This window comes from Carex rostrata, chromosome 24, assembly GCF_964058835.1.
Source record: "Carex rostrata chromosome 24, lpCarRost1.2, whole genome shotgun sequence".
NCBI lineage: Eukaryota > Viridiplantae > Streptophyta > Magnoliopsida > Poales > Cyperaceae > Carex > Carex rostrata.
The window spans coordinates 3,748,107-3,876,566 of NC_135941.1; the positions used below are offsets into that span (position 1 = coordinate 3,748,107).

Genomic DNA, 128,460 nt, shown 5'->3' on the forward strand with positions numbered 1-128,460 from the left:
CTTTTATAATAAGAGCGATAATTTATAACTAATTCGGAGTCCAACTCTTATTTCTAAGAAACTATGAATCCACAAGCGCGTCCGTACATAATTTTATAAACGCGTAATTGTTGATATCATCCATATCCATTTGTAAATGTGCATCATTTGTCGATCTCAAAGACCCGCCACACAATGTGACAGTCCATATCCGCCACAAATTTTTGTTTCCTATCATCCATATCCATTTGTATTGGAGAAAGGTAAAGATTTAACAGAGCAGCTTTGGCCTTGTGCAGCGTACAAATTATAAAATTAAAACAGCAGCGCTGTATATGATTCGTGATTGCGTGAAGCCAAAACTCGTCTGTTAAAACCTTTACCTTGGAGAATCCAGACTCCATCCGTTTTGCCAGGTAAAATTCAGCACTGTATAATTCACTGTGCTTAAAATTAACAGCGAATGTCAATGTAATATGTATAGCCTTCAAAAGTTCCAATATTGCGTATTGATCTCTTCAAAATCATTAATTGCATATTTATTCTTAAAAAATATTTATCCTGAAAATTATAAAAGCTCATTTATATGTCCAATCTAACTACGTAATATATCAAATAGCTCCAAAATAATTAAATAATTTTTTAAAATTATAAAATTTATTTTACAATAATAATTAATAATATGTTGACCACTACACTTTTTCTTTGTTTATCTCTCTTTAGTCTGTTTGAGTTCTCTTCAAGACACCAACCTCCCGTCTCTCTCCAAATGCGCTAAATGACATATTTCTCCCTGTCTTCCCTCGTAGCCTCCAAATCCATTTAAGTCTAAATAACTTACTTTATTGTTTGTGCCTTTGTGATTTTGATTTACTTCCAAATGCCATGTAAGTTTACTGTTATTTTCATGTAACTTTACTTGAGTAAAAACTGAATCCTTTCTTTGCTGACAATAATTGCTTATATTCATGACAAGCACAAAAAAAAGCTGGTAGAGAAGGGAATTGATTCAGTCATTTACTATATTATTTTTCTTGTGTTTATTATGTTAGTGTACTATGGATGTTTACTGATTAATAGTTATGCAACCAACATATTTAGAAGGAAAAATCGAAGCCACCGAGAAAAAAGGGCAAATAAAAATGCGACCAAAACATGTTTAGACGCTTTTTTAAAAAGACATGAACACACTGGTTTTAGAAGAGAAAATAGAAGAAAAGTAAATGAGAATAAAATATATACATAGCAAGTTAATGTTAAATATGATGGATTTGTCAAATACCTAATATTAAAATTTTTGAGGGATGTAACATGAAATTCCCCTAATTTTAACGACAGTACGCTGCACAAGATGTTACAATTGTTATCTCCGCAAGAGAACCTAGCCTACACAAATTGAAAATGGTGAGGCATATGCATAGCAGCATAGGAATGCTCTTTTCGACCAAACGGCTAAAACTTGAATTGAATGCTACTTTCGTTTTGGCATGCGAAATAAACTAAAATAAATTACCCTTGCCATGTCTCTATCAAGTGTTATCTATTACCAAACCATTTCTTTTTCAACCTATCTCATGAATATATATAATTCAACTATATGAAAAAAAAAATGGATCGTATATTTGATCCGATAATGATATCATTGCCCAGTCGTTTTAATTCCTGTTCTTTGTTTTTTTTTTCATCCTCAAAATATTTATAAGTTTGGAAAAGAAGAATTTTTTTTTTTCTTTTTTATGTATTTTGACCAGCACCAAAGGAGAGAGGAGGGGTTTCAATGGGTGCTGGACCAATATTCAGCTTTTGTTCGATCTAAGCCGTTTGACCCACATTGAGATTCGTGTGATTTCCGCGATATACCAAAGCGTCACTGGAGGAGTCTGATGTCAAGTAAAAATTCCCCACTTCCAGTACCGAAGTGCTATAGAAATAGAGTCATAATGATCTAATATCTAATCGCCGTTATTCAATCTGTATTAAAATTTGTGCGTACTTGATCTATATTAATCTTTTAGTTATTAATTTGTGTTAATTTTAATACGAATCAAACGACTCCGATCAACCATCAGATTGAATTTAATACAATGCTAATCAAACCTGCTCCAAAAATTGAAAACTAAAGGGTAATTCAGATCCAATGCAGTACCTTTACTGTGTAAAATAAGATATGCATTGTCTGTTTTAACCTGACACCAATCTTAGAACATATCACCTATAATTCAAATAGAGACTGTAATTATTTTAATTGGACTACCGGGTACGATATCGCACAAGATAAGCCTAAAAGGTCCCTCCTCAATTATATTCCCCAACAAGGGATATCCATCCACCTGTTGCTTGATTTATTTCACATGCTTGCTTTGCTTGCACTTTTGGATCAAGTCTTCGCGCCTCTTTATAAACCATGCCATGTTCTCTCTGTCTTTTATCCACCAATTCAGATGCTAATTTTCTCTCACATTTTTAGTGCTTTCAACCTTTTTTGTTTGGCCCGATTGTGCTATCATCGTGTTCGAATATTATAATTAACTAGTTCGAAAAAAAAAAATGAAAATAAAATGTGTCCTTATCATCGTTGCTATTGTCAAATTTAACCAGTTTATGACAAATTATTCGTATTATCTAAATATTAATTCAAACTGAATTGAATGCCGATGACCTTATATTGTTTTATTCAATTAGAACCAGTGATTTAATAATTATTCGGATTACTTGAGTGGGTGTATCTCTATTTCGTTGTACCCAAAATGCCTTAAAAGGAACGTAAATGTGAACATCCAGCTGCGGAGTCAACTAAGCACCTGTATGCTTGACAAAAAGGAATAAATTTTTTGGACAAGTTTTGCTGAAATTGGTGTAGTATATTCCCATAGAGTGGAAAAACGTGCCATCTCTTAATTAACACGCCGTGATTTTGGTCTCGTGCCGTATCGTGCCGTGATCAAGTGAACAGTGACACGTGTCGTGCTGTGCTGTGACCAAAATATTGAGGGGTGATCGCGTGCCGTGTCCAAACGTAACTGGTTACGTTTCTCATGTTTAACTATTTTTTTTTATAATTTAAATTAGTTTATTCAAGATTCACCATTTGATTAAGATCTAACGGTCCTAATTACACGTGATTACGTAACGTGCCGTGATCAGATCTTTCGCATGACTTGCCGTGCCATGCCAAATTTTTCAAAAGCTGATCACGGCACGTGACACGCGAGTCACAGCACAAAACAGTCATATATGCCATGCCATTCTGTACCATAACCGTACTGTTCTGTGACGGAGCCGGCTCCGTTGTGCCATTTTTCCCACTCTAATTCACATCATTTTTATATACCGACTTTGAATGAAAAATTAACTTGTACACCATAGAGAGAGAAAATACTAACAAATAACAAAAAGAAATTAAAAGGTGTCCCTATAGATGAACTTTTGTAAACTCTTCATATTCTTTAAAAATAATCGTAACTTTTTGCTGTTTTCATATAAAAAGTAATCCATCTCACGTCTACTTAATTGTTTAATTTTGATAATCAATTTAAAATTTTATATTATTATAATTCTAAAAATAAAGACGCAATGGAGGTTAATAAAATAAAAAAATATTTAAATCTTCCTGACAAAATTTATTAGTAAGAATTGTTTTCTGCATAATGTTTTCTTCACAACTTGATTTTTATCCTCTTTGTATTTATATTATATTTAACGGTTTAATTTCTTATATTTGTTCAAATATAGAATTGTTAAAATTTTCAAGTCTTCCTTAAAATATTTATTTTTTGAAGAATTTTTTTCTCCATTATTTTTTGTTGACAACCAGCTGGTTCATATTCTCTTTAGATTTATATTATGGGCTTGAGTTTTGCTAATGTATTAGTGTTAGCATATCAGATCAAATGTTCAGACATAAAACAACAAAATTTGATCCATTAGCATATTGATCGATATACTAACATTGATACATTAACATAATTCTATAATAAATCTCAAAATCGCAGTAATATATAAACAGCATTTTCTCTCTTATATATTTCACATTAACTTAAATCTACATTTGCTACAAAAATTTTGTACCACGTAAGTACAGCAGTTTCCGATGACTTTTTTTGCAGACAGAGAATTTATGATACCTAGTGCAAAGAAACATGGCACCATGTCAGAGGAAAAAAACCTCCAGACCTCATGTTATGGGACCATGCATGAACCATTCTTTTGTTTCCCGTGCATGAGCGCTGAGTTGTAGTGATGGCCTACTTTTTATGGCTCTGCAATCTGCATATACAACTAACAACAGTATTCCTGCCATTTTGACTAATATCTAGTTGTATATTAAATTTGTGTACAAATATTTTATTGGATACTTATATTTGTTTATTGAGGAAGGTTCATATGCCTCCATTATGTCTTAATTTTAAAAAAACTTTAATAATTCAAAATTTAAAATTTAGAAGTCAAAATAAAACCGTTAGATATGATCTACATTATTTTATCTATGCACGTGTAAAAAATTATGATATTTCAATTTTACTTTGATTGTCATCAAGAGTTTGTAAAAAATGCACTGGATGATTTCTAGATGTTGTTTTTGAAATTATTGATTCACATAAAAATAAAATTGAAATATCATAATTTTTTATGAACACAGAGAGAAAATAATATAGATCACATCTAACTGTTTTATTTTGACTTTTAAGTTTTAAATTTTGAACTATTAAAATTTTAAAAAATGGAGGCACTTAAGCCCTCCTCTTGTTTATTTATCTGCATCATAATCTTTTGAAAATTTAACAGCTTCAAATGTGAAATGAGTGTTTATTGTAATTTAAATAAGTTTGTATTCCAGATGGAATGAGTGTTTATTTGAGAAGTCCGTGTAATGAGTTTGGATGTTCAACTCAATATTGACAGTTATCAAAATGGATTTGAATTTTGCAAATTAAAATGTGGGACGGTTCTTAGCTAGACAGCTAATTTGTATTTAAGTAAACAAGCACACATTTCAGTTCAAATAAGTGTGCATTTGACTAGTCGAGTATTAATTTTCATTGGAATGAGTGTGTGTATTTTGAACTGGGAATAATGTACAAAAAATCATGTGACGAATATTTAGAGGGATGAGACACTTCACACTTGAGTGTAGTTATCTAGGCAGATTCAAGTCACTTTTGCGTGTTGGGACGTCTAATTTTTGAAATTTTCAAACTTCATAATGAAGAAAGAGTGTAAAGAAAGGTAATGGAAAACTCAAGCGCAAAATTAAACAATTATATGCTATCAAATATCTATCCCTTGTATCAACTAATAATTCAACGAAAGAGAATTTAAATTACCAAAGAATATTGCGTCTTTTCTTCAATTGTTTTTTTTTTTACCGATATGTTATTGATTTATTGGACATATAAATAGTCTAATAATCAAATTTCATACAATTTATGAATTTAAGAAACTTTCAATGATATACAAGAACCGCTACTTTTAAACCATTAAAATTCAAGTCACTTAATGTATGATGAAACATGCACCAATTATCATCATATTTTATCCGACATGATACGTGAATACTGAATAATATAGATCATGCATGTCTATAATGTTGGATTTCAAATTTTAATTTTATTTTTAAAAATTATCAAGATTGTCATAGTAAAGAATTGTCAACGGATCTATAGTTTTATTCCATTATTCTTCCCTTTAGTATATTAATAAAAATAAATTACAGCATTTATGATGCATTAAAAATTTAAAATGAAGTAAATAATGAAAGAAAAGCGAGAGAGAGAGAGAGAGCCGATTTTTTTATTTATATCCAAAAAATAAATAAAATTTAAAAAAATAACCCAATTGCGAGTGAAATTCGAAATTTACCCAAATCGGTTATCTAATAACCGGATTTGGGATAAATGTCCGGTTAGTGGTTCACCGAACTCAAGAAATAAAACCGGTTAACCACTAACCGGAATGTTGGTTTTTGTTCTTTCTTTTTTTAACCGGTTAATCACTAACCGGAATTTTTTTTATTTTTTGTATTAAAATATTAGAAATGTTGAATATATTTATTTGAAAATAGATGGAATACAATATAATTTGATTTATTAGAAAGACTGCAACAAATAACCCGGATCAATATTTTTCAGGCTGGATTTTTCGCGGCTGTAAGAAAAATTAATATATTTCTGTATGTGTTATTGGAAAAAAATAAAAATATTTAGATTCTGAGTTATTGATCCCGGTTTAAAAGTCACTTCTAGGTAATCCAGAAAATATTGTGATCTTTCTAGTACATTTAATTTATAAAAAGTTGAAAATTCTGAAAATAAATTAAAGTTTTTATTTTTTTTTCAAAAATAGATACAACTTTTCATAAATTAAATGTCCTAGAAATATCACAATATTTTCTGGATTACCTAGAAGTGACTTTTGAACCGGGATCAATAACTCAGAATCTAAACATTTTTATTTTTTTTTCCAATAACACATAAAGAAATATATTAATTTTTCTTACAGCCGCGAAAAATCCGGCCTGAAAAATATTGATCCGGGTTATTTGTTGCAGTCTTTCTAATAAATGAAATTATATTGTATTCCATCTATTTTCAAAGAAATATATTCAACATTTCTAATATTTTAATACAAAAAATAAAATAAAAATTAGAAATTTCTGTTTTAAAAAAAATTTCCTGTTAGTGATTAACCGGTTAAAAAAAATAAAAACCAACTTTCCGGTTAATGGTTAACCGGTTTTATTTCTTGAGTTCGGTGAACCACTAACCGGACATTTATCCCAAATCCGGTTATTGGATAACCGGTTTGGGTAAATTTCGAATTTCACTCGCAATTGGGTTATTTTTTAAAATTTTATTTATTTTTTGGATATAAATAAAAAAATCGGGAGAGAGAGAGAGAGAGAGATGTTACAGATAAAGAGGGACTTTATATATACACATATTCAACTATTCAAGGCATCTTATAATGGTCGGTAATTCAGACCTTTTTCAAACTCGCATATTACTTTTGATCAATTTCTTTACGGCGTAAAAACAATTATGGTACTTTTGATCAATTTCTTCTGTTTCCAAAATGATAACTTTATCAATTCATCAATAAACAGTGGTGCTATTAGAAAAGTGTTAGGTCCGGTCAATTATGCTATTATTTCGGAGGAAAAGCATTTGGATGACAACTGGAAAGTAATTCAAATTTCATTCAGAATCATTTGACAACAATTTTCTTTTTACAATTTTAACTATACAAAAAAAGAAAAAGAAAAAAAAGGATTAAAACCAAATAAATTAATACATGTGTTATGAGACACATAAATTGATAACTCATCAATTTTATTTTCATCAAATTATCATGTGATGCCCAATATGAAATGGATTTTTGTTGGTACATTTTGGTTGTCTAGTAGAAAGACATACCAATAAATGAGCTCAAAATTAAAATACTATTTTTTGTTAAAATATAACTCTGTCTGTGTAGTTTCTACATAACATGTTCCAACCAAAATAAAAGAAGAGGGCCGTGATAGGCATGGCGAGCCGGCCATCGAAAAACAATTATTTTCTTATGAAATAAAACTCATGCTTTGTGACTCTGGTTAGGTTTTATTTCTAGCCTACTCTAACTTGTTAGGGAATAAAAGTTTGGTGGTGGTTGTATTTTTGTTAAAGAATATACTTTTACTTAGCAGGATTCAAATGTCTCATATGTTTTATTTTCATTTTCAAAGACTAAACAGTCGATTCAAACCAATCAACATGATATCCATAATAAAATGTGCTTGGAGACTAATTTTTTTATTTTTTTGGAAATCTTTTATTATTTTTTTAGATACATACAAAATTGTTATTTTTTTAGATACATACAAAATTGTTATTTTTTTATGGTCCAATCATTCACTGACAATTCATGGATAAACACATGTTTATAACATACTGAAATACTAAATAGTCTCTTAAGTAATTGAACTAGTGTTCATTAATAAGAAACTTATTTTTCGCAAGTAATTAAATCTTGTGTTTATATCATAAAACTGATATTTTTACAATTAAAACAATTAGAGAAAAAAATAGACGGAGGATTGCTTGGCACATCTTTTCCTTTCTGGTTAGTGTGGAAATCAGGTTTTAACCGTTATAAAAAGATGGGATTTTCTTGAAATAACTACCCCAAATAATTTGATATTTTTATTGCTTACTGAAAAGCAAGAGTGGTTGACATTTTCCAATCCATAAACAGGCATGGCTAATATCCCACTGCTAATTTTTTCACAATCAAATATATACTGGTAAATAAAACACTGCGTACTTATAAGAAAGTGTGTTAGCACGTGTGAATGTGTGATGTAATAATAATACTTGCACCAGATATGAATCTCAACATTTGGCCCCAAAATTAGGTATAGGAACAAAAGAATACCTTTCAACTAGCAATAATACAAACAACCAACATGCATGTGACATGAACTGCACATAACATGATCTTTTTCATGTCTATATAGATAAAGGAAATAAAGAGTACATATTGGAGAACCCTTCACCAAAATGTAAAGAATAATTAAGGTGCTTGTCTACTATCTCAGTATAATTTTGGTTATGGCACCAATAATATCAAGTTGAGGTGATTCCATGTCAGAATTTTGCTTCGGAGAATTAAAAAACGCAAAAGACTAAGTTACAAATATTAATAGATATAATGTACTTTACCCTGCCCCAATTATATGATTGTTGCAGATTAGTAAATTTGAATTATGTATATGATATAACTTGATATTCAAATTTTGAAAAATAAACATCATAACACCTATAATAAGATTCACAAGGCCCAAAACACATCTAATAGAGATAAACTATTAGGAACATGATTTCACATAACATGTACAACTCATACAGCATGCAATTTTTTTTTCTGATCTTATTGGAACCAAGTCTAACCAAACAAACTGGCAAGATAATAACTAGATTCAAGCAAATGCAACATAAGCAATATCAGGCTCTGATCCATCAACTTATCTTATATCCAGCCAACATAATAACTAAAAATAAAAAATAAAAAAATAAAAAACAAATGAAGTGCTTAGCCCTTAAAAGACAAAACTCATTATTTAAAAAGGATCCAACCATGAAGAAGAAAACTCTTACACAATAAAATTTATTTTGGTTTCGCCTCTTCATCCTGTTCTAGTCCATACCGGCGGTTGAATTTGGCAATCTGGCCAACGTTCTGTGCCATCTGACGCTTGGCCCGCAAATGGTAAATCTTCCCCACATCATGTATCTTCGTCATCATGATATTTATCAACCGGCCGCTTTGGGTAACATAAGAGACCCATTGCATTTGAGGGTGTATCCCTTTTTTCATATTTCTATCTAACAAAAACAATAAATTAACAATTTGTGATGAGCAATTTAAACCAAGGACTAAACTTTGGTACGTATCAGATCCATATAACATCACACACTTAGTAGTTCAAACACATGCAGTTTGCTTTCATTGTTGAGGTTCATATGACATTAAATTGAGAATCTTTCAGACCGTCAAGTACTAAATTGATGCCGATTGCAAAATAGAACGGTAAATTGGGTAAATATGATAGTAAATAGCAATGATACGTATTAATTTACACAAAAACAGGTCAGCAAATTTAATTTCACAGGCCTAATTGAAACACATTGATCTAAATCAGGCTTTATGGATGCGGGCCGAATAAGGTACCAGGCAGGTGTTAGAACGGCTGAGATTTGCAAGGCGATGGTTAGCTACCTGAGAGATGTAGAACCAGTGAGGAGGGAAGGGGAGGGAGAGAGAACCTCAGTACTCTGCAAAGCATATGTAACTGAGTTTAGTTTAATCAATAACATCCCCAATCTCTTGTCCACAATTTTAGACAACTTCCCATTTTTAGTGAGCACATGTTATTGCAGTCTCTTTAAAAATAAGAGGAAGGTGTCCCTCCATTGCTCCATCTATATCTATGTTAATTTCATTTTTTTCTGAGCATCTCATAATTTCAAATTTTCATTTCCAGGCATGTCTTTCTTCAACTTCCCTTATTTCACTTTCCTGCAACTGTCTCCTCACGCTATTAAGGGTGACTCAATACGAGGTTCTTAATTGATACTTGTCTTTGCTGCTCATGTGGGTAAATTCACTCTGATGAAACCCTAGGATTATAATTTTCAATGATTATGCATTTGTATTCAAGTGAGAGTCTAAATGGTGAGGCCAGTTCGAATTTAGTTGAGATCTCCATCTTTATAAGTTTTTTTTACAGAAACTTGCTACATATTTCTTCTGACGCATGTATGCACAATTTACAATGCATTATTAAATTCATGAAATTAGTACTATAGAAGGATGAAGATAAATTTGATGATTCTTTGGCTCAGGGAACCAATCAGTCTTTCGGTTTGATTTACCGAATTTGCTCTGGACAAACCAATTTTCATTCATTCTTTTGTGCAAATCAGGGATGTGAATTATGACGACTCAAAGCTTCGCCATTACTGCCATCTCAAGGTCTTCTTCTCTGCCAACCAATCCATTTCAAGATTCTGAACCCCCCCCCCCCCCCCCCCCGCCCCCCCCCTCCCCCCCTCCGCCCAACAGGTAGTCATAGTCAAGATTTCCATCAGGGTTTGGCAAAAATCACTATTTTAACTATTAATTACAGTACTACAAATTAAATTTCTAAATAAAAAAATTACTATATTTTAACTACTAAACCCAATTCGCCTCCGCAAAGTTCCGCAGCCGCAACTCACCATTTTCTTTCTTAGTCAGTGAGAAATTGTAAAATTGAATACACAGGGTAGTGCTAATGGGAAGAAGGTTCGCAGGTTAGGGTTTACGGCAGAGCACCAGAGCCATGCACGGGCCGTGGCGCTGGTGCGAAAAAAAAAAAAAAATAGGGTTACCTGAGCCGCTGAGCCTTCCGTCCCGCCTGAGCTCGCACTTTTCTTTTTTCTTCTCTCGATTTTTGATTTTGATTGCTGTTCTCTTTTTCTCTCTGGCTGCTGTTTCTCTTCGCGATTTTTCCTTTTGGCAGTTCGCAACTTCGCATATCGAGTACGCCGTAGCGGGTAGGGCCCTAGAGGAAGCAGCAAAGGCGAGCGAGGACAGAGCTGTGGGCTGTAGAAAAAGAAATAAACAAATTGGGCTGAGCTTCGAAAAATGTTGGGCCGTCTCTGGAATAGGTAAAATTTGCAACAATTATACATGGGCTTGGATTATAGACAACTGGCCAACTTGGCTGGACTACTGTAGACGGATAAACCATGTCTTTTCTTTGTTGTGTATTAGCTCTTTGTATATGAAATTGTGCATCTCCAATATTCACAAGCTTGATAGAGGGTTTATGCATTCTTGTGGCTCAGTTGGTAAATTTGCTTGCAATAATTGTAAGCATAGTTTGCACATGTCTTTTTTTTTTCTTTGGAAAAAAAATGACAAAGCCACTGATTTCTACTTGCAAACTACAAAACAAGACCAAAATATTTGAGATAACCTACATCATGGCTACCACCACTGATAACCAAACCATGCACCTTCCGAGTATCGACTAATTTATCCAAAATGTCAACCTAATACATATCTTGCCACATGTGCTTGTTAAATTTACCCAAGCATCACAAATTAGCATTGATTTTTCTAAAAATTAACAAAGCCACCGGTTTTATTAGATACTGAAAACTAATATAAGCCCCAAATTACCAAAACAATAACATGCAATATTATTGAGTAGCAAGTTTGTTAACCACTCAATAATGCAATTATTATCCAAGAGTCCGTTTTGTACAATGAAATTTGTACGATTAGAGAGTAGCTGAACCCATTCATCAGAAAACAGACCCAAACTGTTCAATAAATTGAACGGTTCAGAATTGGATACAAGAGCCTGTTATATGGTAAAGAAAAGCAGCAGAAAAAAAAAATTGAGTGTGTGAGGCAAATGACAGGCTCAGATTATTCATCATCGCCAAATCACCCCATTAATACTGCCACATGTGCATTATTTCCTTTTTATTCTGTTTTTGTTTTGTTTTAGTTCAGAGACTCAAGACATTATGCTCCATTTCCTGAACACCAAAAGAGGTCAAAGATCCCAAAATGATATCTTAATTTATTTATTTTTAAATCGCTCTATTTTTTTAGTCACCATTTCGAACCATGTCACAATCAGATCAATTTTTCATTTGGGATTCCAATACAGGCAAATGCACAGATCAGTGTCTATACTTGTTCCATTTGTAGCCAATAACAAATTATACCATGGGCACAACTATGCACACACAAGCACAGACACAGCTCAGTGTCTATGCTGTGTTCATATAAAGAAAAGTAACAAGATAATTATGGTGTCCCACAACCAGTTCTATTTGCTCCCACCAGTCAAAGTCTATTTCATGTAGGAGCGATGCATTTTTCATTATAAAAACTTTATAGAACGATCTAAGTATCGAGGTCTGAATAAATACAATAATGATGAATGAAAAAATGACAAAATTCTTTCTTTACTAGATTTGGGGCTTGAACAGCATAAGCTGTTCATCATTGAGGTTCTAAAAAGACAAATATCACATGTACATAGCAACCACAAAAGCAAGAAGAAACAAATAACAGATGACCTCACAACTACAAAGAGAGTTCATCTGGTCTTCCTTTTACCAACATGGCAGATGATGGTACCAGACTAGAGGAACTAACTAGTGCAATCCCTGAGTTACTGTTTGATGTGCATGGCGTGCACATACCTCATTCATGTACCTCTTAGCATTTTGAACTCTTCAAAACAAACACAGATATCCTCAAACACAATACTCCATAATATCTAGTAGCAGTTAAAAGAGTAAGATATAAAACAAAGCACAAACTACAGAGCACATTGGATTAAAGATAATTTTAGTATGAAAAAAAAGATAAAATTAAAATAAAAGCAAAAGTTTAGTTTCATATTTATCTAATTGCATGCTCAAATCCTTCATTAGTAGAAATTTAGTAGTGCCACCTTCTATTCCTAGTCCCATATCACTATTGAATCAGATACTCGAAGAGAATGTATATGCACTGCCATCATTAGGATTCTTGATTCCTGTTAATTAAGAAAAGTGTAATAAGTACATCTTACTCTTAATGAAAAATTTAAGCATTTCAAGCTGAGAATTGTCACATTCTGATACAATGACAGTGATCGATCAAACTGATACAAATAAAATTGGCGTCATTACATCAGTGAATGTATATATCCCAGATACCATTTAATGATGGTGATCACGCTTGTTGTCAGATAGTACACTAATGACAAAAAATGCTTTATGCTAACGACAAAATATGCTTTTGTAACTACTTATGACCATTTTAAATCAGTTAGAAAGAATGCATATGTATTTACAGTGTTGTCGCGAGTATACTAACGACACTATATGCATATATAACTACTAACAACCATTATAAATCAGTTAGAAAACATAAATAGGTATGTAGTGCTGCCAATGACATAACATACAATATTTATCTTTTGAAAAAAGAAGAATTAGGGATCAGTACCTGTTACAAGCAGGTGCGATCATATTTTATAAATCACAAGGACCGCTAGATCAGGCTAGGTGTAACCCAAAAGGGCATTCTACATATTGAAGGAAATACTTCCATCGGGCCCAGCTCATGTGGAAGCTCCTTCCCACTTTCCAAATTAGCCCGATTTATGACAACACAAAAAGAATCAATGGTCACAGAATATCTTACGTAATAGTATACTTCATTCTCTTGTTTTTCATCTGATTGCAAAATAATCGAATGCCTCCCATTGACAAAAAGCACCCGCTTTCCAATGTCCTTCACTCGACGCCATCTCTGACGATCATCCCAACACTTATACACATAAATCTTAGTCTTCCTAAACCAGTCCATAGGTTTACAATCAATAGTTCTAACTATAAGGGGTCCACTAGAATTGGCATCCCCCTCAACCAAATTAATCTGATCACGTCTGCTGTTGTAGAAGTTGATTTTGGAAGGGAAGGTCCACATGGAATGGTGCTCAAGATCATAAACAGATATTTTCTTTTTAGAATTCACCATATAAACCAAGTTATTATAGAAAGTGATATCCTCCGGGCTGCATGAGCCATGGAAATTGGGGAGAGAGATGGTGTGGGTGGGGCCTCAGGGAACTTCGCCACGCCTTACAAACCGCTCTGAGATGAATGTATTGTGTGTTGGTGGCGGAAGCCTTCTCAGCAATGTTTGCTAGCAGATCACCTGGGAGATCAGCCCAACACGGTCTCATCTTGGCTTCCTTCGATGGTAACTGTTTGCAATGGCGCCTGACCTAGAAGAATCTACGTTCCATCCATGTACCTTCTTTAAAAATAAAAATATCATCCATTAGCACTGTGTAGCACTAATATGCAGTGGAAATAAAACCCATACTATATATGTCAAATTTTATCCTCCATAAACCATTCTCCTTTTTCAGAACACAAATACTTTATAAATTATCTAAATCTGACAGATTAAAGCAATCAAATTTACACCAAGAGCAATCGCATTTTGTACTTTGGTATTCAAATTTCCATAGTGGACACGACTGGCCTTTTAACTTTCTATTTGCAAAGGAGCGAAAAGAAAAAGAAAAAGAGTGCAACAATTCCTAGTTAGAATAGGTTCTTGTTCTAACCCTGTGACTGTAGGTGTCATGGAGAGTACTGGAACGAGAGATGCGACGAATAGCGGAGGCGACAGAGGATCCTATCTTCTCGTGTGAGCGCCGCCTGCCAGGGAATGGAATTTTTCCGACCGTCGAGGGCGAGGAGAGGAGATGGCAAGGGTTCGTTCGAGTTGCAGTGATTTCGGTGAATCGAGAAAGACGTAGGAGTGCGTTTCTTCTAGGCTTCGTTCGAGTGTGTTTTTGCGTATGCACGGAAAGAAGTCGATAGGGAGAGAGAAAAGAAGTAAATCGACGGTGGAACTGGAACCTACAAATTTTAAAAAGCAAATGAGAGAAGCGAATTGGGCCCAACATATATTATGGCCCAGCTCGTATTAATTTCGAGCCTAATTAATCCGATAACAAAATTCAGATCAGGATAAATAAGAACCAACAGAAAGAGCCGAAAATTTTATTCATAGGAGTAAATATAAAAAAATTAAACGCAAGTACAGATGTATCCAGGCTAACAGGGGTGGAGCCAGATATTCTGACTATAGGGTCAAACACAATGGATCAATTTTTTTTTTTTAAAAAAGGCATGAGCCCATTTCATATATCTTCAATGGATTAATTATATTAAATTTTCTTGTTATCAATGGAATGAATATTACAGTATCAATAGTATTTTATTCTAAATTATAAAGAAAATTGTATTCGAGTACAAAAAATTGGAAAATAAATGAGGATCAATTGACCTTCATTCCCTTTAAACACCTCCGCGCCTGCATGCTAATTAAAATTTTACTTTCTCCAAGGATTATGTTAGATAGAATTGAGATGTAACTATAATATTAGTTTAGTCCTCAAACTTTACATCATCATAAATATTGAAATTTACCATCTTTATACAATTATCTTCCAATAATTAAATAACATTGATTATTTTAAAAGTACTAATAATAAAATGAAGATATATGAATTTTTACTTTCAAGAAAAACCGTTATTATTATATATCTTTTTTTTGCTTTACTAATTATCCGAATTATATTCGTATCTGTATCCGTATCCATTTCACATCCAATCCATATCCATATCCATATCTGTAACTATTCATATCCGTATCCGACCGTTTCCACCCCTAATTTTAACTCTACTCTGAAAAACAATCACAAATCAAAACTTAACATGAAATTTAAAATCTCATATTATAACGCTACCGCTCGCAATGCTAGTGGTAGGATATAATTAATACGGCTGACATTGTCAGCGGTAGACTTTAATTAATTTTAAATTTATTTTTAAATGCGTCAGAGAATTAAAGTTTTTAAGATTTTTGCATCTGAATTCTAAAGTTCTGCATCTATTTTTTTGAAGTTTTTTTTTTATATTTTTAGTATTTTCATAAAAAGACTAATAGATGGAGTACTTTTAAATTTAAATATACTAAAATAAATGCGATAAATGATCTAAATTAAAAAAAATTATTATCATATTATTACTTAGTGTGTACTAAAAAAATATTATTTGAATCCAAACTATTGATTTCAATTCAGGCTTCAGATGCGAATCATTTGTCACGGTTCTTCTAGTACTAAACTCGTTGCTTCTAAAACTGGAGAGGCCTAAATAATTGCGACTTTCTCTAAGACTAACGTGATTAATGGGCCGTACTTAGCCCATTAACATGGAAAAGGCCATTTCCAGATGCTTCCATGCAGATCAAGACTGAACGACTTATTCGATAAAAAGAAGAACGGAGCTGATGGTAAGGATATTAACGGAGCTATTTTAGCTTCATGTAGCGTCCTAACCTTATGCAGTGCAGTTTTGATTCTATAGTCCATGCGCTGCATGAAATCAGAACTGCTCTGTTAAAATATTTACCCCAAAAGGCCGAGTTTTCTTTAGTTATGATTTCAATTTATATATTACGGGTTTATACGGCTCTTTATTATATTAATTTTATGTGGTCCAAGTCGTTATTGAAGAGTAGATCTAGGAGTCGGGTTTTGCTATAAGTTACAACAGATTCCATAATGACATCTTGTGTTTTCTTAATTACAATACAAAGATTTCGATCACTCACATCCATCTATGTTTTCTCATTCCCATCCATATCATATAAAGTATAAATATCTTTGATGCATGTCAATATCGTTATCTTAATTCCTTCAACAACTTTAGTTACCAACCGTAGATATCATAGACACATCACACTACACCTGTCAGGCTGACAGCATTACAGTACATAAAACCTTGCTTTGAGGCAATGACATTGGCCTCTAAAAAGTGCACTTGTCCGTTATGACGCCATGCTCTTTGAGCTGTATAGTACTATGAAACTATGAAAGGTATATTTGCATTAATTATTCTTTAATTGAAGAGGTTTTCCCAAAGAATTCTTAATTTAAATATTTCTGTTCCGATGCAAGTATGCAACACTACTTTCCGGCAAATTTTGTGATGCAAAAATGATATAATAAAGTAATAAACTGTAGCTATCTTAAAAATTTACTTGGTTTAACATTTTTTTACTATAATATGTATTTTTCTCTTTGATCTAATTTTATGTTTTCTCGATTCGATGTTCGATCGGAACCGTTCAATTCGTGTCAAGATTCATGCACAATTAATTTGCACAAAATTAGACATTAAATCAAAATTTATCTGATATTCATCGGACCACCTTGACTCTTTTTTATTGCGTATCTTATAGACTTGTTAACAATTAGCTTGTTTAATTATGTGGTCATTATTATCCTCTTTATTTATTTTAAAGACTAATAAGGAGGCAAAAAAAAAAAATTTGCTCTTCACAAGCAAAATTTATCATTGTGTATCTCTCTGCTCAAATAAAAAAGTAAAGACTATGCTTTCGGCGTTTTCTATGTATCAATGAAATTAATTAGTTTGGTTTATTTTTACTACCAATTTAGTTACAATTAAAAGGGTTATGTAGGTGTCAGGTGATGACACCATGAATTAGCTCAAAAGGTAAGGCATTTGAGTTGTCTATGCACAAGAAGCTAGACGTGCAATGTTATAATTAATTAATTAATTATCCAGTTGGAAAAGGGTCTCATGCAAGGACAAAGTGGTCTTTATATCCTGTAGTGCTGAGCTGCCTAGCTGGTAGGTGCCATGCTCTTTTTTCTCCTTTTGCCTTGTGTTAAACTAAGATAACATATAAACTATATAATCAGAGTACTTTATTTTTCAGATCGTACATCATCACATGTAATACTGCAATAAAAGTTTCGTTCTTAAGTAGGGGTCCATCCATATCCTGTTATATATGTGTTTTTTTTTTCCAAAGGAAGTGTACGTCGTAGGTTTTTGCTTATGCACCTTTATAAATGTTTGTATTATACTTTATCAGTTTATTCTAAATTAAATTTGACACCGTGTGCATGCCTCATAAAGTGAAAAAGATGATCAAATATAATCAAGCCGTTTGTTGGAAATAAATTAAACTGTCCTTTTGCTTTGGATTCATTATTCTATTTTGATATTTAATTTGCCAATGTCCTTTAATCAATTACTTTTAGGTTAAATATTTGTTTTTTCTTCTTTTCTTTTCTTTTTAACCTTTTTTTATTAGCCAGGCCCATGGGTTATCACCAGTGGTCAGGGGCGGAACCAAGGCAGGGGCTAGTTCCAGCCTGGCCTTCTCCTTGGTCCAGAAAATATACAGAGCCCCCTTTAATAATTCAGTGTGTTCGAAATGAATGTCTATGGAGATGATGTAGAAAATATACAGAGACCCCTTTAATAATTAGTTAGGCCCATAAAATATACAGACTGTCTTCCTTTGCGCCGCGCCAAAGCGACAGTTAGACCCCCCCCCCCCCCCCCCATCCTGAGAAACTAGTATATATACCCCCCCCCTATCGATCATTCCTGATTCCGCCACTGCCAGTGGCAGAACTACATGGTAAAACAAGGGGGCTAAGCTCCCCAATTCTTTGAAAATTTTGCATTCTTTACTTTAAAATTTTTTAATTTTACAAAAAATATCACTATTAGCCTCCTTTATAAAATAAAATTACATGACGCTTATTCATCCAATTCCTTCTATCTCAATTTCCTTTATTCATCCAGCCCCCTCTATCTCAATTTTCTAGTTCCGTTCCTGATAATCACCTTGAGGTGAATTTATATTTTCTATTGCCTAATACTTTGTTTGATTATACAATTTAGGAAGAAGACCGATTGCTTGCATCCATATACCTGTTAATAGATATTCTGATTCCTGAACTCAGCAAATTTAATTTTCTATTAATTGCTTGTATTGTTTCTAATTTTGATGCACGTTCATAAAGTGCCTTGTCATTTTGCTTTGGCGTGAGCGATTAATTACATCTTAACTTAGATTTAATTTTGTACTTTTATCTTCTATTTCAAGCAGACATTATCATGCATTCTTGCTCTCGGAAGAATATGTTTGGTTGTAAAAAGAAAGAAAAATGATTCCGCGCTTAAGCAATTAGTACAGCTTTTATTTTTATTTTTATCATAATGTACTCTTCCTTAGGCAGCACCCCTCTTCTCTCTTTCAACTGTATCCTTTTGTTTATAATAAACTTGGAGAATTTTCTGAATTCAGATCCAGTCAAGTATCTGACCTGGTAAAAATCAGAGCACCCATTCAGGCCGAAATTTTTATTAATAGGAAATTAATTAATTAATTAAATATCAATAATGGAGAATAAATATGAGTTTTTTCGACGTTATATACTATTACGGCTGGAACAGAGCCAGTTTCTACCAAAACAGTGCCAGTTCTTGGACAAAACAAGACCACTTCTTGCCAAAACAGGATTTGTTCCTGATAGAAATAGGTTGTTCCTGGCCGTGATAGTCTATAACATCTAGAGATGACGTTATAAACTATTACGTTTTCTCTATATCTCGAAAAAAATCAAATCCGTTTTCTATTATCGATATTTATTTAAATAATTTCTTATTAATAAAAATTTCGGCCCTGTAGTTATTTATTTTTTCATTTACATGGCAACAAACGAAGTAAAGCTCCCGTCAGATGTGATATCGAATAAGTGGCAATGTCTATGTAACTATCGTGTTGCAGAGATAAAAGTTATCAATTACGCACTTTTACCCATAAAAAACACAAACTATGGTAGCAGAAAATTCGGAAGAGTATAAATAAAAGATTTTGTGAACTGTCAACTGTTGGTTGGCTCAAGACAGCGGTGGGGCCAGCGGCCGTCTCTGGCTAGACACGTGGGCTATGCTCTTCTTGTTTGTTGATTTTCTGCGGTACATTTTGTCCTATAGAACACGATATAATTTTTCCTAAAATAGTGACAAATGAATTATTCGGGTTCGGTTCGGTGAGATCAAAAATTCGTGATTCGGGTATAATTCTGGTATAATTCGGGAATGATTCGGAATTATCTGGATCAGAAATCTCAGTCATGCAAGGGAGCAAAAAAAATAAAAAATAAAAATAATTGTTCTTGGAAAAATTCAGGAAAAATTCGTGAATAATTCGTAAAATTCGGGAATTATTCGGGTTTAATTCGGTCAAAGTTCGGTCAACCGAATAATTCGGCGTTCGGTTCGACATTACCCCAAAAAAGAATTAAACGGGTATAATTCGGGTATCTTGTCACTATGGTCATACTAGCCCACTCGCTACATTAATTATCTGTATAGTAATTTTTGCAAGAGATCTGAATAATATTGGGTTCAAAATCAGAAAAAAGCTCCCTTGAATTCCTGCTTGGTAAGGGCTTCAGTATTTAATAAAAGGTCGATTGGTCATTGTACTTAATTTTTTTTTTTTTAAGTCATTGAATTTTAAATATATTTGCTATACTTCCTTTCAAAAGCAAATGGAGGGTTAATATCAACATTGACATCTACCGAAAAGCATGTCATATATCAACAAAAAGGTATGGCCACTTCAACTATAGATTATTCACATCAGCAAAAAGAAAAAAAAAATTCATATTAGCTACATCTATGTCCGCATTACCTAATTAAAACTAGTTAAAAATTTATGGGCTAGCAGCAAATTTCAAAGATCGGTTTTTGAAAAAAAATAAGAGAAATTAGTTCTTAATCTGAGATAAGATATTCTGTCCGAGTAGTTTAGGTTTAAAATTCGCTTGAAAAATTACTTGTGGATATATACAATTGAAAGATCTGACCCCATCTCTATTTCAATAAAAATATATTAAAAACGACAGTTTTTTCAATTAATAAAATGGCAAAGTTTGATAACCTCTAAAATAAATTACCTAAAACGATAGCACAATTATTGTAGCAATATGATAGGCATATATGTTTTGGAGGGCATTATACTTTGTGCTTTTATGCATCGGTTATGTATCATCAGATTTGGATGCATCTCATGAGCCACCAATTTTTTAATCTGTTCTAATGTTATGGCTCAATCTAAATAAAAGATAAGTATGATGATATATATACCGAACTTTTTTGTTGAATGTTGACAATCTTTCATTGACGTAGATAGCACTTACAAATCCAATGAGTTTTGATTAAAACAAAACAGAATAATTTGATGAACAATTTGAGAGTTCAATGGCTTATTAATGAAATAAAGTTCGGTGAGCTATTTTTTTTAAATAAAGTTTAATGATCTAATGAGAAATTTATTTCTTTATAATTATTTTTATTTGTCTATATGTATATATAAGGATTAAAAGTATTGACAACAGACTAATCATATAACAAACTTGAGCTTATGAAATTAAAAAAAAAAATACATAATAGATATGTTCAATTAACCGTATATTAAATTTGATATATATAAAAATAAATCTTGTATCTAACAAATTGAAACTCAACATTTTTAATTTGTGGACGTCTGTTTGATGATCAAACAATCTTAATCATGTTAAACATGATATAGTTATTTTTATCTATATGTAACATATTTTTTATTTTGTCAAACTCCATTAGGACGTGTTTGGCTGCATTACTGTTCGCGTCAACTGAATTTTTTTCTTCCCACAAAAACAGTAAAAAACATTTCAAATTTTTACCTTTTCTATGTCTACCTTCATTTCCATTAGTTGGCCAAACAGGACCTTAGTGATTGTGATAGGGCTCAGATAAATTTTACCATGCTTTCCGCCCTACTCTTTATCGAGTGTGTGTTCCCTCAGATATTGGGATCCGTACCCTCCAAGTCACCTGACTCGACACAATTGAAATGGACGGCTCAGATTTAATTTCAGCCAGCGGGAGATTAGAACGACAGCAGGGGGCAATATTATTTTGTGCTTTGAGATGCGTGCCAAGTTAAAAATTCCATTTTCGGACCGTCTGACTCAGTTCTACTTAGTCAAGTAACCTAAGGGGATACGAATTCCAGATATTAGAGGGTTGCAATGAATAGACAGACGTTCTGAATTAATTTCAACCGTATCAAATTCAATCCAATACTTAAAACTATAAGAGTCCGTTATGAGATTTGTGTCAAGTTAAAAAAAACGATCTGGATTTACTTATTGCACTGGATGTGAATTCACTCTTTTCCAAATAATGATCGAGAAAAAAAGAGGGGAGATTAGTAGAGCGGGTACCATTAAGATACCTGACCGTATTATTAATACTCACAGCCGTCAGCCGCATCAAAAATATATTTAGTATCTAATTATAGAGGAGGGTTCAAATGCACTCTAAATTTTTGTGCACCCAAATGCACTCTATCCTTCAAATCATTTTTCTCCATTTTCAAAGTCTGAATAGTCAATCCGAACCGTTAGATGAGATCTATATATTAAGATGTGCTTGGAGACCAAATTTTATATTTTTTGGAATTTTTTTACTATTTATTAAACCACTTTGAAAATCGCTGATCCAATGGTCTAGAAAATGTAAAATCAGCGATTTTCAAAGTGGCTTAATAAATAGTGAAAAAATTCCAAAAAATGTAAAATTTGGTCTCCAAGCACATCTTAATATATAGATCGCATCTAACGGTTCGGATTGATTATTCAGACTTTGAAAATGGAGAAAAATGATTTGAAAGATAGGGTAGGGTGCATTTGGGTGCACAAAAATTTGGTTGCATTTGAACCCTCCTAATTATAATATATGGGTGTCTGCTTTGAAATGCGTGCCAATTTTTTAAAAAAGGACGATTAAGATCTCATTCTACACGGTCAGGTGTTGCACTGGATCTGAATTCAGACTGGTATGGGCAGAATTTTGGAAGAGAGCAGAAATATGGCCCACACAGGCACAAGAGCAACTACTGTATGATTGGTGGGGTCCACTTATCACATGAAGAGCGAATATCAAATGCGGGTCCCATTTTCTGGGGATACGTGTCCTTGAGCCCTTCGCATCCACTAGGAAATGACGAGGCACAAGGGTGTAGTCCTATTCATGTATTATCATGCTTCCTTTTATTTGACTAGGTACAGTTTTTATTATAACTATTATCAACTTTTGCGGTCATTTTTTTTAATACCCAACATAAAAAACAAATTTATCAAACTAACCAATTTTTGATTTTTTTTTATATCTACCCAGACTGCCTGGCATGCAGGCGGTCCAGATCTATAATGAACCGCCAGGTGGTGGGGCGGTCCACTAGGAGACCTGACCGCCCACAGCCCAGGCGGTCCACTATGCATCAATTGTGATAACTGTCTCTTATTATATTTTTCTGCAAATGTTTTAGTGCACATCTTAATGGGTAACTTATATTAATCTGGGCCGTCGGTTAAAGGATTTTCATTCAATTGACTTCTCTGAAAATAAAATTCTTCGGGCTCAACAGAGAAGTCAGTTGACTTATATTAATCAGACACCGCTCGCAGGGGGCTGCTGCCACCCCCCGCATACTCCTAGAATGAAAATACTTTAACCGACGGCCCAGATTAATATAAGTTACCCATTAAGATGTGCACTAAAGCATTTGCAGAAAAATATAATAAGAAGCAGTTATCACAATTGATGCATAGTGGACCGCCCGGGCTGTGGGCGGTCAGGTCTCCTAGCGGACCGTCCCACCACCTGGCGGTTCATTACAGATCTGGACCGCCTGCATGCCAGGCGGTCTGGGTAGATATAAAAAAAAATCAAAAGATTAGTTAGTTTGGTAAATTTGTTTTTTATGTTGGGTATTAAAAAAAATGACCGCAACTTTTGCCAGCAGAAGGTTTGGAATTTTTTTTATAAATCATAATTAGAAAAGAATATTTTTATGAAATCAACATGATTATATTTTTTACAAAAATATAAGAATCGAAATGTCATTTCAGTTCTGAATTTTTTTTTAATTTCTTTTTGGGGCTAAAATGACAATTCGGTCCCATGTATTTTTTCTCGAAATTTGTGAAAAATCCTAAGACTGAAATGTCATTTTGGTCTCAAAAAAAAAGGAACCGAAATGATATTTCGGTTCTTATGATTTTTGTAAAAAAAAAAAAAATAATCATGTTGGTTTCATAAAAATCTTTTTTCTAATTATGGTTTATACAAAAAATTCGGAGGTTCGCTGCCTTGTTAGTCTTTTAATTTCCATTTGTTTTTTTTTTTCCTTTCAGCCCTTTTCAAAATAAATAGCAAAAAAAAAAAATCGTATTTAAATATTTTATTATATTATGTCTGTTGCATCCATATTTTACTTTATACTCATATTTTGTAATTTTGAAATCTAGATAGTCGATATGAACCGTTCAACATGATTTCCATTTTAAAATGTCCTTGATGACCAAATTTTACAAAAAAAATTTGGAAATTTTTACTATCATTTTTAGAATTTTTGAAAAATTATAAAAAAGCAATAAATTTTAACTTATAAAAAAAGAGTAAAATTTGATCTCCAAACACATTTTAATACAAAGACCATATTCAACTGTTTAAACTTCGAACATGAAAATATAGGAAGTAAAACAACATCTTTGCTTCTCAAATCATCATAGCCCATGATCTAAATCTCTGTATTCATGAATATATTTGTAAACATGTACGTATTAAAATAAACATAAAATTGTCATATGTTTAGAAATGAAGAGATTATTATTATCATTTATTAAAAAAATCGGACCAACAAAACTTATAATTTATAATTTATGATTTTCACTATATTTATGATCAAGAAATTCATTCTGCATTACTCTACGTCTCTACCATAGTTTTTATTATTATAAGAATTAAATGGAGACGTTGAAACTTTAAAATTGGAAATGGATTATTTTAGGGGACTGGTTGGCTTTTTTGGAAAATGGACGTATCATTTTGACTCAATTTTTTTTTTTTTAAATGTCTTCATTTAATTTTGCTTTGTGCAGCAAAATTTCTGACCTGAGCGTGAAATATATTGTGTATTAGACTTGTTTTACTCTCAAGGCAAGGAAAACAAAACATATATAACTTGATTTAAAATTTGAAACTGAACATATATATAAATTTAAAAATTACATTCACGTTTGAGATTTTTGTTGATAAAAAAATTTTACAAGGGATATTATGTTTAAGTGTTGAATAAATTATACAAACCTATCTTATAAAGTTCAAACTTTGATTTAAGTAGCTCAATAAATTTGTTATTTAATAAACTTGTAGAATACTAATTTTTATTATTTTTAAAATTTCAATACTACTATTTATGATTTATGAAATATGACAAAAAAATGTCTAAATATTAGCAATTTTCTTTTATTTTCAAGCTATTTTTTGCCGTATTTCATAAATCACAAAAAAACAGTAAAAAAATTCTAAAAATTTAAAAGTTAGTATTCTACAAGTTAATTATATAACCAATTTACCGAGCTACTGAGATTGAAGTTGGTATTCTACAAGTCACATTTTTGAGCCAGAAACAAACAAAATGACGATGCTGTCATCTATAATTAATAATAAATTATTATTGGAAATATGTACGCTGATAAATTTCATGTCCACGTCAGGAACACTAATTAGGTTAAAACATCGTTTTATAAGCATAAAACTTGTCTACCTAAGAAAATGATGTCCATATATTATCATGTAATTTATTTTCATTTTCAACGGATTGATCACTTGACTTTACAATTTTCAATAAAACAAACTAAGTCAACTAGCTATTTGTAATGAATAGATTCAAAGAACTACATTAAAAATATTTATAATAATAGTTACCTAACATTAAATTTAAAGATTTCACTACATTTAGTGACGAACTTTTAGTATAGTTCAAAAGAGTTCAGAGTGACCTCTACAAAATTTCTACCACTAACAAGCAACCCTAGAGAACAACTATTAGCACAAAACTACACTATTTTTGATGTCTCTATTGTGTCTTTATTTTTAAATTTTATTAACTTATTTTATCAACTTCAATATCAAAATAAACTGTTGCATATGATTTATACCATTTTTTATGTGTGCATGTAAAACGTTATGATATTTCTTTTGTTTTGATTAATGTCAAGAGCATAAAAAATGCACAGTTGTGGATGAATTATGGATAATAATTTCAACTTATCAATTCATAATTTCATATAAAATAAAAATCAAAAATTGATAATTTTTGTGTGCATGTAAAAAAAATAATATAAATCACATCTAATAGTTTTTTTTTATATATAAATATTAAAATTTATATTATTAAAAAATAAAAAAAGTAAAATTACGATGAAGAAATAATACATTTGAATTCTCCTAAAAAAAGAATAATTATTTTAGTACCCGCGCTACAATACTCGTGCTATAGTACCCGCACTTAGAGAAATAATGTATTATGGTCTCCCGGCCACTAATTACATAGTCTCAATCAATTATTATTCTAAAATTCCAGCAACATTATTTCTCTATGGTCCCCACTAATTATATAGTTTCCTTTTACAATCCCCGCACTCGTTCTCGCGTCAACCTTTCTCTAATAAAAATAGTTGACTTCATAGGAATAAATACTTCAATGCATAGATATAAATACTTTAAGTACTTAGATATTAATACTTTCAATGTCATATGTAAAAAATACTTGGATATGTATACATTCGTAGTTATAAAATACTTAAAAGATAAGATATTAACACTTAAAAAAATATTAATATTTTGATGCGTGACTTGTTATGATTATCCTCTTTTGAGTTCTCCAATCATCCCCGCTTCAGCATTTCTCTAACAAAAATAGTTGACATCATACATATAAATACTTTCAATACTTAGATATTAATACTTTTAGTGTCATATGTAAAAAATACTTGCAAGTATAGGTATAAATACTTGCGTGACGAGTCTGAAAGTACGTCATCATGGATCTCATTTGAAAGAAAAAAATTGTGTAGGTATTAATAATATGGAAAAAATATTAAAATTGTGGAGATTTTGCAGTCCCTGCAGGAAGTTATCTTTCTGCATTTAATTTTTGATGATTCCCCCTGCAAGTACAGTGCGAGTACTATTATCTTCGCGCTACAGTACCCGCACAATAAATAATTGTTCAGCTCATAGGTATAAATACTTCCGTACATAGGTATAAATACTTCCATGCATAGATATTAATACTTTCGGAAAAAAATTCGAATTGTGAAACTTTTGCGATCCCCACAAAAAGTTATTTTTTTCACATTTAATTTTCAGTGGTCTCCCCTGCAGGTACAGTGCGGATACTATTATCAGCTTCCAAAAAAAAAATACTAAACTTGAACAATCTCATAGTATCAGATGAAAAAATTCCAGTAAACATCATTTTCCAAATAAGATTCGTATCGCATGTACAAAAACACTATACGACTCTCACTAAAACACCAGTAATCAATGCACAACGTAGAAAAAGCAAAAACGAACTCAAACAAGAAGTTTAAATTTCGCACTCTTGTCTTTGAAAAGAAAGAGAAGGATTGCGAAAATATTATGTGGGGTCGACGCATGACAGAGATTTGAAATTTCACAAATGACTAGGCACCATCTGTTTGAACTTTGAATGTCTATAACAGATCCAAAATATCATCGACTTCTAGTGCCATTTGTGCCCCATTTCAGAACATGTTGCATTTGGAAGTATTCTCTTCACCTTGGAGAAATAATTGAGTGTACCAAAATGCTGTATGCTATGACAAGTTAATTATTTGATCATACATGCAAGTAATCAGCCATATATTAATTGAGGAAAAAACTTAAATCCTATAAAGATTCGAAGGACATTAAAAATGTGCTCTTCCTGATGGAACGTGTTGTAATTTTCACCATGTATCTCAACTACTAATCGAGCTCATGAAGACAGAAAGAGAAAGACAGATAAAGAAGTCACCTCATCGACACCTTGATTTGGAGAAGAGAAATGATAAAAAGAAATTTTCGAAGTTCTACAACGAATTCATCTTCGTTTTCTTTTTCTTCAATCCGGTCCCTTTTCAATTTTATCGTTATGAAACATGTAATCAATCATGGTCCGAGTATGATCAGGGTTTGTCTTCTATCTACTTTTTTTTTTTTTCTTACATAGTTTCTTCTGAAGCAGACTCTTATAATTTCTTAAAAGTTCACAATAAATTTACTAGAACTTATTTTATATTGAATTAAATTATAGAAGAAAACATAAACAAAATAAAATAAAATCGGACGGGACGCTTTTCTGGTTTACTTTTCAAAATTCAAGTATTGATGATCCATAATTATAGAAATTTTTGTACGGTTTAGATAAAAAAAATACAGATAATTTTCCACAGGTTAGAAAAATTATGTATCAAATTTGGGTACAGTTTGAAAAGCGAGTGGTCAGCTATTGAATGAATAATAATAAAAAAAAAAAGGTTAAGCTTTATCAACACTTGATTGGTGGCCAATTAAGTTACAAATATATGTTAATTATTTCTAAAAAAGAGAGAGAGAGAGACAAAAATATATTAGTTGTAATTATATTTGTTCAAAACATATCTAAAATTATAAACAATGATGGCGTATTTGAAAATCATTGAATAGGTGGTTAATAGAATGTATAGTAGGATATTGTCTCCAGAAGTCATGTGACCACATAAAATTCCAATTTTCAATCTAATAGTCAAATGACAATAATTTGAACTTGAATAACATGTATATCATTACTGTAAAACATGTACTTTAATTATAAATTTATTGGATGATTCTAGCGTACATTCAACAATTATTGTACATACATTTTTTTTCATGAGACATCTTAAATTTGAGCGGTTGATTTTATAAGAATATTATATTCATTTACATACTTTAGATTAATTTTAGTGACATATATGTTCTTATGGAAAATGAAAGATCCACCATAAAAATATAATTTTCTTGCTTTGCCTCCCACAAATATTAAAAAGTAAAGAGAAATTTAACTTATTTTATTTCTAATATCTTCTAAGATTCATTCTAAGGTGATCATTTTGCCATTGTAATTTCTTATTAATTCTTTCAAATTGCACTGAAGCAAATTCTTCCTTGTCACAATCTCGATCAAAGATTGATTCAAGATTTAACAATTAGAAAAGAACTCGAAGGAATAGATAAGAAATGATAATGACGGAACAACGAAAGTGAATGAAAAAGGACAAACAAATTCTCTTTAATTGATTGATATTGTCTCGTTGTCTATTTTACAACTAGAATGGTACTCTTAAACTATTTATAGCGGGGAGAACGGGGAAAGGAATAAGAAAAAAGATCATGTAAATCTCTGTAATTAATACTAACTCGAAGAATTCTTTCTCCTTCTCCAGTAACGACAAACGTCCGGTTGTCCAGTAACTGACTAAGCGGGGCCCACTGAGCAGTGATGTTTTGTACTCTCTTAACGCCTTTCCTTGTCCCTCCGTTAAGGTTTTTTTGCGGGCCCCCAATTCCAGAGATTGTCAATTTAATTGAATAACAGCGTCGTTTGGTTCTCTTCGTGAACTGATTATGTGGGTCCCATAATTCAGCAATACACCTCGTTTATTCGGCGACCCTTTCCTTCTTTCCTTTTTCTCGCATTTGAACCCCGAATTAATTAAATTGTGATGTGACTACTTGAATTTGGGTTTTTTCACATACTGGGAACAATTAGTGAATTGCAAACGGACCGGTTCCCGGTTCTCACGGTCCGGGTCCGAAGGGTTTGGTCTGAGTCTGGATGGGTTTGGTCCGGGTCTAGAGAGTTCTGTTCGGATTTAGGGTAGTTTAGTCCGGTTCGGATCTAGTTCTTCATGGTCTGATCTGGGTCTAGACAGGTCTCGAGTTGACCGGTCTAGGTTTAGATGGGTTTAGTGAAAAAATTTGACTCTCATTATTGCTAGATTCGTCTCTTGACTTGGTACGGTCAGGTAAAGTCCAGTCCAAGGGTCCACTACAGCCCGGTCCAGTTCTTGGTTCAGACGGTTCAATTCTAGACCGTGTGGATCTTTTCAATACACTAGGAACGATAGAGCGTTCTAGTCTAGTGGATCAAATAAATTTACCCTTGATTGAACTTAAAAAAAAACAATTAATAAACAAACCTACCCAAAATATAGAATTTAATCCAACTGTAACATTTAGTGCCAGATGAATTTTTTGACAAGTCCGCAATAATAAAATAGTCTTACATAAACAAAATGCAAGTATTACTTTTGGTTAGATATGTTGTTTTGTACTGGAGTAATCTGCAGGTAACAAATATGGATCGCTTGATTTAACTAGTATTATTTATAATTCTGTATGCAATTTTAATTTTTCACAGCTGGTTATTACGGCTATAGCATGAAACATGGAATTTTTTTCATAAACCATAATTAATAAAACGTTTTTTAGCGAACCAATATGATTGATTTTTTTTTTTCAAAAACCACAAGGACCGTGGGTTCCCATAGTCTCAAATTGTTTTTTTCAAACCGTGGGGTTCCCACGGTCTCAATTTTTTTTTTTTTTTTTTTTTATAAAACAGAATTTTTTTTAATTTTTTAATTTTTTGTATTAAAATATTAGAAATGTTGAATATATTTCTTTGAAAATAGATGAAATACAATATAATTTGATTTATTAGAAATACTACAATAAATAACCCGGATCAATATTTTTCAGGCCGGGTTTTTCGCGGCTGTAAGAAAAATTAATATATTTCTTTATGTGTTATTAGAAAAAAATAAAAATGCTTAGATTCTGAGTTATTGATCCCGGTTCAAAAGTCACTTCTAGGTAATCCAGAAAATATTGTGATCCTTCTAGGACATTTAATTTATAAAAAGTTATATCTATTTTTAGAATTCTTTTTGAATAACAATTATTAAATAACTTAAAAGTTATTGTTTTTTTCAAAAATAGATACAACTTTTCATAAATTAAATTTACTAGAAAGATCACAATATTTTCTGGATTACCTAGAAGTGACTTTTGAACCGGGATCAATAACTCAGAATCTAAGCATTTTTATTTTTTTCTAATAACACATAAAGAAATATATTAATTTTTCTTACAGCCGCGAAAAACCCGACCTGAAAAATATTGATCCGGGTTATTTATTTTGAGACCGTGGGAACCCCACGGTCTGAAAAAAAAAATCTGTTTTTAAAAAAAAAAAAAAAAAACAACAACAACAATTTGAGACCGTGGGAACCCCACAGTCCTTATGGTTTTTGAAAAAAAAAAAATCAATCATATTGTTCCCTAAAAAACGTTTTATTAATTATGGTTTATGAAAAAATTCCTGAAACATGAACATGGAAACCAAAACAAAATTAAAAAAAATATAAGCAAAACAAGGGTGCTATTTGCATATTTCCTTTATGCTTGTCACTTGTCAGTGTTGTCTTTTCTTCTCGGAGAGCAGCAGTATGTAATAATGTAACTATGTTTTTTTGGAATTATTTTTATGTTGCTACAGCTTAGAAATTAATGACTCTATTATTTTTAATTAAATAGGTTTTCTCCTTCAGAAATATGATTCCTCAATGCCCTATAACTATTTCCAATTATATTATCTTCAAGTGTCAAATCTTCCCTTGTTAAAAGGAGATACAAAATTAAAATGAAAAGTTTGTATAAACTGTCATAATTTTCCATCATTTGATTGTACTGTGGGAATGGATGTACATCATAATTATTCAAATTTATAATCCTATAATTTTGATCATGAAATCAAATCTTTACTATTTCCAAAATAAATAAAGATAAAGATAAATTAATTCATGATCTGGAACCATTGAATATAGAACTAATTAACTAATATTTTTATTTAAAGTTGGTCAATTGTTTCTCCAAAAAAAAAAAAAAAAATTGAAATTAAACCTTGGTCCGGCTAAAGTGGATTTTTTTTCAACTCCCTATTTCCAAATTTTTATAGATGTGGTAACTGTTGGTTAATTTGATATAATTTTTTAGTCCGGAAATCTTAACAACTAGGAAATATTGCTAAGTATTTTTGCGACATTGGTAAAGCATTTAACGTTGTTATATAACATGAGGCAATGCTTGATTCAACAATGACAGTATTAAATTATATATAATGGATCATTTAACAATTCTGAAAAAAAAAAAAAAAAATCTATAATGTAAATCTGAAAATTTAACACTATGGACGTGATTTCTATGAAGCACACATCATGTGTGCAAAAAATAATGAGATTCAGTACATGTTCTATCTTACATTAAGTGTCTTTAAGACATTGAAATTAAGAATCCTTGATGCATCAAATACGTTGGATCCTTGTTATAAATTTATAATATTCGCCATGACAAACCAAATACGTTGGATCTTTGGGTATAATTTTGTTGTGGCAGACATAAAGTTGGAATGATCTGAAAATATATATATACCACGTCGACAATAATTTTGGCAAAACCAAATCAGCTTCTTTCTCTTCCTAATTTAATATGCGATAGCTGTATATTTTAATTTAAAAGGTCCTTCTCACCGCATCAGATTTGTCCGTGTATTTCGATTCCCAGACATATTTTCACCTCCAACAAAAAAATCATATTAAATGTTTTTATTTTCCAAGGAACTTGTGGAGTTACTATTACAATAGTGCTGACGTGTCACTGTCCACGTGAAATTATTACTTTATTGGAAGATTGAATCGAATAAAACTGCTGGGGTATGTTTGGAGGAAATGAGAATAGTTAGAATGAGGAGGGTTCAAATGCCTCCATATTTGTGTATCTCTGTCATGTCTCTATCTTTCTTTATCATTTTTAAAGTTCAAATAGTCGATTCAAACCGCTCAACCTAACCTCCATACTAAAATATGTTTGAAGACCAAATTTTATATTTTTAGAAATTTTTTTACTATTTTTTTTAGATAGGTACAAAATACTGTTTTTAGATGGTTCAGATTTACTGATTTTGTACCTATCTAAAAAAATAGTAAAAAAATTCCTAAAAATATAAAATTTGGTCTCCAAACATATTTTAGTATAGAGGTTAGGTTGAGCGGTTCGGATCGACTGTTTGAACTTTGAAAATGATGAAGAGAGATGGAGGCACAAAAACATGGAGGCATTTGAACCCTCCTCTAGTTAGAATAGAGGGCTATTTTAGATCAGAGGTTATTTAGAATAGCAATGTGTATTTAAATAATATTTTTGTTACTCGGAGTAGTTAGAATAATTGTTATTTTCTATTCCTTGTAAATGTTGAAAATAACTACTATTCGAAAGTGTGCAAAAAGAGAAAAAAATGCTTCTTTCTCGGATTTTCGCTAACACAGTTCCGAAATTATAAAATTGACACCACTTCTGTTATATTCACGCCGTGACAATTCATTTGAGACCCCACTTGCCTATCTTTCATCTTAATTAGAACCTTGTTAATATTATTTTTTATTACAATTCAAATAATATTTTTACTAATCTGAATAGCATCATTTTTATACTAATATGAAAATCACTATTTATTTTCTATTCTCATTTGCTATTCTTAAATTTCACTATTCTAACTATTCTAACTTCCATCCAAACGTACCCAATATATAGTTATATTATACACCATAATATTGTAATTTTAGAGATATATTTAAATAGAAATAAATTATTAATGTGTTTTTATTACATAATGATTTGGAAACGGTTGAAGTTTTAAATCGTTTATTGGATAATCATACGTTAAATTGTGCAAACGTTGATATATAATTTATATAAATAATATTTTACACATCTATGATTTTTTAATCCTCCATGCAGTGTACACGTAAAATCATAATTACGAGTACACATCAAGTAAATATAAAGATGGTGTTAATTGTCGTCAAGATATATTTTGTCTCTAGATTGTTTATAAAAAAGAGAATGTATATAGAATTTAACCGAAATTTTTATTAATACCCTTCTCACAAAAAAGAATAAAAATAAAAAAAATCCTCTTTTTATGGGGAATTCGAAAAATATCCGGGTCACAATGACAATTGGCGACTCTATTTTTGAGGGCCACCATTTGTCGTTGCGGTCAGCAGCGAAGCCAAAAATTTCATTAGGGGTAGGCGAACATATACTAAAGAACCTATATAGTTGCAAAAAAAAAAAAAAAATTCAATGTCTTTAAAAGCTTGGAGAAGTTCTAATGCAAAATTATCTACAGAAGTTTCGAAATAGTATCAATGGTATTTCACTGGTTTTGAAATATTATCATCTGGACCATTAAATCTGATACTACCTATCTGTTTTTCACACATTACATGATACAATAATCTAATATGTAATTCAATTGGAAATTCTGATAGTTAGCTGGCAGCTCAAAACTTAATTAGAATCACAAAAACCCAAAAATTAACATTAGTTTTCTCTTTTTTTGAGCGGCCGCAACGATAAATGGCGGCTCCCAAGAATGGGGCCGTTATTTGTCATTGCAGCTTGGGTATTTTTTGAATTATCTAGAAAAAAGAATTCTTTGTTTATTTTTTTACAGGGGTATATTTAAAAATTTCAGAGAATTTATATTTTTTATATAATTGATATTTAATATAACAGATGAATATTTATAGGAAATACAAGGCAAGTTTATCAACCGAAATTTTTAAATATACCATAATCTCAAAAAAGATAAACCAAACCATCACATTTTCAGAAAATTTTGAATTTTGATACGGCTGCATCCCCAAAATGCGGCCACTTTTCTGCGGGCCGCATCTAGGGGATGTGGCCACCTTTGTTTTTTTTTTTTTTCTCCTTCTCGTGCAGTTCAATCTGAACAGAAAAAAAAGGGTGGTCGCATCTAGGGGATGCGGCCCGAAAAAGGGTGGCCATACCAAGGGATGTGGCCGTGTCAAAATTCGAATTTTTCAGAAATCGTAGTTGTTTGGTTTATCTTTTTTGGAAGTATGGTATATTTAAAATTTTAGGTTTATCAACGAATGTGTCTAGACAGACTATTCAAATTATTTCTCAATACAAAATACACACTTTATTTTTTGACATGTAAATTTAAGTTTATTTTTTGACAAATTTGTCATGCTAAATTTATGATGATCAATGTGAACGATGATCAACCTAAATTTTTATCCTACTAGTTTAAAATTAGAAAAAGCCTAAATACGTAAATCAAAACTTGTTATATAAAAAATTCTTATTATGGTACTTGTATGATTGTATCTTTAGTAAAGCTATAAAAGTATATTTTCATATTTATTATTAGTAAAATGACATTTTTAGGCAGATGTATGCACTGGCGAGTGGTGCGATGCCATTTCCCAGCAATACCTTCCCTGGCAAAACCGTGACAAGGAATGTTAAGTCGCACCAACGCCTTACCCCCAGAAAGGCCCCATTCAATTCACGAACAACTACTGAACTACCCGCACTTCGCATCATGATCACTCGCCGTTTCATTAGGCGATACTCTCGGAGCAACCTATTATTTCCAATCCCGCATTAACAATCCAGGTGCTCTTGGACCATGACTGCTGAAACTTTCGCTCCACTGTTTATTGGACCCCACCGTATATGAAAGGGTCTGTATATGTGAATCCGGTCTATGAATAGAAATGAATATGAATCACTGCTTTGCGGGGCCCAGTACCGGCCTCTTTTAATACCGAAACCGTCAAACCAGCATGCTATCTCTACGGTCTTTGAGTGTTCCGAAAGCACCAAATATCCCACCAAATCAGCAAGGACTGTTGAAACAGACTTGCTCAGGCGGAAATTATGTAAAATATAATAAAACGGGTCGTTTAATGAATATTATAACCTGCAATATATTTTTATACTAATAATTAATGCACCGAAGAATATTTACACTTAAGTTCTATAAATCAGAGAAAGAGAGAGAAAAGGGGCCTTGGGAAACAAATATTACCGCCAGCGCCACCCGTAAGATTTTGGCGCAGCTTTTTATTATTTGTTGGATTTACCCTCCCCGCATCTCTCCCAATCTCTCTCTCTCTCTCTATACCCGACTCTCCCCAAATTCGGAACAAATTCGATTTGCCTATCCCTCCGCATCTTTAATCTGGAAATTTGTGCTCGTTATCGTTGAGAGATACTTGCGAGGATCAGATAGAAACGGGAATATTTTTAGAATTTAACAAAGAAACAGGAGAAGAAGAAAAAATAAAGAGGCGAACATGGAGAAGTACGAGATGGTGAGAGATATCGGGTCGGGTAATTTCGGGGTGGCCAAATTGATGCGAAATAGAGAAACTAAAGAACTCGTTGCCATGAAATACATCGAGCGTGGTCACAGGGTAATCAGTTTCTCTTGTCTTCTCTTGGTGAATTTTCTAAGTTTTATTGGTTTTGTCGATCCTCGTTTTCATCTTCAATTCTCGTACCTTTGTTTGCCCTTTCTTTTTGCTGTTTTCGTTGGATTGGGGATGCTATCAGCTCTTTTAAGAAGGAATCTAAATTATCTTTGGCTCTTGTGGTGTGGTTGTCCGTGTGACGAGTTAATGCGCTCGAGATAGTGTTGCATTTGCACCGATTGCACCACGTAATGTAATATCTCTTACATAAATTGCTGCACCACAAGCGCTACATGGAACCTGGGCTGTTTCTCTCAGAATTCTGATTTATTATTCATCGCGCCCTTTTTTTTATCAATTTGACACTGAATTCCGTGTTGTTCAATTGATCATAGAATTTGTTTTTTTTTTTTTAAAACGATTGTTGTATTTTAAGAAGAAATTAATAAGACTAAAATTGTCAAATAGGGGTTTGTAGAAATAATTGTACGAACTTGCTCTATCTCATGTCTGATCGGTTTATGAGCTAGCAATTTTGTCTGATTTCAGAATTGAGCTTAATTTACTCTTAGAATATCTTGTAACTAGGTTAATTGGGATTTTGTTGAGGTCCTTGTCCTTCTCTGTGCTTTCGAGATTATGTCAATTGGAAGTAATATGTATTAAAAAGATTTTTTTGTTATTTTTTCTTCCTTCCAAGCGTAAGACCACAACTTCTATGATTTTTAAAATGAATATATTATTTTATTATTTTTGAAATATAGAGGTTGGGGTTGGAGGGGGTGGTTTAGTTATTCTTATAACCATTAGGAGAAGGGGATCTGACAAATGTTAAACAATCTAATATTTCAATCTAACCTTTTTGGATTGTCCATTAAAGGCTTTTAAAATAAGTTTTGCTGGCGCTTTAGACAATAGTCTCATCTATGCTTTGTTCTCTGGTTAAATTCTTTTATCTACTTGTTTGGGTTAATTATTTGGGAAAATGGCAATAAACTAATTGGTCTTTTTGGGAACTACCTGAATAAAGTGATTTTTGAGGTCATTTTTGTGTAAGTTTTTCATTCTTTTATTTTATTTTTCTTTAATGCAGGTTGATGAGAATGTATATCGAGAAATCATGAATCATAGATCGCTTCGTCACCCGAACATCATCAGATTCAAAGAAGTATGTGCTTGTATCAAAATATATAAATGATTATGAGATTGTCAGGTTTCACTAAGGAAAATTTGGAAATAAGTAATTAATTTGTGATGATTTTTAATTATGTGAAGGTTGTTCTGACACCAACTCATCTTGCAATTGTTATGGAGTATGCTGCTGGTGGAGAGCTTTTTGAGAGAATTTGTGATAGGGGCCGATTTAGTGAAGATGAGGTTGAAATTTTAGTAGCTTGGATATTTTCTGAATATAAAGTATTGTGCCATTTGAATGAATTCTGCATCTCTAACTTGTTTTCTTAGTTTGGTACAGGCGAGGTATTTCTTTCAGCAGCTGATATCAGGAGTTAGCTACTGCCATTTCATGGTAAGTTTAATTAACATCTTGGGGACACATTACTTTTTGTATACTCTTTGTTTTCAGTTTCGTCAAATTAGGATTGGGGAGGGGGTTTAATTGGTTATGAAAATTTCTTCCCTTTCTATCTTCATTTCATTTAACAAATGTTTCCACCCTTTTCAGCAAATATGCCATAGAGATCTTAAACTGGAGAATGTATTACTAGATGGAAGCCCAGCTCCTAGACTTAAAATTTGCGACTTTGGTTATTCCAAGGTTCTTTTTCTTAACGCACATAACTTAGTTACAGTTTCATGAAAATTGAAGTTCTCTTAAGTATTATACTAAGAAAGGCCTACCAATTAATTTCAGTCGTCAATTCTTCATTCACGGCCGAAATCAACAGTTGGGACTCCTGCATATATTGCTCCTGAAGTACTTTCTCGACGCGAGTATGATGGCAAGGTTAGTCATTGCACACACACACACACACATATATATATATATATTTTTTTTTTTTTTGATGAAGTTCCTTCAATGTACCTACTAAAAGAAATAAAAACAAAATCAACCGAGCTTGAGAATGATGACTTTTGGTTAATTTTTTATTAATTTTTGAAGAGAAATAGGTATTGGATTGTTTGGTTGATTTTTTTATTAATTTTTGATATGCTTTATCTATATTTACATTGGTAAAAATAATTTGCAAGATTGTGGTAATTAATTACAATTTATAGAGTATCTTTTAGTAAGAATTACTATACTTTAATATATTTGCCTTGAGAAGTAGAACCCCAATTTAATATATTGGCATCTCTTTGTATTCAATTCTTCTTTTTCAACAAGGAATCTTTACCATAAAAGTGGGGGTAATTAATTGCAATACCAAGAATACCTAGGAAAGGTTGGTGTTGAACTGTTACTACACATCTTGTTCATGCTTTCTTTTCCTTTAAAAGTTAAAGAGAGAAGAGGATCTTACTATTATAGATGCTCATAAATGATCCCTGTGTTCCATTTTTTATGGCATTAAATGCTATTCTTTCCCCATGTAAACCCTTCCTCTCGTGCCAGTACAAAATCCAGTACGTTGACAGCAGTAATTTCTCCAAAGCACAGCACATGACAAGAGATTTGTCATTTAGTTCCATGAATAGTCTTGATATTCTATAGGTGATTCATACAGTTACTAATTAATGCTTGAAATTGGATCCATTTCTTTTTTAGCCTTTTCTCACCAACTTTTCCAATCCTTTGAAATTCTTCAAATGATTGTCATAATGTCCTTGTTAATTTTTCTGTAGCACTTTTGATCTTGCAATTGGTGTTGTTTGCCAGTGCAGCTTCAGGTAAAAATAAGGATCTTAGGACCATACAGACTCTGACTGTACATATTAATCAAAATGGAAAACAAGTATACTGTGACAATATAGTTCTTTGCACATTTGTCATGGGTGTTTTTATTAAAGTGACCCACTACACATAACTCAACAAGACTGCCGTAGGATATGGGATTGTCTTTGTTGGAGGCTTGCTTGATAGGAGATGTGCAGCTAAAGTTGGATATGGAGTCCTTGTCTGGAATCTCTTTCTATTGTGAAGTAAATAAGTTGGGTGGGTTATGTTCCAACTAATATCACATGAGAAAGGCTTAGACATATGTAGAATCCTCTCGGTAAAATCCAAGTAGAATTTCTCATTCCTCGAGTCAAATAGCTTGAAACAAGAAATCTAAGTACTAACTAATTTGGAAGTTTAATAATATCACTCAAGATTATTACAATTTTAAAATTTTAAACTTGTTGTTATTAGGGCCAAAACTATTGTAAATAGTATAATCCCTTCCTTGATTCCATAAATTGATAACTTCAGTGATAGGCATTAAATCTATTTGACTTTTTAAATTATTTTTATTCAACATTTTGGTTTCCCAGTTTTAATTACATTAGTGAACAAATGTGGATGTTCAAGGATAATTATAATGTACTCTTTGAGGAGTCAACTCCAGGAGACCAACATGAAAGGTGTTTGGGGGTCATTTTAGAGGGAATCTTCTTTTTTTTTGGGGTCTTAATCCTTGGAAAATAATGGGACATGTTTGCACTTAAGTTAATTAAAAAAAATATCTTTCAGCATAAGCATTTATTTATGAGTGGTTTGAGCCTATTTGGTGCATTTGTAGTGGGCCAATCATTCACCAACTGATTACACTATTAGATTCTCTTTCCACCAATCCATTCAAGGTGGTAGTATAACTCAACAAAAAATGAAAGAAAGAGATAACAAGAAGTTTCTAAGAAATTTCTAGTGGTACTTGGCTTTAAGCCTACGAATCATCAACTATTGACTAACTTGTCAGGGGTATTGGATTTTTTGAAGCTATTTACGTGTTGCTACTTGTGTAGTATTCCTTTCATAAGTTGTAGATTAATTTTGCGGCTCTTGATGCAGGACAGCATTATATCCAAGCTTTGGATGCTTTTAAAAGATTCCTAAATTTGGTGCAAACATAATTTCTTCTTACTTATGGTGTCCTTCACCTAAGTTCAAGCTAATGTCAAGTTCAAGCTAAAATTGACTCCAAGTACATGACATTATTTTATTTCTTTTTTTAGTCAAGTGCTTACTTTTAAAATTGAAGATACTGGTTATTTCATGAATAAATAAGAAGAAAACATATGCAAAGTCCGTTTGATATATGATGTATTTGACAAGGACCTGTTTGAGAAAAGTGTCTATTCATGCTTTATGCATTTGTATTAGTTCCCTCAAAAAATCAACATCACTAGGTTGACTGAAAAAGCAAACTTACCAGTTGATTTGTCATAGTGTAAAGCTGGACATCATCGATTACTTTTTAATATTTTCTTCATCAGTATAAGAATTGCAGTTGGTAACAGAGTTCAGGAGCAATCGATATAATGGACATGGTATAAGTCACTGGTTCATACCCCGATCTCCGTTTCTCTATTATAATCATATGTTTGGAAAATATTTAAAATAAGAAATCGCTTAATATAACATACTAACCTAGTGAATTGTTTGTCTTGATAATTTGTTACTTTTCATAGTTGTTCTCAAATACTTCTAGATATCTTTGCGTGAATTGTGTATTAGATTAGATACAGTCAAGGTACATACTTCGACAGTAATGTACTTTTGCAATGACGTGTAAAGTGACCAAGAAAAATTCAATATTTTCTCCAAATACTCATTCCAGTACTAACTATCTAAAAATGTTTGCTTTTTATCTCTAGTCTTCCATATTATTGTTTCATTTTTTTAACTCTCTGACATCCTTAAACTGCTAGTACAGCTTGCAGATGTGTGGTCATGTGGTGTAACCCTTTATGTGATGCTTGTCGGAGCATACCCATTTGAAGATCCCGATGACCCGAAAAATATTCGCAAAACGATAGGGGTATATTTATATATTATCATTTTGAATTATGGTCCCTTCAGTTTCCTAAAGTACTTCCTAACTTGCATTATTACCTTTATTATTAAATTAAACTGTTACCATGTATGCAGAAAATAATGCAAGTGCAGTATAAAATGCCGGATTATGTACACATTTCACAGGAATGCAAACAACTAATTGCACGGATCTTTGTTCCCAACCCTGTAAAGGTAGTGAATGATTTTTCTGTAATACTTTAAGTATCAGGTACGTACTTGTTGTTGATGTTACAAGTCACAAGGAGACTTTTCATTAATTCCAATGTTAGATTCTTCATGCTTATGAGGACCTTGCAAATTACCCAAAAAAAAAAAAGCAGACCGTACAAATATCCTCCACTATCATGTAATGCCAAATGCTTCTTGCAAAACTACCAATTTGATGTTACATTACAAATGTCATGGACTATGATGGTATTGTTGTATGTTATTTGGTTTATTATGATAATTCTATCCTTCTCTCAGGCATGCATGGTATTGTTGTTGTTATTGGGTTTATTATGATAATTCTATCCTTTTCTCAGGCTTGGATGGTATGAATAAATTTGCAAGGGACATGAAAATTCTAAGATCTAACAAAAATATATTTTGATTTTTTTTAACAGAGAATTACTATAAAAGAAATTAAGACTCATCCATGGTTCATGAAGAATCTCCCTAGAGAACTCACTGAGACTGCACAGGCCGCGTACTATAGACGGGACAATAGTGCCCCCATATACTCTTTTCAGAGCATAGACGAGATAATGAAAATAGTGCAAGAAGGGAGGACTAAACCGAAAGAATCCCAAAGCCCTTTAGGTTATGGCTGGGGTGATGTTGATTCTGATGAAGAGGAGGAGAAAGAGAAAGAAGAGAGAGAGCAAGAGGAGGATGAAGAGGATGAGTATGATAGGCAGGTGAAAGAGGTTCATGCAAGCGGAGAACTTAATATGAGTTCCTTGCATATATGATTTGTAAGATTAATAAATCGAGGGGTGACTCTGAGGTGACTTGTAAATGAGTATTCTGCTTCTTTTTCTTTCCTTTTTGGTTGGGGCTCTTGTTTGGTATTTGAACGGTTTATGACTTGGAGGTGTTTGTAGGAAGTTTTCATGCAACTCTGTGAGCTTGTTTAGTTGTTTCTAATGTAATTATATTCCTTTTAATAAACCCTCTCTGGCTCTGGCTCGCTCTTTCTACAATCCAAATGCCTTTTAGAAAGGTGATATAGTGAACTCTCAATTAAGGAAATTATACGTTTCATTAGTTTGTCAGATTAAAAACTTAAAAAATTACCACATTTTTTTTTTGTGCTGAAAACCTGTAGGCAGTTTGATTGATAGAAATGTACAAAATAGCTGTTACATAAGATTAGACAACCAGTGTTTGTGAAAAACACACAACTAAACAAAACAAAAAACGCACATGGGTATGTGCATTCTGTGGATGCAAATTGATCATCATTGCTAGATTAGATTGATAGAAGCCTATCGATAGTTTCCTCTGTACGCATATCATATCCGCGAAGGAATTGAATCCAAACCAGACCGGGAACTGAATCGACCGGACCAGGGCAGTCACTCATTAGCTGAGAAGGCACTGAATCAAATCAGACTGGGAACTAAATTAACCAGTCTATGACAGTCACCTTGAAACAGAAAGAGAAGAAGAAGAGAAAAACAACACATAACAACACATAACATAATCATAATAAAAACTAAACATTTATTCCACTTAGTAACTATATGTACTGCTCGTTTCACTCACTCTTCCATTGCCAAAGAGGAGAAGAAGAGCTCAATAAAACATAAAGAAAAAGCAAACCGCTAATATTGGAGAATAAAACCCCTAGCAAGAAGCAGTGACTAGATCCATTAGGCAGAAGCACCGACAGCGGTAACCAGATCCACCAAACAGAAGCACTGGCTCAAATGGATAGAAATGTGTATAGAGAGGAGGAGGAGAAGGATGGAGGTAGGAGGTGGCGGAGGGGTTCGCCATGGGCGAAATTTTTATCGCCTTTGAAAGGTGTATAAGCGGTAGTGGTTTGCTAACGGGTTACCCGTGACCCGTTCCGGGTAACCCGTTAGGGGTAACGGGTAGGGCGGGTAGACGGGTAGGACGGGTACGGGTACAACCCGCAACGGGTAGACGGGTAGTTTTTCCAAAACCACTACCCTACCCGTTTATTACCCGTACCCGTACCCGTTGCGGGTTGACGGGTACGGGTATCCCGGGTACGGGCGGGTTTTTTTTTTTTTTTTTCTTTTCTGTTTTTTTCTGAATTTTTATGCTTTGAGATTCGTGCCAAGTTAAAGGACATCCCGGATGGAGTTTAGATATAGGGGTCCGTTTTGAGATTCATGCCAAATTAAAATTGATGACTCAGATCTCATTCTACTCAGTCAGGTATTGCACTGGATCTGAATTCTATAGGGTGCCGCCAAAAAAATTTTGAAATTCAAATTTTGTAACGGGTCAGGTACGGGTACGGGTAGACGGGTACGGGTAGGCGGGTACGGGTTGGCGGGTAGACGGGTACGAGTTGGCGGGTAGACGGGTACGGGTACAACGGGTTTTTTTCAAAATTATGTTGTCCGGTCCGTTTATTACCCGTACTCGTCTACCCGTCTACCCGTTTGTACCCGGGCAACGGGTACGGGTACCACGGGTAACGGGTACGGGCCGGGCAAAACGGGTTCAACCCCTAACGGGTTTAGCAAACCACTAATAAGCGGCACCGCTTATTTTGCAGTAAATTACCACAAATTAATATAAACAAGAGCAATTACAACAAAAAATCTTAACATTACTTCTGCAATTCTGCTACATCAGAAAAATGCCAAGCATAATTTATTCTAGGGAAAATTGGTTATTTGTCACTCCAAAACCTTCAAATTGTAAAATATTATCCCGGAATTTGAAATTCTAAAAATACCACTCCAAACTTCATTAATTTGTAATTTTACCACTCCAAATAATTAATGACTAAAATACCCTCCTTCTTCTCCTGCCATGGTTGATAGCGAGTGCAAACACATCTTATCATCCTATCTATTCATTATTCTCAAAAATTCATGGAGGTTTATCTGGGGAGCCTTTATATGCATCGTTGAACTAAGAAATGGCAAAAGTAAACTCAGAAGCAAAAAGATTGAGTTGTCCCCATCTGTCATTTTCTCTGCTTAGTTGCATTGATGTACACATCGGATAATAGCCGCTGATTTGAAGCTAGTGGTTTTGATCCTCAATTCTGAATAGTGATAAACGACTCTAATTCGGGTTGTACCATACAGTATTGTAGAGGATCCATATTAAGTAGTCCAGGATCAAATATGGAGTCGCAATTCCACTATCAGCCATGGCAGGAGAAAGAAGAGGAGAATGAGGGTATTTTAGTCATTAATTATTTGGAGTGACAAAATTACAAATTAATGAAGTTTGAAGTGATATTTTTATAATTTCAAATTTTAGAATGACATTTTTACAATTTGAAAATTTTGGAGTGACAAATAACCAATTTTTCCTTTATTCTATCTTAGAAGTACGGTAACAAAAAGAAAACCTCACATCATAAGTTCATATAATGCACTTTGGAGTACAAAAGAAAGAACATAATTTAAACAAGAAGATGCATGTTGCCATAGGTAGATATAGAGAAAGATTCGGCTCATCCCGAAAAAAAAAATTAATCGGCTCGTAACCAATTCAATCGTGTTATGTATGAATTATTATGCTACGCACAAAATTGAGCGTGATTTATATATATCCGTTCATAAGTGCAAACATCTGACAAATTTAAATTTGTACAAAGTTTATTATTGAAAATGTAGGGTTTCTCTTCAACATTTGTGCTAGGTTAAACGAACGGTCCGGATCTACTAACTCTAATTGATTTTCATTTACGGTACCGGGTTGATCTGAATTCCTCTCTCACCTCCCCTTTTGTTGGAGAAATTTGGCAAAGGCTGTCAGGACTCTACCTCTTGTTTTAAAAACTGGCTGCCTTATAGGACAGTACTTTTTATGGGCGGATCTAAATAGATCAGTGTTCTAAATAGCTAGCTATAGCGGTTTTGGACCTAGAAAGGTAAGTTATGGGGTAAAATTGTGCTAATCGAGCTACGGCCGCTATAGCGTGTAGCGGCAATAGCGGTCCACTATGCTACATGGGCTTATGATTTTGCAATTTTAATGGGCCTTAATGTTCAGATGAGTTTTTTTTACTTTATCAAGATATATCAATACAGTGGAACATGTGCAGGCTATACCGCTATATCAATTAAAGTTTGTATCATGCATTAATATATGGTAGTGGTATATTTTGAATATAAAATATATCGATATTTTTTGAATTAGGGATATTTTGAATGACAATTTGAACTTTGTATTGGTTCAATATGAAAATATTATAACTTCTTAATCAATTTGATGTTTTTTTTTTCTTGATGAGATATGTTTATTAGTAGAAATATAAAATATAATTTTTGAAAAAAAAAACGCTATTTATGATAGCTTTTGCTATAGCTGCGCTATTCGTTAATTTTTTTTTTTTTTTGTCTCCCCACTATGCCGCTATAAATGCTATTTAGAACCTTGAAATAGATTCAGGATCCGTATTCTCTCATGTATCTAGGTACATTATGGAAGAACGGTATAGATTTAGTCTCAGTCAAATAAAAAAAAAATTTCAATACCAATTGTAGATATAGAGTGTTTTGAGAATCGTGCTAGAGTTAAAAATAGTCCGAATTTTCTAATTATATCCTCATATAATATGAGAGGATTCATATTTGAGGAGGAATTTGATTATCATAATTTTGAGTTACCACAACTATTTTTTACATTTTCAAAGTTCAAATTGTCGATCCAAACCGTTCAACATGATCTCCACAATAAAATGTGCTTACAGGTCAAATTTTACATTTTTTTGATTTTTTTTTACTATTTATTAATATGGGTACAAAATTCAATTAAATTTGACTAGTTTTTGTAAAATACTTAATAAATAGTAAAAATTTCAAAAAAATGTAAAATTTGATATGCAAACACATTTTATTGTGGAGATAATGTTGAACGGTTTGGATTGACAATTTGGACTTTAAAAATGTAGAAAATAGTTATGGTAATTTTATGGTAACTCAAAATTATGATAATCGGATCCCTCCTCTTCATATTTATAGTTATAAGTCTAAACTAAAGGTAGACAGTTGCTTTCTTATGAATTTTGAAACAAAATATATTTAGCTCATGATTTTATGGTTATTTCTGAAGACTGGTTCTTTTTTGTTTTTCTGCAGAACAGTTTGTCTTCTTTTTTTTTTTTAATTTCACTGAAGGCTGAACTCTAAAAAATAAACAAATAGCGAAATAAAAAAAAATTGAAGACAAGAAACAAGAACTTACTGATAGATGATATTTTTTAATTTCTCAAGTCCGCCGCTAGACTCCATTTTTTTTTTTTAAAATCTATCAGGGCTTTCTTTTTGGGCCTGTTTCTGAAAATGTTCTAGTTGTCAAACTTGGCGAGTGCGTATCGACGTGTCCGGTGCCTATTCGGGGATAGGGCACGAATCCGTATCACCCCCAGATAGTGATAAATTGGACTGTTCTTTTAATTTACACAATCTCAAAGCAGATCCTTAACAGTTTTCATAGACACCGGATTGATTTGATCCGACTGAGATTAATCTAGACCGTCTCTTTTTTTAAATTTACCTCAGCTATCTGGGGGGACAAGGATTCATAGCGCACGAGACTGTATTATTTGAGCTTTGAGATTCGTGCAGAATGTATTTGAACGGTTGAGATTTTTCAAAAAGTCACACAACATATGAGATATCTCAGAGGATGCGAATTCCAACTTGGCGACCATAGCATTTGGTACTGTTGCACGTACATGTATAAGGTTCATGTTTATTTCTTTGAAAACCTTTATTGAGACTGCGAAGTCATGAGAAGAAATCAAATTCTTAGTAACCAACAATATTAGAAACTTTTTTTTAATCAACTGTGCAACATCTCCTTTATCTAAAGTTCAGATTTTTAAGGTTCAGAATTAATTCATTAAGGTCAGTTACTATTTGGGAATTAGGAAAAAAAATACAGAACTAGCCTGGTCTGACTCATACTAAAACTATAAAAATGATTTTAAATCTCAGTTAATACATTTTTGCAATAAAAAGTTATTTCTTTAGTATTCATATCACAAGCATTGCTAGGATGACAGTGAGAACAATTGAAATTGCAAAAATAATGTTAAAAAATCAATGTTGTCTGTAATGTAAATACACTGTAATACCTATCAGTTAGCATAAATTAGTGCTACACCTATGCTAAAATATGCAAAAGTTTTATTCTCTTTTCTTTTGGATTATTATCATTTGCCTTTGTAAATTACAACAAAAACATCATCAAGTGACCACTTTCTAACCTCAGTTTTTAGACTGGGATTTATTATAGCATGGTCCGTGTGCGCCAGGCGGTATCCAATTACAATTTCTTCCCTACCCCGAGCCCGTACCATTATATCATAAAAGCTCAACTCCTCTTGTTCATATAAATAATATTCAGCAGATCTTATGCACATTTCATTTCCCTGAAAAACACCAAAAATTGATGAGCTATTATTAAGCAATGATGTGATTTTCATACCAACCAGGTTTTTTTGTTTCTTACCATTTAGACCCAAATTACCATTTTGCAATTGGTGGCATTCTAATCTCTATTTCTGGGATTTACATTTATCACACTTGTTTTATCAGACAGTTTGCTACCAGTAAAGGTACAGACACTACCAGAAAGTACAACCTTAAAAAATTATTTTTCTTCATATTCTGAATAGCACTGTACTGTACTAGTGTCTACCAGCATTAACAATAAATCAAGTGTTCATACCTGTTCAGCAAATAATTCCTCTAAGACACGATTAATTTGTTTATCTTCAGCCACCATAGCCAATGCCATGCTAACCAACTCGTTAGACAAAATGTAATCACTGATTTTGGAAACAGAAACGAGATTTCTGGTTCTGGAATCAAGAATTTCACTTATGATGATCGACTTGTCAGATGCATGTTGCATCTCTCTGATCCACGACCGATGTGGGTAGCCAGCGAACCGACATGGAGACCTCGCCTCTTTTGAAGGAAGCCTTTTCGACTGAAATTTTTATAATTAAAATAATAGTAAGAGGTTTAATATATAGCACTATAGAAAAAGCATACTGTGGCACGGTAATCATTTTCTTTCCAACTACATATCATTTTTGTTTGCTTGAGATGACTGATTCTTTTTGAGGGTTTGATTATTGTGTTTCATTGTAATGGAATGCAGGGGATTGGGGGGGGGGGGGGGGGGGGGGGGGGGAGGATGAGGAGAGGGAGAGAGAGAGAGAGGTACTTGAATATCACGAATAAGTAGAAGAGTAGCAAGTGAGCGGGAATCAGACTGTACAACTGAATCCTCAACCGATTCATCGGCCAGAATTAAAATCTGTAATTTTGAAAAGATAAAAGTTAAGTCAATCTCTTGAAAATCAATTTTTCATTCTATGAGGTTCATTCTCACATCCCATCATACCCTTGGTTTTCACGACTTCCTTAAGGTTTTCAAGAATGAAAGGGGTATTCTACAAAAAGAATTTTGGCGGTCATATATAAAATTTATTGTAAATACTCACAGAATCAAAGGTCTCTAGAGGCAAGCTCTCCAGATGTCGTCTAATAACAGCATTTCCCTCATTGTGCACAAGTCTAATATTTTTTAATCCGGAGAGGACCAAACCACCATCTGTTAGTTTTCTCTCTCTTTCCTTCTCTGGCACCTCATTAAACATCCATAGCTCTGATCCAGGAGCAAGAAATGCCTCCAATACCTGATTATATAAAAATAGTAGTTTTATGAAAACCTGATTATGCTATTCTGATTTGGATTTTTTTTTCCAATTTTCAATGATTGCGATGTTTGTCTGTATAAAACAAATAAATGAATAAACCAAAAGGAAAATACCTTTATCATATCATGGATGTCACGGCGCCAGCCACAAAATAATATTTTTTCTGGATATTTAGGGGGGCTTGGTATATTTGGCACAAATCCCTTCCGCATCTGCAATGAAAAAAATATTTAGGAGTCCGGACGAAACTGTATCATACACTTCAAAGGTTTTGTCATTTTTATTAGATTTTATTTATTTACCTATTTAAGAGATTTTTATTAGATTTTAATAACATGTGAAATTTTTACCAGATGTTAAGCAAAGGAACAAATTACCATGATACCAAACTGTCTCAGTGGTAGGCAACAAGCACTGATACCAAACAAAAGTACGGATTAATTGTAGTATGGGTAGAAATGGATCCTTGTCAAATGCCAATACAAATATAAGATATAAAACGGGCATTTGTTATTTTAAGAGCCACAAATTTGTGTACACATCTGCAAACTGTGAAAATATCAAATAATAACCCATACAAAACTACAAATAACATGAAGAGTGAGTCTATGGTACTATGCATATTACGATTTGGCACCGTGCTACGGCTTTATATTCGAGTTTTCAAATCCTAACTGTCGATCCGAACCGTTCATCTTGTTCTCCATATTAATATGTGTTTGGAGACCAAATTTTACATTTTTTGAAATTTTTTTACTATTTTTTTAGATATTTAGAAAATCACTTGATCTGAAAATTCTGGACCATCCAAAAACAGTGATTTTCAATCAATTTCAAAAAATAGTAAAAAAATTTCAAAAAATGTAAAATTTGGTCTCCAAACACATATTAATATGGAGAACAAGATGAACGGTTCGGATCGACCATTAGGATTTAAAAACTCGAATATAGAGCCGTAGCACGGTACCAAATCGTAATATGCATAGTACCATAGACTCACTCTAACATGAATGTCCCATGCAATCCATTATGATGACCAATGTAGCCCTCCTCGATTCAATTAAAATAACCCATAACTACCCTCTTCCTATGAATCTTCACTTCAATATAAAAAGTTACTAATATTTGGGTATTCGAAATTAAATTTTATTTATTATGGGTGATAATTTTCATGCTTAACAGGGAAACATAAGACCTTTTCCAATTTTGTATAAACGATTAAACATAAATGGAATTGCACGTACCACAGGTAAAGGAGCTGGGGAATATGTATCGTCATCTTCAGCTATAACAAGAATTTCATCACCTTCTCTAATAATATAACTATCGTCCGGGTTAATAATAATTTTTCCCAGTTTTGAGGCAACCTTGACCCCACAAGGCACTGCATCAGGAAAAGAGACTAACACCTGGTCAAATCTCATCCCATCCAGCTGTGGCCACCTCTTTATGTAGAACTCAGCATTCTCAAAACCTAGTATGTCCTCCCATATCTGTAATGTGGCCCCACACAACCAACAGATATTTTAATAATAATTGTATTAAGGAAATCAACTGTAAGGCAGCAATCAGCATATCATGGGCATTAATCATCCAATATGCACCAACCAACAAATACGAGAGCTTCAACAAATAATTTGCTGTGGCTAACTAGATTGAAATGAATATGAGATAGGGATGAAAAATGGTATGGATAATATCTTATCCGTATTCGAAAACTTAGATGTGGATATCCGATATCCGAATATCCGTGTGGATAAGGATACTGATATGGTTTTACGTTTCAATTATCCGTATCCAAATAGTAGATATATACCATATATTTTAATATATATTATAGAAAATTATGTTATTCACCATTATAATTAGATAAATATTACGAGCTTTACTATATTCTTATATTATTTTAATAAACATCCGATCTGATCCGGACTCGTATCCGTACCCGTCTGGTATCCGCTCTGTATCCGGAAAATGAAAAAAGGGATATGGATATGGTTTTACCACTATCCGCTCCATTCTCACCTCTAATTTGAGAGGATCAAGTCATAATTTCCACTTAGCATCTGGGCATTTTTTTTCTTTTAGCATGTTGCCCAAAAAGAAGGTAGCAGGGAAGTTACTGGATCCCTAAAAGATTCCCAAATCTGGATGAAGCATTTTTGTTGGTAAATTAACTATATTTTTTACAATAAACAAACCTTTTCAACAATTTGAATATCTTAGTTAGAATAGACATTGTCTTTCTTAGTATAAGCCTCCTTTCTTTATAAATAAACATAATACTTTTAAGAGCTTGGTAATATGCATAGCGCAAATTGGTCCGTACTACGGAACAATATTTTCGTTTTTAAATTTCAAATAGTCAATGTGAACCGTTCAACATGATTTTCAGTTGAAAATATACTAGCAGACTAAATATTACATTTTCTAGAATATTTTTACTATTTTTTTAGATAGGTAGAAAATCATTACTTTTGAATGGTCTAGAATCTTTAGATCGAATGATTTCTACCTATCTAAAAAAATAGTAAAAAAATTCTTAAAAATGTAAAATTTGATCAACAAGTACATTTGCATATGAAGATCATGTTGAACAACTCAGATCGATTGTTTGGACTTTAAAAACGAAGATATCAATCCGTAGCACAGACCAATCCATGCTATGCATAGTACCATAGCCTCACTCTATTTTTAAAACAGAGAGAGCCTTTCACATGTCTGGCATACTCTGCAGGATCTTTACCCAAATGAAATTAGTACCTGGGCAAGGCCGGGTTGCAATGCACATTGTATCATTAGCCGACCGATGACATCATGAGCAACCACTGTCTCTATTAGTTCACCACCAACCAGCTTTACAAGTGGTTCATTATCTAAATCGCTCATTTCTACTACTACGTGACCTCTTAGGCCCTCTTTTACCCCTGTCAAACTCAGCACAACTCGCAAAGCACGTGCATCGCTCTGCTGATAAGGACAATATGAAAAAATAACTTTAGTCCTAGCTTCAGAAAGAGTTCTAAAAAGAATGTAAAAGAAAAGGAAAGAAAAAAGAAGACAAAAGTAACCAAGCAAACATTGTTCCGAGTTTAGTTCTGGCATTTTAGTGCCTATTCTTTCTTATGTTTTTCAAGTCATAATATCATATCCAAAGATGTGCAGGAAGTTTGCAACAGAGAAATGACCAAATAAGGGTATAGATGTAAATATATCTTACCCCAAAGATTTACTGACCTGATCTGCATTCTCATCAGCAGCTAAAACTATAATGGCCCGTGCCTTTGAAACAGAAACCTGCAAGTAATGGTTGAAAAAAATAACAAATGAGAAGCCTAAAAGGAAAACAACATTATCTCTGAGATAATCTTTATGTACCACTTCTTTTAAAAAAAGAAAAAGGTAATAGTTACGTACCTTTTTTAAGTCTGCTAAAATTAGAGGGCTGCCACTTCGACAAATCACAGAGGTACCCATGAAGTCAAACTCTAATTTGGCTATATCCATTTCCATCTCCTCTTTGTCTCTTTCAGCAAGAACTACTATCACACCGCCACCTATGCTCTTATTAGCTATTGCTAACTGCTTCAGAAGTGATCCCTATTTTTACCCAAAATAGATTAATTAAATTATAAAAAACAGCAATATTGAAAGAGCATTAACTATTCAGTACTCTGTACCTTCCAAATTCAGCAAACTGGTTCTCTAAATGGAGTTGCTTCCACATTTAACTAATTGTTGCATTTGTTTAACAGGGCCTTTTATTTCAACTAGGGAATGTAGATGTTAATACTAAAGGGGTTTATTGGATTTACACCCCACATTGAATGGCGGTAAACTTGCCAGCAATGATAGCATGGTACTAATAAGTACTGGTACCAGATAGTTAGCCAAAGATAACATCACCAACTCTTAACTGGTGGGGAAAGGTACAATGGGTGAAGCAGTATATTGGATCAGAGAGCTTATAAATGGCCAAAGTAAAAGTAATGTGGGGACAAGACTAGGTCTACTAGAATAGTTCGTTTGGCAGTAAAAACAATTTCCTGTACCAACTACCAACACAAACAATCAAATCATTAAGTAGAGAAAAGTTACCAATTTATCGCTCCATCCAAGAATAAGAATATGATTACTCTCTATCACCTCGCTCTTCCCCTTTCTCCAAGAATCAACCTTCTCTGAAATTGCATCTGACACAAGCCCCAGCATAGTTGCAAAAACCAGCATGCCACCTGAGCTAATTGAAACAGATACAATTCGTGGGCCCAGCCCAGTCTGATCTGCATGGTGACCTGAATCTGCCACAAAGGTCCATGATAGCCACAGTGCCTCCACAAAGCTACCCGACCTGTTATTGACTGCGTGCAAGGCAACTCCACCAAAACAGATTAGAAGAATGGTGGCAACCAGAAGGGCTAGGAGCTTTGCATATGGGTGAATTGAGAAGAATATATCGACCCGGTATGCAATCCGCTTTTTTAGCGGCACCCCCTCTTCAGTGGAGGCAGAGTTTGAGTTTGGGTTACCAGAGGTTTGTCTGGTTCTGGTTAGTTGGTCAAGTAATTTGCGGATCAAAAATGGGGAGAGGAAAGAGAGAGCTATTGTGTACAGAGAGATATTTTTGTTTTCTGGTTTGTCAGAGAAACTTGACATTTTGGAGATTTTGCTAGTGACAGAGGCATTTATACCGATGCAGCAATTATGTAAATTCTTGAACTCTTCCTGGAAAGAAAGAAAAAAAAATCAGAGCATATAAATTCAAAAAGAGCACAGTGGAGATCAAACCTGATCTATAGTGTTACCTTAAGATCTAGAACTTTCTTCCTCTGAGAAATTGCGAAAGAGGCAGTTGAGATTGAGAAGACAAGTAGCTGAAATAATACAAATATAAAGATCAGAAACATTATTTGGAACTGAAAATAATTCTCAACTTTCTAATAGCCTGTAGCTAGTAAGTTAATTAACAAAAGTATTAGACTTGAGAGTTGAGACTGCTTGCATGACCTCCTAAAAGAAGCTGCCTAGTGCTAGTTTTCAATTCCAGTGGTTAAAATAAAAAAAATATGGTAATTCCAAATATCATAAGTGGAAAGAAATATTAAAATACTCCAGCACGACCAGCTGGTTCTCTGACTTAGAACATTGAGCACTGTTACAAGATATTATACCGGTACTGATACCAGTATGAGCACTGTTATGGACAGGTAAGGCTCTGTTTGGTTTTTCCATCCTAATTGTTACAGAATAAATTTTAACATGACAGTCTCAATTCATCCCAATTGAACCTCATACTAGTATGTAGCTGGTACACTTGTGCCCTTGTATTGGGATGCAGCTATCTTATAATTTCTTCAGATCAATACAGAATTGAATTGAGTACCTATGTAAGCTTAAAACAATGTACTAGAGATATTCAGACTTACAACCACAATAATCAAAGAATGATCAAATTGCCCCCCACACTTCCTAGCCTGAAAAGGCATGCCCGGCACAGCTCCTTTCTTCTCTATTTTCCCCTCTAGCTTCTCCTTATCTCTAACCTGCTCCATCGGCTTTCCAAATGGCACTAAGCTATCTGTGGCCTTCTTCACCTCTTGTGGCACTCTAGGCAGCTTAATTCTTGCCGGGTGTGATCCAACAACAGATGGATACCAATCTCGATCACACATGTCACTCTCTGTACCTCTATTGGTCGACCGTGGCAAGTATGTGGCGATTGTTAGTGACCTCGTCAGCTCAGACAATCTAGGTCTAGGACCAGGGTTAGGATTAGTAGTAGCACCATCATCTCTCTCCTGCATCTCTCTCTCTCTCTCTCTCTCTCTCTCCCCCTCTGATTTTTTATGTACAGTTAAGATCAAGCTGGGGTAAGGACTTGAAAATAAGTGTTAACTGCTAAGATGTGATGAATTATATCATAACGTTCTTGGTTTCTTGATATTTGCTCTATAAGGCGAGCTAGTAAGAAGAGAAGAAACTGTTGCAGAGATAGAAACAAACTGGAGACCACCCTCTCCAGTTCAGCCTATCGGAGCTTGGTCAACGACACAGCCCCTCGATGATCCGAGATTTTGGTTCTCTAATATCAACCGGAGGTAAGAAGTACACGTAGACAGGAGAAAAGGAGAGAGTCTGAGCTTCAAGCCTTCAAGTGGCGGGTTCCGGGGGGAACTCCGACGGGGAAGGTAAAATGTTCGAATCACGTGCCGCACATGATATCTGGATATATGTTTTAGACTGTTTCTTCGCGAGTCCGCAACCACTGCATTAACGCACCCTTTAATTTTAGCTCTGGGCCAATCCGATCAACACCTGTAATGGATAGAGCCTTCAATATTCGTGTGAATTTAAATCGGACGGTTTTGATCTATAAACAAAATTTTGAGTTAACTCAGAGGATTAGTTTGTAATCGCACGGGGCCGAGTGTACGCTTGCTTCACGGATGAGCGGAAGTGCGGAACAGTCTTTAGCTTCTTTTCTGAGGCCCACTTTCAGTGTTCCGAAAAAGCGTGCACGCTGTTACATCGAAAGTAACTGATATTAGCTAGACGACAAAGTGGAGTGTCAGAATTTCGGATGACAACGACAGAATGACCGAATGAGCTCGGTGCAACCTCCGAATAGTAAATCAGTATAGTACTGAAATGTTTTAGCCCTTGCTTGAAACAAAAAAAATTCCTTCATTATGCTAAAATCTAATAAAAATATATTTAAATTATTTAGAATGTAATGCTAAAATATAATTATAGTAACTACATATATACTTTATATAAAAACTATAAACAGGCTTGATGAATTGAAATGAATTTTAAACTTGTACAGCACTTTTTTGAACTCTCTATGTTCAATATTTATCAAAGTGAATTATTACATAATTTATTTACATATTTATATTAGTTTACAGAAAATGTATTACTTTTAATTCATACCGTGCTTGATTTCCATTTTTGTAGCATTAAAAAAATTCAATGATATCAAAATCTTCATATTCATCAAAATAACACGCATTGTCTACATCATCTTTCTCATCTAAAAAAAATGCTATATACTAAACTATATTATTGGAATTAAATATAATTTTTATATGAATGTGTAGACGTGCAACTATAAAAGAGAGAACAGTGCATTTAGACTATTTGATCTAGTTAATGACCGATATATTAGACTACTTAAAAAAAAATGTATGTAGGTTTAAATCCTACACCTGGTCCAAACATCTTAGTTTGAAAAGAGATGTCAGGACGGTGGTTAAAGCACATGCTTTTTTGAAATCAGGACCGTCCATAAAACGTGTTGATGGATATAGAAGGATCGTGTGCCGTCTAGGTGGAATCTGCACAGAGTATAGAATAATACAAAAGGGAACAGAAAGTAATGTAATTTATTCATTTTTTGGATTGTATGAACATATAATATTGTGGGTCACATTATTTCGGGTAATTAGCGATTGGTTATTATAATAAGGTCCCGTCAGTGAACTGCATATGGCCACTTGATTCCACACTCCTTTTGGGTGGGCAAATTTTCAATTTGCCTCCTAAAGTAAAGATAATAGGAAAGCCACCCCTAAGAAAAAAAAAGTTGATTTAACTGATTAAATATGTGGTAAACTCAACATTTTTATGTGGAAAAAAGCGAACCACTTGGGGTTTAAATATTATTTTCATTTGAAACTAACATTTAATATTTCTTGCAAAAAAGAGCAATTTAAAAGTTACAAAGAGATACTTATTTTGATTTTTATTCTTAGCAAGTGAATTTTCAAATTTCGACTTATAAAGTACTTTATTAAACTGTTATTTGCCTTATATACATTAATTATTTTTTTATTTATTTTATTTTGTGTTGTTTTTTCAAACTTTGGTTTCTCATCTTTTACAGAAAAATTATATATTATGTAGAAAATTTAGGTTGATTTTTTTGTTTGAAACGAGAGTTAAAACATTAAGCTCAATTTTAGTGTAGATGTTAAATTTTGAATTTATGATATTTCATATAGAATATATATTAGCGCGTTAAATCTAATTTATTGAAATAAAACGTATAACAATTTCAAAACACTGACTATAATTTCTGGTAAAATAAAAAAACACAAGTATGGCCTCATAAAAATTATATTTTTCTATATTCCAGACATGCATGAAAGTTAATTTTTGCTCATGAGCAGAGCCAGATCTTCAAACTATGTGGATCAAACGTGAATGAAGACTAATTATATATATTTTCATGCTATAAATGAGAATCAATTTTACACTATCAATAACATTTTATTAAATTATAAAGAAAATCACATATGGACAAAAATTACAAAAAAAATGAAGGTCAATTTATCTCCATTTGTCCTTAATACCTCAGGCCTTGTCTCAAATTGAGATGTAGAGCTGATAAACTCTGTATGATGCCTCTTCCCTCTCCTTCTTTTCCCTTCCTGTTCCTTCTCTGGAGCATAATTTTAAGGGAACCTCGTTTCACTCGATCTAGAGAGTGAATGAACTTTGTGCAAAAAACTCAAGCCATGCATGATTTTTAGATGGTAAACACATGGGGATTTGATTATAGTAAACAGATTCTATTAATAAATCTGAGTGAAAAATATTGCAAATGAAAATTCAAAACTTGAACTACTAAGTTCAAACAGCAAAAGACGACACGGTTAAAGGTGACTTTAATTCCATCGTAGTATAAATTATATACAATCTCATCTTTGAAAAACAGTGCCATACAGCTGAATTTTTTTCTTTACAGTGTATTCCATCACATCAAGCATGAAAAGCCTCTACGAGATGCTCAAGAGCGATAAGGTGATTTCACTCTTTTAGCGAGATCTCTTTGCAAAGAGTTATTTGTGAATAAACAAACAAGAGGAACAGTGGGAAGCACGAGGCCATGTTAGTTCACAGTGCCAACTTCCACGTGGCCCCAAGGAGATCTTGTTGTTAGTTAATGTCGCTAAGAAATGTCAATGATGTAGAAATAACTACCATGAAATCGGTTAATTATTTTCTCTTGTCAGAACTCAGAGGTCAGAACTAATATTACCCTTCGGAGCTCGAGCTGCGGCCAGACGATTCTTTAGCCGCCCATAGGCTCAATTTAAAATGCTGTAACACATTAAATACATTTAATCTTACAGCAATCGCCTACCAGATTTTAATTAAGTACTTTCGAAACAAACTCCTTGAGCAGTCATAATAATAGATACTGCATATATACCTTATAAGTAAAGCTAGAGTGTGATGTACTCATCAAGAGAGTTTGATGAGCACAACTCTGAAAATATATTAGATCGACTTCAAATGCTAAATTCAAACCGTTGAAATTCATATACTTTATTAGTGATGCATGTACCTGTAAAATTTTGAAAGTTTCAAATTTATTTGCTATAAGGTCAAGCGGTCAAAGAAAATGAATTTTTTACAAGTTAATTTATAAGTTATTTTATACATCCATTTTTTATCATTTCTTTGACCGCTTGATCTTGTAGCAAATAAACTCGAAACTTTAAAAATTTTACATGTACATTCATCACTCATGAAGTACATGAATTTCAACGGTTTGGATTTGATGTTTGAAATCAATATACTTTTGGAGTTGTGCTCACCAAATCCTCTTGGTGAGCACATTACATCCTAACTTTACTCTTCCTTATAATTTAATTTGTTTTACTTGTTCTAACACATGTCCGGGAAGCTTTTTTTTTTTTCAAACGTGGATTTCTATCTATTTAATTACGAAACAATATAGTTCATACAAAAGAGTGCATAGCACCGAATATCCAAATATATTGAACTAGTGGAACATCAACCAACTATTGTCGATCATCTACAAAACAGAGTAACATATCAAAAAAAGAAATCAAACTAATATCTCTAATAACACTAAAATCAATCACTAATATCAATCACACTTGTGGGGAAGAGGAGCTAGAATCAAGTAAAGACCAATCAAGAAACAATAATCCAGCTGCTTCATCAATGACATCATAGATATCTCTGTCATCCGACTTTTCTAAACCAAGAGAAGGCCCCACGTTTGAATCCATAAGAGAGCTTGCTATGTCATGCGAGTTTGTATATGAGAGTACTATTAGGGTACTTATCTGAGTCAAAGGAGAAACATCGAAAGATATAATCAATGATAATTTAAAATATAAATTATCTAAACGGACCTTACACTGATAAATAGTTAAAGCAATTATAGAAGATACTATAGAACTAATATATGATACTGGTGCATGTCGAAAACAAATTTTATTCCTAGTCAACCAAAAAATCCATAAAGTACTAGCCCTAATTAACTCAATCAATAATGAATCCTTTAAAGTTATCAAATAATAAAAAATCTAAAAGCCAGACACTTGTGTACAATTAAATACAAAATTGTTATGATTATCAATCCAAAACCACAAAGTAAAAATAAGTGGACAAGTAATTAAGTCCGGAAAGCTCTTTGATTTTCTTTAATTCTCTTTAACACATGTCCTTACACATGGATGCATAATAACATAAATATCATTTTCAATATAAGCGTTGTTGGCCATAACATAGCGTATAAGCAATTTAGATACATACATGGTAGGTAGGACTGGTAATGAGCCATCTCGGTCCGAGCTATATCAAACTTATAGTTCACTTGTTTTAGTAACGAGGGAGTTATGAGCGAGTCAATATTTGGATTCGAGTTGAAAAAGTGACTCGTGGCTCGCTTGTTTTGGCAACGAGTGAGCTCAGCCAGCTCATGAAAGCTCGTGGACTAAAAACTCAAATATACTAGATAACGTATTATAAAGTCAACTATCATAAATTAAGTTTGTAACTAAATTCATATATACTAAAATACTAAATCTCCAAATTCATACAAAAATAGTTCACAAAATAAATTAATACAAGCTAAATTTACATAAATTCATACAAATTCACAAATTTATATCAATTCATAAATTCATACTTAGACCAAGCTGGCTCGCCAGCAAGTTCAAACTTGTTAATTTTGGATCGAGCTAGTGATGATCTGGCTCGTTAATAGCTCAGTCCACTAATGAACGAGTTGTTAACAAGTGAGTCAGATACGAGTCACGATCGATCCACGAGCTATGAGCTTCTTTTGCCACCCCTAATGGTAGGATATGCAGACAAGAGTATTTGGATGTGTAATAGTATAAATTTTATTCAAAACTTACAAATCAAATAGAATATTTGAGAATTTTTTTTATAAAATTAAGCAAAAATAATATACTAATATAATCTTAAATCTATCAAATAAAAGTCTGATATCATTAATTTTTATACGCCTGAAAATTTTAAAAACTGAATTACATTCCTGTACAAATCCGGAACGCTGTGACCCGTTAGCTATAATTCCAATCCGTTAACTAAATTATATTCTTGTACAACTTCCAGATAACTCCAATCCAGAGCAAACTTTTAGATCCCTTAGCCAATCCGACCCATCTATCGGCCCATTAATCCGTTAATATTCCGGCCCACTGGATCGAAAATTTTCAGCAGTCTCCCTCGTATGCGCGCGAAAATGAGAGGGAAAGAGCGAAAGGAAGTACCACCTTAGATAACAGTATATTTGTGTTTATATATGGGCCATGCGATCAGAATCCGCACGATTATTAAAAGGGCCCCGTGCATACCACCTCGGGCCGGATTTGCTAGAATTCTGATCGGACGGTCCGGATCTAAATAATCTGTTACCTCAGAGTATATGGCCTCGAGAGGGAAAGAGAGAGAGAGGGTGAGTGAGAGGGTGGAAGGGAGATGAGAGCGGGAAAGCCAAGAGAGTGGATCCGATGCGACGAGAGCGGGAGGGAGATGGTTTCCAGAGTCCTTTCGGAAAGACCTTTTATCGTACCGGTACCGCCTCTTCATCGCGTACCGCTCCGCCTCGGTAACATAGTCGAGATCTCTGGTCCTTCGAACTCCGCCAAATCCCAGGTCCTTGTCCAGGTAGGTCAAGTCACTGTGTAAATTCTTGTTCACCTGTTCGTTTTCCTTATTAGACCAACTAGTATCTGTTTCCTGGTAGGTTTTAATCAGATTATGTAATCAGTTATTTGCTAGTTTTATCAGACTGTGGTGCACTTTATCATGCCTAAGGAGTGGGGAGGAATCCAATTTGGAGGACTAGAGAGGAAAGCCGTGTTCTTTGACCTTGATTGCCGATTTGACGTGTTACGGCTATCCCAACTCTTGACACATAGGATCAACGAAACATGTGTTGATTATAACTTTTTTGGATGTAACTTTTATTCTTTTTCCCCTTTTATTGTCATTATAAAATTAACCATATTTTGTTCAGGTTCAATCAGTAAAGCAGCATTCGATAAGCTGTTTCACAGCTGCATGAACCGTTTCCTATATGTATGCTGCTACAGTAGCTGTGAATTCTTATCTTCACTGAAGGCAGGTATCTACTTTCTATTTCTTTCCATCAAATTTTCTCATAAAACCTCTTTGCACCTTAGAAACAAAGGGCACAGGTCTTGATGTGGTGTTTTCTCATTCTAAAGGAACTGCGTTACCAAATCCAAAGGAAAGATGAAGCTGTTGGTAGTGGTGTTCATTTCCTTTTGATTGACAGGTGATTTATTTCCATATATTTTTTTCAATTATTTACGGGTATTAGTTTCAATGTAGTACTTACTGAACACTTGATTGGAAATCTATTTCTCTGAAACATGTCTAGCATTGGCGCATTTCATTGGATTGATCGTTCAAATCAACTCCGCGGAGTTTGTAAAGGGTAATAAATATATAATTAAGTACCTTGTATTTTTCTATTATTTATGTTCATTTTAATCCTACTCAGGAACATATTACCAAATATTCTGTGTAATTTTGATGTGTGGTTTGTAATTTTTTGGCGTTATTAATATGAGATATATTTGCTTGGTTGTTCTACTCTCTTGTTATTTTGTTTGGTTTCCTGTTTTATTCATGATAAAATGTTCTATGCAGGAAGAGCATTTCCCCACAGAGCTTTCAAGAAGCAATTGTGCATGAATTACATGAACTCTTATTATTGCAACCATTGCTGGTGCTGGCTACAAAAGCAACTTTTTTGCGAACTGAAACTCCAAATGAATTTCAAAGGTGGACTTTTTTTTTTGTTCCTGGATATAGAAGCCGTCTAAATTCTATGCAACAAGGACCATCAATCAAATGAGTTTTCTGGAAAAAAAGAGACCTCAATTAATGTTGTGTTAATTCCTTATGAGATTGAATTTTAAAATAATTCACTTGCGATTGCATTACTATAATAGGAGTTCCATTTCCAACATCAGTGGAGAGAGAAACCTCTTTTTTCGTGAATATATGCCTGCAGTATGGCAGGTAATCTATTGAGCATGTTTTTTGAGAATCGTTTCATCTTCTTATAAAAGACGGCATATGAATTACTTGATATAATTTACTTTTTTTTTTGTTCTTATAATGTTTCTTCACCTACATATTTTTTTTATTATTTTTTCACAAATTTCAGTCTCTCGTCACTCACAGGATACAACTGCACTCTTCAGGTTTGCTACTTATATAGTATTTTCAAATATATCCAATTCTTTTTTTCTTTTATGGCAAGAGTAAAGCTAATTAAATGGCCTTCGTTTCATTGAAGCAATTTTATTTTGGGTAGAACTAAGGATTTGGATTCTAATCTTGATGTACCCAATTTCTCTCTATTCAAAATGTTTTAATGAGTGAGGCTACGATACTTTGCAAAGCTCAGATCGGTCCGTGCTATGGATCCATATCTCTGTTTCTAAAGCCCAAACAATCAATCCGAACTACTCAATATGATCTCCATAGGAAAACATACTTGGACACCAAATTTTACAAACTTTTTACTATTTTTTTAAGCAGGTAGAAAATCACTACTTTCGGATGGATAAAATCTTTAGATCATGTGATTTTCTACCTATCTAAAAAAATAGTAAAAAGTTCCCAAAAAATGTAAAATTTAGCCTCCAAGTACATTTTTATATGGAGATCGTGTTGAATGGTTCGGATCGATTGTTTAAACTTTGTAAATGGAGATATTGACCCATAGCACAAACCTTTCCACGTTTTGCAAAGTAACATAGACTCACTCATGTTTTAATAGTATCTTCTTTGCTATATGCAGATGAGTGTTTATCAAATGGGTCTGAACCCATATCCAATTATACATCGGAGTGGCTGCAGCCTCCAGTAAATATGAAAGACAGATTTATGGTCAAAGACGTAAGGGCCACCCCCCCTTCCCCCCTCCTTACATTAAGGAAGAGTGGAAGACAATGAATAGAAGAAATAATAAAATTTGAGTGAGGCTATGGTATTATGCATAGTGCACTTTTGGCCAGTACAGATCCATATCTTCATTCTCAAAGTCTTAGTAGTCGATCCGAACCGTTCATCATGATCTCCATACGAAAATGTATTTGGAGACCAGATTTTACATTTGATAGAAACTTTTTACTATTATTTAGATAGGTAGAAAATCATTACTTTCGGATGGTCCATAATCTTTACATCAAGTGATTTTCTACATATCTAAAGAAAGTAGTAAAAAAAATTTAAAATTTGGTCTTCAAGTACATTTTCATATAGTAATCATTCTGAGCGGTATGGATCGGCAGTTTGGATTTTGAAATTGGAGATATGAATCGATAGTACGGACCGAAGTGCACTATGCATAGTACCATAGTCTCATTCATTTTCATCAATGGATTGACTTGAAGTAAAAATTTTATGTATCTCCTGAATTTTTAGGATGGAATCTTCTTGACATAGTTGATGAATTTACTACTAGACATGGCCTCCTGTGCATGTGTGTGAATGAGAGAGCAGAGAAGAGAGAGGTGCAAGATTCTGCATATGTCAACCTCACCAATTCAAAACGCTAGAATAATACAGGTAATTGCTGTTAGTCGTTTTGAGGTTAGCTGGCTCGCGGTTTTACTTGTTTGATTTCTTTCATGATTGAGGGATCCAGGGTTTTATATGATGACAATGAATTTTCTATTAATAAATTAATCAGATTCCTAGCTGTAAACTCCTGAGGTTGTTCTAAGTTCTACCTTGAAAGTAATGTATTTATGTATTTATGTTAAAAATATAATAAAATTGGAGTTTGGTTTTTATAGGATCAAATTGCATATAATTATTTACAAAAGACTCTTGATAGTCTGGGTTCTTAATCTTGTATAAGATGAACTATGAATTTATGATTTTCTTGTGTATTGTATTAGTGTATTGCTCTTGAAATAGAACAAAATCAGTGTTTTACAATTTCGTTTGGAATTTAAATGGAAAGAAAAGACACGGTTATGTGATCTCACCATAAACATGTGATTGGATCCCTTTTATCTTTAATAGTAGTTTCTTTTAGTTAGACTTCTTTATTATGGATAAAGAAGTTTCAGAAAAATGTTGTATTCGTCCTTTAAAATTTATGTTAGCTACTGTTCTTCACTAAAGAATTGGTATTTTTGTTCAAATCTATCTCTGACTCATTTTATAAAGCATGAACCGTTTACGTAGTATCGTATTCGATAAGACGGGTATAGATAATTTTTTTTTTTTGTTAACTTATTGGGTAGGGGTATGGGTAAGGATTTTTTTTCGTTAGATAAACCAGTATGGGTACGGGTAAAGGTTATTTCATACCCGTTGGGTAACGGTAACTATATAAAATAAATTATATCATAAGAATAATATTATGCTAAACATTTTACTTTTTTATTTGAATGTTGTATTATTTAGTTAAGGATTTGAATTTGTTAGAAGAGATATTTGTGATTTTGATTTTTTTTTGCTTAATAAAAAACTATTACTTAGAATTAATTGCATATTTTTTTTTAATTTTATATTAGTAATTGTGATTGTATATAGAGGAGGGTTCAAATGCCTCCATGTTTTTGTGCCTCCATCATGCTTCCATCTCTCTCCATCATTTTCAAAGTTCAAACAGTCGATCCGAACCGCTCAACCTAACCTCCATACTAAAATATGTTTGGAGACCAAATTTTATATTTTTAGGATTTTTTTACTATTTTTTTAGATAGGTACAAAATCAGTAAATCCGAACCATCTAAAAACAACAGTATTTTTGTAACTATTTAAAAAAATAGTAAAAAAATTCCTAAAAATATAAAATTTGGTCTCCAAACATATTTTAGTATGGAGGTTAGGTTGAGCGGTTCGGATCGACTGTTTGAACTTTGAAAATGATGGAGAGAGATGGAGGCACAAAAACATGGAGGCATTTGAACCCTCCTCTTGTATATATATGATATGATAAGTTTTAATAGTTTATTTGTAAAAATAATAAAACTATTATATGTATGTTTTGTGTTATTCGTTCACTACCGTTTTGTTACTCGCTAATTTTAACGGATATGGGTAGGGCAAAGCAAATTCTTAACGGGTATGGATAAAGTATGAGTAAGATTAATTTTTAATGGATATGAGTATGAAAATGGTTCCACCCTACCGTATGGTACCCAATGACACCCCTATATGAGCGCACTAAAACAAGAACTTGTGTGAACGCAAATCATTTTTGGGAAATAAACCTTGAACTGGCTCTTTAGCTTCTAGAAAATTCAAACATTCCAAAATAAAAGAATCTGACAGTTTAGTAGTTCAACTGGATTTTCAACCTCTCAATTTTTTTTTTTTTTCATTCAAACCTCTCAATTCAAAAGCTCAATATAATCATAATCATTTGAAAAGTAAGACTGCGTCAGTGACCAAACCAGATGACATAATGCTTTCATCATTCTGATGTCATGTTTTCATCTTTTTTTTGCTTGGAATAATTTTCTTATGCATCCTTACACCTTGCACAAACACCTTGGAACAATTTAATCTTTTATATATTATAATATTTAAAAAGTTTTATATGGTTAATGGTTTAGTTCTCATGAAATACTATATGTGAGTTTGTAACTTAGTGGTTAGATTTTACTTTGTGGCCGTAGAGATTTGAGGTTAAGTTTATGTTGCCATACATTAATTTATTTAATATCTCAGTGACTCAGTCCCTCAATCTATTTTTTTTTTTGTTTTCGTTCCTGAATGGAGTGCATAACATGAAGCATGTGTGTACCTATTTGAAAGCCATAGCAGGATGATGGTACGAAAAAACAAGAGGTGGTACCAAACAGAGAAACAATTTTCTAAATAGCTTGCTACAGTGCTAATATGTAGAAAAACTCTAAAGCTATGGAAAAAGATTTATTAATACATTTTTTTATTAATTCATACTATTGTATACTGATATAAGGTGGCATTTGGTGCATGAGTAATCGGTCCAATATTAACAAAAAAAAAATCATGGAGGGTGAGTTCTGATTTTTATCAAAATGCTATGTGATTTGTTCTGGACCAATATAGTATTCTATTTCATATTATTAAAATGCTATATGATTCGCTTTAACGTATAAGGTATCTTCCACTCCCTCTTTAATTTCCTTTTATTCTTTTATATGTATTTACTTATTGAATCTTTTTGGAATTTGTTTATTATTTTGATTCATTAAAAGATTATTTGGTTAACGTAACTCATTATATATGTGACATCTGACATTGCTTTTGCTGTAGGCTGTAGCAATCATAGCTCGCTATAATTTTTATTAAGACGTCACCATTACAAAATTCTAACTTGCTATTAAATATTACGGGAAAAGAAAAACCAAATATTTTTTGTACTGTCCAAACATTCAAGAGATTATAACAGTCTCTGATGCCTGTAAGGCTGTAACTAGGTCAGAAATCAAGTATCTTTCCAGGATACATGCACATGACAACATGTGTGTGAACAAAATCTCACAAGAATATACACCTTGATTTTCTTCTTCTTTTATTTATTATTGTAAAATCAAATTAACCCCAACCGTTCATAAGCAAGAAAATCGGGAACTTGAGAACAACTCTGTTAGTGTAATTTGGCATCACCCCAATTAAGACTCCAACAAGAGCCAAAATTTTTGGAGACTTTTAGAACTAACACGAATGTACTAGTCTACTGAGAGACCTTTACCAGAAAAATTACATTTGGTACTTATAAACATGTTATTTTTCTATGAACCTGTTTTCACGTTTAGAGGGGTCAGGGACAGGGAGGCATTATTTGAAGGTATGAAGCTTATATTTAAAAAAAATAATATCTGTAACCATGATATTAGGGATTTTATACTAAGGTATGAAACTTATGCAACAACGTTGAGATTTGCAGTTATCTTGCATGTGAAGCCATTGAACTGGTATTATTAATTAGATATATGATCAGTGGCGTAGTCACGAGATAAGCAAAATAAATTATTATTATATTAATAATTATTATTAATATTTTATTTAAATTATTAAATTATAAAATATTATTAAATAATTTTTATTGGAAGCATAATCAGTAATTAACTATGAATTAAAATCGAGAAAATCAGTAGAAATCAACCGAAATAGATCGAAAACTCGATTTTTTTCGAAAGTTTACTTTGAAGCATAGTTCACAATACTCTTCTATTAAAATTCAGCTCATTTTAGATAGTTAAATGTAATAAAAATAATTTAATTCATTACATTAAATTTCAGTATATTACTTTATAAAACATTTTAGTCTATTCCTTTCACTAAAAAATTAACAAATTTATCGTGGTTCCACTATTAAATCATTCTTATTCACCTTCATCTTGTCGGTATATTTCAAAATAGATTGATGAAAGACTACCAAAATTGTAACGACTCGGCTAATTTCACTAATCGAGAGCTTTGATTCAATCAGGAGTAGACAAAACTCAAATTCAATGGTAGACAAAACACAAATTGAAACCAACTATATACGAACTTGGTACCGTATTTCAAAATCCAGGAGTAGGCGACTGAGAATCGGTCTCTTTTGTATTTATGCATACAAGACTTACAAGTACAAGACTTAAGTACATAAAAAAATTCCCTCTTTTGTATTTATGCATTTTTTTTCTACTTTCTTTTCAAGCTTTGACTTAGTCGAGTAAACTGCTTAATTATAGCCATAGATTTAACTAAACGGACACAATCCCTTCAGTGCTGTGCGGTCGTTAAGCCTTATCATTAGAGCCTCAGTACTTGAAAAAAATTTGACCATATATATACCTTCTGTTATATTTTTATATATGCTTTCCTTTCAACCTGTGACTTAATCTAGTAAATTGCTTAATTATAGCCATGGATTTATTGACGACGTGTCGTGTGGTTGTTAAACCTTATCACGTGAGCTTCGGTTCTTGGAAGAATTTGATAAGGATTCTGATCGAATTTTCTTTCATTGATTCTTAGGAAATCTCGAAGAATCGAAAATATATGAGATTTTTTTTTTATTTGCGATGGGAGTTAAAATTCTCAAATTATTATAAACATGTACTAATTTCGAATCTATGAATCTTTTTTAAAAAATTATGTTTTAACCAATATTACTAGTAACTAGTAAGTGATTTTTATTAATATATATTAAAAATAATAATAATTTAACTAATATGACTAGTATTCGCTAGTATGATAATCACAATTCACAATATATCTTTTAAATTGTGAGATATATGAGCAGGCGTAATTTACACTATAAAATTGCTTGAAAATCAAGCCTTTTTATCACTCATACACTATTATCCGATTTTTTTATTATTATCCATAATTAATATTAAATTTTAGAAAATATCCAAATTGGGCTTGAAATTCCAGAAGTACCCATTCCGGAAAAAAAATTTCCGGAACCAACCTCTAAATCCGGAAAAATTATTTCCGAAATCCCAATTCTATTTCCGGAAAAAAAATTTCCGGAATCAGAGGCGTTACGGAAATTTTTTTTCCGGAATGGCCATTGCCTATAAAAACCCCCCGCGCCTTCCATTTTCCTTCTCCTTCGGCCTCTCTTCAAGCTTCCTTCTTCAAGGTAATTTTTATTTTTATAATTTATAATTTATTATTTATTTAAATATTTAATTTTAAATGGTGTAGAATAATGTCCAAATAATTTAGAAATTTAGAAAACACCAAAATGGTTTAGAATAGTTTAGAAAATACCAAACGGTGTAGAAAATTATCCTATTAATGTAGAAAATTATTCGATTAATTTAGGAATTTTTTAGGAATCTCTTTTCTTTTAGGAAAAATTTCAGAGCTCTGACCGTTTGATCGATCAGATCTGCGATTCAGGTTTTTATATTTATATTGTTTTAATTTTAATTTAAAATATAATTAATTAGTTCATTTTAAATGGTTTAGAATATTGTCTTATTAATTTAGAAAATTTTAAACTTGTGTAGAATAATTTAGAAAATACCAAAATGGTGTAGAATAATGTGAAAAATACCAAAATGGTGTAGAATAATTTAGAAAATACCATAATGGTGTAGATTAATTTAGAAAATTTCCAAATGGTGTAGAATAATTTAGAAAACACCAAAATGTGTAGAATAATTTTATTTTAATTCCAAAATAGTCTAGAATAATTTAGAAAATAACAAAATTGTCCAGAAAATTACCTTATTATTTTATCAATTTACAAAATTGTCCAGAAAACTATTTTATTAATAACAAAATGGTGTAGAATAATTTGGAAAATTTTAAGGTGATTTACAATATTGTTCGAATTTTGTAGTATGACAGACCAAGTACTTAAGCATAGATTTAGCCCCTTGTTGTGGATAGTTCACGGCAATCACAGGGTATCTGAGGCGTCTAAGGAGGTAATCATTTACCTATTTCGTTTTTCATAACTCTGCAAGTAATCAAATAATATTGTAATTAATTTTTTATTTTATTTTAGAGTAAAGATATTTTAACCGTGAGACATTATCGGCACAAATGCGAGTATGATGAGAGGTACGCACCATTTTTAATTCGAATGGGCTTATATCAGCTCGCGACATTGCCCGATATCGCCCTCGATGCGGCCCTCATTCACGGACTTGTCGAGCGGTGGCGTCCGGAGACGCACACTTTTCATCTTCCCTTCGGAGAGATGACAGGTATTAACTAATTGAGAATTATTTTTATTTGATTTTTTTACTGACAAGTTAAATAAATTACAGTTAGTCTGGAGGACGTGAGTTGTCTGTGGGGTTTGCCTATTACGGGGGATCCAGTAACGGGAATTACAGACTCGGCGAGTTTTCAAGGCCGACTGTATGAGTTGCTAGGCGTGAAAGATAATGAAGTGAAAGGGTTAATGAAAAAGAGGGCAAGAGATATGCACGACATGCTTGTGGCCAAAAAAGCACTCCGTGAGCGCTTCCAAAAATTACCAACAGATGCGATCGAGGAACAATTGAAGTGGTTAGTATTTTTTTTATTTACAACCCTATTCGTATTTGTTATTTTAAATCTATAAATCCTCAGATTCTACAATTGTCTGTGGATTAGGTATGTTCGTGAATTTCTCCTCGACATGCTAGGGAATACAATGTTTCCTGACAGTAGCGGGGACGGAATACCGCTGTGGTATCTCAGCATGATTGAAAACTTGGACGAGTCGATAAATTACAATTGGGGCGGAGCTGTTCTCGCTTATTTATATCGAAATTTCTGTCTCGCATCCAGCCCTTCATGCCACTCCATGCATGGTCCCACCATGCTTCTGCAACACTGGTCGTGGACCCGATTTCAAATTCACCGACCGTTACTGGGATCTAAACCGAAATAAGGCGCAGAAACACAAGATACATGTCCAGCCTTTGCTGACATGTGGAAAGGCCCACATAATTGGGAAAACTCGTCCCATGGTGGAACCGCCGGTCCAAGTATCCCCCGCGACCAGCTTCAGCAACTGACAGATAACATGGTGAATTGGCAGCCATATGCATCTGTTTACCACGACCTTTCGAGAAGAACCCGGGCAGACCAGGTACACTGTAATAAAGTCGTATTCTTTCTTTTATTCATGTCATTACAATTATAATTTCTACCTAACATTGCAACTCTAAATTTGTCAGCCGTACTACTTGTACCGCTGTAACACTGTGAACTTTTAAAATTCAGATTAATGAAAATAATATGTGGTTAAATCAAATAATATATATATACGTATATACGAAATTAGTGATGTGGATGGTGAAAAATAATTATACGATTAATTGTGTTAAGAGATAGGAGCAATTGGGGTTATATAAATCATTTAAACAATATCGAACAAGTGGAGGGTTTATTTTGCAAAAATACCACTTACAAGTGGGGGCCCCTTGTCATTCCCTCCTCTTCCCCTCCTTCCTTTCCTTTCCTGCCCTCATCTCTTTTCTTTTTTTTTCCTTTGTTTCCGCCAAGAGAGAAAGAACGAGAGAGAGAGAGAGTGAGAGAGAGACACCCCGGTGACCATTTTGCCCGAAAACCGAGATCTAGGAAGAGGAGCTCAAATCTCGCACATCCATCCGCTCCATTGGTAATTCTCGTTTCTATTTCTCTCTCGTTTCGTGATTCCTTGTTTTTAGGGTTTCGGTGAAAACCCGTAGAATCGTACCAAATTGATTATTCCGTGCCTTTGTTGTTTATATAGTGTAAATTGACTGATTCCGTGTTCCAAAGTGCAACCAAATTCCAAATTACGGATTTTCCCAAAAATTGATTAGGGTTTAAATTGTAAAAGTGCCGGAATTTAATAAATTGACCTATGGATAGATCCTAACGAGCACGGCTAGCGGGATTGACGAGCTTACCGAGTCGCGAGATCGCGGACCCTCTACGTGCCCTACATAACCAGGTGCGGGGGTTCACGGGATCTGTTTTGGGGTTTATTCGTAGAACTAAATAACGGTGCATATTATTATATTTATGTTGATTGCTTGATTTAAATAAACTGTGCATAGCATGTTGAATCTCTGATTGAAAGCATTTGTTGCCGCATTGCATTAATTGTGATATTAGTGTAATTGAATTGTATAACTGTTATGATCCTCATGTTGGTACGGTTTATCGATTGTTGATCTGTCGTTTTGAATAAGTGAGTGGAACCACAGTATGACTTGGATTGATTGTGTGAAGTGAACAGTGTATCATAGTGGAAAGTCTAGCTAGCTACTAGACTTTCATCCAGGACCCTTATGCGCATCTGGAGAATGGCCCTAGTGAACCCAGTACCGGTTGGGTAAGGGAAGTGCAGTGTAATTTTTGGTAGAACTGTGGTTCAGTGGTTCAGTGATTCAGTGAAAGTGTCAGTGATTCTTTTTGAGAAAAATTGATATTCTGTTGCATATTCGCGGAATATGCCCGTGTATATTTTAAGTGATGAATTGATGAAATTGTATGACTTGAAACCAGAAATTAGAACTGTTAAGCCGGAGGTGACCGATAGTTGATATCTGTACCTCATAACCAGACTTATATATATTATATCTGTGAAACCAAATCTTTCTGGAAATTCGTTGATTGATGTTGATTTTATGTGAATTGAAATCCGTTTGAATCTATTCCCGGTACATGTGCATTTATTATTACTGGTAAATGAATAAATAGATGCCCTATTGCTAGTGTATTTAGTTCTGGTGATGGATTTCGCACAAATCCAGTAGCCCTTTAAATTCCGCACTGAGAAAACGGATGACAGGTTTTCTCACCCCCTCCCCTCGGGGAATTTTTCCCTTTGAACTGATATGTGCAGGTAAACGCGAGTGAAGTGGGACTCGGGCTCGACTCGTGAGTATAGGCCGAGCTAATAGGTTATGCCAAACCTTTTTGTACCCATTTTGAATGTGTAGTTGAACCCGTAGTCGGTTATTTTGATGTATAGGTTGTTATCGAACCGTATTATGTTATAAAACCCTAACGGTATGTTTTAAATAGTTGTTATGATTTAAATGTTGAAATTGCATTTTTAATGTCATTAAAAGGTCCAGTGAATGGGGAGTAATTGTTTAAGTATACGGGGATTTGATCGGGTTTGAAAACGGGGTGAAATTCCACGAAAATGGGCAAAGGAATGAAAAACAGTACTCTTATTGCGGGCCGCAATGAGAGCAGACAGAGGGAAGTTCGCAGGCTGACTTCCAACCAGGTCATTGCGGGCCGCAATGACTTTATTGCGGGCCGCAATGAATGGAGGCAGAGGCTCCCTTCAGAGGCTGGGAAATTTGGAAATTGTTGCGGGCCGCAATAAATTCATTGCGGGCCGCAATAAATTCATTGCGGGCCGCAATAAATTCATTGCGGGCCGCAATAAATTCATTGCGGGCCGCAATAAATTCATTGCGGGCCGCAATGAATGGAGTCAGAGGCAGTTTGCAGAGGCTGGAAATTTTGGGAAGGGTTGCGGGCCGCAACAGCCCTATTGCGGGCCGCAACGGGTTCCCAAAAATACTGTTTTGGGTATAACTTAGCCAAATTAAATCGGTTTTGAACCAAACTTGTTTTAAATCAAATCATATGATAATTTGACTAATCTGGGCCGTCGGTTAAAGGATTTTTATGCCATTTGACTTCCTTGAAATCAAATTCTCCGGGCTATATTGAGCTCAGACAACGCTCGCAGGGGGCTGCCGCCCCCCTGCCACCCCCCGCATACTAATAGAATCGGGCCCACACACATAAACATAACGTTTTATATATATATATATAGATCTGCATGAACAAAACCGCATTTTAAAACAAAACTGCGTGACCCCCTGTTCCGGGGTGTGACAACCGCGGTCCTCTTATTTTTTATTGGATTGTTGAGCATCACAATCCTGATCGCTGCATGCGGCAGTTTGGAAAAAGAATCGATTATGACACAAAAGAATCGATTTGGATCCTGGAACACAGCTTTAATTCCCAAATGTCTATCCGATATGACACAAAAAAATCGATTATCTCCAATTACTTCCAACCTTAACCATCTCATAAAAAACCCCCAGTTATCAGCGCTTTCTTTCTCCACAATTGCAAAAGCTACTACTGGAAGCAATTGGTTTTCGGCATCGTACATACAAGCCATTAGCAGCCTACTTTGGCATCGTCCCGACATGAAACATGCATCGATACTAATCACTGGTCTGAGGAACGGTATCGCTGCAATATGTTCGCTTCTCAGAGTGTGCTTACAAAGTTCCAAATACAACTAATTGTACTTGTTTTAAACCTTGAATCCACTCACGTCTAGGATTGCAAGTGTACAATCCTATCCGTGTAGTAAAATAAGGTATCGATCCTCAGGGACGGTTAAACTCAATTCTAGACTTTCACAAATCCAAGTTAGGTACTAGAAATTTGAAGAATTGGGTTTGATTTGTTTCAATTTCTAAATTTCAAAAGACAATTCAATTAAAGGTAAATGAAAGCGATTAAAAGATTTGGTTTTGAATCAATTATAAAATGTGTTCTTAGGGTTTCAGACTTCATCTCCAAACTTTTCCTTCTCTGGACCTATCATACAACTCGCATCATCTCTGATGCGACCTGTGTGATGCGACTCGCATGGCCCTCGAGCAGAGCTGACATGAGTTCGTATCTAAGTTGATTTCTTGTGCGAGGCTTCGACCTGTGGCTCTCGCCTACTGGTATCTAACCTAGATTGATTGTCTGGTTAACTAGAAGTATCTATAACCTCTCGATAATAGAAATTTCACCTCTCGGTTACTATTGATCTTAGATCTACTTCAAGTGCTCAATTACAATTGCAAGATACATCAAGGCCTAATTACTAGAAGAGATGCTATAGACATCTAACAGTAGACAATCAAGAATCAATCAAGAAATCACAATCAAGCAAACAATGAATACTCAAACAACAATCACACAAGTTCAACATTAGATCAAAACATCATTCAACTCAAAGAAAAGGTTTGGAGATTACATCTTAACCCTAAGAAACAGGGATCTACTCAAGCATAACAAAAGTAAACATGAAAGAGAGAGAGAATAGGCAGATCATAATGGAGCTCGAAGATCCAAGGTGGATTGGAGAGGATCTTGCAATCTTCTCTTCTTCTCCTCTTCTTCAAGCAAGCTCCAATCTCCTTCTTCTCTCTTGATCTTCGCTCTTTTTGTGTTCTGGAATGTAGAGGGGGAAAAAGCCTTCTGAATTCTGGCATAGGACCTCCTTATATAGGCAACAGAGTTGACTTTGGGCTTGTCAGATTTAATTTGAACTGGGCGGCAACAGTTGATGCGACTCGCATCAGGTGGATGCGACTCGCATCAGATGGTCTTCAGGAGAGAGCAGTGAGGGTCGCATCGCAAGTCGCTTTGGGCTTGGATGCGACTCGCACCAGGTGAATGCGAGTCGCATCAGAGCTTCCTGAAGTCTACCAATTGCCTGATTTTGCCCAATTTCGCCTGATTCCTGCAAAGTAAGAACCAAAACTTAGCAGTACCACATTCTATGGATATTCAATGTAAAAGGTACCCTTTGTTGGTTCAAAATATAGATTTTTCGTATGGAAACAAGTCGAAATGATAGGTCTAATAATGTGATAACAAATTCCCCCAAGCTTAACCTTTGCTTGTCCTCAAGCAGAAATCTAAAAATTGGTACCGGTTTGGACTCTAAATGCAAATTTCCTAAATGCAAGAATTTATATGAGTTGTTTCAATTGGGAACTTTAAAAATCATGTTGGTATAACTTGGACTTTCCTAATTAACCTTGATTCTCCACACAAATCGACCAACCAAACTTCAAATTCTGAAATATTTGAATACTTGTAAAGCTGAGCACTTGAATCAATCAAGTTATCATTTATCTATTTAACTATTGTCCTCATTTGTGGAGATTTTCCCTTTTTAACCCCCCCAAGCTTGGAACAAGCTTAGGTCAGAAAGTTGCAGACTTCGCGTGTTGATATGTGCAAAATTTTCTTTTTTTTTTCTAAGTGGGAGACGAGCTCAAAGGCGCCCTAAAAGGACTTATTGCCAGTACTCTTATGTTCTCCGTCTTTTCGTTTCTTCTCTTTTTTTTTTTTATATTTTTTTATTTATTTAGGAGATGAGCTCAAAGGCGCCCTAAAAATGACTTATTGCCAGTACTCTTGGTTTCTCCATCTATTATTATATTTTTATTCTTTTGCACATATCATGAATACACACATCCTTTGATATTCATTCATACCAAATGATATCCCAAACTTTCTTTATCAATAACCCCCATTTCCCTATTTGAGAAGGCACAAGTCAATTTCTAAATGAGTTTCTCAATACATTTCAAGTTTTCATCATTACAAATGGTCAAAACATTCGTCCTCATCAGTTTGTTGGTCAATTATGGGATAGTTCGAATCTCCTAGGGTCATCCTGATCAACACCAACAATAATTCAAAAAGTTTCCAATTTACACAATCACACAAATTCCTACCTAAAAATGCAATAAACAAGTAAACATGGTCTAAGTAAGAACGAATAAATCCTAAAAATCCTAAGGTCACCCCCCCAAGCTTAGTCTGAGCATTGTCCTCAATGCTTCAAGACTCTAGGATAAAGCAAAAGGAAGGGGAGAAGAAAAACAAACCTGCTCAGTCATCGGAGGGGTCGAACCTCCAATCGCGCAGAACATCCTCAATGTCACCCACTATGCGCTGTAAGTCGTAGAGAATGGCACCCTGCTCAGACCTCATGTCATAGACGAGGCTGTAGATATCCTGGATAGTGGGTGAGGGAATTGGTGGTGGATAGGAAGGACCAGCATAAGAAGTGGAGGGGCCAGCATGATAGGGAGATGGGCCTGCCTGGAAGGTGGATGTGCCTGCCTGAAATATGGAATCAGGAAAGGGCATAGGAGAAGTGTAAGGGTGGGCAGGAGAGAGATGGACATCTGGCATGGGCACATCAACATGGGCGGGAGAGTGGTGCTGCAGAGGAGGAGAAGGTGGTGCTGGCATGTCTTGCAGGGGCTCGGTGAAAAACCAGGTGCTCTCGTCATCGAAAGACAGGGGTGCAAGGCGGAGGGGCATCAAATGCGAGCCATGACCCTTCAAGGTCCAGAAATACCGAGAACGGTGGCCAGCACCACCGCGCTCAATCTTGAGAAAAGTGGCCCGCTCGTAGGCCCTGGCATCCAGGGTGAGATGGCCAGTGGAGAGAGTGAGGCCTGCGGTGGAGATGCCCAGCCGATCAGCGATCAGGGTGACATAGGCGCCAATGCGGACAGCGCCACCCACCTTCGTGTTGCGCTGGAGATCCACCCAGTGACGGACCATGAACAACATCAGGTCCGGTCGCACCAACTCAGCCTCAGGACGGAGCATGTGGTCCATAAGGCAAAGGTCCTCCTCATTGACTCGGGCTGCAGTCTCTCCGCGTGCGAAGATAGAGCAGCCGATGGTGCGCTGGATGCACCGCAGTACCGGGTGAGGGATGGCAATGCTGCGGTACTGGGCACTGGTGGCACTAATCATCCCAGTGATCAGACGCCAGAAATGAGCCTTGTCGAACCCCACGCGATGGTCAAGGGAATCAGTATCGGGGTCGCTGTCAAATCCGAACCACTCACGGAGTCGGACCAGAGTGAGCCGGTGCGTCTGGTTGAGCATCTGGAACTTGATGTAGTAGTTGCCATGCACATCCTGACGCAGCTTGAGAGAGGAGAGGAACTCGAGGGTAAGCTCGGTGTAACAGTTACGCTCGATTGCCCAGAAGGCAGGAGTGAACCCGATCCTTCCAGTGAGACGAAGGAATTCCTCGCGAACCCCAAAGGCATCCAAAGTGTCGAAATCGACTCGGCGAGTGTTCTCATAAGTGCGCTGCCTGAGGTAGAGAAAGCGTTCCAGCATACCATGGCTGGAGAGAGTGAAGTGAGGGGCTGGGTAGTCTGCTGCTCGGGGGGTTTCCCTACCCGAGATGGGGTCAGAGTCATCAGAGTTGTACTCTATAGTGCCCAACCCAGCCCCTGCCTGTGCGGGAGAAGGGTGATAGGAAGACTGAGAAGAATGAGAAGAAGAAGAATGAGAGGAGTTACCACTGGTGCGAGCTGAACTGGCGCCTAGCTGAGACCAGTCTTGGTCCTCAGACTCTGAAGGAGAGGGAGTAGGGTCCGGTATCCCCTGTTGGATACGGAGATCCCTCTGTCGGCGAAGCTCGCGTTGTCGGCGCTCTTGGTTGCGCTTGGATCGGAGCTCGCGGTTCATGGGTGATTCTGGATCACTCATGATGGCTGTGATGCGAGTCGCCTGACTGTTGATGCGAGTCGCCTTGTAAGCGATGCGAGTCGCACTGGGTAGCGATGCGAGTCGCACTGTCTGGTATCTGGCGGCAGAGGCGATCTAGCAGAGGCGGAAGAAGAGAGAATGAGAGGGTTGTGATCGTGGCAATGGAGAAAAGGGAAGTGAGAAGGAGGTTTCGGCAGGGAGAGATGGAGATGGGTGTGATCGATGGAGAGGAGGTGAAGGCCGGCGGATGGAGAAGGGAGAGGCTAGGGTTTTGGGTTGAGGGGTCGGTTGAGGCTCGCACGGAGTTGATTCGAGTCGCAACGAAGAAGAATGAGGAACAGGAGAGGTGGGGTTCGCTGGGCAGAGGAAGAAGAAAGGAACATGAGAGGTGCGGGTGAGGGTTATATGGTGAGACTCGCGTCGTTTGGGCGCACCCCTTCTGATACTGCGTCTGTTCGCATTGATGCGAGTCGCATCATGTGGGATGCGAGTCGCATCGAGTGATGCAAGTCGCATCGGAGATGATGCGAGTCGCATCAAGTGGAAGTTGGTAATTCTTTTCGGTAGAAAGGAAAAATAGCTAACTAATCTAACTAAAAGTAAACTGAAAAGGCTTGGGTTGCCTCCCAAGAAGCGCTTGTTTCAGGTCTCAAGCTCGACCTTCTTTGTGCTAATCCTCCGGTGAGACGGGATCAGAGAGGTCTTGAACAACCCGCTCCTGATAATCATGATCTGCCACATAGTGCTTGAGACGCTGACCGTTCACTTTGAAATCCCCACATGTGTCATTCCCAATTTCAATTGCGCCGAAATGGTGCACCCTTCGTACCACAAACGGACCTGACCATCTGGTTTTCAATTTCCCAGGAAAGAGTCGTAACCTGGAATTGAACAAGAGGACCAGATCGCCTTCCTTGAAGTCGCGAGACATGATGCGCTTGTCATGAATTCGTTTGGTTTTGTCTTTGTAGATCCTCGCATTCTCGTATGAGTGCTGACGCATCTCTTCCAATTCGTGCAAATCGAGGATACGCTTCTCTCCAGCTGCTAACAAGTCCATGTTGATAGCACGAGTGGCCCAGAACGCTTTATGCTCAATCTCAACTGGCAGATGACACGGCTTTCCATACACCAGCTTGAAAGGGCTCATCCCAATCGGTGTTTTGAATGCTGTACGGTAGGCCGAGAGCGCGTCACTCAATTTCAAAGACCAATCCTTCCTTGTTCTTGCCACGGTCTTCTCCAAGATAGATTTGATTTCCCTGTTGGAGATTTCAGCTTGGCCGTTCAACTGAGGATGGTAAGAGGTGGAGACCTTGTGCGTCACTCCATGTCGCTGCAGGAGATTGTTGAATTGACGGTTTATGAAATGCTTCCCTCCATCGCTGATGACAGCTCTTGGCACTCCAAAGCGAGGAAAGATGACATCATTGAATAATCGCTTCACCGCGCCTGAGTCAGCTCTTCGACAGGCCACTGCCTCGACCCATTTTGAAACGTAGTCAACCGCAACTAGAATGTACTCATTTCCACATGAAGCTGGAAATGGTCCCATGAAATCTATGCCCCACACGTCGAAGACTTCGACCTCAAGAATGGAGTTGAGAGGCATCTCATTGCGATTAGTGATGTTCCCAGTGCGTTGACACTTGTCACATGACATCACCAAGGTTTTCGCATCCTTAAAGATAGATGGCCAGAAGAAACCACATTGTAAAACCTTGGCGGCCGTTTTGGAGAACGAGGCATGTCCGCCATAGGCGGATGAATGGCAGTGCTCGAGAATGGAACGTGTCTCTTCATGTGGTACACAGCGTCGGAGGAGGCTGTCGATCCCTAACTTGAAAAGAAAGGGATCGTCCCAGAAATAGAATTTTGCGTCAGATTTTAGCTTTTTCCTCTGCTGGTAAGTCATGGCGTTTGGGAGGATCCCAGAGGCAAGGTAATTGGCCATGTCTGCATACCAAGGGTCTGGATACCTGCTCAAGCGGGTCGCATTGACTCCCATGCGAGTCTCATCATGAAGGATGCGAGTCGCAAGACACTCCATGCGAGTCGCATCAAGGTGAGCCAGAGTTGAAGCGGAGAAGAGCTGCTCGTCGGGAAAGGAATCATCGATTGGCAAGTCGGCAGAACTCTCGTCATCCAAACGGAGTCTGGAGAGATGGTCGGCTACGGTGTTTTCGACCCCTTTCTTGTCTCTGATTTCAAGATCGAATTCTTGCAGGAGAAGAATCCATCTTATCAGTCGAGGCTTTGCGTCCTGCTTTTTCAACAAGTACCTGAGCGCGGCATGGTCGGTGTAGATGATGATCTTCGAACCAACCAGATACGACCTGAACTTGTCAAGAGCAAACACAACAGCAAGAAGTTCTTTCTCGGTAGTCGTGTAATTCATCTGGGCAGGGTCTAGCACCTTGCTAGCGTAGTAGATGGCACATGGCATCGATCCCTTCCTCTGCCCAAGAACAGCTCCTACTGCGTAGTCGCTCGCATCGCACATGATCTCAAAGGGAAGAGACCAGTCAGGTGGTTGCAGGATAGGTGCTGAGATGAGAGACTCCTTCAAGCTGTGAAAAGATTTGACGCATTCTTCAGTGAAGACAAAGTCAGACTCCTTGATGAGCAGATTGGTCAATGGCTTAGCAATCTTGGAAAAATCCTTGATGAACCGACGGTAGAATCCAGTATGTCCAAGAAAGCTTCGAACTCCTTTGACGCTCGTCGGAATCTCTAGTTTCTCGATCACTTCGATCTTGGCCTTGTCGACTTCGATGCCTTTTGAGGTCACGACATGTCCAAGGACAACTCCTGACTGGACCATGAAGTGGCATTTCTCCCAGTTCAGAATGAGATGGACTTCCTCACATCTCTGCAAGATCTTGCACAGGTTGGTCAGACAAGTGTCGAAGCATGTTCCATACACCGAGAAGTCATCCATAAAAATTTCAACCTCTTTCTCAATGAAGTCTGAAAAGATGGCCATCATGGCTCTTTGAAAGGTTGCTGGTGCATTGCACAGACCAAATGGCATCCTACGGTACGCGTACGTACCGTAGGGACAGGTAAAAGTGGTCATTTCTTGGTCTTGTGGGTGAATCGGTATCTGGAAGAAACCAGAGTAACCATCCAGATAGCAGAAATAGGAGTGATCTGCAAGTCGTTCGAGGAGTTGGTCAACGAATGGCAGAGGGAAATGGTCCTTGCGTGTGGCTGCGTTCAGCTTCCTGTAGTCGATGCACATGCGATGTCCCGTCACCACACGGGTTTGGACCAGTTCATTCTTCGCATTTCTCACTACCGTTGCCCCTCCTTTCTTTGGCACCACGTGGACTGGGCTCACCCATCTACTGTCAGAGATAGGGTATATAATACCGGCGTCTAGAAGCTTGAGAATTTCTTTCTTGACTACCTCTTTCATGTTCGGATTGAGCTGTCTTTGGTGCTCAACAGATGGCTTGTGATCATCCTCCAAGAAGATTCGGTGTGAGCAGATGGACGGGCTGATCCCCTTCAAGTCGTTGATCGAATACCCAATCGCCCCTCGATGAAGTGTCAATTTCTCCAAAAGCTTGGCGGTTTGTTCGGGATTCAATTCGGCGTTTACTATAACGGGGAGAGATTGATCTGGTCCAAGGTACTCGTACCTGAGGTTGGCTGGTAGAGGCTTGAGCTCAAGAGTGGGTTTCTCTGCCTGGGCTTTGATGCAAGTCGCATCATGCTCCTTGCGAGTCGCATCACACTCCTTGCGAGTCGCATCAGGTGTACTTGAGTCGCCTCCATTAGCTCCAAATTCTCCAGACCTTGGGATGCGACTCGCATGGGGTTGATGCGGGTCGCATCCAGTCTCACCAAAGTCAGCTGCTTTCACATCCGCTCCACATACTTCCGAATTCGTTATTTCAACTTGCATTTCAGACAGAAATTCGAAGTGCTCGTTCATACTCTCATTGGTCCGCTCAAGAAGGTAGTCTTCTACCAAATCCGTTAAACATTCTTCGATCACATCTACTCGGAAACAAGATTCGGTTGAAGGATACTTCATGGCGCGGTCGATTTGAAAACACACTTTCTCTCCTCCAAAGTTCATGGTCAGCGTTCCCTGAGAGACGTCGATGATTGCACCTGCCGTTCTGAGGAAAGGTCGTCCCAAGATGATGGGGACTTCCTTATCCTCTTCCATCTCCATGACAACAAAATCGACAGGTACGAAATACTTACCGACTTGAACTGGTACGTCTTCCACAATGCCAAGTGGTAGTCGTACCGAGGAGTCTGCTAGTTGTAATGACATTCGCGTTGGTCTGAGCTCACCTACCCCCATTCGCTCGTAGATCGTGCGTGGCATGAGACTCACGCTTGCTCCTAGATCGCAGAGAGCTTTCCTGATTGTCGCCTTTCCTATGATGCAAGGAATGGAGAACTTACCTGGATCGTCCAATTTGGGAGGTAGGTCGTTCTTCAGAATGGCACTGCATTGTTCTGTCAACTTCACCGTTTCATTTCCCCCCAAGCTTCGCTTATTGGATAGAATATCTTTCAGGAACTTGGCATAGGAGGGCATTTGAGTCAAGGCATCGGTGAACGGGATCGTGATTTGCAGGCCTTTGATCACCTCAGTGAATTTCGCGAATTGTGCGTTCAACTTGTTCTCAGCTAATCGTCGGGGAAAGGGTACAGGTGGTCTGTAAGGTTTTTCAACTCCTTTCCCTTTCTCTCTGTCAGACTTGTCAGATTCCTTTGATGCGGGTCGCACTGTACCAATGCGAGTCGCATCCAGAGGTTCTTCTGGAGTCGATGCGAGTCGCACTGTGGTGGTGCAGGTCGCATCAGAGTTGATGCCAGTCGCATCAGGGGTGGTGCCAGTTGCATCAATGGTGGTGCCAGTCGCATCGGTTAGAATCTGATCAGTTGGGAAAGCTGGTTCATCGTACTGAGTCCCACTCCTCAGTGTGATCGCCCTAGCTTCTCCTCTGGGGTTTGGTTCTGGCTGCGCTGGCAGTTTGCCAGGTTGAGGTTGGCTGGAAGTGACGATATGACTCAGTTGCTCCAACAATTTGCTTTGGGTGGCCATTTGAGTTGCCATTGATTGCATTTGCTCCCACATCATCTGGTTCATCTTCCCTTGCTCGTGTGTGAAGTTCGTCGCATAGGGAGGCACATATGGTCTGGAAGGGCCAGCTTGAGGTGCTCGGTTGTTCTGATTGGGGAAGGAGGCGTTCTGGTAGAAGTTTCTGTTGTTGCCTCCTCCAGAAGAATTGTTCCAGTTGCTGCCGGATGATGGATTGATGAAGGAGTTATTGTTGTTGGTGGGGTTGGTGAAAGGGGGCCTGGGAGCATTGTTGAAAGGCGCAGGGTTGTTTTGATTCCTATTCCAATTCTGTTGTTCCATTGGATCCTTGGAGTAGGATCGGTTGAAGGGAGGTTTTGGGAAAAAGGAAGGTTCATTGTTGATGGAATTGACCTGCTCGCTCTCCTCATCAGCTTGCACCAATGGACATTGCTCGTAAGCATGTCTCTCATCACCACACATGACGCATGCTTGGGGTTGCTGTTCAACTGCTTTGACGCTGAGCTTGTCCATCGCTCTCTGCATGGCGTCCATCTTAGCGGTGAGAGCCGTGATGTGATCCACCTCGTACTTGCCACCTCCTTGGCTACCTCCTTGGCCTCCTCGTCGTCGTGAGTTGTCACGGCCGGACCATTGCTGGTTCTGCGCCATGCTGTCTATCAAGTTCATAGCCTCTAAAGGCTCCCTTGACATCAGTGCGCCTCCAGCAACAGCGTCGACGTAAGCACGAGTGCTTTCGTTCAAGCCGTCATAAAACGTTTGGATCAAGAGCCAGTCCGGTATACCGTGGTGTGGACAAGAGTATTGCAATTCTCTAAACCTTTTCCATGCCTCATTCAGGGGTTCATCAAAAATTTGACTAAAGCTGGTCAGGTCATGTCTTACCTTGGCAGTTCGTTTATGAGGGAAAAATCTGGTCAGAAACAATTTGGACAATTCCCTCCAAGTCAAAACTGAGTCCCTAGGTAAAGATCCTAACCATTTCTTTGCTTTGTCCCTAAGAGTGAAAGGAAATAGAGCAAGCTTGGTGTAATCAGCATTCTCACCGTTGGTTTTGATGGTCGTGATGCACTCGAGGAATGCTTGGAGATGAGAGTGCGGGTCTTCGTGGTCGAGTCCATGAAAGGTGTTCTGCTGCACCATGTTGACAACTCCCGGATTGAAGTTGGGTTGTTGTCCTGGAATGCGCGGCAGCCGGATTGCACCTCTCACATCTCCAGCCCTTGGTACATTGAACTCTCGCAAGGTCCTTGGCATGAAGACATCCATGTCGTCGTCAGACTGGTCAGTCAAGTCTTCTCGCTCTCTATTTCTTTCTGCATCCCTGTCCTCCCTGCTCGGATGTTCTGACATTGTCTCTGTGATGCGAGTCGCTTCGGTTGTGATGCGAGTCGCGTCAACCTCTGTGCGGGTCGCTTCAGTCGATGTCTGAGCAGGGACTGTGTCTTCTGGAGGTGTTTCGTCGAAGAGTGGTCCTCTGCTCCTCAGTTGGTAAGTCAGCTTGTATTTACCTGCAGTAGGGGGGATGAAAGCCAGTTTTTTTTTTTTTTAGTGATAAAGAAGTAAAGCAAAAGAAAAGATACAAACTAAAATCTAGATTAACTAAGAAAAGTGTAAATCTAGAAAGGAATTGATAGCCGTCCCCGGCAACGGCGCCAAAACTTGTTCGCTTCTCAGAGTGTGCTTACAAAGTTCCAAATACAACTAATTGTACTTGTTTTAAACCTTGAATCCACTCACGTCTAGGATTGCAAGTGTACAATCCTATCCGTGTAGTAAAATAAGGTATCGATCCTCAGGGACGGTTAAACTCAATTCTAGACTTTCACAAATCCAAGTTAGGTACTAGAAGTTTGAAGAATTGGGTTTGATTTGTTTCAATTTCTAAATTTCAAAAGACAATTCAATTAAAGGTAAATGAAAGCGATTAAAAGATTTGGTTTTGAATCAATTATAAAATGTGTTCTTAGGGTTTCAGACTTCATCTCCAAACTTTTCCTTCTCTGGACCTATCATACAACTCGCATCATCTCTGATGCGACCTGTGTGATGCGACTCGCATCATCTCTGATGCGGGTCGCATGGCCCTCGAGCAGAGCTGACATGAGTTCGTATCTAAGTTGATTTCTTGTGCGAGGCTTCGACCTGTGGCTCTCGCCTACTGGTATCTAACCTAGATTGATTGTCTGGTTAACTAGAAGTATCTATAACCTCTCGATAATAGAAATTTCACCTCTCGGTTACTATTGATCTTAGATCTACTTCAAGTGCTCAATTACAATTGCAAGATACATCAAGGCCTAATTACTAGAAGAGATGCTATAGACATCTAACAGTAGACAATCAAGAATCAATCAAGAAATCACAATCAAGCAAACAATGAATACTCAAACAACAATCACACAAGTTCAACATTAGATCAAAACATCATTCAACTCAAAGAAAAGGTTTGGAGATTACATCTTAACCCTAAGAAACAGGGATCTACTCAAGCATAACAAAAGTAAACATGAAAGAGAGAGAGAATAGGCAGATCATAATGGAGCTCGAAGATCCAAGGTGGATTGGAGAGGATCTTGCAATCTTCTCTTCTTCTCCTCTTCTTCAAGCAAGCTCCAATCTCCTTCTTCTCTCTTGATCTTCGCTCTTTTTGTGTTCTGGAATGTAGAGGGGGAAAAAGCCTTCTGAATTCTGGCATAGGACCTCCTTATATAGGCAACAGAGTTGACTTTGGGCTTGTCAGATTTAATTTGAACTGGGCGGCAACAGTTGATGCGACTCGCATCAGGTGGATGCGACTCGCATCAGATGGTCTTCAGGAGAGAGCAGTGAGGGTCGCATCGCAGGTCGCTTTGGGCTTGGATGCGACTCGCACCAGGTGAATGCGAGTCGCATCAGAGCTTCCTGAAGTCTACCAATTGCCTGATTTTGCCCAATTTCGCCTGATTCCTGCAAAGTAAGAACCAAAACTTAGCAGTACCACATTCTATGGATATTCAATGTAAAATGTACCCTTTGTTGGTTCAAAATATAGATTTTTCGTATGGAAACAAGTCGAAATGATAGGTCTAATAATGTGATAACACAATACACGCTCCAAATGCCCATGCCGCTCTGTGGAAGTACCTATCAGTTTCTTTCTCAATCGGGGTCGACATCACACAATACTTAGTTCTTGGATTGTTTCTCTTGATGGCTTCCAATAGTAGGATAAGCAAGTTGTACGAGCTCTCCCAACTCCCAAATAGATTTGCAATAGCAAGCTCACGGCCTCTCCATAATTTGTTGTACTTGGGGGTTACCTTATCATATTTCATCATGATGATATCTCGAATATGATTTATAGAAGAGCATACATCCCTTCTAATGGTCTTATCAATCGCAAGGGCAACCATCCCTGCTGTAAGCTGACAATGATCAGTACGTGTTGCCGATACTGTGCACGTATGGAGAAGTGCTTGTTTGGTAATAATCCAAGATTCTGAAAGACCGTTCTGCTTCGCGCACACCTTAAATTTACAAAAAGCATCTCTGCACACCACCTCATAACGTCTACGTTCGCTTCTAAGAACCTTGCACTCACAATTATTTTCAAGATGAAACTCATTGATTGCTATCCTTAGAGACGTTTTTGACTCATAAACTACACCCTTAGCCAATGGATTATCGAATGTTTTTTTTGAGCTGGCGAAAAAATCAACATCTGCAGGCCGAAAACCGGATATGTCATTGAAACTGTCAACCAGATGTGTCATATTTTCCCGACCAGTTATTGGGTACTGTGATTGACGGGATTGCATTTGACGGGACTGTGGTTGTGACTGGTTGGGCTGTCCGATATCATCATTCGAACCCGACGACTCACCGGAGAGCATCTCATCTCCACTCGCCAAACTATCAGAATCAATTCCATCCACAGGTACATGCGAATAATCACGTACATGTCTGCGGACCACACTGGAACTGGGTCGAGATCTCATTAGTATATCCACAGAGTGCCAACCGGTACTAGGTCGGGATCTAACTGGTATTGGGTCTTGATCCACAGGATTCTGACTGGTACTGGGTCGGGCTATAACTGGTTGATCCACAGAGTTGCTACCGATACTGGGCCGGGGTCTCATTGATCCATCCACAGAGTATCGACCGGTGCTAGGTCGGGATCTAACTGGTATTGGATCGGGATCCACAGCATTCCGACTGGTACTGGGTCGGGATCGAGGTTCAGGTATATGACTGGTATAGTTCGGTTCCAATTCTACTTATAACTCCAGAACCGGTAACCTTTGCGGAAAAGACGACACAATTCCTAAAATCATTTCGAATGATTGTTGGTTCATTACCGGTACTAATTGGTAGTCACGTTGGCCATCGGTGGACATGTTAAACTTGGCCTGGATTTCCAGATTTGCATGGCTAGAATTGTACCCAACTAATTTATAAATCTCATTCAGAAGATAATCAAAACTGTGGTTCACGGTTAGCGGTAATGAGTATTTAGCTAGGGTACTATAATAGACCCCGTCATCATTGTATTGGATTTTCCCTCCAATATAAATTTTCACGCAAATAGTTGTCATTTTTAATTTCGATTTGTCTGGCAATTTCAAAAATAATCTCATATAAGTAATTAAAAATTGTGCTGCAATTAATAAAAATTTTCTAAACAATTTTGAATATTCTATAATTATTCTACACTATTTTGGAATTTCATAAATTAATAGGGCAACATTCTAAAATATTTTGGATTTTTTTTTAATTACTCTAAACCATTTTGGAAGGTTGTAAAAAATTCTAAATTTTCTGTACAATATTATAAAAAAAATCATTTTGGAATAAACTAATTAATTATAAATTAAATAAAAAATAACATAAAGAAAATAAAATTACCTCAATGTAAGAACCGATCGATCAGACAGTCAAAACTCCGTAAGGGATCCGAAAAGGAAAAGGTTCCTACAACAATTCTAAATAATTTTAGAATTAATAAAATTAATACAATTATTGTACACCATTCTGAATTTTTTTTAATTAAGACGACAATATTCAAAATTTAAATAATTTAAAATTAAATAAAGATATATTTAAGTAATTAAAAATTAAATACTTGTAAATTTAAAAAAATTAAAATTAAATAATTATATATTTAAGCAATTAAAAATTAAATACTTCTAATTTTAAATAAATTAAATAATTATATATTTAAATTATAAATTCAAATAATTAAAAAATAAATACTTATAATTTTAAATAAATTAAAATTAAATAATTATATATTTAAATTATAAATAATTAAAATTAAACTTACTGTGAGAGAGCGAATGCGCTGAATGAACGAGAGCGTTGAGTGAACGAGAGACAGACACTCGGTGGTTTTTATAATCAAATTCACCGCGATTCCGGAAAAAAAATTTCCGAAATTTTAATTGCCTTTTCGGAAATTTTTTTTCCGGATTCCCATTCCGGAATTTTTTTTCCGGAAACAGAAATTAAGATTTCGGAATTTTTTTTTTCCGGATTTAGGGTTTGGTTCTGGAAATTTTTTTTCCGGAATGGGTATTTCTGAAAATTAACACCCCAATTGGATATTTTCTGAAATTTAATATTAATTTTGGATAAAAATAAAAAAATCGGCACTATTATTGTTCTCAGTCATTTTATTTACACCCACCACATAGTGTGGTGGTTGAAGCATATTTCAAAAATTTGAAAAATCGAAGGCATATGTGGAATTTTTTATTTAATTGAGGGCATTAATAAAAAAATCGGTCAAACGTTGAACTTTTTTTCTTTTATTAAGTTGAACATATCAAGAGCAAAAGCTATATATTTTTTCCTGTAATAGATGAAATAGAATGATAAATGATAAAATTTTATAAAAAAAAGGTTGTTGTATTCTATTGTAATAAAAAATTAACAGATAGTTAAATGGCTAACATAAAATATATCTTGACTAGGATTATCCCTCGGATCGAAAATATATTTTCTTTTTCAGAAAAAAAAAAGAACTTTTATAAAAGAATCTTGCAGTCAAGTAAATTTTGGTGTAAATAAATTATTGTTTTATCCGTACTGACTTGACTTCTACAAACTTATATAATTCCAAAAAACACGGTTAACCGTTCCTATAGACAAACAGAAACATGCTGACTTGACTTCAAAATCTCTGGGTGAGTTCTTAATTATGATGTTCTTAATCTCACCAAACTTCTTGGTGAGTTTAACTTCAAAGCATATTGAATTAACTTCAAACAATAAATTCAAACAATTAACATTGATATACTTCACGAATGATGTATTTAAATGTAAAATTTATAACTTTTCGAATTAATTTAGCATAAAGTTAAATGGTAAAAAAATAATGAAAAATGAACGCATTAAAACTAATTTATAATCTTCTTATTTTTTCAGCCACATGACTTATACTAAAATAATTCGAAAATCTATAAATTTTGCATATAAATGTATTGCCCATAAAATAGATCAGTTTTAACGGTTAGAGTTCGTCGTTTGAAGTCAATTCAATAGATTTAGAGTTAAACTCACCATTAAGTTCACTATTAGTAAGCTAAAAAACACCCTAGTTCTACTCAAAATATGAATATTTCGATCATAATACAAAGTGATAATAGAATATAATAGTTGATAATTAATGTTGATGATGTGACATTAATTATAAATCTTATCCATCTGCTATTAATTATTTGTTAATTGCATCTTGCATGTTCACAGCTAGTTATTAGCTAGTTTATTACACTTTAGATCCGATGATAGTGGAAAGAAAGAAAGGAACATAATTAATTAATCCAACGTTCAGCATATTGTTGGTGATAAAAGAATTTAAGAACAACTAATTAAATAAGAGATTTTCAAAATGTTAAACTTTTAGATAAGTAAATTTCACAATCGTACTTTTTAGCTTTCTTTTTCGCTGCGGCTTGTGATAACCAAAATTTGATCATAGTTTTTGATGGAGTGGGTGTCGGTTCGATGAGCATCAAACTAAATCTGATTTATTATTCATGAGCATTTGATTTGCCAATTTTTTTTTATAAATATCTAAAAAAATAATTAAATTTCAAAAACTAACCAAAGTTGTGCAAGATTTCAAAATAAACCCAAACCGCAAAATTTTTTTGCTGTAATTCTGTCTAAAACCGTAATTTTTTTTTTACGGTTTTAGAATTCCAAAACCACATTTAAAAAAAAAAACCGCAATTTTTTTTGTGGTTTTAAAATTTCAAAACAAAAAAAAAGCCGCAAATTTTTTTTGCGGTTTCAATTTTTTTTTTTCATTTTTCAGATTTTTTATTTAAATAGAAATATTTATAATTTATTTATTTATTTATTTTTTTTTTGTACTGAAATATTAGAAATATTTAATATATTTCTTTGAAAATAGATGTAATACTATATAATTTGATTTATTAGAAAGACTGCTACAAATAACCCGGATCCACATTTTAAGTGCAGGCTTTTTTGTGGCTTCAAGAAAAATTAATATATTTATTTATGAGTTATTAGAAAAAAAATAAAAATGCTTGAATTCTGAGTTATTGATCCCAGTTTAAAAGTCACTTCTAGGTAATACATAAAATATTGTGATCCTTCAAGTATATTTAATTTATAAAAAATTGTATCTATTTTGAGAATTCTTTTTAATCACAATCATTAAATAACTTAAATTTTTTGTTTTTTTTCAAAAATAGATACATTTTTTTAGAAATTAAATGCACTAGAAGGATGACAATATTTGCTGTACTTACTTAGAAGTGACTTTTGAACCGGGATCAATAACTGAGAATCCAGGCATTTTTTTTTTCCAATAACACATAAGGAAATATATTAATTTTTCTTACAATCGCAAAAAATTCGGCACAAAAAATGTTGATTTGGATTATTTGTAACAGTCTTTCTAATAAATCAAATTATATAGTATTTCGTCTATTTTCAAAGAAATATATTCAATATTTCTAATATTTCAATACAAAAAATAAATAAATTATAAATATTTCTATTTAAATAAAAAAAATCTGAAAAATGAAAAAAAATTGAAACCTTAAAATTTTTTTTTGTTTTTTTGTTTTTTTAGACAGCTAGTTTTAGAATTCTAAAACTGCAAAAAAAATTTGTGTTTGTTTTTTTAAACCGTGCTTTTAGAATTCTAAAATCGCAATTTCTTTTTGCGGTTTTAGACTGAATTACCGCAAAAAAATTTTGCGGTTTGGCTAGATTTCGAAATCTACCCCAACTTTGGTTATTTTTTTGAAATTTAATTATTTTTTTGGATATTTATAAAAAATTCGGATTAATTTTCATATATTTTAAAACGGAAATAAATCTGTGGTATTTTTTGGAAATAATAAGAATTTTTTATTTTGATCTCAACTGTTTAAATTTTTTCATACACAAATTTTAAAAAAGTAATTTTTTTATGCACGGATCTAAACGAAATCAAGCGTTGGGATCGGAATAACATAGTTCCTGTTATTCGCAAGGAATAACAGCAGATTTATCTCCCAAAACTATTGGCACGATTTTTGATGTGAATTGAACCGTTTTGAGCTGGCGTCCGGTCGTCCCCATTTAGACAGTGGTAAATGTCCCCAGGGGCTCAATCCGGACCGGTCTGCCTGTGTCCGTGCCCGTGCCACGGGTATGCACGGGTACACGGGCACGGGTATTAAACGGGCCAGATTCAATTTTTCGAAAAAAAACCTGTGCATATCCGGACCGCCGTACCCGTTAACCCATACTCGTGAGTCCGTGCCCGTGAACCCGTATCCGTTTTTTTCAAATTTCAATTTTTTTTAAAATTCCCTCCAAACCAATACATTTTCACATAAAAAATAATATTTTAAACTAATTAGATTAGACATGCATAAATTTATTTTATATAAAGTGACTAAAATATATAATTTAAATGACAATTTCATTTGTAATTTAATAGATATATGATAATTTCATATATTTTAATGAAATTACTTTCAAAACGTCATATTGACAAGAATATTAATTTTTATTTGATCCATCTCATAAATTAATTTCATATATTTTTTTAAACACTAAAAATAATAAAAAAAATTAATTGCATGAGTACATTCCTTTTTTTTTTTGGATTTATAATTTACATATGTTTCAATGAATTTGAATTTATAATTTATTTATATTTCAATAAAAAAAAGAAATTTTTTATTTATATTTGATTATAACAAAAATTATCGAGTTCAAATATACAACCATGTCAAATGAATTTTAATTGGTATGAATTTGGATTTACAATTTATTGGTTTTTAAAGAAAAAAAAAAGAAAAAAAAAATAGGAAAAAAAAAACCCGGACCGGACCGGACCGCCCGGCCCCCTTACCCGGACCGTCCTGCCCCCGAACTCGTGACGGGCACGGGTATTAAACGGACAGGGCAGGATTTTTGAAAAAAAAAACCCGTGATGCCCGGCCCGTTGTACCCGTGTGCCCGTGACCGTGTCTACCCGTTCCCGTGCCCGGGTTTTTCCCGGATGGTTTACCAAACACTATCCCCATTCAAATTTTGATATACGCTATTACTCTCATCTCATGTGAGGAAAACTAAATTTTGGGGAACAGGCCGGGCATTTTACGGAAACCATGGAGGGTTAATCTGCATAATGTAAATAAACGAGACATTGTTTGGTTTATCACTTCACCAGTCATTTACCCAAGGCAGAGCAATTCTTTCTTTAAGATCAAACCCTGTAAAGAAAAAAGAAACAACACTCACACTTTCCAACAACCAACTCTATATATACCAGTTCTCCACTTCTCTGCTGCAACATAACAATCCCATCCCCCCCTCCCCCCCCCTGGTGTCTCACCGGAAAACCAACCATGTCTGCCTACCGGAACTTATCAGCGTCCGTGCCCGACTGGCTAAACAAAGGAGACAACGCATGGCAGATGATCTCAGCCACACTCGTCGGCCTTCAAAGTGTCCCCGGCCTTGTCATTCTCTACGGCAGCATCGTAAAAAAGAAATGGGCCGTCAACTCGGCCTTCATGGCTCTATATGCCTTCGCAGCCGTGTGGTTATGTTGGGTCACTTGGGCATACAACATGTCCTTCGGCGAAAAGCTCCTCCCTTTCTGGGGCAAGGCGAAGCCTGCCCTCGGGCAAAAGTTCCTCATCAAACAAGCTGCTTTACCGGCCTCTACACACTACTACAAGGATGGAGTCACCGTTGAGACGGTCGAGATTGAACCTTACTACCCGATGGCTTCGATGGTGTACTTCCAATGCAATTTCGCCGCCATAACGCTCATTCTCTTAGCGGGTTCACTATTGGGTCGGATGAACATCAAGGCGTGGATGCTCTTTGTCCCTCTCTGGTTAACCTTCTCTTACACCATCGGTGCCTTCTCTCTTTGGGGCGGTGGTTTTCTCTTCCAATGGGGTGTCATCGACTACTCCGGTGGCTACGTCATTCACTTGTCATCCGGAATTGCCGGTTTCACTGCTGCTTATTGGGTACATAATTAATTACACAACTTGTCTATAACATATCATGTTATAACATAATTAATAAATTTCGCCGGTCAATTAGGTGGGGCCGAGATCGACCAAGGACAGGGAGAGGTTTCCTCCGAACAACGTTCTACTGATGTTAACGGGTGCAGGATTGCTGTGGATGGGCTGGGCCGGGTTCAACGGAGGAGACCCGTACTCGGCCAACATCGACTCATCACTGGCAGTGCTCAACACAAACATCTGCGCGGCGACGAGTTTGTTGGTCTGGACGTGCCTCGACGTGATCTACTTCAAGAAGCCATCGGTGATCGGAGCCGTCCAAGGCATGATCACCGGCCTTGTTTGCATCACACCTGGGGCTGGTATGTACATATATAATTTTATTTATTTTGAAGAATTTGAAATCTAAAATGTTGTCAGTTGACTGACTTGTCTAAACAGTCCGGTTCAATGTTTGACTGTTTAAAAGGATTTTAGGTTAGGTTTAAGTTCATACGGCGCCTTTCTAGAAACATTTTCAATTAATGTTTTCGCTAGCAAATTCATGTCCAACAAATATTTGAAATGATATAACAAATTTATGTAAGATACATAGACAAGTAACAACAATCGTCATACAAGTTCACTTTCAAAGAGAGAAAAAAACAGAGGAATTTTCGTTCGACGAAATTGTTGTAATTATAAACTTTATTTACTCCACCATTTATTACATCATTTTCCAAAGAAGCTGTGTATAAAATTGATGCACTAGTAAATTCACATAAAAATTAGTAACTAGTTAGAGCACCGTAGTTGAAAACAGTGGTAAATTTCCTCGGTAAGAAACAGAGTGGGCTATAATTATATGGTTTTAACTTTTAATAGAAGAGAACGAAGGGTAATAATAACTTTATTAATTACCTTATGTGGTGTAACTTGGAGACCATAATGACCCTTGGCCGGAAAAATTGACTAGAATCTTCAAATGTGATAATTAATTAGATTCTACACTTGCACCCAAAGTATTCCCCCAACCAACCGTCACTCTGTTGACTCTTTCATAATCTTTTAAATATCTCATATTTTAAACATGCCTCTAATTATCATCAGGAAAAATTAACTTTCTATAAAAATACAAATATATTGAAATAATTTTTTTTTTTTGAAAGTACGCACGTATAATATGTATGATTGATGAACTAGCTAGTTAATTATTTACGATTTATTTAAATAGAAGATTTTTATTATTTCAAATATCTTCATTTGCTTTGTGGGTATTTTCTATTTTCCTGGGAAAGATTCCTTTTTAATTTTATTTGGGGAAAAGTACCAAACCAAGCATTCATGATGTCATCTATTTTGTTCTTTTCTGATGGTCAACAAAATAAATTTGTCCCGAACGTCAACGTCTGGTTATCAACAATACACTTGGTAATTTATTATTACCCCAAAAAAAAAAAACTATATATTTTTTTTCTTTGAAGATGATATTACCGAACATTTTAAGAACTAATAATTTGTCTTTATCTGCTGCCCAATGAATAACTAACAAATAACAATAATAAACACTTTATATTTTAAGGGAACGAATCAGATGAGGAAGGCTCTTAGTCATGGATCTAATTAAATTAATAAAATTCTAGGATTCCATGACTGTTAAGGGTAGCATCCAACTTTGATACGGATTAGATAGCTGTATTTGTTATGAAAACGAAAAAAACTTTCACTCCTTATTCGTGTTCGATAAGTTAATGATAATTTTTTATTTTTATACATATTTTCAAATATAATACAAGTAAGATAAACTAATAAAAAAAATATCATTGACATCTTAATTTGTGATTTCGATAAAATAGTTTTCAAAATAAAAAGAAAGAAAATATTAATAATGAATACAATTAAATTGTATATATCACCAAAATATGTATCTATATATCATCTTCAAACAAATATGTATATATATATATATATGAGGAGGGATCGGATGACACCCTTTTTTGGTGACATTGAATAATATCGTGCATTTTCAAAGTTTTTAAAGTCCAAACGGTCGATCCAAACCGTTCAACTTGATGGATATGTTAAAATGTCCTTGCAGATTAAATTTCACATTTTTTGGAATTTTTTTACTATTTATTAAGTATTTAACAAAATCGCTATATTCAGACCGTTGAATTTTTGTACCCATCTTAATAAATAGTAAAAAAATTCAGAAAAATATAAAATTTGATCTGCAAGCACATTTTAACATATCCATCAAGTTGAACGGTTTGGATCGACCGTTTGGACTTTAAAAATGCATGATGTCATCCGATGTCACCAAAAAAGGGTGTCATCCGATTCCTTCTCTCTCTATATATATATAAGAAATATATTTTACTTGTAACTTTCTTTGTTATGATAATGAAAAAAAAAATCTTATTTTACTTTTTTTTTTTGCATACGATAAAAATCGAATAAACGAATAAAAGAGTATCATTGTACATTAAATTACTTCAATTACTTGCTTTAAGGGTGACATTAATGATTTTACATTTTAACTTTTATGAGGGAAAGAAAAAGTCAAACAATGTACCCAATATAACATTAATTGTTGATTTGTTGAATAGAGAGGACTCATTCTTAAAATATAATTTTATTACTACACAAATATTTTTATTGCAACTTGTTGTTGCATATAACACTTATGCACTTTCACACACGACATCTTTACTACTTAATATTTATTATATTATCAAAGTACTATGCTTACAGGTCATATACTAGTTAAAAAAACAGTAACGAATTCAAAAAAGGATGAGTGGATTCAACTACTATACGTGCAAGTAATAGACATAGTAGTGGTGGAGTCTAATGAAGAATGATTGGGTAATTTGAATTTACTATTTTTTTTTTTCAAAAATATTAATAAATTTCTTTTAGTTGACAACATTAGTTAAAAATCTTATCTCCGGAAATGGAAGATACACACACAACATGTTGTAAATACATTTGACAATAAAGTTTATGCGTTATAGTCATAATTGACGTATTAGTTTTTTTTTTCTCCAGAAATAAACTTATGAGCGTGTAACGGACATAGTTTGAATATTATCATTCATTTTTTATCTTCTTAATTAGAATCATAAATACACCCCAAATTGATTTAAAGCATAAGCAGACACACGAAATTATATGATTTAGGGATATTTTTATAAAACTTTTAGAGTGAGTCTATGGTACTATGCATATTACGATTTGGCCCATAATACGGCTCAATATTTGACTTTTCAAAATTCTAACGGTCGATCCGAACCGTTCATCTTGTTCTCCATATTAATATGTGTTTGGAAACCAAATTTTATATTTTTTGAAATTTTTTACTATTTTTTTAGATTTATTGAAAATCACTGTTTTTGGATGGTCCAGAATTTTCAGATCAAGTGATTTTCTAAATATCTAAAACAATAGTAAAAAAATTTCAAAAAATGTAAAATTTGGTCTCCAAACACATATTAATATGGAGAACAAGATGAACGGTTTGGATCGACCATTAGAATTTTGAAAACTCGAATATTTAGCCGTAGCACATACCAACCCGTGATATGCATAGTACCATAGACTCACTCAAACTTTTAAGCATTGCTTAATTATAGTGTAAAATAAGATTAACAAATCGAATTGATGGAGCGAAATTTGCACTTTTTAAAATTATTTCATATGATAAAATGGGATTTTGTCATATGGCGTGGAAAAATGATTCGGCATATATTTGGTTATGTTTTGCATATGAGGGACTTCTTCGGACTTGCAGCCGATTTTTTTATCCTTAATATTTGAAGGAAAAAAGAAATTAAATTTATGAACATCAAATCGTCAGCTCATAACAAAAATGTTGTCATTAACAATTTTTTTTTTAAAGATCAATGACTTTAAATATTTAGTAACGATTTCATTAATAAAATACGTATTTACAACGAGTTAAATAATTTTTATTTTCAGATTTAATTCTTTTATTCTCATAAAATCTTACTTATTTACACTCTTAAAACACTCTATTACTTGATTCTTCATCTGTCCTCAATAAATATCAAATATTTACTTGTAGCATATTGGTTAAAACTCTATTTTATAATTGAGAGAACCTGAATTCTTACTGCATTTTGTATTTTAATTTTAACCCTTGTCAAAAATTTTTAATTCCATCTCTATTTGTTGGAATTTTTTTTTTTTGCTATGGACGAAAAGAGCGAAGCTAAAACAAACATTACTAAAAAAAAATTGAAACAACATGGTGAGAAACGTTGTCAATAACATCATTTTACTTCAGCACATAAATATTATTAGTATTTACTATTTACCTAAGCATAGAAATTATGTAAGTGACGATATTTGTGTTATATTAAAAAAATATATTTAATGCTATAGATTTAAATTATTTCTGTACGTTTTTGTAATTAATGAATCCAACTCTCATAGTCTCAGTGCGTGTGAATGTCCACGTCAATGACTTACAAGTCTTGAACAAAAGTATTCTAATGAATCCAAATGATATTGATTTGAAACCAAGAATAAACGTAATTATGTATTTGTCATAAATGAGGCCAACTGTCATCGTGTTGTAGAAGTCGACCTCCAATCTAAAATTGAAGTCTTCTTTTTTTTTTTTTTGAGAAAAAAATTGAAGTCTTCTAATGATTCCAAATCGAAACCTAGGTTTCTTTTTACAAGCATTAATTGAATCTAGGGATCTACTTGTCTTATTCAATTTTGCCTATTAACCAAATGAAACATGGTCCTTGTCTCCTTGATAAGATAATATGTTATAGTACTGTAATTTAACAAATAATCTTATATATATGTAAATAGACTGATATATATTTCTAATAAAAATTAGGTGACAAAATTCTACAAGAACAAGAGACATATATTGAATATGTTTTTCTTTCAAAATTAAAAAAAATGATATATGTGTATTATTGAATCAATTTACAGTGGCAAAACTGGAAAATTTAGATTGGAGATTGAAAAAAAAAATGTGTTAGAATTGTTCCGTATAAATGAAGGCAGAAAAGCAACTCGAGTCACGGGGCCGGTGATTTTTTTTATTTTTTATTTTTTTTTATAAAAGAACAATATGCACGAGTGATATTAATAAATGCTTAACAAAAGCAACATTTTGACGAGATACAAAAGTCGGTCAGTGTAGAACTACAAAGATATTTTCTAAACCAAAAAGTAAAGCAAAGGTGAAAGTGAACGAAAGTAGACTTAAAGGGAATGGAGTCTTTAATTTGCTGGCCATACCATTAAAGAGAGATCTCAAATCACCATGCTTTGCATATTTAGTGCAAGTCGCCAATCTTGACTTCCTGGAGAAAAAGGATACGCACCTATTTAGCACTACTGATTTGGAACTTTGACTCGATCGGAAATTTGGTTGACTGCTATTTGATTTCTTCCCTTAATTATTAGAAGAAAAGAATCCACTGATAGTTATATAACATAGATGAGTTAGGCTGGGTGCTATGGATAGCATAGTGGCCTCTATGCTATTGATAGCATAGTTGCCTCTATGCTATGACTCAATATTCGAGTTTTTAAAATTCAAACGGTCGATTCGAACCGTTCATCTTATTCTCCATATTAATATCTGCTTGGAGACCAAATTTTACATTTTTCTGAATTTTTTTACTATTTATTAAGTATTTTACAAAATTGTTGATCCAACGGTGGCTGCACAAAACAGTAAAACCGTTGGATTAGTGATTTTCAAAGTGGCTTAATAAATAGTAAAAAAATTCAGAAAATTATAAAATTTGGTCTCCAAGCAGATATTAATATGGAGAATAAGATGAACGGTTCGGATCGACCGTTTGGATTTTGAAAACTCGAATATTGAGCCGTAGCATAGAGGCCACTATGCTATCCATAGCACCCCAGCCTAACTCTAACATAGATATTCTCTTTCCGTATCATCGTATTCACAGCATATATCCTATTTAACTAGGAAAGTGAATCATTGAATAGCGCGGTCTTAATTGATAGTTGAGGTGTCAGCTAGGCATTTTTATATCCGTATCTGTTATAATAATAATAATAATTTTTTTTTACTTTTATCCATCTTTTTGAATACGGTACGGATCGGCAGATCAGGTAAACAGATAAAAATATGCTATTAATATTTTGATTTGTGTTTTCGATAATTTTTTTTTTCTAAATAAGAAATATATAATAATAAATACAACTAATTTGTATTATAAAATTGAATAAAATATAAAATTTTATTGTATCATGTATTAGATTCATACAAATATATATCTATATCTATAATTTTATTTTTAAAAATTATCATATATGAAAACGGGTAAAGATAATGGACAAAATCATTATCCTTACTGTACCCGTTAAGTTAACGAAAAAAAGATCTTATTCTTACTCGTGTTTTCGGATCCGATACGGATCGGATAAACGGGTAAAAGGGTGTCATTGACACCCCTAATTGATAGATAGAGGCTTAAAAAGTTAAATATTGTCTTAATTTTTTTTTTTTTAAATGTTGTTGCTTCATAATATCCGCTTCAGTCTGATTATTTGTTTATTCTGTTTAGAAGGGGAGCAGTACAAATTACAACATATTTTATTTAGGTCATTATTCAGAATAATTTATTCTAGAAATTCTCATTTGTAGCTGTAGCAGATTTATTCTCAGATGGGCCCAATATTTTATGTCAAGTCAGGCCGAGCTTCAATTTTTAGGCCTGTCTGTTCAAAACAAATAAAATTTAAGCTGTCAATTTTCAGCCCTTATTAAATGGGCCAACGAACTCAAAATCTTGTCGAATTAATATTTTGCATAGTATATTTTCTATTGTTCAACATAATTGTCTTGTGAAAATATACTCTGCAGACTAAATTTATATTTTTCAAAAGAAAATTATTTTTTAGATAGATTAAAATTTATTACTTTTGAGTGGTCTAAAATCTTTAGATCAGGTGATTTTATCTAAAAAACAATAAAGAAATTCTGAAAAATATAATATTGAATCTACAAATACATTTTCATATGAGATCATGATAAATATTTTCACTTTAAAAATAAAGATTTTAATTCATAGTACAGATCAGTATATTCTATGCATAGTATCGTACCCTCACTCGTATAATTAGTTAATTTAAAAATCATAGCTACACGACAAGCAAATATATAATCTTTTTAATATTTTGTTTACAGGGCTGGTTCAAGGCTGGGCAGCAATTGTGATGGGTGTGCTCTCAGGCAGCATCCCTTGGTTCACCATGATGATAGTTCACAAGCGCTCTCGTATTCTACAACAAGTAGACGACACGCTCGGCGTTTTTCATACGCACGCAGTTGCGGGTTTCTTGGGAGGGGCCACCACCGGTCTTTTTACGGAACCCACTCTCGCCAACTTGTTCTTGCCCGTCACCAATTCTCGTGGCGGATTCTACGGAGGTGTCGGCGGGTATCAGTTTGCGAGGCAGATAGTCGGTGCGTTATTCATCATCGGATGGAATTTGGTGGCGACAAGTATTATATGTGTATTGATTCGATTGGTGATTCCGCTTAGGATGTCTGAGGATGATTTGGCGATTGGCGATGATGCCGTGCACGGTGAGGAGGCGTATGCGTTGTGGGGAGATGGGGAGAAGTATGATTCTACTAAACATGGATGGGATTCTAGCAATGACGAGACACATCATGACAACAACAAAATTCCGAGCGGTGTTACACAGATGGTTTGATTTGATGAGAAAGGGCATGGATGTATTTCTTTTTGGGGTTGGTTTGGTTTTTGTCCCTCGTGTATTTGTGAAATTATAACAGGCAGGATAGGATTAGTTATCTCGGTTTGGTATTTTTCATATTTATATTATTCAATGTAAGTGGTTAATTTTTAATGTAGGTGAGACCTTTTGCAAACATACCCATAATTATATCCTCTCCATTAGTAAATCACGGGCAAAATGATCAGTCTTTTCATTTAATCTTAATTAATTTTGTATGAATATTATACATAAACTAAGTTCTCTCTTCTTCTTTTTTTTTTGAAAAACATGTAGGTATGCATTTAAAGGAAAGAGTTTGAATTACAAATAACTGTAACAGTAAACAAACACAACTAAAGTAAAAACATATACCCTAAAACAAAAACAGGTTGAAAGAAAAAAAACAATCTGCAACTAATAGGGTTATTGCTTAAGGCAATTCCCATGTGTTGTATCAGTATCTTTCTTGTCAGGAGTCTCAATACTGTTCCAGCAGCTGGAATTTATCCCGATCGATCTCAGGATTTAATTTGGCCTGTTCTACTTGGAGTGTTCAAAAGAATCAAAGTTGACGTATCCCTCCTGTATCTCGCTGAGATAGACGTATCACGAAAAATCAACGCGTATTACACTACTACAGAATAAGTGATTGTACACGGACATAAACATAAGAGCTACACGGATTTCCTGCCGTGTGGAATGTGAGAGTGTAGAAATCCTTGAATATTTACACACGGATATTTACCCGTGTGTGATTATTGAGAGCTACATGAATTATTACATAAACAACCGTGTACAAACGCTTGCCAGCGTCGCTCTCAAAATAACCGAGCTACACGGATTATTACATAAACAGCCGTGTATGATTACTCTTTCTACACGGACATTTAGCTAAATGTCCGTGTACGATTACTCTTTCTACACGGATATTTGGCTAAATGTCCGTGTAGCTCTCTTATTTTTTTTTTAATGTTTAAATACCTTTCTACATGGACTTTAGTTAAATGTCGTGTAGAATTATTTTTTTTTCCATTTTTTTTTAATGTTTAAATACCTTTATACACGGACTTTAGTTAAATGTCTATGTACAATTGTCCTTTTTCCCATTTTTTTTGGTGGCTAGCTTCCAATTTTGTTAGCCATTTAAAATTAGAATTCCAAAATAGAGAAACATTAAACAGATGTATTTTAAACTCATAATTCCAAAACTATACAACAGTATAAATAATTTATGTACACTAAATTATACAAAATTATACAAATCCATATTGAGCATTACAAAATTTAAATTGAAACCACCTTGTCCACATACATCTGACATCGTCGATTTGCTCCTTGGTGTAATACTTTTGCTTTGGTCTATACTACAATTATAATTTGGTATTAGTTAGTAACAAGAAAAAGGTAGAAGATTACAATTCATGCAACATATATATATACAAAGCCTTTTGTACATGCAATCTCATGTGATAAAACATAACATATACTCCTTAGGATCCAATACAATGTTTGTATAAAAGTTATATTCTTACCACTTAGTAATCACATGATCAAGCTTTGGCCTCAAATTGCCAAAACTCTTGGTTATGATCTAGTTTGGACCGAAATTTCATACAAACTAAGGCGTATTAGATCCAACATACCAAAAAAGGAGCTCCCATGTGATCCATGACATGATGCCTCTTGGTTAAAGGTCTCCAACATATTGCATCTCCAATAAGAATCCATTGATCAACATATATGTGCATACATAATAAGGAATAAAAATTTTCATCCAAAATTATAAGAAAATATTTATATATAAAATTAGTTGAATCTGTCTAGCCTTTATACGAACCATTGAAAATCAATTTCGTAAAAAAAAAATTATTGCATCTTATATAAATTTACGATGGCTCTGATACCAAATGATAGTCTTAATAATTCATGACGTGTTTTGTAATTAAAAAAACACAAGCAATCCAGAATCCGTAAATTCAAAATAAAATAGCAAAGTAATTTTAATCTTACAGTTCTGAAGTGCAGACATCTTTAGGCGGAAGCGTTAGTACTGATCTTCAAATGTTTTCCTCAGATCTGATGATGGAGACCTTAGGCGTTTTCTTTACTTCTCACTTTCAAAAAATGGTCCACATTACACTAATTATTTACATTATCTTAACAAATAAAGCATGTATGCATTAATTAATAATTGACCTAAATAAGCAATAATAAGCTAATAACATAAAAGAGAAATATATATATATATATACATGACTAAGCTTAGCAAGATAGAGAGGAGAAATACAAATTAACTTCAAAGATCTCAAATCCTAGCTCCTTGTGCATAGAAATCAGAATGACACTGCTGGAAGGAGAGAGAGAGAGAGAGAGTATTAATTGATCAAAACGGCGCTGCTGGAAGGAGAAAGTTTTTTATATAACCAAAACCCTAGAATAACCTTTCTACACGGATTTTTAAGTAAAAAATCCGTGTAGCTCTCTCAAGGCTTTCTATACTGTTATTTAAACAAAAAACCGTGTACAATTTTCACCTTTCTACACAGCTCTTTATTAAACGTCCGTGTTGCTCTCTCAAGCTTTCTACATTGCTATTTAAACAAACATCCGTGTACAATTCTTACCTTTCTACACGGTTCTTTAATAAATATCTGTGTAGCTCTCTCAAGGCTTTCTACACTGTTATTTAAATAATAATCCGTGTACAGTTCCTAATAAACGTCCGTGTAGCTCTCTCAAGGCTTTTTACACTGATTCTTTAATAAACATCCGTGTAGAGATCCCACAGATATTTCGGGCTTCCAAAAAATTATAATTTCTCCACGGTTTTTAGGTAAAATTATCAAATCCGTGTACAATGTGCAGTGTACAATGACCATTTTTGTAGTAGTGTTGCCATGTAGGCTGATACGCCAGCTGGCGTATCAGATACGTATCGGGGCCGTATCGGACAAGTATTGATATCCGATACATGTCCGATACAAGTACGACGCCTAAACTGAAGTATCCAAGCAACATAGCTATGAGGTAATCACCGTTTGAGTTTCAATCTGGACCGTCCGATCATAATCTAGATCAGTCTGGTTCAAATTTGTAATACACGAGACCCTTTAAGATTCGCATTATTATATAATGAATGGACCAAATTTAATCTAAAAAAAATGAAATATCTCAGGTGATATGGTTGAAGGATTTCATGATGCGGCAATGCGATAAAATTAAATTTTTTTAACCCCTTTTCAAGCATCTATGGATCTACTTTATTATGCTAATTATATTAAAACAATTTATATGCATGAATAATTATCTACTCATTCAATTCATCATAAATCTATCTATTAGATGAGAATTGGATATACCTCTACCAAATGTCAATTTGGTAAATAGAGAGAAGTTGTATTCTCTTCTAGATCTCTTGGATACCTTCGTTTGTCGATACGGCCTCCTAGTGTGTCTTGCACCAAGTTGAGACTTCAAATTAGAAGTCCTCCACGGTATTCATCAAGAAGTTAATTAGAAACTGAAGTTTCCTCTTGCTATAAAGTACTATTTCAGTCGCTCCTTAATCCCTATACTCCAATGGAAGATCTTGAGTTTAGGGTTTGTGGTTTCTCAACACATGAGAGATCAAAACGGGAGAAAGAGAATATATGAGCAGAATTTTACTCTCTAAATCAAAACATATCACTTCTAAGCAGTGGAGACCTCTTTAAATAGCCTACATGCAGTTATAGAGGCAGTTCCCACGTCCTAGAAGTTATTCTCATGGTTCCCTTTCAGCCAGAAATAGTTATCATAAAAAAACTACTTTCTAGGCAGTTGTTTCGGCCTCATTTCGGCCAGAAATTGTCTGTTTCGGCTCTGGCCGAACACATTGTTTTTCTACACTTTGGTTGTTCTGGCCTCGTTTCAAACATGAATTGTTTGTTACGGCTCTGGCCGAACACACTATTTTTTTGCACTTTGATTTTGGCCAGGAACTGTTTCTGTTTTGGCCAGGAATTGTGGTAAAAATTCAGAACTCTTTACTACCCACAAAAACTCTCTTTTGGGGCCCGTAAAGATTTTTTTCCACTTGATATTTTCAGATATTTGGATTGCATTAAATATTTAATTAAATCCAAAATATCTCATAATTATTTATCTCTTGTTTTAAGTAGAGAAACTCATTTATTAGCCATGTCATATATGTCAAATAAATCTAGGAGCTAGCCTTTCTAATTAATTCCTTATTGGTGTGACCCTATGAGATCCATGTCATGTTGGCAATGGTATAAAATATTTTATTACCATAAACTATAAGCGGTACTAGCTATACATTATAGTTACCCAAATGACATAGATGTAAAGTACATTTTTACAATACACGATCCCTTAAAGTAATGCTATATTTAACATCACTTGTGTCTATTCCTTGCCACATGATATTATGAATATTATACAAAGTTTCGTTTCTTGGTCTTTTAAGAAAATTATAAATATATAACTGCACTTCAGTTATATTGCATGCATTATAATTCTACTTTACCAAGGGGCCCATAAAATATGTGTAAACTTCTATACCCTTTTATGGATCTCAACCAAAAAAATTAACTCAGCAAAATGGCTCTTAACTGCTGTTGAGTTCTGATAGTTGGATGAATTATTTAATTAAGCCTCAAAATAAGGACATTACATAGGTCTTCAATTATAAATATTTGTTATACTGAGGGGGAGTGCATGAATTCAGGGGGTGCACTCTTTAGTTTTTTCACCCTTTTGTCGATTTCAAAAAGGGGGAGAAAGAGCAAAGCAAGGGACATAATATACAACATTGGGAAAATTATATTGAGGTTAAATTAGTTCATGCACTTGCTTACTTATTTGTATGTTTTGCAAATCGTCAAAATGGAGAGATTGTTCGATTATGCAATCTTTTATTAATATGTTTGATCAAATTTGCAAAACATACATTACTTGAATTTAACCTTTGCCAATGTCTTTAGTAAGTTTGCAGGTTCGCTTAATTGAGTGCTTTATAATAAAGAACCCAAGGCAGGTTCAAGAGCTTTAATTCCAAGATCTATAATGAAAAACTGAAGTTCATGCAGTGCTCAATTTCAAGATTCTTCGCATGGACCTGAGAAGTCAACAAGATATTTACTTTAGCTATAAATTTGTAATAAGTAGTTAAGTAAAGTATATTTGAGCCTTATTGATTTCTGGAGCATTTATCTTCAATGGAGCAAATATGGAACCAATTCAAATGGATAATCAGTATTTTTCAATTTGGGTCCAATCAAGATAAATGTGATATGAATGGTTAAGCTATCAAGTCTTGTGCGAACAAATTATATAGACTGCTCTGGACGGGCATAGATGCCCAGGACAGTTAATATAATTTAAATTAAAAATACAAAAACCCTAACGTTATTATCCGTACGATCTGAGTTGATGAATTTTGCCAGTTAGAATGGATCTTAATGAATCTGAGTCCATCGCTATAAAAAGAGTTATTCCCCTTTAGATTTGTCAAGCTAGCCGTCTCCCACATTTCAAAAAGCATTAACTTGCAACTCTTGATAGCTTCCACTGTTGAGTAAACTTAAATTTCAATATCTTCTCAATAGTTTTAAATCCACTCGACTTATCTTCTTTTAGGAGAGAGTTTAGTGTCTAAGATTTAGTTCTAGAGCCTTTACATCCCCACTAGTGCAGTCTACTTGCAGGGCATGAATGAGTACACTAGCATGAGCTGTTGCGCTCAATACACCTAAAGCTGTGTGATGGCTGTGTAGGACTCGCCAGCTGTGGCTTCTAGGCCCACCCTGTACACGAAGTTGGCCGTGACAGTCCAAACGATTTAGAATCACGTGTCACTAGCTGTATCTTTTCTTTCTAGGTAATAGGAAATGGGTGCTGACGAGGTTGCTCTACCCTGGAGACATTGGCATTATACATCGAACTCTGTTAACATTCTACATGTCAAATTTCTCTAAACTCATCTCTATTTACTTGTACACAACTATTTGATTTGATTAGTTTAGAGGGTTAACCAAAAAACATCGAAAGAGTATATGAAACTCTAATTAACCGACCATCTAAGTGCCATTAGGGACTACAAGTAGTGTCTCTAAATGGAAATGAAAGAGGGTACTTGCAACCCTAATACAACACTCCAATTGAAGATCTGTAGCACACTAGTAGTGTCTTCAGATAGCAAGAGAAGTGGGTGGTTGCAACCTTAATACAACACTCCATGAAGGTCTTTGCAGCACACTAGTAGTGTCTCCACATGACAAGAGAATACGGTAATTGCAACCCTAATACAACACTATAATTGATTATTTTTTTAGCACTCTAGTAGTGTCTCCATATGGAAAGAGAAGAGGGTAGTTGCAACCCTAATACAACACTTCAATTAAAGGTTTTTGTTGCACACTAGCAGTGTCTCCATATGGCAAGAGAAATGAGTGGTCGCAACACTAATACAATACTCCAATTGAAGGCGTTTGCAGCACTATAGTAGTGTCTCTAGATTACAAGAGAAGAGAGTAGTTGCAACCCTAATATAACAATCCAATTGAAGGTGTTTGCAACACTCTAATAGTGTCTCTAAATGACAAGAGAAGAGGGTGGTTGCAACCCTAATACAATACTCCAATTAAAGGTGTTTGCAGCACTCAAGTAGTGTCTCCATATGACAAGAGAAGAGGATTGTTGTAACCCTAATACAACACCCCAATTTTGTAGCACACTAGTAGTTTCTCTAGATGAAAAGATAAAATGGTGGTTGCAACCTTAATATAACACTCCAATCGAAGGTGTTTGCAGCACTCCAGTAGTGTCTTAATATGGCAAGGGAAGATGATATTTGCAACCCTAATACAACAATCCATTGACGTTCTTTGTTGCACTCTAGTAGTGTCTCCAAATGGCCAGGGAGGAGGGTAGTTGCAATTCTAATACAACACTTCAATTGAAGGTCTTTGAAACACTCTAGTAGTGTCTCCATTTATCAAGAGAATAGGGTAGCTGTAACTATAATACAACACTCCATTTGAAGGCCTTTGCAGAACACTAGTAGAGTCTCTATATGATAAGAGAAGAGAGTGGTTGCAACCCTAATACAACACTCACATTGAAGAAATTTGTATCCTCTGCATTAACTAAAAAAAGAATCTTTTGAGTTAATACATATCAACCGTCCGATTAGCTTTAAGATTCGTGCGAATTAGATCTGCACAAATATTAAAGACCCCTCTTTGGTTATAGGCATAGACTGGAAGGGCTCCGTTTATAATCAGACGATCCATATGCATTAACTGAAAAGATTCTCTTTTGAGTTAATGCAGACGATGCAGACTCACATTGAAGGGGTTTGTAACACTTTAGTAGTGTCTCAAGATGGCAAGAGAAGAGGGTGGCTGCAATTCTAATACAACACTCCAATTGAAGACCTTTGTAGCACACTAGTAGTGCCTCTCGATGACAAAAGAAGTGGATGATTGCAACTCTGATACAATACTCCAATTGAAGGTCTTTGCAACACTCTAGTAGTAACTCCATATATAAATAGAAGATGATAGTTATAACCTTAATACGACACTCCAATTGAAGGTATTTATAACACATTGTAGTGTCCCCAGATTGCAAGAGAAGAGGGTGGTTGGAACCCTAGCACAACACTTCAATTGAAGGTGTATGCAACACTCTAATAGTGTCTCCAAATGGCAAGAGAAAAATGGTGGTTGCAACCCAATACAATATTCCAATTGAAGGTTTTTACAGCACTCTAGTAGTGTCTCGATAAGGCAAGAGAAAAGGGTAGTTGCAATACTAATACAATATTCCAATTGAAGGTTTTTGCAGCACTATAGCAGTATCTCCAAAAGGCAAGAGAAGAGGGTAGTTACAACTCTAATATAACACTCCAATTGATGATCTTTGCAGCACTCCAGTAGTGTCTCTAGATGGCAATAGAAAATGAAAGTTATAACCCCAATAAAACACTCCAATTGAAAGTATTTACAACACACTAGTAGTGTTCCCAAATTGTAATAAAAGAGGCCGGTTGCAACCCTAGTACAACACTCCAATTGAAGGTCTATGCATCTAGTAGAATCTACATATAACAATAGAATATGGTAGTTATAATCCTAATACAACACTTCAATTGAAAGTATTTACAACACACTAGTAGTGTCCCCAGATTGCAATAGAAGAGGGTAGCAGCAACCCTAATACAACACTCCAATAGAAGGTGTTTACAACACTCTAATAGTGTTTCCAAATGGCAAGAGAAGAGGGTGGTTGTAACTCTAATACAACACTCCAATTGAAGGTGTTTGCAACACTCTAATAATGTCTCCATATGGCAAGAAAAGAGGGTATTTGCAATCCTAATACAACAATCCAATTGAAGGTGTTTGGAGCACTCTAGTAGTGTCCATATATGGCAACATAAGAGGGTATTTGCAACCCTAATACAACAACAATTGAAGGTGTTTGGAGCACTCTAGTAGTGTCTCTATAAGTCAAGATAACAGGGCATTTACAACCCTAATACAACACTCCAATTGAAAGTGTTTGGCACACTCTAGTAGTGTCTCTATATGGCAAGATAATATGACATTTACAACCCTAATACAACACTCCAATTGAAGGTGTTTGGAGTACTCTAGTAGTGTCTCTATATGGCAAGATAATAGGGCATTTACATCCCTAATACAACACTCCAATTGAACGTGTTTGGAGCACTTTACTAGTGTATCTATATTGCAAGATAATAGGGCATTTGCAACCCTAATACAACACTCCAATTGTAAGTGTTTGGAGCACTCTAGTAGTGTCTCTATATGTTAAGATAATATGGCATTTACATCCCTCATACAACACTCTAATTGAATGTATTTGGAGCACTCTACTAGTGTTATATGGCAAGATAACAGGGCATTTGCAACCCTAATACAACATTCTAATTAAAGGTATTTGGAGTATTCTAGTAGTGTCTCTATATGGCAAGATAGTATGGCATTTACAACCCTAATACAACACTCTAATTGAAGGTGTTTGGAGCACTCTAGTAGTGTCTCCAAATGATAAAAGAAGAGGGTAGTTGCAACCCTAATACAACACTCCAATTGAAGGTGTTTTCAGCACTCTAGGAGTCTCCAGATGGCAACATAAGAGGGTAATTGTAACCCTAATAAAACACTACAATTGAAGTTGTTTGGAGCATTCTAGTAGTGTCTCCAAAAGGCAAGATAGTAGGGCATTTACGACCCTAATACAACACTCCAATTGAAGGTGTTTGGGGCACTCTAATAGTTTCTCCAGATGGCAAGATAATAGCCCATTTACAACCTTAATACAACACTCCAATTGAAGGTGTTTGGAAAACTCTAGTAGTGTCTCTATATGGCAAGAGAAGTGGGAAGATTAGGTCATTTACAACCCAAATACAACACTCCAATTGAAGGTGTTTGGAGCACTATAGTAGTGTCTCAAGATGACAAGATAATAGGGCAATTGGAGTGTTGTATTAGGGATACAACACTCCAATTGATGATGTTTGGAGCTAGGGTTGTTAATGATTAAGGTTCGGTTCAAACTCAGCTCGGCTTAATGAGGGAAGCAAAATAATTCAGCTCTAACTCGGCTTGATTTTGAAAGAAAAATGCTCGACTTAACTCGGCTCATGTAAACACTTGGCTCGACTCAACTCGTAAGCTCACCAGCCGGCTCGTGAGCCTAATATTTTTACAATAAAGTGGAAAGTTGCTTATTGTGTGCTTGACTTGATTCGGCTTGCGAAATTTGCAATAAAGGGGAAAGGTACTCCAAAAAAGAGCTATTGTTTGTGTGTTTGTGCCTTGGTCTTTGCTGAATTCATATCACCTGATGTAACTTCAATTTTAATTTTATATCCAGACCGTCTAATCTAAAATTTCGCAACAACAGCAAATTTTGAGGCATTAATTACGCGCGACTTTAATTTTGAGGCTTACTGTCGTCTTGAGTTTTTTTTTGTGAGAGAAATATTAAATGGACTAATTATTTTTCATATTTACAATATTGTCATGCTCTTGTCGCTACAGAATCTAATGAGGAAACAAGGTTTACTTATAAAGTTCTAATTAATTATCTTCCTTTTGCGAACTGGAAATGGGGTGCAGTCCAACGAGCTATCGGACCAAATTCCCTCTGTTGCCCACTCGAGATGTCCGATCAGCATCAAGAATTATGCTGTCAACTTTAATATTCGCTCAGATCGATAGCATACTAATCTTAATTCTAATTTAATGGTTAAAGTTGACTGTCGGACCAAATTTTAATTTTAGATCTAGACCGTCCGGACTCTGTTCTTTGTGAACGTGCAAGTTGGTTTGGGTTTTGAGGCATTAGTTACGCGCACAACAGCAAATTTAAGTAAAAATATGAGCCGACTCGTGAGCCAGCTCATGAGCTCCTGAGCCGAGCTGAGTCGAGCTAAGTGTTTATATCAAGCTTCTAAATAGCGGTATAGCGGGGAGACAAAAAAAAAGCTTTAGCGAATAGTGGTATACCATATATTAATGCATGATACAAAATTTAATTGATATTGTTACGTTACGAAATTTTTATAATTAATTTCAAATGATTTAAACGAAAGAATCGATAAATCATTTTCACAAAATGGAAGTTTAAACCTTAATTAAGGTTCCCCTAAATAAGTAGGTTAAGTGTGAATCGAAACCGCGTCGAAATTTCGAGATTTTGAAACTTTATAGGCTGAGTGCGGATGGGATTGACCCGCAGTGCGGGTGGGAGCATCCGCACTCATGCAATTCTGTGTTGGTCTGAAATTTGCTAAGTACTGAGTGCGGGTGAGTGACCCGCAGTGCGGATAGGTCCAGCCGCACTCATGAATTTCTGTATTGCACTGAATTTTCTTGAAAATTGACTAAGTAGTGAGTGCGGGTGAGGGATCCGCAGTGCGGATGGGTGCAGCCGCACTCATGAATTTCTGTGTTAAAATTCCTGAAATCGGCTAAGTACTGGGTGCGGATGAGGTTGACCCACAGTGCGGGTGGAGTTCATCCGCACTAGGCTCGGATTTTCTGAAATTTCTGGTGACAACTTTCCAAGTCTCGAGTGCGGGTCAAGCCACCCGCAGTGCGGATGGGTGCATCCGCATTCAGGGTAATTTTAACCCTAAAATCCAAATCAAAGCTTCTCTCTCTCTCTCTTCCACCATTCCCCATTTTTAAGTGATTTTCGTCCAAGAGAGAAGAAAAAGAGCTCGTGAGTTTTCGTTTATTTCAGACTCCCGATTGTTGCGAGAAATCGAGTTTGGAACCGAGAAAGCAGCCGAGGATCTCTCCGAACCCTCCTATTTGGTATTTCTTTCTCTCTCTATTTCTTTCGAAACCTCGAATTTTCTCGATTTCTCAGATTCTCGTTTTAAACCCGAGATTTGGGTTCGAATTGCTCGAGGACTAGTTTCTCTAGACTCCTTACTAGTTTGTTTGTCAATCTTTTTCCCGATTTCTTCCAATTTGTGAAATCTGATTTCTAGGGTTTCGTGCCAAAATTGAAAGTTGGCATAATCGTGATTTGATTTGTTTAACCCGACCAATTAGACTTGTAATCGGTAGGGTTGCCTCCTGATCGTGAATTTTTAGAACGTTTAACGGTTAATTTGAGGTTTTGACCAAATTAGGGTTAACCAATCGGTAAATTGAATTGAACCGAGAACCAAAGTAGTGAAACGGTGATTGATGGTTACCAAAGTGAAATAGTATATGGCTAGAGGGCCTAGATGAAATGGTGCACCGTTATGTGAGATTTTGATAAGAAAAGAGGAATCGAAAGAATTGGTACCAAAGCATAGGAATTGGTTAAGGAATGTAAAGGCCCTAGTACCACTCGATTAAACTCCTCGATCATGAACCAAGGTTAAACCTAGAATTCGTGTGATATAGGTGTAGGCTCGGTCGAGCAAGACGTAGTGAGGCAATTCGAGACGCCTGATCCATAGTTTAAGCGGTACGCTCATCATAATAAGGTGCGGGATTCTTGGACTTGTTTGATACTTTATTTTCAGGAATTAAACTGTTTATTCGTTTGTCATGTTGAATGATTAATTGTTGCATATTTTGGAATTCATGCTGCATATTGATTCTTGCATAACTGAGAATGAATTGAATTGTTAGGTTAAGATTAATTGGCATGTTGGTATGGTTATTATTCGATTAGTTCTATTACTTGTTCTTGATGTGAATGAATCTGCCAGGCCGACCTGTTTAGGTGGCTGGATAAGGTGACGGTGACCTATCCGTTGACCTGTGTTTATGAATTTGCCAGACCGACCTGTTTAGGTGGCTGGATTAAGGTGACGCTGCTGACTTATGCGTTGACCTGTTAGAATTTGCCAGACCGACCTGTTTAGGTGGCTGGATTAAGGTGACGCTGCTGACTTATGCGTTGACCTGTTAGAATTTGCCAGACCGACCTGTTTAGGTGGCTGGATAAGGTGACGGTGACCTATCCGTTGACCTGTTTAATGAATTGTGCAAAGCTGATAGCTGATTGTGATTCTATTTGAATGAACTTGCAAAGTTGAGCGGTATGGCTGACTTTGATTTCGTGTGATTGCATTTGTGTCAAGTTGACCTGTATAGGTGACTTGTAACCAGACCTTAGGATATGGTTAAGCCAAACAGCTACAGATGGGTGTCGGATAAAAGGGCCCAGCTTGGTTGGCCATCTGTAGGCGCCTGTAACCCTACAGATGTGGGTTTGATAACGGTCCAGCTCGAAAGAACATCTGTAGTTGCTACAAGCCCTAATGAATTAAATTAAGCCAAATATATGTTGTGTTTTGAAATTCATCTTGGAAATTCCGTGAACTGTGTTTCAGGTTGATTAATTGTTGTCGAGCATTGGTATACTGTTATTTATGATTATATACATCTGTTTGCATTGTTATTGTTTGGGTTTCATTGTTGAATATGGAGTTTGATTGCAAGTCCAATAGTCTGAACTGTGGCAAATTCGCACTGAGAATTTATTCTCACCCCCACCCTCCCGGTTATTTTACAGGTACTGGTGCGACTGATTCCGGAGAGGCACGCGAGTAGTAGGCCATAGAAGCTTACCATCTCAGGACCCTAGATATTTTGGTGTATAGTTTTAGGGTAGGCCTCATGGTTGGTATCCGGATGAGATACTTATATTGTATTATTTACTGTCCAGACTGTGTACTCTGATTTTATATTAGAACTTGTTTTGAATTGTGTGTTGTTTTGATTGAATTGTTAATTGCCTTGTAAGCATACACGACGTTGTATGCTTACGGCGGGTGACTGTTACGACCCGTGGCCGCGGGGTGTGACAGATATAGCGGTATAGCCCGCACATGTTCCATTGTATTGATATAGCTTAATAAAGTAAAAAAAACCAATCTAGATATTAAGACCCATTAAAATTGCAAAATCATGTTTTCAGAAAAAAAAAATTGCAAAATCATAACCCATGTAGCATAGCGGACCACTATTACCGCTATAGCGGTCGTAGCTTGATTAGCGCAGTTTTAGCCCGTAGCTTAGCTTTCTGGGTCCAAAACCGCTATAGCTAGCTATTTACAAGCTTGGTTTATATGAATCGAGCAGAACTGAGCTTTTTTATTTCAAAATTGACCTAAGTTGAGTTTGAGCTTTTTCCAGTTTCAAGTCCGATTCGTTACGAAATATTGAGTCGCTCAACTCATTGATTCATGAGCCGGCTCGACTCATTAGCAGCCCTATTTTGAGCACTCTAGTAGTGTCCTATATGGCGAGATAATAGGGCATTTACAACTCTAATACAACACTCCAATTGAAGGTGTTTGGAGCACTTTAGTAGTGTCTCTATATGGCAAGATAATAGGGCATTTACATCTCTAATACAACACTCCAATGGAAGGTGTTTGGAGCACTCTAGTAGTGTCTCTATATAACAAGATAATAGGGCATTTGCAACCCTAATACAACACTCCAATTGAAAGTGTTTGGAGCACTCTAGTGGGTCTCTATATGGCAAGATAATAGGGCATTTCCAACCCTAAGACAACACTCCAATTGAAGGTGTTTGGAGCACTCCAGTAGTGTCTCTATATGGACAGATAATAGGGCATTTACATCCCAAATACAGCACTCCAATTGAACGTGTTTGCAACACTCTACTAGTGTCTTTATATGGCAAGATAATAGGGCATTTGCAATCCTGATGCAACGCTCCAATTGAAGGTGTTTGGAGCACTCTAGTAGTGTCTCTATTTGACAAGATAATAGGGCATTAACAACCCTAATACAACACTCTAATTAATGGTGTTTGGAGCACTCTAGTAATGTCTCTATATGCTAAAAGAAGAGGGTAGTTGCAACACTAAAACAACACTCAAATTGAAAGCGTTTTTAGCACTCTAATAGAGTCTCCAGATGGCAACATAAGTTGGTAGCTGTAACCCTAATAAAACACAACAATTGAAGTTGTTTGGAGCATTCTAGTAGTGTATGCAGAAGGCAAGATAGTAGGGCATTTACAACTCTAATACAACATTCCAATTTATGGCAGGATAGTAGGGTGTTTACAACCCTAATACAACACCCTAATTGAAGGTGTTTGGAGCACCCTAGTAATGTCTCTATATGGCAAGAGAAGGGGGTAGTTGCAACCCTAATACAACACTCCAATGTATTTGTAGAACTCTAGTAGTGTCTCCACATGGCAAGATAATGGGGCATTTACGACCCTAAAACAACACTCCAATTGAAGGAGTTTAGAGTACTCTAGAAGTGTCTCTAGAATGCAAGATAATAGCGCATTTACAACCCTAATACAACACTCAAATTGAAGGTGTTTGGAGCACTCTTGTAGTGGCTCTATATGGCAAGATAATGGAGCATTTGCAACTGTAATACAACACTCCAATTGAAGGTGTTTGGAGCACTCTTGTAGTGCCTTTATATGACAAGATAATGGGGCACTTACGACCCCAATACAACACTCCAATTGATGGTGTTTGGAGCACTCTTGTAGTGCACATGGAAAGATAATAGGGCATTTAAAACTCCAATACAACACTCCAATTGAAGGTGTTTGGAGCACTTTAGTAGTGTCTCTATATGGCAAGATAATATGGCATTTACATCTCTAAGACAACACTCCAATGGAAGGTGTCTGAAGCACTCTAGTAGTGTCTCTATATGACAAGATAATAGGCTTTTACAACACCAATACAATACTCGAATTGAAGGTGTTTGGAGCACTCTTGTAGTGTCTCCAAATTACAAGATAATGGGGAATTTGCAACCTAAATACAACACTCTAATTGGAAATGTTCGGAGCACACTTGTAGTGTCTCTATATGGCGAGATAATGTGGCATTTACAAACCTAATACAACACTCCAATTAAAGGTGTTTGGAGCATTCTTGTAGTGCCTCTATATGGCAAGATAATAGGACATTTACAACCCTAATACAAAACTCCAATTGATAGTGTTTTGGAGCACTATTGTGGTGTCTCTATACGGCAAAATAATGGGGCATTTACAACACCAATACTCCAATTGAAGGTGTTTGGAGAACTCTTGTAGTGTTTATGGCAAGATAATGGTTCATTTACAACCTAAATACAACACTCCAATTGAAGGTATTTGGAGTACACTTGTAGTGCTTCTATATGGCAATATCATGGCGCATTTACAACACTAATACAACACTCCAATTCATGGTGTTTGGAGCACTCTTGTGGTGTCTCTATATGGCAAGTTAATGGGGCATTTACAACCCGAATACAACACTCCAATTGAAGGTGTTTGGAGCACTCTTGTAGTGGCTCTATATGGCAAGATAATGGAGCATTTGCAACCTTAATACAACACTCAAATTGAAGGTGTCTGGAGCACTCTTGTAGTGTCTCTATATGGCACTCTTGTAGTGTCCACATGACAAGATAATGGGGAATTTAGGAGCCTAATACAACACTCCAATAAAAGGTGTTTAGTGCACTCTAGAAGTGTCTCCAGAATGCAAGATAATAGCGCATTTACAACCGTAATACAACACTCCTATTGAAGGTGTTTGGAGCACTCTTGGAGTGCCTATATGGCAAGATAATAGGGCATTTGCAACCGTAATACAACACTCTAATTGAAGGTGTTTAGAGCACTCTTGTAGTGTCTCTATATTTCAATATAATGTGGCATTTACAACCCTAATAGAACACTCAAATTGAAGGTGTTTGGAGCACTCTTGTAGTGTCTCTATATGGCACTCTTGTAGTGTCCACATGACAAGATAATGGGGAATTTAGGAGCCTAATACAACACTCCAATAAAAGGTGTTTAGTGCACTCTAGAAGTGTCTCCAGAATGCAAGATAATAGCGCATTTACAACCGTAATACAACACTCCTATTGAAGGTGTTTGGAGCACTCTTGGAGTGCCTATATGGCAAGATAATAGGGCATTTGCAACCGTAATACAACACTCTAATTGAAGGTGTTTAGAGCACTCTTGTAGTGTCTCTATATTTCAATATAATGTGGCATTTACAACCCTAATAGAACACTCAAATTGAAGGTGTTTGGAGCACTCTTGTAGTGCCTTTATATGGTAAGATAATGGGGCACTTACGACCCCAATACAACACTCCAATTGATGGTGTTTGGAGCACTCTTGTAGTGCACATGGCAAGATGATAGGGCATTTAAAACTCCAATACAACACTCCAATTGAAGGTGTTTGGAGCACTTTAGTAGTGTCTCTATATGGCAAGATAATAGGGCATTTACATCTCTAAGACAACACTCCAATGGAAGGTGTTTGAAGCACTATAGTAGTGTCTCTATATGACAAGATAATAGGTTTTTACAACCCCAATACAATACTCGAATTGAAGGTGTTTGAAGCACTCTTGTAGTGTCTCCAAATTACAAGATAATGGGGAATTTGCAACCTATATACAACACTCTAATTGGAAATGTTCGGAGCACACTTGTAGTGTCTCTTTATGGCGAGATAATGGGGCATTTACAACCGTAATACAACACTCCAATTGAAGGTGTTTGGAGCATTCTTGAAGTGCCTCTATATGGCAAGATAATAGGACATTTACAACCCTAATACAAAACTCCAATTGATGTTGTTTTGGAGCACTATTGTGGTGTCTCTATATGGCAAAATAATGGGGCATTTACAACACCAATACTCCAATTAAAGGTGTTTGGAGAACTCTTGTAGTGTCTATGGCAAGATAATGGTTCATTTACAACCCAAATACAACACTCCAATTGAAGGTATTTGGAGTACACTTGTAGTGCTTCTATATGGCAATATCATGGGACATTTACAACACTAATACAACACTCCAATTCATGGTGTTTGGAGCACTCTTGTGGTGTCTCTATATGGCAAGTTAATGGGGCATTTACAACCCGAATACAACACTCCAATTGTAGGTGTTTGGAGCACTCTTGTAGTGGCTCTATATGGCAAGATAATGGAGCATTTGCAACCTTAATACAACACTCAAATTGAAGGTGTCTGGAGCACTCTTGTAGTATATGGCACTCTTGTAGTGTCCACATGACAAGATAATGGAGAATTTACGACCCTAATACAACACTCCAATAAAAGGTGTTTAGTGCACTCTAGAAGTGTCTCCAGAACGCAATATAATACCGCATTTACAACCGTAATACAACACTCCTATTGAAGGTGTTTGGAGCACTCTTGTAGTGCCTATATGGCAAGATAATAGGGCATTTGCAACCGTAATACAACACTCTAATTGAAGGTGTTTAGAGCACTCTTGTAGTGTCTCTATATTTCAATATAATGTGGCATTTACAACCCTAATACAACACTCAAATTGAAGGTGTTTGGAGCACTCTTGTAGTGGCTCTATATGGCAAGATAATGGAGCATTTGCAACTGTAATACAACACTCCAATTGAAGGTGTTTGGAGCACTCTTGTAGTGCCTTTATATGGCAAGATAATGGGGCACTTACGACCCCAATACAACACTCCAATTGATGGTGTTTGGAGCACTCTTGTAGTGCACATGGCAAGATAATAGGGCATTTAAAACTCCAATACAACACTCCAATTGAAGGTGTTTGGAGCACTTTAGTAGTGTCTCTATATGGCAAGATAATAGGGCATTTACATCTCTAAGACAACACTCCAATGGAAGGTGTCTGATGCACTCTAGTAGTGTCTCTATATGACAAGATAATAGGTTTTTATAACCCCAATACAATACTCGAATTGAAGGTGTTTGGAGCACTCTTGTAGTGTCTCCAAATTACAAGATAATGGGGAATTTGCAACCTAAATACAACACTCTAATTGGAAATGTTCGGAGCACACTTGTAGTGTCTCTATATGGCGAGATAATGGGGCATTCACAACCCTAATACAACACTCCAATGGAAGGTGTTTGGAGCATTCTTGTAGTGCCTCTATATAGCAAGATAATAGGACATTTACAACCCTAATACAAAACTCCAATTTATAGTGTTTTGGAGCACTATTGTGGTGTCTCTATACGGCAAAATAATGGGGCATTTACAACACCACTCCAATTGAAGGTGTTTGAAGAACTCTTGTAGTGTCTATGGCAAGATAATGGTTCATTTACAACCCAAATACAACACTCCAATTGAAGGTGTTTGGAGTACACTTGTAGTGCTTCTATATGGCAATATCATGGGGCATTTACAACACTAATACAACACTCCAATTCATGGTGTTTGGAGTACTCTTGTGGTGTCTCTATATGGCAAGTTAATGGGGCATTTACAACCCGAATACAACACTCCAATTGAAGGTGTTTGGAGCACTCTTGTAGTGGCTCTATATGGAAAGATAATGGAGCATTTGCAACCTTAATACAACACTCAAATTGAAGGTGTCTGGAGCACTCTTGTAGTGTCTCTATATGGCACTCTTGTAGTGTCCACATGACAAGATAATGGGGAATTTACGAGCCTAATACAACACTCCAATAAAAGGTGTTTAGTGCACTCTAGAAGTGTCTCCAGAACGCAATATAATACCGCATTTACAACCGTAATACAACACTCCTATTGAAGGTGTTTGGAGCACTCTTGTAGTGCCTATATGGCAAGATAATAGGGCATGTAAAACCCCAATACAACACTCCAATTGAAGGTGTTTGGAGCACTGTTGTCTCTATAAGGCAATCCAATAGGGCATTTACCACCCAAATACAACACTTCAATTGACAATGTCTGGAGCACTCTGGTAGTGTCTCTATATGGCAAGATAATGAGACATTCACAACCCTAATACAACACTCAAATTGAAGGTGTTTGGAGCACTCTTGTAGTGTCTCAATATTGCAAGATAATGGGGCATTTATTATCCAAATACAACACTCCAATTGAAGGTGTTTCGAGCAGTCTTGTAGTGTCTACATAAGGCAACATATTGGAGCATTCACAACCCTAATACAACATTCCGATTCAAGGTGTTTGGAGCACTACTGTAGTATCTCTATATGGCAAGATAATAGAGCATTTACAACCCTAATACAACACTCAAATTGAAGTTGTTTGGAGCACTCTTGTAGAGCCTATATATGGCAAGATAATACGGCATTTACAACTGTAATACAACACTCCAATTGAAGGTGTTTGGAGCACTCTTGTAGTGGCTCTATATGGCAAGATAATGGAGCATTTGCAACTGTAATACAACACTCCAATTGAAGGTGTTTGGAGCACTCTTGTAGTGCCTTTATATGGCAAGATAATGGGGCACTTACGACCCCAATACAACACTCCAATTGATGGTGTTTGGAGCACTCTTGTAGTGCACATGGCAAGATGATAGGGCATTTAAAACTCCAATACAACACTCCAATTGAAGGTGTTTGGAGCACTTTAGTAGTGTCTCTATATGGCAAGATAATAGGACATTTACATCTCTAAGACAACACTCCAATGGAAGGTGTTTGAAGCACTCTAGTAGTGTCTCTATATGACAAGATAATAGGTTTTTACAACCCCAATACAATACTCGAATTGAAGGTGTTTGAAGCACTCTTGTAGTGTCTCCAAATTACAAGATAATGGGGAATTTGCAACCTATATACAACACTCTAATTGGAAATGTTCGGAGCACACTTGTAGTGTCTCTATATGGCGAGATAATGGGGCATTTACAACCCTAATACAACACTCCAATTGAAGGTGTTTGGAGCATTCTTGAAGTGCCTCTATATGGCAAGATAATAGGACATTTACAACCCTAATACAAAACTCCAATTGATGTTGTTTTGGAGCACTATTGTGGTGTCTCTATATGGCAAAATAATGGGGCATTTACAACACCAATACTCCAATTAAAGGTGTTTGGAGAACTCTTGTAGTGTCTATGGCAAGATAATGGTTCATTTACAACCCAAATACAACACTCCAATTGAAGGTATTTGGAGTACACTTGTAGTGCTTCTATATGGCAATATCATGGGACATTTACAACACTAATACAACACTCCAATTCATGGTGTTTGGAGCACTCTTGTGGTGTCTCTATATGGCAAGTTAATGGGGCATTTACAACCCGAATACAACACTCCAATTGAAGGTGTTTGGAGCACTCTTGTAGTGGCTCTATATGGCAAGATAATGGAGCATTTGCAACCTTAATACAACACTCAAATTGAAGGTGTCTGGAGCAGTCTTGTAGTATATGGCACTCTTGTAGTGTCCACATGACAAGATAATGGAGAATTTACGACCCTAATACAACACTCCAATAAAAGGTGTTTAGTGCACTCTAGAAGTGTCTCCAGAACGCAATATAATACCGCATTTACAACCGTAATACAACACTCCTATTGAAGGTGTTTGGAGCACTCTTGTAGTGCCTATATGGCAAGATAATAGGGCATTTGCAACCGTAATACAACACTCTAATTGAAGGTGTTTAGAGCACTCTTGTAGTGTCTCTATATTTCAATATAATGTGGCATTTACAACCCTAATACAACACTCAAATTGAAGGTGTTTGGAGCACTCTTGTAGTGGCTCTATATGGCAAGATAATGGAGCATTTGCAACTGTAATACAACACTCCAATTGAAGGTGTTTGGAGCACTCTTGTAGTGCCTTTATATGGCAAGATAATGGGGCACTTACGACCCCAATACAACACTCCAATTGATGGTGTTTGGAGCACTCTTGTAGTGCACATGGCAAGATAATAGGGCATTTAAAACTCCAATACAACACTCCAATTGAAGGTGTTTGGAGCACTTTAGTAGTGTCTCTATATGGCAAGATAATAGGGCATTTACATCTCTAAGACAACACTCCAATGGAAGGTGTCTGATGCACTCTAGTAGTGTCTCTATATGACAAGATAATAGGTTTTTACAACCCCAATACAATACTCGAATTGAAGGTGTTTGGAGCACTCTTGTAGTGTCTCCAAATTACAAGATAATGGGGAATTTGCAACCTAAATACAACACTCTAATTGGAAATGTTCGGAGCACACTTGTAGTGTCTCTATATGGCGAGATAATGGGGCATTCACAACCCTAATACAACACTCCAATGGAAGGTGTTTGGAGCATTCTTGTAGTGCCTCTATATAGCAAGATAATAGGACATTTACAACCCTAATACAAAACTCCAATTTATAGTGTTTTGGAGCACTATTGTGGTGTCTCTATACGGCAAAATAATGGGGCATTTACAACACCACTCCAATTGAAGGTGTTTGAAGAACTCTTGTAGTGTTTATGGCAAGATAATGGTTCATTTACAACCCAAATACAACACTCCAATTGAAGGTGTTTGGAGTACACTTGTAGTGCTTCTATATGGCAATATCATGGGGCATTTACAACACTAATACAACACTCCAATTCATGGTGTTTGGAGGACTCTTGTGGTGTCTCTATATGGCAAGTTAATGGGGCATTTACAACCCGAATACAACACTCCAATTGAAGGTGTTTGGAGCACTCTTGTAGTGGCTCTATATGGAAAGATAATGGAGCATTTGCAACCTTAATACAACACTCAAATTGAAGGTGTCTGGAGCACTCTTGTAGTGTCTCTATATGGCACTCTTGTAGTGTCCACATGACAAGATAATGGGGAATTTACGAGCCTAATACAACACTCCAATAAAAGGTGTTTAGTGCACTCTAGAAGTGTCTCCAGAACGCAATATAATACCGCATTTACAACCGTAATACAACACTCCTATTGAAGGTGTTTGGAGCACTCTTGTAGTACCTATATGGCAAGATAATAGGGCATGTAAAATCCCAATACAACACTCCAATTGAAGGTGTTTGGAGCACTGTTGTCTCTATATGGCAATCCAATAGGGCATTTACCACCCAAATACAACACTTCAATTGACAATGTCTGGAGCACTCTGGTAGTGTCTCTATATGGCAAGATAATGGGACATTCACAACCCTAATACAACACTCCAATTGAAGGTGTTTGGAGCACTCTTGTAGTGTCTCAATATTGCAAGATAATGGGGCATTTATTATCCAAATACAACACTCCAATTGAAGGTGTTTCGAGCAGTCTTGTAGTGTCTACATAAGGCAACATATTGGAGCATTCACAACCCTAATACAACATTCCGATTCAAGGTGTTTGGAGCACTACTGTAGTGCTTCTATATGGCAAGATAATAGAGCATTTACAACCCTAATACAACACTCAAATTGAAGTTATTTGGAGCACTCTTGTAGAGCCTATATATGGCAAGATAATACGGCATTTACAACTGTAATACAACACTCCAATTGAAGGTGTTTGGAGCACTCTTGTAGTGGCTCTATATGGCAAGATAATGGAGCATTTGCAACTGTAATACAACACTCCAATTGAAGGTGTTTGGAGCACTCTTGTAGTGCCTTTATATGGCAAGATAATGGGGCACTTACGACCCCAATACAACACTCCAATTGATGGTGTGTGGAGCATTCTTGTAGTGCACATGGCAAGATAATAGGGCATTTAAAACTCCAATACAACACTCCAATTGAAGGTGTTTCGAGCACTTTAGTAGTGTCTCGATATGGCAAGATAATAGGGCATTTACATCTCTAAGACAACAGTCCAATGGAAGCTGTCTGAAGCACTCTAGTAGTGTCCCTATATTTCAAGATAATAGGTTTTTACAACCCCAATACAATACTCGAATTGAAGGTGTTTGGAGCACTCTTGTAGTATCTCCAAATTACAAGATAATGGGGAATTTGCAACCTAAATACAACACTCTAATTGGAAATGTTCGGAGCACACTTGTAGTGTCTCTATATGGCGAGATAATGGGGCATTTACAACCCTAATACAACACTCCAATTGAAGGTGTTTGGAGCATTCTTGAAGTGCCTCTATATGGCAAGATAATAGGACATTTACAACCCTAATACAAAACTCCAATTGATGTTGTTTTGGAGCACTATTGTGGTGTCTCTATATGGCAAAATAATGGGGCATTTACAACACCAATACTCCAATTAAAGGTGTTTGGAGAACTCTTGTAGTGTCTATGGCAAGATAATGGTTCATTTACAACCCAAATACAACACTCCAATTGAAGGTATTTGGAGTACACTTGTAGTGCTTCTATATGGCAATATCATGGGACATTTACAACACTAATAAAACACTCCAATTCATGGTGTTTGGAGCACTCTTGTGGTGTCTCTATATGGCAAGTTAATGGGGCATTTACAACCCGAATACAACACTCCAATTGAAGGTGTTTGGAGCACTCTTGTAGTGGCTCTATATGGCAAGATAATGGAGCATTTGCAACCTTAATACAACACTCAAATTGAAGGTGTCTGGAGCACTCTTGTAGTGTCTCTATATGGCACTCTTGTAGTGTCCACATGACACGATAATGGAGAATTTACGACCCTAATACAACACTCCAATAAAAGGTGTTTAGTGCACTCTAGAAGTGTCTCCAGAACGCAATATAATACCGCATTTACAACCGTAATACAACACTCCTATTGAAGGTGTTTGGAGCACTCTTGTAGTGCCTATATGGCAAGATAATAGGGCATTTGCAACCGTAATACAACACTCTAATTGAAGGTGTTTAGAGCACTCTTGTAGTGTCTCTATATTTCAATATAATGTGGCATTTACAACCCTAATACAACACTCAAATTGAAGGTGTTTGGAGCACTCTTGTAGTGGCTCTATATGGCAAGATAATGGAGCATTTGCAACTGTAATACAACACTTCAATTGAAGGTGTTTGGAGCACTCTTGTAGTGCCTTTATATGGCAAGATAATGGGGCACTTACGACCCCAATACAACACTCCAATTGATGGTGTTTGGAGCACTCTTGTAGTGCACATGGCAAGATAATAGGGCATTTAAAACTCCAATACAACACTCCAATTGAAGGTGTTTGGAGCACTTTAGTAGTGTCTCTATATGGCAAGATAATAGGGCATTTACATCTCTAAGACAACACTCCAATGGAAGGTGTCTGGAGCACTCTAGTAGTGTCTCTATATGACAAGATAATAGTTTTTTACAACCCCAATACAATACTCGAATTGAAGGTGTTTGGAGCACTCTTGTAGTGTCTCCAAATTACAAGATAATGGGGAATTTGCAACCTAAATACAACACTCTGATTGTAAATGTTCGGAGCACACTTGTAGTGTCTCTATATGGCGAGATAATGGGGCATTTACAACCCTAATACAACACTCCAATTGAAGGTGTTTGGAGCATTCTTGTAGTGCCTCTATATGGCAAGATAATAGGACATTTACAACCCTAATACAAAACTCCAATTGATAGTGTTTTGGAGCACTATTGTGGTGTCTCTATACGGCAAAATAATGGGGCATTTACAACACCAATACTCCAATTGAAGGTGTTTGAAGAACTCTTGTAGTGTCTATGGCAAGATAATGGTTCATTTACAACCCAAATACAACACTACAATTGAAGGTGTTTGGAGTACACTTGTAGTGCTTCTATATGGCAATATCATGGGGCATTTACAACACTAATACAATACTCCAATTCATGGTGTTTGGAGTACTCTTGTGGTGTCTCTATATGGCAAGTTAATGGGGCATTTACAACCCGAATACAACACTCCAATTGAATGTGTTTAGAGCACTCTTGTAGTGGCTCTATATGGCAAGATAATGGAGCATTTGCAACCTTAATACAACACTCAAATTGAAGGTGTCTGGAGCACTCTTGTAGTGTCTCTATATGGCACTCTTGTAGTGTCCACATGACAAGATAATGGAGAATTTACGACCCTAATACAACACTCCAATAAAAGGTGTTTAGTGCACTCTAGAAGTGTCTCCAGAACGCAATATAATACCAAATTTACAACCGTAATACAACACTCCAATTGAAGGTGTTTGGAGCACTCTTGTAGTGCCTATATGGCAATATAATTGGGCATTTGCAACCGTAATACAACACTCTAATTGAAGGTGTTTAGAGCACTCTTGTAGTGTCTCTATATTTCAATATAATGTGGCATTTACAACCCTAATACAACACTCAAATTGAAGGTGTTTGGAGCACTCTTGTAGTGGCTCTATATGGCAAGATAATGGAGCATTTGCAACTGTAATACAACACTCCAATTGAAGGTGTTTGGAGCACTCTTGTAGTGCCTTTATATGGCAAGATAATGGGGCACTTACGACCCCAATACAACACAACAATTGATGGTGTTTGGAGCACTCTTGTAGTGCACATGGCAAGATAATAGGGCATTTAAAACTCCAATACAACACTCCAATTGAAGGTGTTTGGAGCACTTTAGTAGTGTCTCTATATGGCAAGATAATATGGCATTTACATCTCTAAGACAACACTCCAATGGAAGGTGTCTGAAGCACTCTAGTAGTGTATATGACAAGATAATAGGTTTTTACAACCCCAATACAATACTCCAATTGAAGGTGTTTGGAGCACTCTTGTAGTGTCTCCAAATTACAAGATAATGGGGAATTTGCAACCTAAATACAACACTCTAATTGGAAATGTTCGGAGCACACTTGTAGTGTCTCTATATGGCGAGATAATGGGGCATTTACAACCCTAATACAACACTCCAATTGAAGGTGTTTGGAGCATTCTTGTAGTGCCTCTATATGGCAAGATAATAGGACATTTACAACCCTAATACAAAACTCCAATTGATAGTGTTTTGGAGCACTATTGTGGTGTCTCTATACGGCAAAATAATGGGGCATTTACAACACCAATACTCCAATTGAAGGTGTTTGAAGAACTCTTGTAGTGTCTATGGCAAGATAATGGTTCATTTACAACCCAAATACAACACTCCAATTGAAGGTGTTTGGAGTACACTTGTAGTGCTTCTATATGGCAATATCATGGGGCATTTACAACACTAATACAACACTCCAATTCATGGTGTTTGGAGTAATCTTGTGGTGTCTCTATATGGCAAGTTAATGGGGCATTTACAACCCGAATACAACACTCCAATTGAAGGTGTTTGGAGCACTCTTGTAGTGGCTCTATATGGCAAGATAATGGAGCATTTGCAACCTTAATACAACACTCAAATTGAACGTGTCTGGAGCACTCTTGTAGTGTCTCTATATGGCACTCTTGTAGTGTCCACATGTCAAGATAATGGGGAATTTACGAGCCTAATACAACACTCCAATAAAAGGTGTTTAGTGCACTCTAGAAGTGTCTCCAGAACGCAATATAATACCGCATTTACAACCGTAATACAACACTCCTATTGAATGTGTTTGGAGCACTCTTGTAGTGCCTATATGGCAAGATAATAGGACATTTGCAACCGTAATACAACACTCTAATTGAAGGTGTTTAGAGCACTCTTGTAGTGTCTCTATATTTCAATATAATGTGGCATTTACAACCCTAATACAACACTCAAATTCAAGGTGTTTGGAGCACTCTCGCAGTGTCTCTATATGGCAAGATAATGGTGTATTA

General features: G+C 35.3%; 5 protein-coding genes and 3 long non-coding RNA genes across 16 annotated transcripts; 5 read left to right on the plus strand and 3 right to left on the minus strand.

The window, feature by feature from the left end:
• Positions 1-8,941: 8,941 nt before the first annotated feature.
• LOC144575870 (Ribosomal protein L31) lies at positions 8,942-11,028 on the minus strand. 4 transcript variants are annotated; one of them, XM_078326123.1, is made up of 3 exons: positions 10,890-11,028; positions 9,736-9,791; positions 8,942-9,337 (listed from the first exon to the last, which is right to left on the minus strand). In XM_078326123.1, the coding sequence occupies exon 3, from the start codon at positions 9,331-9,333 to the stop codon at positions 9,124-9,126; it is 210 nt and encodes a 69-aa protein (XP_078182249.1). In that variant the 5' UTR covers positions 9,334-9,337; positions 9,736-9,791; positions 10,890-11,028; the 3' UTR covers positions 8,942-9,123. The 4 variants fall into 4 exon arrangements, with proteins under 4 accessions (XP_078182249.1, XP_078182246.1, XP_078182248.1 ...); XM_078326120.1 differs by having other exon boundaries at positions 8,942-9,341; XM_078326122.1 differs by lacking the exon at positions 9,736-9,791 and having other exon boundaries at positions 8,942-9,341; positions 10,890-11,019.
• Positions 11,029-12,776: 1,748 nt separating this feature from the next.
• Positions 12,777-14,879, minus strand: LOC144575785 (uncharacterized). The gene is made up of 3 exons (XR_013518527.1): positions 14,651-14,879; positions 13,519-14,334; positions 12,777-13,063 (listed from the first exon to the last, which is right to left on the minus strand). It is a non-coding gene; the product is annotated as an uncharacterized LOC144575785 (long non-coding RNA).
• A 20,879-nt stretch (positions 14,880-35,758) lies between these two features.
• Positions 35,759-42,317, plus strand: LOC144575938 (serine/threonine-protein kinase SAPK4-like). The gene is made up of 9 exons (XM_078326196.1): positions 35,759-36,208; positions 37,299-37,373; positions 37,481-37,582; positions 37,680-37,733; positions 37,890-37,982; positions 38,079-38,171; positions 41,023-41,127; positions 41,238-41,336; positions 41,771-42,317. The coding sequence occupies exons 1-9, from the start codon at positions 36,089-36,091 to the stop codon at positions 42,116-42,118; spliced, it is 1,089 nt and encodes a 362-aa protein (XP_078182322.1). The 5' UTR covers positions 35,759-36,088; the 3' UTR covers positions 42,119-42,317.
• A 5,008-nt stretch (positions 42,318-47,325) lies between these two features.
• LOC144575937 (ion channel protein) lies at positions 47,326-55,252 on the minus strand. Of its 2 annotated transcripts, none has more exons than XM_078326195.1 (12): positions 54,471-55,252; positions 53,850-53,918; positions 53,143-53,769; positions 52,462-52,644; positions 52,282-52,341; positions 51,808-52,011; positions 50,289-50,537; positions 49,158-49,256; positions 48,829-49,023; positions 48,549-48,641; positions 48,045-48,308; positions 47,326-47,745 (listed from the first exon to the last, which is right to left on the minus strand). In XM_078326195.1, exons 1-12 carry the CDS (start codon positions 54,846-54,848, stop codon positions 47,527-47,529), a joined length of 2,640 nt encoding a protein of 879 aa, XP_078182321.1. In that variant the 5' UTR covers positions 54,849-55,252; the 3' UTR covers positions 47,326-47,526. The 2 variants fall into 2 exon arrangements, with proteins under 2 accessions (XP_078182321.1, XP_078182320.1); XM_078326194.1 differs by having other exon boundaries at positions 51,808-52,014.
• A 5,519-nt stretch (positions 55,253-60,771) lies between these two features.
• On the plus strand, positions 60,772-64,174 carry XRCC2 (homolog of X-ray repair cross complementing 2 (XRCC2)). 5 transcript variants are annotated; one of them, XR_013518561.1, is made up of 9 exons: positions 60,772-61,002; positions 61,126-61,458; positions 61,566-61,636; positions 61,742-61,798; positions 62,014-62,148; positions 62,319-62,388; positions 62,554-62,573; positions 63,176-63,273; positions 63,802-64,174. XR_013518561.1 is itself a non-coding variant. In XM_078326176.1 (9 exons), the coding sequence occupies exons 1-9, from the start codon at positions 60,814-60,816 to the stop codon at positions 63,328-63,330; spliced, it is 972 nt and encodes a 323-aa protein (XP_078182302.1). In that variant the 5' UTR covers positions 60,772-60,813; the 3' UTR covers positions 63,331-64,174. The 5 variants fall into 5 exon arrangements, 4 of the variants coding, with proteins under 4 accessions (XP_078182302.1, XP_078182301.1, XP_078182303.1 ...); XM_078326176.1 differs by having other exon boundaries at positions 61,117-61,270; positions 61,355-61,458; positions 62,537-62,573; positions 63,176-64,174; XM_078326175.1 differs by having other exon boundaries at positions 62,537-62,573.
• Positions 64,175-69,645: 5,471 nt separating this feature from the next.
• On the plus strand, positions 69,646-70,210 carry LOC144575384 (uncharacterized). The gene is made up of 3 exons (XR_013518435.1): positions 69,646-69,758; positions 69,839-70,040; positions 70,104-70,210. It is a non-coding gene; the product is annotated as an uncharacterized LOC144575384 (long non-coding RNA).
• A 22,771-nt stretch (positions 70,211-92,981) lies between these two features.
• LOC144575510 (ammonium transporter 3 member 1) lies at positions 92,982-101,592 on the plus strand. The gene is made up of 3 exons (XM_078325676.1): positions 92,982-93,687; positions 93,764-94,049; positions 100,880-101,592. The coding sequence occupies exons 1-3, from the start codon at positions 93,052-93,054 to the stop codon at positions 101,410-101,412; spliced, it is 1,455 nt and encodes a 484-aa protein (XP_078181802.1). The 5' UTR covers positions 92,982-93,051; the 3' UTR covers positions 101,413-101,592.
• LOC144575511 (uncharacterized) lies at positions 94,060-99,014 on the plus strand. Its single transcript, XR_013518456.1, has 2 exons — positions 94,060-98,296; positions 98,333-99,014. It is a non-coding gene; the product is annotated as an uncharacterized LOC144575511 (long non-coding RNA).
• Positions 101,593-128,460: the final 26,868 nt, after the last annotated feature.

Bases quoted from the DNA above. Each gene is read 5' to 3' on its own strand.
- LOC144575937 (XM_078326194.1), bottom strand. From the start codon at position 54,848: ATGCAGGAGAGAGATGATGGTGCTACTACTAATCCTAACCCTGGTCCT. The intron at 48,642-48,828 runs GTGAGTATTTAC...TCAAAATTACAG, and splicing joins CTCTAGAGACCTTTGATTCT to ATTTTAATTCTGGCCGATGA. The intron at 48,309-48,548 runs GTACCTCTCTCT...TAAAAATTTCAG, and splicing joins TACTTATTCGTGATATTCAA to TCGAAAAGGCTTCCTTCAAA.
- LOC144575870 (XM_078326123.1), bottom strand. From the start codon at position 9,333: ATGAAAAAAGGGATACACCCTCAAATGCAATGGGTCTCTTATGTTACC.
- LOC144575510 (XM_078325676.1), top strand. From the start codon at position 93,052: ATGTCTGCCTACCGGAACTTATCAGCGTCCGTGCCCGACTGGCTAAAC. The intron at 93,688-93,763 runs GTACATAATTAA...CCGGTCAATTAG, and splicing joins GTTTCACTGCTGCTTATTGG to GTGGGGCCGAGATCGACCAA. The intron at 94,050-100,879 runs GTATGTACATAT...TTTTGTTTACAG, and splicing joins TTGCATCACACCTGGGGCTG to GGCTGGTTCAAGGCTGGGCA.
- LOC144575938 (XM_078326196.1), top strand. From the start codon at position 36,089: ATGGAGAAGTACGAGATGGTGAGAGATATCGGGTCGGGTAATTTCGGG. The intron at 37,983-38,078 runs GTTCTTTTTCTT...AATTAATTTCAG, and splicing joins GCGACTTTGGTTATTCCAAG to TCGTCAATTCTTCATTCACG. The intron at 41,128-41,237 runs GTATATTTATAT...CCATGTATGCAG, and splicing joins ATATTCGCAAAACGATAGGG to AAAATAATGCAAGTGCAGTA.
- XRCC2 (XM_078326173.1), top strand. From the start codon at position 60,814: ATGAGAGCGGGAAAGCCAAGAGAGTGGATCCGATGCGACGAGAGCGGG. The intron at 61,459-61,565 runs GCAGGTATCTAC...CTCATTCTAAAG, and splicing joins AATTCTTATCTTCACTGAAG to GAACTGCGTTACCAAATCCA. The intron at 61,799-62,013 runs GTAATAAATATA...TGTTCTATGCAG, and splicing joins CTCCGCGGAGTTTGTAAAGG to GAAGAGCATTTCCCCACAGA.